The 144,179-nt window shown below is 30.2% G+C and overlaps 1 protein-coding gene and 2 long non-coding RNA genes across 7 annotated transcripts; 2 read left to right on the forward strand and 1 right to left on the reverse strand.

The window, feature by feature from the left end:
• Nucleotides 1-30,358: 30,358 nt before the first annotated feature.
• On the reverse strand, nt 30,359-77,681 carry LOC143237618 (ceramide synthase 1-like). Of its 5 annotated transcripts, none has more exons than XR_013020169.1 (8): nt 77,395-77,681; nt 50,511-50,673; nt 45,114-45,294; nt 43,785-43,946; nt 42,733-42,880; nt 42,243-42,364; nt 36,132-39,477; nt 30,359-35,967 (listed from the first exon to the last, which is right to left on the reverse strand). XR_013020169.1 is itself a non-coding variant. In XM_076477088.1 (7 exons), the coding sequence occupies exons 1-7, from the start codon at nt 77,641-77,643 to the stop codon at nt 34,147-34,149; spliced, it is 1,062 nt and encodes a 353-aa protein (XP_076333203.1). In that variant the 5' UTR covers nt 77,644-77,681; the 3' UTR covers nt 30,359-34,146. The 5 variants fall into 5 exon arrangements, 3 of the variants coding, with proteins under 3 accessions (XP_076333203.1, XP_076333184.1, XP_076333211.1); XR_013020170.1 differs by having other exon boundaries at nt 30,359-35,193; nt 35,242-39,477; XM_076477088.1 differs by lacking the exon at nt 36,132-39,477 and having other exon boundaries at nt 30,359-34,183.
• Nucleotides 77,682-82,930: 5,249 nt separating this feature from the next.
• Nucleotides 82,931-112,884, forward strand: LOC143237639 (uncharacterized). The gene is made up of 2 exons (XR_013020173.1): nt 82,931-83,340; nt 111,807-112,884. It is a non-coding gene; the product is annotated as an uncharacterized LOC143237639 (long non-coding RNA).
• LOC143237636 (uncharacterized) lies at nt 99,684-111,524 on the forward strand. The gene is made up of 3 exons (XR_013020172.1): nt 99,684-99,841; nt 103,467-103,549; nt 107,835-111,524. It is a non-coding gene; the product is annotated as an uncharacterized LOC143237636 (long non-coding RNA).
• Nucleotides 112,885-144,179: the final 31,295 nt, after the last annotated feature.

A 144,179-nucleotide genomic window follows, 5' to 3' on the forward strand; every position in this document is an offset into this window, starting at 1 on the left:
TTTCTTCTGATTATTTGTTATGTAAAGTGTTTTTGTTATGGTTATTTGTTATGTAAAGTGTGTTTTGTTATGGTTATTTGTTATGTAAAGTGTGTTTTTGTTATGGTTATTTGTTATGTAAAGTGTTTTTCTTCCGATTATTTGTTATGTAAAGTGTTTTTTGTTATGGTTATTTGTTATGTAAAGTGTTTTTTGTTATGGTTCTTTGTTATGTAAAGTGTTTTTCTTCTGATTATTTGTTATGTAAAGTGTTTTTTGTATGGTTATTTATTATGTAAAAGTGTTTTTCTTCTGGTTCTTTGTTATGTAAGGTGTTTTTGTTATGGTTATTTATTATGTAAAGTGTTTTTCTTCTGATTATTTGTTATGTAAAGTGTTTTTGTTATGGTTATTTGTTATGTAAAGTGTTTTTGTTATGGTTCTTTGTTATGTAAGGTGTTTTTGTTATGGTTCTTTGTTATGTAAGGTGTTTTTGTTCTGGTTCTTTGTTATGTAAAGTGTTTTTGTTATGGTTCTTTGTTATGTAAAGTGTTTTTGTTATGGTTCTTTGTTATGTAAGGTGTTTTTATTCTGGTTCTTTGTTATGTAAGGTGTTTTTTTGTTATGGTTCTTTGTTATGTAAGGTGTTTTTTGTTCTGGTTCTTTGTTATGTAAAGAGTGTTTTTGTTATGGTTCTTTGTTATGTAAAGGTGTTTTTTGTTATGGTTCTTTGTTATGTAAGGTGTTTTTTTGTTCTGGTTCTTTGTTATGTAAAGGTGTTTTTGTTATGGTTCTTTGTTATGTAAGGTGTTTTTGTCCCTGGTTCTTTGTTATGTAAAGTGTTTTTGTTTATGGTTCTTTGTTATGTAAGGTGTTTTTGTTATGGTTCTTTGTTATGTAAAAGTGTTTTTTGTTATGGTTCTTTGTTATGTAAGGTGTTTTTTGTTCTGGTTCTTTGTTATGTAAGGTGTTTTTTTGTTATGGTTCCTTGTTATGTAAGGTGTTTTTGTTCTGGTTCTTTGTTATGTAAAGTGTTTTTGTTATGGTTCTTTGTTATGTAAAGTGTTTTTGTTATGGTTCTTTGTTATGTAAAGTGTTTTTCTTCTGGTTATTTGTTATGTAAAGTGTTTTTGTTATGGTTCTTTGTTATGTAAAGTGTTTTTGTTATGGTTATTTGTTATGTAAAGTGTTTTTGTTATGGTTATTTGTTATGTAAAGTGTTTTTTTTATTATGGTTCTTTGTTTATGTAAGGTGTTTTTTTTCTGGTTCTTTGTTATGTAAAGTGTTTTTGTTATGGTTCTTTGTTATGTAAAGTGTTTTTTTTATGGTTCTTTGTTATGTAAAGTGTTTTTTCCTTCTGGTTATTTGTTATGTAAAGTGTTTTTATTATGGTTCTTTGTTATGTAAAGTGTTTTTTTTGTTATGGTTATTTGTTATGTAAAGTGTTTTTTATTTGTTATGGTGTATTTGTTATGTAATGTAAGTGTTTTTTGTTATGGTTATTTGTTATGTAAAGTGTTTTTCTTCTGGTTATTTGTTATGTAAAGTGTTTTTTGTTCTGGTTCTTTGTTATGTAAGGTGTTTTTTGTTATGGTTATTTGTTATGTAAAGTGTTTTTTGTTATTTCTGATTATTTGTTATGTAAAGTGTTTTTTTATGGTTATTTGTTATGTAAAGTGTTTTTTCCTTTATGGTTATTTGTTATGTAAAGTGTTTTTCTTCTGATTATTTGTTATGTAAAGTGTTTTTGTTATGGTTATTTGTTATGTAAAGTGTTTTTTCTTGTTATGTATTGTTTTTTGTGGTAAATGTGTTTTGTTTTGTTATGGTTATTTGTTATGTAAAGTGTTTTTTATGTTATGGTTATTTGTTATGTAAAGTGTTTTTTTCTTCTGATTATTTGTTATGTAAAGTGTTTTTTGTTATGGTTATTTGTTATGTAAAGTGTTTTTATTTATTATTTGTTATGTTATGTAAAGTGTTTTGTGTTTATTTGTTATGTAAAGTGTTTTCTTCTGTTATGTAAAAAGTGTTTTTTGTTATGGTTATTTGTTATGTAAAGTGTTTTTGTTATGGTTATTTGTTATGTAAAGTGTTTTTCTTCCTGATTATTTGTTATGTAAAGTTTTTTGTTTTTGTTATGGTTATTTTGTTATGTAATTTGTGTTTTTTCTTCTGATTATTTGTTATGTAAAGTGTTTTTTGTTATGGTTATTTGTTATGTAAAGTGTTTTTTTTCTGATTATTTGTTATGTAAAGTGTTTTTGTTATGGTTATTTGTTATGTAAAGTGTTTTCTTCTGATTATTTGTTATGTAAAGTGTTTTTTGTTATGGTTATGGTTATTTGTTTTTGTTAAATGTTATTTGTTATGATTATTTGTTATGTAAAGTGTTTTTGTTATGGTTATTTGTTATGTAAAGTGTTTTTCTTCTGATTATTTGTTATGTAAAGTGTTTTTGTTATGGTTATTTGTTATGTAAAGTGTTTTTGTTATGGTTATTTGTTATGTAAAGTGTTTTTGTTATGGTTATTTGTTATGTAAAGTGTTTTTGTTATGATTATTTGTTATGTAAAGTGTTTTTCTTCTGATTATTTGTTATGTAAAGTGTTTTTGTTATGGTTATTTGTTATGTAAAGTGTTTTTCTTCTGATTATTTGTTATGTAAAGTGTTTTTTCTGTTATTTGTTATGTAAAGTGTTTTGTTATTTGTTATGTAAAGTGTTTTTGTTATGGTTATTTGTTATGTAAAGTGTTTTTGTTATGGTTATTTGTTATGTAAAGTGTTTTTCTTCTGATTATTTGTTATGTAAAGTGTTTTTGTTATGGTTATTTGTTATGTAAAGTGTTTTTCTTCTGATTATTTGTTATGTAAAGTGTTTTTGTTATGGTTATGTTATGTAAAATGTTTTTTCTGATTATTTGTTTGTAAAGTGTTTTTTGTTATGGTTATGTGTTATGTAAAGTGTTTTCTTCTGATTATTTGTTATGTAAAGTGTTTTTGTTGGTTATGGTTATTTGTTATGTAAAGTGTTTTTGTTATGGTTATTTGTTATGTAAAGTGTTTTCTTCTGATTATTTGTTATGTAAAGTGTTTTTTCTGATTATTTGTTATGTAAAGTGTTTTTTGTTATGGTTATTTGTTATGTAAAGTGTTTTTCTTATGGTTATTTGTTATGTAAAGTGTTTTGTTATGATTATTTGTTATGTAAAGTGTTTTTTGTTATGATTATTTGTTATGTAAAGTGTTTTTTGTTATGGTTATTTGTTATGTAAAGTGTTTTTTGTTATGATTATTTGTTATGTAAAGTGTTTTCTTATGGTTATTTGTTATGTAAAGTGTTTTTGTTCTGATTATTTGTTATGTAAAGTGTTTTTTGTTATGGTTATTTGTTATGTAAAGTGTTTTTTGTTATGGTTATTTGTTATGTAAAGTGTTTTCTTCTGATTATTTGTTATGTAAAGTGTTTTTTCTTCTGTTATGTTATTTGTTATGTAAAGTGTTTTTGTTATGGTTATTTGTTATGTAAAGTGTTTTTCTTCTGATTATTTGTTATGTAAAGTGTTTTTGTTATGGTTATTTGTTATGTAAAGTGTTTTTCTTCTGATTATTTGTTATGTAAAGTGTTTTTGTTATGGTTCTTTGTTATGTAAAGTGTTTTCTTCCTGATTATTTGTTATGTAAAGTGTTTTTTTGTTATGGTTATTTATTATGTAAAGTGTTTTTCTTCTGGTTCTTTGTTATGTAAGGTGTTTTTGTTATGGTTATTTATTATGTAAAGTGTTTTTCTTCTGATTATTTGTTATGTAAAGTGTTTTTGTTATGGTTATTTGTTATGTAAAGTGTTTTTTTATGGTTATTTGTTATGTAAAGTGTTTTTGTTATGGTTATTTGTTATGTAAAGTGTTTTTCTTCTGATTATTTGTTATGTAAAGTGTTTTTGTTATGGTTATTTGTTATGTAATGTGTTTTTGTTATGGTTATTTGTTATGTAAAGTGTTTTTCTTCTGATTATTTGTTATGTAAAGTGTTTTTCTTCTGATTATTTGTTATGTAAAGTGTTTTTGTTCTGGTTCTTTGTTATGTAAAGTGTTTTTCTTCTGATTATTTGTTATGTAAAGTGTTTTTGTTATGGTTATTTGTTATGTAAAGTGTTTTTCTTCTGATTATTTGTTATGTAAAGTGTTTTTGTTATGGTTCTTTGTTATGTAAAGTGTTTTTCTTCTGATTATTTGTTATGTAAAGTGTTTTTGTTATGGTTATTTGTTATGTAAAATGTTTTTCTTCTGATTATTTGTTATGTAAAGTGTTTTTGTTATGGTTATTTGTTATGTAAAGTGTTTTCCTTCTGATTATTTGTTATGCAAAGTGTTTTTGTTATGGTTCTTTGTTATGTAAGGTGTTTTTGTTCTGGTTCTTTGTTATGTAAAGTGTTTTTCTTCTGATTATTTGTTATGCAAAGTGTTTTTGTTATGGTTATTTGTTATGTAAAGTGTTTTTGTTCTGGTTCTTTGTTATGTAAAGTGTTTTTCTTCTGATTATTTGTTATGTAAAGTGTTTTTGTTATGGTTATTTGTTATGAAAAGTGTTTTTCTTCTGATTATTTGTTATGTAAAGTGTTTTTGTTATGGTTCTTTGTTATGTAAAGTGTTTTTGTTCTGGTTCTTTGTTATGTAAAGTGTTTTTCTTCTGATTATTTGTTATGTAAAGTGTTTTTGTTATGGTTCTTTGTTATGTAAAGTGTTTTTTGTTATGGTTCTTTGTTATGTAAAGTGTTTTGTTCTGGTTCTTTGTTATGTAAGGTGTTTTGTTCTGGTTCTTTGTTATGTAAAGTGTTTTTCTTCTGATTATTTGTTATACAAAGTGTTTTGTTATGGTTCTTTGTTATGTAAAGTGTTTTTGTTCTGGTTCTTTGTTATGTAAAGTGTTTTTCTTCTGATTATTTGTTATGTAAAGTGTTTTTGTTATGGTTATTTGTTATGTAAAGTGTTTTTCTTCTGATTATTTGTTATGTAAAGTGTTTTTGTTATGGTTCTTTGTTATGTAAAGTGTTTTTGTTCTGGTTCTTTGTTATGTAAAGTGTTTTTCTTCTGATTATTTGTTATGTAAAGTGTTTTTGTTATGGTTCTTTGTTATGTAAAGTGTTTTTCTTCTGATTATTTGTTATGTAAAGTGTTTTTGTTATGGTTATTTGTTATGTAAAGTGTTTTTCTTCTGGTTATTTGTTATGTAAAGTGTTTTTGTTCTGACTATTTGATACGTGAATTGTTTGTACACGTTAATTGTAATCTTTGCAGAGAACTAATATACAAATAATAACCAATATTCATAAAACAATGTAGAATACACGTGTTCCTAATAAGCCAGGCTTATCGTCAACCGAATCACTAACCAGTTTATTACTTTGTTGTCATACCAGTAAATTGTTGACCTTTAAATTCTGAAAATGTTCTATTTTTTATGACGTTATAATATGGCGATTAAAATTTATCTACTGTGTCCAACGCAAGATAGTTACCTTCCTTAGGACAAACATTGGGTAAAGCTGAAAGGAAATATGGTACAGATCATTATTTTAACAGAACAATAAACGTGATATATATTTGTAAAATCATTAACTCTAACATCTCATTAAATCCGCCTCAGTAGACACAGTTAGCGACGAACACCTTGAGAGAGAGAGTATAAACACCAATGAACGATAAGTCGTGTGGAAAATCGTTTCAACTTACCTTAGAATGTATACAATTTTCATTTTTTTTCACTAGATCGACGTTTAACAGAGTTGATTAAATATGCGCCAGTTCTTACAAATAATTCAATATTAATAAGTTTCATTGTATTAGTCGCCAAAACTTTAAAATAATTGAAATTTTACCACCAAACAAAGAATATTTAGTTGTTTCATATAAGTATGGTATTCATCTATCCAAAGGAATATTTTGTATCTAGCAATCAACACTGCACTGTCTCAAACCATAGGAGCGAGCTATCTTCAGAGTAGATATAATTAACACAAATTATAAACTGAAATGTTCCCGTAGTTTTAATTTTAAAACAAACCAGCTCCACTGCAATGTTAACCACGACATTAGAGACGTAGCAACCTTCATCTATTAGTAATCACTTGTTTTGATTCATCTTCACATATAAGGAACGATAGCTTGACCAATCGAAATCACCTATGACATTTCACGAGCCTGCGACGTCATAGTCCAAATCTGGTCACCTTTTATTAGCATCAGCTTAGAAATTATTTTTCTTCGTCTTTCATTACAATTAACACATACAAATGTGCTGTTACAGAAATAAAACTTACTTGTTTCTATTGTGGGAAATAAAGAATACAATATTTAACTATTCACTGAAAATATACTTAATTATTCAGTTGTGTTCACACATTCTCATCATGTCTGAATATTTGTCAGTTTGTTTAGAGTTTCCACTCAAAACCACACACAAAAACACAAAGTCGTTCGTTAATCTCCAACAGATACACTAGTAGAAACACTACAATACTCACTAACATCTGTCAAGCGTGTTTTTACACATACAACAGTAGAAAGACTACAATACTCACTAACATCTGTCAAGCGTGTTTTTACACATACAACAGTAGAAAGACTACAATACTCACTAACATCTGTCAAGCGTGTTTTTACACATACAACAGTAGAAAGACTACAATACTCACTAACATCTGTCAAGCGTGTTTTTACACATACAACAGTAGAAAGACTACAATACTCACTAACATCTGTCAAGCGTGTTTTACACATACAACAGTAGAAAGACTACAATACTCACTAACATCTGTCAAGCGTGTTTTTACACATACAACAGTAGAAAGACTACAATACTCACTAACATCTGTCAAGCGTGTTTTTACACATACAACAGTAGAAAGACTACAATACTCACTAACATCTGTCAAGCGTGTTTTTTACACATACAACAGTAGAAAGACTACAATACTCACTAACATCTGTCAAGCGTGTTTTTACACATACAACAGTAGAAAGACTACAATACTCACTAACATCTGTCAAGCGTGTTTTACACATACAACAGTAGAAAGACTACAATACTCACTAACATCTGTCAAGCGTGTTTTTACACATACAACAGTAGAAAGACTACAATACTCACTAACATCTGTCAAGCGTGTTTTTACACATACAACAGTAGAAAGACTACAATACTCACTAACATCTGTCAAGCGTGTTTTTTACACATACAACAGTAGAAAGACTACAATACTCACTAACATCTGTCAAGCGTGTTTTTACACATACAACAGTAGAAAGACTACAATACTCACTAACATCTGTCAAGCGTGTTTTTAGTACAACAGGACTCATCTCACTTACACTCTGGCTACCCGAACCACTATATCATACCCATCTTAAGAGATGAGCCATTACTAACTTTGAAAATTCACAACATACTTTATTAACAGTTATTTAAATAATGTGTAAATACAGTCCGGCAAATGTACACCATATATCTGTCATCTGTAGGTTTTACATTTTGTGTGGGTAAAAGGCGATAAAAAATAAAAAATACCATCAGAGCTATTCACTGAATATATTAATATACCTAGGTAAGAAAACAAAAATAAAAACCATAAATATATAAATAAACCTAGGTAAAAAAGCAAATATAGAAACCATAAATATATTAATATACCTAGGTAAAAAACAAATATAAAAACCATAAATATATTAATATACCTAGGTAAGAAAACAAATATAAAAACCATAAATATATTAATATACCTAGGTAAGAAAACAAATATAAAAACCATAAATATATTAATATACCTAGGTAGAAAACAAATATAAAAACCATAAATATATTAATATACCTAGGTAAAAAACAAATATAAAAACAATAAATATATTAATATACCTAGGTAAGAAGGAAATATAAAAACCATAAATATATTAATATACCTAAATATGAAAACAAATATAAAAACTATTGATATATAAATATACCTAGGTATGAAAACAAATATAAGAACCACAACTATATTAATATACCTAAATAAGAAAACAAATATAAAAACCATAAATATATTAATATACCTAGGTAAGAAAACAAATATAAAAACCATAAATATATTAATATACCTAGGTAGGAAAACAAATATAAAAACCATGAATATATTAATATATTTAGGTATGAAAATAAATATAAAAACCTTAAATATATTAATATACCTAGGTAAGAAAACAAATATAAAAACCATAAATATATTAATATACCTAGGTAGGAAAACAAATATAAAAACCATGAATATATTAATATATTTAGGTATGAAAATAAATATAAAAACCTTAAATATATTAATATACCTAGGTAAGAAAACAATTATAAAAACCATTAATATATTAATATACCTATGTATGAAAACAAATAAAAAACCATAAATATATTAATACACCAAGGAAAAAAATATATAAAAACCATAAATTTATTAATATACCTAGGTAAGAAAACAAATATAAAACCGATTAATATATTAATATACCTAAATATGAAAACAAATATAAAAACTATTGATATATTAAAAAACCTAGGTATGAAAACAAATATAAGAACCATAAATATATGAATATACCTATGTAAGAAAGCAACTATAAAATCCATAAATATATTAATACATTTAGGTAAGGAAACAAATATAAAAACCATAAATATATTAATATACCTAGTTAAGAAAACAAATATAAAGACCATAAATATATTAATGTACCTAGGTAAGAAAACAAATATAAAGACCATAAATATATTAATGTACCTTGGTAAGAAAACAAATATAAAATCCATAAACATATTAATACACCTAGGTAAGAAAACAAGTATAAAAACCATAAATATATTAATATACCTAGGTAAGAAAACAAATAAAAAACCATAAATTTATTAATACACCAAGGTAAAAAATATATAAAAACCATAAATTTATTAATATACCTAGGTAAGAAAACAAATATAAAAACGATTAATATATTAATATACCTAAATATGAAAACAAATATAAAAACTATTGATATATTAATATACCTAGGTATGAAAACAAATATAAGAACCATAAATATATGAATATACCTATGTAAGATAGCAACTATAAAAACCATAAATATATTAATACATTTAGGTAAGGAAACAAATATAAAAACCATAAATATATTAATATACCTAGGTAAGAAAACAAATATAAACACCATAAATATATTAATATACCTAGGTAAGAAAACAAATATAAAATCCATAAACATATTAATACACCAAGGTAAAAAATTAATAAAAACCATAAATATATTAATAGACCTAGGTAAGAAACAAATATAAAAACCATAAATTTATTAATATACCTAGGTAAGAAAACAAATATAAAAACCATAAATATATTAATATACCTAAATAAGAAAACAAATAAAAAAACCATAAATATATTAATATATCTAGGTAAGAAAACAAATATAAAAACCATAAATATATTGATATACCTAGGTAAGAAAACAATTATAGAAACCATAAATATATTAATATACCTAGGTAAAAAACAAATATAAAAACCATAAATATATTAATACACCTATGTAAGAAAGCAACTATAAAAACCATAAATATATTAATACATTTAGGTAAGAAAATAAATATAAAAACCATAAATATATTAATATACCTAGGTAAGAAAACAAATATAAACACCATAAATATATTAATGTACCTTGGTAAGAAAACAAATATAAAAACCATAAACATATTAATACACCTAGGTAAGAAAACAAATATAAAAACCATAAATATATTAATATACCTAGGTAAGAAAACAAATATAAAAACCATAAATATATTAATATTCCTATGTATGAAAACAAATATAAAAACCATAAATATATAAATACACTAAAGTAAAAATTATATAAAAACTATAAATATATTAATAGACCTGGGTAAGAAACAAATATAAAAACCATAAATATATTAACAACCTAAATATGAAAACAAATATAAAATCTATTAATAAATTAATATACCTAGGTTTGAAAACAAATATAAAAACCATAAATATATTAATATACCTAAATAAGAAAACAAATATAAAAACCATAAATATATTAATACACATAGATAAGAAAACAAATATAAAAATCATATATATATATATATATACTTAGGTAAAAAATAAATATAAAAACCATAAATATATTAATACAACTAGGTAAGGAAACAAATATAAAAACCATAAATATATTAATAAAACTAGGTAAGAAAACAAATATAAAAACCATAAATATATTAATAAAACTAGGTAAGATAACAAATATAAACACCATAAATATATTAAAGTACCTAGGTAAGAAAACGAATATAAAAACCATAAACATATTAATACACCTAGATAAGAAAACAAGTATAAAAACCATAAATATATTAATATACCTAGGTAAGAAAACAAATATAAAAACCATAAATATATTAATACACCAAGGTAAAAAATATATAAAACCATAAATATATTAATAGACCTAGGTAAGAAACAAATATAAAAACCATAAATTTATTAATATACCTAGGTAAGAAAACAAATATAAAAACCATAAATATATTAATATACCTAAATATGAAAACAAATATAAAAGCTATTGATATATTTATATACCTAGGTATGAAAACAAATATAAGAACCATAAATATATTAATATATCTAGGTAAGAAAACAAATATAAAAACCATAAATATATTAATATACCTAGGTAAGAAAACAAATATAGCAACCATAAATATATTAATATACCTAGGTAAAAAACAAATATAAAAACCATAAATATATTAATACACCTATGTAAGAAAGCAACTATAAAAACCATAAATATATTAATACTGTTTGTTCTTAGATTTCATTGATTTCTTCTTCATTTGTTGAAGTATTTAGATGTGAAAGGATTAGAGGTGACAAATTATATAATATAATAATAGTAACTAAATAATCTATAATATAATAAATGTTTTAGTTTTTGACAGATCACACGTTATTTTTTATTTTCTACGGGTATTGTGAAAACAATGTTTTCCTCAATTTATTATTATTATTATTAACAACCAGACAAGAAGGATTAAAAGGTATAAAAATTATTTGATATACAGACTCTGGAAGATGAAACATGATGGTTGTAATAAGACAAATTAGCTCTACAGAATAAAATATGATAATCACTTACACTCAGATAGATATATCTTTTTATAATGAATAATGTTCAGAATTAGCTCTACAGAATAAAATATGATAATCACTTACACTCAGATAGATATATCTTTTTATAATGAATAATGTTCAGAATTAGCTCTACAGAATAAAATATGATAATCACTTACACTCAGATAGATATATCTTTTTATAATGAATAATGTTCAGAATTAGCTCTACAGAATAAAATATGATAATCACTTACACTCAGATAGATATATCTTTTTATAATGAATAATGTTCAGAATTAGCTCTACAGAATAAAATATGATAATCACTTACACTCACATAGATATATCTTTTTATAATGAATAATGTTCAGAATTAGCTCTACAGAATAAAATATGATAATCACTTACACTCACATAGATATATCTTTTTATAATGAATAATGTTCAGAATTAGCTCTACAGAATAAAATATGATAATCACTTACACTCAGATAGATATATCTTTTTATAATGAATAATGTTCAGAGTTTGATCTCTCACAACTTCAAACTTTTATTGACTTTCTAACCTACACTTACTGATAGTTTTCTTCACTGATTGCCTTATATCAGCCAGAAACTCTGATTATTAAACAACAGCTAGAAACTTTGACTGTTAAATAATAGCTTGAAACTTTAACTGTTAAATACTGGCTAGAAACATTTATTATTAAAAAAGAGCTAGAAATATTTATTTTTAAACAATAGCTAGAAACTTTGATTATTAAACAATAGTTTCAAACATTCATTATTAAACAACAGCTAGAAACTTTGACTGTTAAACAATGGCTAGAAACATTTATCATTAAACACTAGCTAGAAACATTTATCATTAAACACTAGCTAGAACGTTTGATTACTAAACAATACCTAAAAAGTTTGATTATTAAACAATAGTTAGAAATTTTAATAACTATATAAGAGCTGGAAAGTTTGATTACTAAACAATACCTAAAATGTTTGATTATTAAACAACAGTTAGAAAGTTTGATTATTAAACAATAACTAGAAAGTTTGATTATTGAACAATAGTTAGAAAGTTTGATTATTAAATAATAGCTAGAAAGTTTGATTATTAAACAATAACTTCAAAGTTTAATTATTAAACAATAGTTAGAAAGTTTGACTATTAAATAATAGCTGGAAACTTTGACTATTATACAATAGCTAAAAACTTTTATTGTTCAATAATAGCTAGAAATTTTGATTATTAAATAATAACTGATATACTTTGAATATTAAACAATAACTGTTATACTTTGAACTTTAAACAATAACTGATATACTTTGATTATTACACAACAACTGATATACTTTGAACATTAAACAATAACTGATATACTTTGATTGTTCCACAATAAATAAAAATAATATATAGACTATATAATATAAGTTTTCCAATTTCTAATCAACTTCACAAAGAAAACCTTAAATTCGCATCTAAACAGGAATTTATACAATTTATTCCAACACTTCAGTTTTTAAATTTACCATTTTCATGGTCGTTGTTTTTGTCATTTATGTTTTTTAAATGTTATTTACATAATGTCGATTTCTAATATTCATCAAATGTTGATGTATTATATAACAAGTATCATAGGTTATCCGTTTGTTGTTAAACAAGAAACTACAGAATGGGCTATCTGTGCTCTTTCAGTGGCGGGTATAGAAATACGATTTTTGTCAACTAAATGAGAGATGTTAATGTGTTATCTGTGTTTTTATAAACTGGACAAATAAAAATAATCTTTCAAAATTTAACTTCAATTTCCTGAAAATGTTATCGTGTACAGGTAAACATGTTATTATAAGTATGTTTCTTTGTTTTCCAAGTTCATAGCTGTTGTTAATTTTGAGTTGATAAACTAAAGAGATGGCAGCTAATGAAAAGCTCCCCTCGCCAACTCTTGGGCTACTCTTTATCTGACTAAACAGTGCAACATGACCGTCACACTTTAACGCATCTATTGGCAGCAACCGCCCGTGATCTATTAATCCACAAACCTGGCACGCTAACCACTCGGCCACGCCCAACTTTTCTATTAGGACAGAATGGGCTTCGGGTTCTACCAACACTTCCACCTGGTGGTAATATTAGTAACTGTTAAAATAAACTAGACAACGAACATGTTTATGGTTTGGTTTGAATTTCGCGCAAAGCTACACGAGGGCTATCTGCGCTAATCGTCCCTAATTTGGCAGTGTAAGGTTAGAGGGAAGGCAGCTAATCATCACGACTCACCGCCAACTCTTGGGTTACTCTTTTACCAACGAAGTGTAGGATTGACCGTTACATTATAACGCTTCCACGTCTGAAAGGTCGAGCATGTTTGGTGCGACAGAGATTCGAACCCGCGACCATCAGATTACGAGTCGAACGCCTTAACCCACCTGGCCATACCTGGCCAATTTGCTAAATAAAACTGTAATTTTCTTATAAATCTATACACTGTAAATTTAGGTATCGTAATAACGTATGAACCTATAAGTACATATATCCCAGTAGATTCATAGACTTAAAAGTGTAATTAGCAGATAGGAGCCTTTCCTAGGAGTAAAATATCTTAGGTTGGAAGATCAGATCTTGTGTTTGAAAATCAGATTTGTTTCGTTTCTTTTTTGCAATTTACTGAAATGTTTAAAATTACACGAAATAAACTATTTTTGAAAACTATTCCACAAACTTTAAACGCCGATTATGTCAAAACCAAGGTCGTACTGTTATGTACGTTTGGTTTTTATGTTTGTTTCTCTAACGACCCTGGTTTTCACATTTGTTACTGTAACATCCCTAGTTTATATATATTGTTACTCTAATACCCTCATTTTGTATGTTTGTTATTCTAAGGCCAACGGTTTGTATTTTTCTTAATCTAGTGTGTCATCCAATTTCCATATTTGTTACTTTAAGGCCCCCTAGTTTGTGTTTATTATTCTAACGCCCTCAGTTTCAAATGGACGTTTCCAAAACTGAACATTGTAAACCTGAGAAATCAATTCAATCACACTTGTGACTAACATAATGTTTATACCAAAAACTATGACACTTGTGACTAACATAATGTTTATACCAAAAACTATGACACTTGTGACTAACATAATGTTTGTACCAAAAACTATGACACTTGTGACTAACATAATGTTTATACCAAAAACTATGACACTTGTGACTAACATAATGTTTATACCAAAAACTATGACACTTGTGACTAACATAATGTTTATACCAAAAACTATGACACTTGTGACTAACATAATGTTTATACCAAAAACTATGACACTTGTGAGGAACGTAATGTTTATACCAAAAACTTCACCGCAGTTAATTATTTAAAAGAAATAGTAAGAAAAAAACGAACGAAATTTAACATTTTTTTATTTTTCTTACTATTGTTAAAGTTAGGTGCCCTCTTCACACACGTTTCATACGTTCCGTTTCTAATAGATTTCTTCACACTAAAACCTCCAGTTTCCTTTTTTTACACAACATTTTCCATTTATCGCTATTTTTGGCCATTTAAATAGGTCATAGGCCAACAAGAAAAAGCTTTTGTCCAATCTATAACGAGCAGATCTTGTGTTGTTTCGCAGATGGAAAGACAGATGATTAGGTTCACCGTTTTAAAGCCACGTGACGGTTGCCATGATAACTAGAAAACCCTTTCAATTTCTGCTCACCACTGTCACCAGGTGACACTGAAGTATATCTCTCCTGTTCTGTTTTGTTTTCGTGCACAGTTTCTTGGAAATATTTTCTACGATATAACACTAGGAGGCAAACATTTCTCCATTCTGATGAACCAATAAAAAGCGAGTCATGTCGGTTGTGAATTCTTAGAGATGTGTTTCGCATGATGGAAAAAACATTGATCGCTTAAAAATAAAGAGTTCATTTTAGTAACACTGGTTTAAAAAAGCAAATATCTTCGTGATTCTGTGAAATTCTTCAACCCATTTCACTGATTGATAATGTATTCTTAAGCCTACTTCATTATAGTTGTTGTTACATATACATCTGGGTAAAACTGTATGATGCAGATCTTAAAGTTACCACGTAAAGTAGACATAATATAGAATAAGATACGATTGGTTGTTGTGATTGTGCTTTTCCAATTGTTTTTCTTCAAACAAAATATACAATTACATCAGTGGTAAAACAAGATATTTTGTTTTATACTTTAACTGTCATTTATTATTTGTTAATTTTTAAGAACCACTGCTAAAAGCAATTTATTCATTGTTAAGATAAGTTAAAATAGGTACATCTAATGTTCCTTTTGAGTAAACAAATCTTTCAAAGCTCATTCCTTATTATAATTTAAGGAAAACACTGTAGCAGTGTTCAAACAAATCGATTGAATATTATGTTATCAAAATGAAATGTTCAAATAAAGTTATATGGAAACAGTTAATTTATAATTATAGAGGGTTGATACGTTATATCAGAACGGTCAATTTGGCAGAAAGCGTGACAAAAACAATCGATGTAAAGTCGCGGCGGAACGGCATGCATCAGAACTACATTTCGACATTGCTTTAGTTTCGTGATTATCTTGATGTTGCCGAAAAACTGTTGTTTTTGAGAGGGTATATAACAACCTATCGAATGGAATATATCTGTACACTTATCTCATAAAGACATGTTCATATCGAAATATTAGATTTTCCAAAACGGGGATATCGCTTTCATATAGCGTTGGAATATGGATTATCATGGGATCCACGACAACCCAGATTTTCGCGCAAAGCTACAGGAGCGTTATCTGCACTAGCCGTCCCTAATTTAGCAATGAATTACATGAGGAAAGACAGCTAGTCATCAACACTTACCGCCAACTCTTGGGCTACTCTTTTACCAAGGAATAATGGGATTGACAGTCACATTATAATATCTCCACAGCTGTAAGGACTAGCAGATCCAACAGGCCAGGCCCTCAATTACTTAAGCAATAACTGTTTCCGTCTTACATAAGTTAGGATTGTAAAATGTAAGTTTCATTCCTGTCACTGCACATGAGAATTAGGCTTATGTTTGAAATTATCATAAAATCAGTTATAATAAGTATTATTTATCCTAATCAAAGTGACCTTTTCCTCGTGACTCAGAAGAAGCAGTAAACTACTGTTTTGGACGTCAATCAATGCTGTTGATAAAACTAAAACTAAAGAGGCAATAGAATACCACTCGTATAACTTTGTGCGAATAGATAAACAAAACAAAAAACAATGCGAAGTGGTGTTTCCTTGCTATAACCTCAACTATGCTCGGAACAGCATGGTAAAAATCAATAGAAGTAGCACAAATCATACCAGAAAACATTAAAGGACCTTTTAGTTTTTTAGTTTCGAAAACTTCGTTGTAATTACAAAATAACGAGGTCATGACATAATTAATAATGGTTCCAAAATAAATAACTCAGTGATATCAGTTTTATTAATTAACCCTAACTATTAGCGTTCGGTATTAAGTTTCACTCACTTCAATGTGTTCGATTTACTGAGTCGGTAAAGCGAAAGTTGTTTAAAATCAATTAATCTTCGTGTTAGGGTTAGCACTATCCAAGATGAATGAATCAAACTGTACTTCATATTTTGATCTTTGTGAAAAAAAAAATCCGATTCCCTTCTGTGGGCTCAGCAGATAGCCCGATGTGGCTTTGCTATAAGAAAACACACACACACGCTTTAATGTATAAAATATTGTTGAATCTTGTTGTTTTGTTCAGCTTAACTTTGCTTTAAGGCCCGGGATGGCCAGGTGGTTAGAGCGCTCGACTCGTTATCTCAGGGTCGCAAGTTTGAATCTTCGTCACACTCAACATGCTCACCCTTTCAGCCGTGGAGGCATTATAACGCCACGGTCAATCCCACTATTCCTTGGTTTGGTTTGAATTTCGCGCAAAACTACACAAAAGCTATCTGCGCTACCCGTCCCTAATTTAGCAGTGTAAGACTATAGGAAAGGCAGCTAGTCATCACCGCCCACCACCAACTCTTGGGCTACTATTTTACCAACGAACAGTGGAATTGACTGACACATTATAACACCCCCACGACTGAAAGGAACAGCATGTTTGGAGTGACGGGGATTCGATCCCGCGACCCTCAGATTACGAGTTGAGTGTCTTAACCACCTGGCCATGCCGAGTCTGTTTGTTGTTGGTAAAAGTCCAAAAGTCGGGGACGGGTGGTGATGACTAGCTGTCTTCCCTCTATTTATACAATGCTAAATTAGGGACGACTAGCACAGACAGCTCTCGCGTAGCTTTGCACGAAATCCAAAACCAAACCCTTTGTTTTAATGGTATAAAAATGGTATTGTTGAAATTTGTTTCAAATGTGAAATTATTATTTTGCACAGTTAGTCTAGTATATTGTAAAAAACAGTAGTGTGTCATAATAGAAATCGCAATGAATTACATAAAACCCTAACAGAATGTTTCGGCAAAAGCATCTTAAAAAGTAAATATTTAGTTCAAATAACACTTTAAAACCTATACTACTGACTGCTAAAGCTGTACACAAACACATTAAAATACATTCAAAAGCACGCATTACAAGGAAAAGCAAATTGATTCATAACGACCCGTTATATAATTATATAATTCTTATATCATTATTATTATCTTATCAGTCAACAACAAAAATGGTAAATTGTACTTAAACCTTTTGTAGAATAGTAAATAAGCTACTACAAAGTATTTTTAAAAAGTTTATCTGTTTCTTCTATATTTAATATAATCTAAAAACATCATAATAGTATAAACGAGGTTATCATATTCCCTTGAAACTAGTTTTCTTATAAATGTGAATTGTTCCTTTAAAAACACGGTGAAACAGGAATTACCAGACAATTATAGATTAATATTAGATGACTTTAACATGTAAATATTCAACACTTTGTACATTATACAACTGATGTTTTTAGGAAGTCAATCCCCATATCATATATAAAGTAAAACAATCGTTACACAAAATTTTATTGCACACATTTGTAGAATAATTACTTTATAAGACACGAAAGTTTATTTAAAGCGATGCTTCAGACACATATTTTTATTTGAAAAGCCGGCTTTTCTACTGGTAAAATTTCATACGTCATTAATAAAGGTTATGTCTTAGTCTAAACATATATTTGTCCATTGCTATATATTATGTGAAGATAATTTAGTTACACAGAAGCTATAAATCCCCATTACATGCTCAAACAGATCTCCATATCAATTTCCTGCTGCAGCTTCACATTTTACATCTCGAATTAATGCGATCAACTAATTAATAGTTAAGTAAATCATCACGTTCGTATCAGCTAGCTACTAGCTCTGTTTGTTAACATTACAATTTATAAAGTTAACTACCAGATAAAGTTATCCTTTTCACATAGTTGAATATAAAAAAAGTAAAGAAACAAAACTGGGGGAACTGTAGACATTATTTACTCAAATTACAAATCCTTATTTTGACTTCACTAAATGTAATTTTAAGTAACAACATAGACTAGCATCTAGAGGTTCGTACATGAGTAAATAATAACTATGTTACTTTCATCTTTACTTCCTGATGTTTCTACGATCCCTCTTTGTAAATTTTTAACTTCTCAATGTCTAGCTATCTTCTAGATTTAAAACTAACAAGCAAAGTCTAAACTGATAAACTTAGTGAGAAATTATTGAAAATATGGCCGAAAACATTGTTCATAGAAAGTATTTATAATAATTACCGATTTTGTTTTTCTTGTGTATTTACTTATAAAGTAATCGATAAATTGTTTAATGACAATAAAAATCAATTTTAAAACAATACACTTCACTTTCAGTCACTTCATATGCTTTGATTTTTGTATCGTACCGACTTCACTAAATCAGATAAAATTACATCACGTAACTAACGGGGACAGAGAAAACGTGACAGTGGTAGACTCGTGAAACAAATGAAATGTAAAAATACCTGACTACAATATTAAATGTAGGAATGGCACACAAACAATGATAACAGCAATTCATGAAATTTAATATTGAAATATAGAGTTAAAACAGAATATACTATAACTGTGAACAGTAATAGTTTTATAGAAAGTAATAACATTTAGCCCAAGCTGCTCGAGACTCCGATAGATTTCTGTGTTTAATCCCACCCATCCACCCAAAAAAAGTAAGTCAAATTTATGCCAGTGCACACGGCCTTACTCCTTATCATGACAGTCACAATGAACAATATAGAGGGAAACAATCAGGAAATGGTGTACAATAATATTCAATAACGTGAACCAATAAGGAAATAACACTTATGGTGTATAATAATATTAAATAACGTGAACCAATAAGGAAATAACACTTATGATGTATAATAATATGAAATAACGTGAACCAATAAGGAAATAACGCTTATGGTGTATAATAATATTAAATAACGTGAACCAATAAGGAAATAACACTTATGGTGTATAATAATATTAAATAACGTGAAACAATAAGGAAATAACACTTATTGTGTATAATAATATTAAATAACGTGAACCAATAAGGAAATAACCTTTATGGTGTATAATAATATTAAATAACGTGAACCAATAAGGAAATAACACTTATGACGTATAATAATATTAAATAACGTGAACCAATAAGGAAATAACACTTATGATGTATAATAATATTAAATAACGTGAAACAATAAGGAAATAACATTTATGATGTATAATAATATTAAATAACGTTAAATAACGTGAACCAATAAATAACATGAAACAATGGTGTACAAGGAAATAACACTTATGGTGTATAATAATATTAAATAATGTGAAACAATAAGGAAATAACACTTATGGTGTATAATAATATTAAATAACGTGAACGGAAATGATAATAATATTAAATAACGTGAACCAATAAGGAAATAACACTTATGATGTATAATAATATTAAATAACGTGAACCAATAAGGAAATAACACTTATGGTGTATAATAATAAAATAACGTGAACCAATAAGGAAATAACAATGGTGTATAATAATATTAAATAACGTGAACCAATAAGGAAATAACACTTATGATGTATAATAATATGAAATAACGTGAATAATAACGCTTAAATAACGTGAAACCAATAAGGAAATAACGCTTATGGTGTATAATAATATTAAATAACGTGAAATAACCAATAAGGAAATAACACTTCTGGTGTAGGAACCAATAACACTTATGACTTATATGTATAATAATATTAAATAACGTGAACCAATAAGGAAATAACACTTCTGGTGTACAATAATATTAAATAACGTGAACCAATAAGGAAATAACACTTATGATGTATAATAATATTAAATAACGTGAACCAATAAGGAAATAACACTTATGATGTATAATAATATTAAATAACGTGAACCAATAAGGAAATAACACTTATGGTGTATAATAATATTAAATAACGTGAACCAATAAGAAACTAACACTTATGGTGTACAATAATATTAAATAACGTGAACCAATAAGGAAATAACACTTATGGTGTATAATAATATTAAATAACGTGAACCAATAAGGAAATAACACTTATGGTGTATAATAATATTAAATAAAGTGAACCAATAAGGAAATAACACTTATGGTGTATAATAATATTAAATAACGTGAACCAATAAGGAAATAACACTTATGATGTATAATAATATGAAATAACGTGAACCAATAAGGAAATAACGCTTATGGTGTAGAATAATATTAAATAACGTGAACCAATAAGGAAATAACACTTATGGAGTACAATAATATTAAATAACGTGAACCAATAAGGAAATAACACTTATGGTGTATAATAATATTAAATAACGTGAAACAATAAGGAAATAACACTTATTGTGTATAATAATATTAAATAACGTGAACCAATAAGGAAATAACCTTTATGGTGTATAATAATATTAAATAACGTGAACCAATAAGGAAATAACACTTATGACGTATAATAATATTAAATAACGTGAACCAATAAGGAAATAACACTTATGATGTATAATAATATTAAATAACGTGAAACAATAAGGAAATAACATTTATGATGTATAATAATATTAAATAACATGAAACAATAAGGAAATAACACTTATGGTGTATAATAATATTAAATAATGTGAAACAATAAGGAAATAACCCTTATGGTGTATAATAATATTAAATAACGTGAAACAATGAGGAAATGACACTTATGATGTATAATAATATTAAATAACGTGAAACAATGAGGAAATGACACTTATGGTGTATAATAATATTAAATAATGTGAAACAATAAGGAAATAACACTTATGGTGTATAATAATATTAAATAACGTGAAACAATGAGGAAATGACACTTATGATGTATAATAATATTAAATAACGTGAAACAATGAGGAAATGACACTTATGGTGTATAATAATATTAAATAACATGAAACAATGTGGAAATAACACTTATGGTGCATAATAATATTAAATAACATGAAACAATGTGGAAATAACACTTATGGTGTATAATAATATTAAATAACGTGAAACAATGAGGAAATGACACTTATGATGTATAATAATATTAAATAACGTGAAACAATGAGGAAATGACACTTATGGTGTATAATAATATTAAATAACATGAAACAATGTGGAAATAACACTTATGGTGTATAATAATATTAAATAACGTGACGTCTCATAATTATTAATTTTTGATCAACACAAGCTACCATACAGATCAGTAATGAACTGTAAAGAATGTAGATACTTTTATGTGCTGTTCTCAATCACAGTAATTAAAATGCTGTTAAAGACACTTTTGGCAGTAATCCATGTTATGTCTCCTGGGATTCGTGCAATTTAGGTTATTCCTAAATCTATGTACTAAGCTATATAATTTAAAATAACAGTAAAACAGATATATTATACATATATATTAGGCACTTTAACTAATACTGCTTAATATACTGGTACTGAAGAAAGAATAAATTTTATTTACATAACACATTATTTGCACTATCACTGATTCTAGATAGTAACGTGGAAATAAGCTAGTATGAACTTAAAAATATTGAATAATGGAAAGATTAGCAAGAATGATCGAAACACCAAAATAAATTAAGTGAAGAGTGTAAAACTGACGTCAGCTTACAATGGCTGGAGTGGTGGATCAGTCTGAGAACTTTGGATCAACTGTCCTATATTATTAAGGATCGGGTTTCAAAATCTTTCACGGTTCTTATTCCCCTCGATTATCAGAAAATTCGATAAATTTGTACTAGGTTGAGTCATTAATCGATAACGAAACAAGTGGTAAAGTCAAGCAATACTATATCAGAGGGTTTTACCTTCAATACTATATCAGAGGGTTTTATCGTCTAATGGATTTCTTTCTCTGAAAATTTTTCAAGCTCATTAATTAAAAAAGAAACACAGGTAAAGAAGACTTTCTTTAATTTTCTAATATTTTTTTTGCATGGTGAGTGACCTGTGACCTGGATTTCAAAGTTTGTTCCTATCCAGAATATATTTATATCTTAATAATAATTTTCAAGTGCATATACATGTATATTTTAAGTATTAGTTTGTTATAACTTAGAAAAACAAGCCAAAACAAAAATAAATTAAACACAAAACGCTGTACTAATTGAAAATATCCCAGGGTACAAGCTATAATGTGGAATTATAAAAGATACCCTAGGTTTTGGAGGTGACTGTTGATGTAGGGCCCACATTGTGGTGGAGATACACAGTCTATCAGTTTTAAACTCTATTCGCCAGTCTCACATAAGAAATAAAAGAGTAGAAATAGATATAGAAATAGGAGAGCGAAATGCGGGTACTCAAGCCCACAACATCCCACATCTATATCACCCTTCACTGCATGCAAACTGTTGTGGGAAGGTGACTGTTTCCCAAGTAAAAAAATTGAAACAAAAATAATAAAAAGAAATAAGATTCTACAATCTTTACGAAGTTAAGTATAATATCATTAACTAATGACATATTAAATTGAAACTATAATTAGGCCTAGCAAGCTGATTATACCAATTATATTGCTGCTAGTGTTATAACAAAAGATGTCTCACATGTTCTGCTCCAAATAGTTTTCACCCTATTACTTACACAAATTCATATTGTTAATGGTAATTTGAATATGATGAAAGATAAAATATTACATGAAATACTCAAAAAGGACTTAAATACAGAATAGCCACAAAATATAATAATTATATTATTCTAAAATCTATTGAAAACAATATTGATGAATATATTTTAAACTTTAACTATATTACATTTTATCCACCTAGATGGTTTCTAGAATGGAAGTTGTATGTATTTAAAAAATAAAAGTGAAAATATCCCATATAAAATTAAATAAATACCATACAGATTTATCGTTTCACCAGTTGAAAAATAAGATTCCAGAAAAATATGTTATAGTTCCCATTGATAAGGCTAAATGTAACAATGGTAATACTTGTTAAAAGTTTTATTCATTAATTATCTACAAGAAGTCAACAGTATACAAGCAATTAAACTTGTTAACAAATCCAAAGATACAGTAATTAATAATGTGTGTGTATTTGTTTTATAGCAAAGCCACATCGGGCTATCTGCGGAGCTCACCGACGGGAATCGAACCCCTCATTTTAGCGTTGTAACTCCGTAGACTTGCCGCTGTACTAGCAGGGGGCTATAATTAATAATTTCATTAAAACTTGTAACAAATTTCAGGGCCTGGCATGGCCAGGTGGGTTTAGGCATTCGACTCGTAGTCTGATGGTCGCGGTTTCGAATCCCCGTCGCACAAATCATGCTCGCCCTTTCAGCCGTGTGGCCGTTATAATGTGGTGGTCAATCCCACTATTCGTTGATAAAAGAGTAGCCAAAGAGTTGGCGGTGGGTGGTGATGAGTAGCTGCCTTCCCTCTAGTCTTACACTGCTAAATTAGGGACGGCTAGCGCAGATAGCTCTCGAGTAGCTTTGCGCGAAATTCAAAAACAAACAAACAAACTTTATTCTAAAGAAAATTCTTATGCGTATTTACAGCTTCTTTATGTTATTCCCAAATTACATAAATCTCCAATTATATTTACATTTATTTCCAATTCAATAAGAACAATTATCAAACAACCGGCTACATTATTAAATAAATTACTCACTATTTTACTTGAAAAAAAAATATATAAGTGTTAATAATAAAAACATACTTTTGGATAATAAAAAAATAATCAACCTATTATAAAATAGGTGAACAAATAAATAATATTCAAACATTTGATTTTACCACACTGTACACCACAATTCCATTAAAATATCTAATATTTTGTTTCTTATATGAGACTGGTGAATGGAGGTTAAGACTGATAGCCGGTGTATCCCCACTACAATGTGAGTCCTACATCCACAGTCACCCCCAAAACCTAGGGAACTTTTATAATCCCACAATATAGTTTGTACCCTGGGATCTTTTCCATTAGTACAGTGTTTTTTGTTTAATTTATTTTTGTTTCGGTTTGTTTTTAAGTTTAACAAACTAATGTAATTAGTCAAAAATTTGGATTTGCTGTTTTTAACGCAGTCCTTCCTTGTAATTTTGCTATTTAACTTCTTTAAAATGTATTTATTTTCACTAAAATATATTTTAAGATATTTGTATAAAATGTTTGTTTACGCGATAATAAAAAAAAAAAGTGTCTCATGGTTAACACCCTGCGCTGACGATGCAAGGATCACAATCTTTTAACATGATACAGATGAAGAAACTACGGGTATGTTATTTATTCAAACCTCGTGGTGGTGGGTGTATCTGAGTAGCTGTCTACCCTCTAGTTAACAGTTCAAAATTAAAAACGGTTGTATTTAAACTCTAAGGATGTGTGACCCGTCCATTTTATCTAATATTAGAAACACTAATAAATGTTAAGTTATATTCTATGTTTACAAAGTATATTTTTACTGTCTAGTTATTCAAATTCAGAGGTATATAACTCAGCGAAAACATAAAAATAATACATAGTATGCGCATAAAACAATTTGTATCATGAGCTAACACCACAGTGTTGTTGCCCAAATGTTATTGGAAAAACTAGTTTATTAAGCGGAGCATTTCGTAAAGCAAAACACCCCAAAGTGGAGGTGCGTTATACAATTCTAGTTCTTCTCCAGTACAAAAAGCAAACAGAGAAAACATGTTAATAACAGTAAAAACGGTTGAAGTAAAACTTGAGGCACTAAATGAAACATTCAAAGCGTTGTCATGACAACCGTCGTGTACTTCGATTACAATATAATATGATATAAACAGTAACAAGTGTAACAGAAAAACAGCCTAGTTACCGAATTCAGCCATGTTCGTTATTAATCACTGTATCCTTCTTTATGGTGTTGGGTGTGAAATTTGTTTTTTTTATTTGACTGGCAGAAAGTATATTAAAAAAAAGTATAAAATAGTTCGATGAGGTCACAAAAGCCGATGAGAAATGACACAAGTAATTGTAGTATATATATAAAGTATTTTTCAATGTATTACACGAACAGTGCCTGAACTTATCATTGGTTTTAAAAATATATGGCTTAGCTTTGTCACTAATGATTTTAAAATGATTGAAAATAATGTTTCTCTGGTCTGTAAACTTCAAGCAATCAGCGCTTAATGGTGTAATAATCGAAAATACGTTAGCATATTAGGGTTAAGCAAGTTTCTTCTTTTAGGCTTATGATTTGAAGGGTCCCTTTCAGTATTCGTAAGCATTGTGAAATAACCTATAATAAATCATGTTGTTTTGATGATAGAAATCTAACAAAGCGTAAATATTTGAAATTTTGAGAATGATTATAAAAACGTTTGTTCTTTATTTGAATATCTTTTATTTGTTTTTAATTTTACATTTCTCTAGCATGGTTGGATATAATTCCTTTTCACGTACGTTTTACTACTACATTAGGGGTAAAAAACAAAAAACGATGTGTTTTTTATTGTTTGTTTGGTACAATAAAATATAAAGTATGGTGTTACTAACCTACTAGCATGCAGCTAGCTGCCTTATATTCGTCTGCAAGTGTTGATTACGCAGTTCATAAGAACAGCTTAAAACATGTGGAAGGAATAACTTCCAAACTTCACAGTAGACAACTATATATAGCGTCCTGAACTTCGATTTACCACTACAACTTAAGTACCATTACGAGCGCTTTCTAGTGACCAATTGATATATAATTTAAAAATTTTTGATAAATTAACCAGCTGTACTACGTTTTCCACTCAGATAGTAAATGACAATGATACGTTTATTTAAAATTTTGTCCAAAGCTTCCATTTACCGTTTCATTTTGTACTATAAGGCTTTTATGTTGGTTAAGTACGATTAAGTACACGTTAATATTTTTATTAGGCGGTAACTTTTTGCAAGACATTTAATAAAGTACGAAGCGCCATCTAGTCTGGATGTATAAAAGAAACCGTGTACACTCTTGTATATGTGTATGATTTTATTTGTTTTTAGCACAAAGCTAAAAATATTGTTATCTATGCTCTATCCATCACAACTAATCGAACCCCAGGTTCTGAATTATAAGTCTGTAAAGTTACCGTTTATTCACGGAGATTGGGGGACGTGTACCGGATGATATAAAGAAAGTAAATATTTTTTCTATCTCTCTCTTTTAGTTGTGTTGTTGTTTATCTAAAAAACAGATATATACATGGTTGCAATTTGTCAAACTTTTCTGCTTCTCGGTGGATCAGCGGTAAAAATCGGGTTTCGATACCTGCAGTGAACAGAATATTGTTATCTTAATGTTTAACAACAAAAAACTAAATCATGCCTTGCAACGAAGATTTTCGGAAAAATAATGTTTATCAAAACGTTTCTTTTTCGATAACGGTTATTCAATGTAAATTTTAATTAAGTATAAAACTTCGTTATTATAATTTGTAGGCGATCATCTAACTTCATACAATCAGTAACCCAGCTACAGGCTGTGTTTGTCACATAATAAATGTAAAAACGTGGAGAGATAATTATTCATAAAATAAATATTGATTAAAGAATTACCACAGAAAAACTGCCTATCTTCGCATGCCAAGGAGAAATCCCTGCATAACTAAAATATTTTGATTAAGTTTTAGTGCGGATTACATTCAAGTTGTTTGGTGGTTAATACACTTTTATGAAAACAAAAACATCCCAATCGCGCCAAACATGCTCGCCCTCCCAGCCGTGGGGGGCGTTATAATGTGACGTTCAATCCCACCATTCGTTGGTAAAAGAGTAGCCCAAGAGTTGGTGGTGGGTGGTGATGACTAGCTGCCTTTCCTCTAGTCTTACGCTGCTAAATTAGGGACGGCTAGCACAGATAGCCCTCAAGTAGTTTTGTGCGAAATTCAAAAACAAATAAAACAAGGAAACAAAAAAAAAAAGAGGACTTGTGTTAAATAAATAATTTTGGCTAAAATTTCAAATGGAATAAATCTTGAATACACCAATAAGCTTAATATGAAATATTCAAGTTAAAAAAAAATAATCACCTTGTTGTTATGCATTTTTTTATTTCACATATTTAAATCCAAAAAAAACACTATTTTGTTTGTTTGGAAGAAAGCAAAACAGAAATATATATAAACGTAATACTATTCCAAGTTTTAAATATATATATATAGCACCGGTAGATGGTACCACTGAAAACAATTTTGCAAATCAAATGTTATACAATACGAATTATCAATCACGTGAATCAGTTATTAATCGTTAGACGCAAAACTATGCAGTGGACCATTTGTGCTCTGCCAAGTGCATGGACCTAATGTGATCCTAAGTTTTATGACCCTTCAGACTTATCGGTTGGTTAAACAGATAGAAGCGACCTGTTCAAAGTACTCCAGTAATAGTAGACATTTATAAATACTATTAATAAAGGGAATTATCGTTTATATAATTAGTTCAAGAATGACCAAACATTAGCTGTGTGATTATAAAAGGCTTCTCTCCAATAGTTTGTGATCCTCAAACTTTCTGCAACGTAATAATTGCTTTAGTTCCCCTAAAAATCTTCGATATATCCTTAAGAGTATAAAAAATGACGTTTTTTTGGCATGATGAAGGATAAAACCTTCACTAACATTTCAGCAAACTAGTTTCACTAACATTCACCCGTCGACATGTTATCATAAATTATCTTCAGGGAGGCACATTATGTAACTATATTAAAAGTTAAAAACCATACAACAAAAACGTTTTTTTTGGCACATATCTTTCTTAAAAACTGTTTTAACGAAATTAACAGGTTGAAATTGTTAAAGATTTCACGTTGTAGTACAAAATCGATTTTTAGCACATGATGTATACTTGTCTGTTGTGAAGTTTGAAAGCGAGTTGTATCTTCCTAATACCTTAAACTGTTCTTATGGGCTTTGTAGTTAACACCTCCAAATAAATATAAAACAACTGCATGCTAGTAGGTTCGCGATACTATAAGATGTACTTTTCCAGATGCAAAATATTTTGTATAACAATCAACTTGTACTTTACACTTTTTTTTTTTTTTGAAACCAAAATGGTTCCGATGTCCGGGTATTTAACAACAAGATTGGCCAAAGTCGCATTCATCTCACTATATGAATAATATATATATAGAACTAGGCTTATCTGTAACAGATGTGTGCTTCTTGTGAAACAGTCTCTGTACCTTACCATTAGTAGTAAAACAGAAACAAGAGGGTTAAACCAACTGGTACTGGCATGTTAGGCTACATGTGGACTAAACAGGCTGATCAGACCCCAAATTTCAAACATATCCCCCTTAATTTAAGACTGCTGACTAGAGGAAAGGAAAGCAAGTAGGCAGCAACTGCTGCCTCATGGCTACTCTCAATAGATCACCACAATTAACTTGCTTTCACGACTCACAGTTGAAAGTGTGGAACGACAAGTTGTGGACTCAAACCTGGGATTATCAGATTTGTACCCCGAAATATCGTCCACTAAGTAAAACCAAAAGCTTCTAAATGGAGGTGTTTCTCCATATTGTAACTACTATTTAGGAAAAGCTATAACTTCAAATGAAACTGTTTGGATTCTTCCATTTTTTGTTTCGTATGGAACTATTGTTCTCTGCAATGTTAGTAATAATTACCACACATCTTATAAATAGATTTCCTCTTGTACTGATTATTCTTTAAACAATCTTGACTATTGATGGAAATTTATTGGCTACATTTAAAACTAAAAGACAAATTCCACTTTCTTGTTTAGAAATACAGTAAAATATGTTTAGTCACACAATACTTAAAGACAACTCTGCTACTTAGTTAATAGTAACATAAGCAGCTGGTGCTACACATTGGAATACCATTCTCTAAACAGCAGCTCAAATTCATTGACCTGGCTGATTAACTCAGGTAGTTGAAGAATAGGACGTGTTAAATGTAAATAATTTTAGAAGGGATATTTTATTACAGGTTTATTTACGTAACTGTGTATGAATCATACGTTGTGTAGTTCAACTGTGGTTAATTGGTGCTTTTACAATTGCATCATGTTACTGGAACCTTTTAAGTTTCCTGTTGTTTTGATTATTGTTGCAACATAAAATTAACGAGTGTGTAGAATGTTACAGTTTTCTGTCAGGCTATAAAATATGAATACTCAACGTTGTTTGAGTTGTATAGTTCCATCTAGACTGCGTGATTGTGAGTTTAGTGGCAATGTTTAAAGTGAAATTATGAAAAGACTATTGTAATAACAGAGAAAAAATAATTTGACTTGTCAGCTGCTTTCTAAAGCAACTGAACCTATATTTGTAATTTTTTTTAAATAAATCATCTGTGGTGATTAATTGTGTAATGAACATTTGTATACAGAGGTTTGACTTGTTTTAATATATTATTTTAAAACAACTGGACACTGTACTGTTTGTTTATTGTTTAAATTTAATCTCCAACAAGTCACAGCAACATTACCATAAAGTTATCTTTTTCTCTCATATCAGTAAGTATGGATGAGTTTCTTGTAAGCAATCATATAATAGACAATTATTATTGAACAAAAACAACAGACACACAAGCTTTTCTGTACAACAAAAGTTTATTTTCACAACAATATTTGGAACAAATGAAATATGACAATGAAGAAATAGATCAACAATAGGTTTATTTCTCTTCCAATCACAAATAAAAAAATACATGTTTACAAATAGTGGTAGAACATAAGATACAAAGTTTAATGTAAATTGTTTCAATTTTCCAAAGAGAGATATTCACAAGTCACAAACAAAATACAGATAATGTACAATTACAGATAAGTATTTAGTTTGTTGTTTTTACCACATAATCACATGACAACTCCTTTGGGTAACAACCGTGTTAATTTGTTCATTTTCAGGCATTATGGAAAATACATATATGATGCTTTCTGTATCCTTTGTGGGTCAAATGGATTTAAAAAGTTGCTAAATCACTTCTGTATGTGAACACTGGACAGGAAATACCATACAGCCAGAGGTGTCTGTGTACTTTTGTATAAGCGAGTTATCAGACATCAGTGAACAAACCATATTATTACAAAGGGCACCTGAAACCTGTGTAGTCGAAGTGCATACGTAATAGATTACACAAAAGAAGCTGTCAGTATTTCTATGGGGATTTAATGGATACTTATTTCTCTGAAGATTGTCAGAAGATACTGATTACAGGGTGTCAAAATTTACAAGAGTAAGCATTTAAAGAGACAAATTTTGATGATAACCCTGAAGTCCCCAAATGATTAGTATGTGAAAAGTTACTTCAGCAAACCTTAAGAGAAACAAATCTTGATATTAATATTGAATTCCCCCAACTAATGATTGCTTAATACCTTAAAGCATAATTACCACATGTCTGTTACTTTCAGAGTTGTCACATGAGAATTTTTAGGAACAGAAATTAGATGACTTACCAATAACAAGTCAACTCATCACCAATTTAACTATGTTTGTGCCTTTCAAAGTACCTGACCAAGTTATAGTAGCTTCAGTATGAAAGCTACCAATGTACAAAATCAACATCAGTGATGAAACACAAACAAGTGAGGTACATGAATCTGTTATACAATATACACAAAATATTTTGTATTGAAATATTACATCTACAAAAAGGCTAGTAAACTTGTTACCTACAAACTTCAAACTCAAAAGGATATGAAACTGGCCATGTTTCATTATTAAAATTAGTAACTAGCCTAAACAGTCATACATTTGTTTCAATGCTGATAGAAAACAGCACGTTTTATCAAAGTTTCAAAAGATAAATGTCAAAAATTGACAGATCACACCCTAACCTCACCATTTAGACTGATACAAACTCATTTCAAGAGAAAATGTGTAGATTTAAAAAACTATCTTTTGCCACCCAAACTCATCACTGAACACTGAATACATAACCATGACTAACCTCTCCAACAAGGTCACAAACGAAAATTAATTAGCATAAATCAGAGTTAAATACAAGAGCTGACATCTTTTCATTTTCATACAGAAACAATGTTTCAATGGCTTCCATTATCTACAGTCACATTTCTAGGAGTGGTGGTTTAAGAAACCTAAGCCTTGTTATTGTTGAAAAATAATTATTTCCAAATTTAAAAATCCTCCCAGAAGAAACGTGAACTAAGTGAATTATCCAAAAGACATTAAGTTAGCGATTCAAGATTAATAATGAAACAAACAAGTCCACGGCCAAACTGGAGATACATTGTCACAGCTGTTTTAAATGTTGTATGGTGCCACTAGTTTAATATCTAGACAGATCTCAGCACTTTATAGTCACATAAAAAATAATTTAACATCCTTTGCAGTTTAAAAGAAATAATCAAAAGACAGAGGAAATGTTATTCTGTTTGACAAAATAAAAAATGTAGTAAGCAAAGAAACACTTACTATATTGACACATCACCTTGTGACACTTTATCTGTACTTGTTAAAAAAAAAGTCTTTATATTAAATATTGTATTTAAAAACAGCCCCCTTTTAATGGTAGATAATTAAAACAGGACAGTGATATTCAAATCAACATAGGATTATCCAAATGGGAATCATATTAAAACAAATTCTTTACATGGATGGTCCCTTTATTTCTAACATGGCTATTTTGGTGAAAGCATGTTCATTATTTTACTTTTATAATATGCTTGCTCAAGTGTTAAACTATACAATGAGCTATCTATACTTTACTCACTGTAATAATACTCTTAAATTACAGCTTAAAAGCTTCTAAGCTCACAAGCTTACTTCTGAGTCACAGGGTGGAGTGGGTGTGCACAATGATGTGATCAAAAACAATCACAAATTGCTTTTTTGTTAACACCACCCACTAGTAAATATGGTTGTCAACGTTGACACCACCCACTAGTAAATATGGTTGTCAACATTGACACCACCCACTAGTAAATATGGTTGTCAACATTGACACCACCCACTAGTAAATATAGTTGTCAACGTTGACACCACCCACTAGTAAATATGGTTGTCAACGTTGACACCACCCACTAGTAAATATGGTTGTCAACGTTGACACCACCCACTAGTAAATATGGTTGTCAATGTTAACACCACCCACTAGTAAATATGGTTGTCAACGTTAACACCACCCATTAGTAAACATGGTTGTCAACGTTAACACCACCCATTAGTAAACATGGTTGTCAATGTTAACACCACCCATTAGTAAATATGGTCATAAATGATTACTATATTTCAAAACATACAAGATTTACCATCCCATAATATCTTTACTTACATGTATATTTTTTCAAAGTAGTTCAATGAGAATCAATTTACAATTACCTGTTAAAAATTCTACAAATCATTTCGATTTTCTTATTATTATATACAGAACCAATAAAAGTCAATCTTATATGTGCGATATGGCTTGAATATCTTTGCTTTTACCATTTATCAATTAAAGGATTCTGCTCCAGTTCAATTTTTAGTTTTCCCCCAATTGATTCACTTAATGACTTAACAGAAGTTTCCAATAAGAATAAGTTTATTTTAGAAACCCACCTGGAAGAAACTATGTGTGCTTAAGAAATCATAAAACTCTCCATCACATCCATCTGAATGACACTGACAGTAACTCAACATATGATCTGTAGCATTAACTGGCATATAATTAAAAACAAAAAGATGACAAATATTGAAATATGTGCAACAAGCAGAACACTGTTTTTTAGTCATATAAATACTGTCCCACTACTCATCAGTTTTGTTTTACTAATATAATCATGGCTAGCCATATACAGATATGAACAAGAACTGAAGCCCAAGTGGGAACAAGAAAAAGTACAACCATTTGTTATACAAATCTTCAACAGTTACAATGAAAAGTTATCATGCTTCTGGCCCAGTAAAACAGTCATCAGTTTATCTATTATATAAAATAAAGTTGAGAACAAAACATGGGTTTTAAGATAAACAACTGGTAGATGAATATACAACTTAAGTTTAAATTCTAAACAAAACCATTATCATTATCAGAAAGCATCCATCTCTTGCTCAATTCATAATGTAATTACTGAAAATTATCCATGTAATAAAAAAAACTATACTTATCAGATATTCTTGAAGGAACCTAGAATATCAACTGTAAGTTTTTCAAAAATCAAAACTGTATAATCCTAATTTCTGTGAAGACTTACACTGAGCAGAAAACCAAGAACTGACTTAAACTGCATTAAACTATTCAAGCTATTAAAATCACAAGAGAGTTTAGGCCTAAACTTAAAGTTATGAGACTGAGAACCACTAATGAGAATAATATTATTATAGGGGACAAGATTTTCAGGTATAAATGTTCCAGTTTGTAGATCAGGTAAACCTGGATGATCCAACAACACTTAAATGTGAAACTCACTGTAATCACCATTGGTCCAGGTTTCTTTAGTTTAACATCCAAGTATTTCTTCATATGAGCAGTAAGTTCTAACAAAAAATACAATTCCCTTAAGTTTTGACAGATAGAGACAGTTGTTTCAGAATCTTACACCAAGGACATATACACTAACAAATCTATAATTTGAATACACTAGAAGACAGCAAGTGAAAAACACCCAAAAACTCTTAAACTAAGCTTAACTGAATAATACAATTTGACTATCACTCTTATCACACACCTACAGCCTCAAGGTGAAGAGTGCTTTCTTTGTTTTGGTAGCAACAGAAAAATGTCATAGATCCTTGAGGTCCACAATCGGGGACACTAAGCCAAGGACTAATTAGAAAATCAAACATTTGCTACAACCACACATTTTGACAAAAAATAAATAAAAGAAGCTATTCTTAATTAAACCCAAATTACAAACTAATCAAATTATCAGTGATAACACAGAATATTTAATATCTTGTCCCATAATGATTAGTGGAAAATATTTCTATCATCAGATTAATCTAAAAAACACGACTAATCATGTGAGGAATTTTCACATCCTTAGTAGTATCTGGTATAAAAATAGTATTTGTCTATTTCCCAATGGTAGAAAAATATATAATTACCAAATCTTAACATGTTAAAAATATTTAGATTTGTTACTAATCTAACTCTGGAAAAAATATATTTCATTTTTTAGTTACAAATTTATCTTAATACTTCATGGTATGTACAATGTTTTAAATATTTTCACATTTTACAGAAGAATGATTAAAAATAAAGGTTTATGCTGCAACAAACATTGTTACAAGTAACAGCTAACGGCATTATTTTGCTGCTTTTGTTTATAGAAAATTATCTCCACTTAGAAAAATAAAGAGACTTATATTTAAGCAGCTAGAACTTCTAAGCCTTCATAAAATCAATAACAGTTAGGAACTGGAGTTGAGTAATGTTACATGCACTGATTTTCAGAATTAGATAGATCAGAGTTCCAAGTTAGGAACTGGAGTTGAGTAAAGTTACATACACTGATTTTCAGAATTAGATAGATCAGAGTTCCAACCTCAGAACTTACACTGATTTTCAGAATTAGATAGATCAGAGTTCCAACCTCAGAACTTAAACAATGAATAATTCCAACGTACTGTTTTCCCTCTTAGAAGAAACAGCCATTACCAGATTTCAATCTTTTGTTTAAACTGATAATAAATCAGGACTGTACGACTAGATTTGAGACTGATCTTCTCTTGTTGGTCAATGAAATACTTTATAATTCTAAATGTGAATAAAAAATATTAAACTTTACAAGATAGGAGATGTTATAGAAAAATTGTTCAAAGAATACAATCTCCAGCAATTCCACATATTAATGTAATAAGAGAAAATTAAAAATCAAAGTACATCAAATAAATACTTAGTCAGAATTCGATGCATGAATACAGGTAAGAGAAATGGGTAGTTATTTTTCAGTTCTTCATTTTCAAGTCACATATCTTTTACACGTACTGATAAGAATATATCTAGTTTTTATAATTAACATTACTGAACAATTTGCTAGCTATAAATATTAATTTGGACAGTTAAATAATTTCTCTACATAAAAGAACAGAATATCTAATGTAAGAACTTAACCACACTAAAACATTTTCAATAAAACCATATAGCACCATTAAACCAAAGTCACTTCAGAAATATAGTTTAACAAATATTAAAGTTTAGTTTATTGGAGATATGAAATTAATTTCTAGCAGTTTAAATTTAAATTTTTTTTTAATTTTATAAAATTTTTAAAAATCAAAACAGCTACAAATGATAAGTTCAAAGTTTCTGGCAACACCTTAAGAATTGAAGTTTCATACCATGGTTATTTCACTTCTAAAACTGTTAACACCTTAAGAATTGAAGGTTTCATACCATGGTTATTTCACTTCTAAAACTGTTAACACCTTAAGAATTGAAGGTTTCATACCATGGTTATTTCACTTCTAAAACTGTTAACACCTTAAGAATTGAAGGTTTCATACCATGGTTATTTCACTTCTAAAACTGTTAACACCTTAAGAATAGTAAACACTTGAAGTAACAGATTTGTAGGTTTCATACCATGGTTATTTCACTTCTAAAACTGTTAACACCTTAAGAATAGTAAACACTTGAAGTAACAGATTTGTAGGTTTCATACCATGGTTATTTCACTTCTAAAACTGTTAACACCTTAAGAATAGTAAACACTTGAAGTAACAGATTTGTAGGTTTCATACCATGGTTATTTCACTTCTAAAACTGTTAACACCTTAAGAATAGTAAACACTTGAAGTAACAGATTTGTAGGTTTCATACCATGGTTATTTCACTTCTAAAACTGTTAACACCTTAAGAATAGTAAACACTTGAAGTAACAGATTTGTAGGTTTCATACCATGGTTATTTCACTTCTAAAACTGTTAACACCTTAAGAATAGTAAACACTTGAAGTAACAGATTTGTAGGTTTCATACCATGGTTATTTCACTTCTAAAACTGTTAACACCTTAAGAATAGTAAACACTTGAAGTAACAGATTTGTAGGTTTCATACCATGGTTATTTCACTTCTAAAACTGTTAACACCTTAAGAATAGTAAACACTTGAAGTAACAGATTTGTAGGTTTCATACCATGGTTATTTCACTTCTAAAACTGTTAACACCTTAAGAATAGTAAACACTTGAAGTAACAGATTTGTAGGTTTCATACCATGGTTATTTCACTTCTAAAACTGTTAACACCTTAAGAATAGTAAACACTTGAAGTAACAGATTTGTAGGTTTCATACCATGGTTATTTCACTTCTAAAACTGTTAACTCCTGGCACTTGAAGTAACAGATTTGTAGGTTTCATACCATGGTTATTTCACTTCTAAAACTGTTAACTCCTGGCAAAGCCATAAGACAAGCTTTTTTAATTTCATTTCCTTAAATACTGATGCTCTAAAAGTAACATCTGTATCAGATTCAATGTAATAAGAACTGTACATCTGTATCAGATTCAATGTAATAAGAACTGTACATCTGTATCAGATTCAATGTAATAAGAACTGTACATCTGTATCAGATTCAATGTAATAAGAACTGTACATCTGTATCAGATTCAATGTAATAACTGTACATCTGTATCAGATTCAATGTAATAACTGTACATCTGTATCAGATTCAATGTAATAACTGTACATCTGTATCAGATTCAATGTAATAACTGTACATCTGTATCAGATTCAATGTAATAAGAACTGTACATCTGTATCAGATTCAATGTAATAACTGTACATCTGTATCAGATTCAATGTAATAACTGTACATCTGTATCAGATTCAATGTAATAACTGTACATCTGTATCAGATTTAATGTAATAAGAACTGTATCTCCTTTCAGAAATATTCTAGAATTTCACTGAGTTTAAGAGTGAAAAACAGTAACTTATGTAGACAAGTTATTGAGTGAATGTTATTCCTTCCATGTCTGATATGTGTTTGAGTACTTTTTGGAAGGTTAAATGAAAGATGCAGAAGAAACTATTTAGTTCAGAACACATTACAAGCATTTGTGTACTAGTTTTTAGCTCACTCATTGACGTCTAGCTCCATATTAACATCTATAAACTTTATACGACCTACACATAATCAACTTATACATTTATAAACTTTATACGACCTACATGTAATCAACTTATACATTTATAAACTTTATACGACCTACATGTAATCAACTTATACATTTATAAACTTTATACGACCTACATGTAATCAACTTATACATCTATAAACTTTATACGACCTACATGTAATCAACTTATACATCTATAAACTTTATACGACCTACATGTAATCAACTTATACATCTATAAACTTTATACGACCTACATGTAATCAACTTACACATCTATAAACTTTATACGACCTACATGTAATCAACATATACATCTATAAACTTTATACGACCTACACGTAATCAACTTATACATCTATAAACTTTATACGACCTACACGTAATCAACTTATACATCTATAAACTTTATACGACCTACACGTAATCAACATATACATCTATAAACTTTATACGACCTACATGTAATCAACTTATACATCTATAAACTTTATACGACCTACATGTAATCAACTTATACATCTATAAACTTTATACGACCTACATGTAATCAACTTATACATCTATAAACTTTATACGACCTACATGTAATCAACTTATATAAAAGGCCCAAAATTAATTTCCAATATAAAGGTTGTTCTCAAAAATTTAAATTATGGATTTTTTTAATATAAATATCAGACAAGTAATGTTCTTTTTTAGTTTAATTTTTCTGGAATTTAAAAATTCTTTCTTCCTTTGAAAAAGAAATATTTATTGTCTTAGAGATGATATATTTAAAAACATACATTATGGATAAACATTAAGTCTGTATTTTCCAAGTAACCAATCTACTTTGTTACTGGCAGGATAATATTGGTTATATACTATAAACAATAAAATAGCACCAACATTAAAAAGATATACATACCAATGAAGCTAGTATTTAGTCTGAGGTAAGATCGAGCCTCAAATTATTATAGTTACATAACAGTGTGAATCTCACACACACAAACATACTAGCATTCACACTACATTCAAGGAGATAGAAATCCATAGTGAACGTTTTTTGTTTATGTGGTTAGTTTTCGATACCACACATGAAAGTATTTAAGAGAGAACTGTTACTACATTTAAACTTGTACTTGGTTAATTCTATAACTTGGTTTTAACACTTCATGTACACAGAATGAAAGATTTTTTTTCTCGTGCCCTCCCTGCATTTGGAAGTATAAAACAAATTAACAGAGCAAGATAAAAAGCAAGACAATTTTACACTTTTACACTGGTGCCATATGATAATTCCAAATGAATAATGCCATACAGAAAAAATATACATAAAAATGTTTACAATGATTAGTTTTATAAATCACACAATAAGATGCAATACAGAAGTGATTGGACACATACCACTAATCATGAAACAGCTCCACCTACAGTTACACACGTGAGATCATGTTATCAATTAAGGTTTCAGTGGCTTATTTAATCTCAAAGTTACATAAACCAAATACACACCATTTGTTTGGAAGAGAAAGGAGATTACTTTAAATCACTTGCATTCATTGGAACTACAAAAACACTAATAACAGAAAACAAAGGATATGCTGCTTAATGACCATCTTTAGCTGTTCTTCCATTAGAAAGTACAGTCTTTACTTGCAAAGTCTTTCGTGATCGGGCAGAGATGAAGTGAGGATCGTGCTGTACATTATGAGAGATATCTCTACAGAGAAGAAAAGTTACCACTGCACATGTATCTTAGAAATCAATTTAACTTGCATGTGATTTAGGATTTACCTTCATCATTTATTTTTGTTTTAGTTGTTTTTAAATAAGATAATAAATACAAGCACAAAATGTTTCTCACAATTAAAAACAAAACAAGTCAACTATTACTGATCAACTTCTGATTTATTTTTTTTAAATTGAGAGAAACATTCAGAAGTTGATCAGAAGCAGTTGACTATTGTTGTTAAATTGAGAGAGTTAATCAACCACTACTAATCAACTTCTGAATGTTTCTTTACAATTCTGAAATTCGTAATTTTTCAAATGAAAACCAAAACAAGACGAACATGCTAATTTCCCTGCTTGGACAAACGATAGCTTAAAACCAAGCAGCTGTACAAGCTAAATACACTTAGCAGAATAACATGGCATGAAATCTTACACATATATAGCTAGATTCTGTTACTGTGTGAATCATAAGTATCGGAACTTCAGAAAAACAGAAACAATTTGAGTAAATCTCTTAATAACAAGGAATCTCCAAAACTAAATAATAAATCCAGAAATGTTTAAATGTTGACATATCTTAAGTCCTTAACACACATTTTTCATTCTTCCTTGCATCCATTCCATAAGCAGAGGGACACATGATAAAATGGGGACAAGCAGTAAGAAGATGAAGATAGATTTACAATAAACAATGTACCTATGTTTCACTGCATTGTTTTTAATGGTCTGTTCATCCACATTTGTTTTCAAGAATCAAGTGAAACTGATTTGCTTTTAATTATTAACATTCAAGTAAGGTAACTTAGCTTTATTATACTCATATATGTTGCTCTCCTTCAATCTTGTGTAATAATAACACTTCAAGAGTGGATTAACTGAGCAAATAATAATATTCATATTGTGATTAACAACTCACCAAACAATTAGAGAAGTTTTGAAAGTTATCATAAACAACACATGTTTACGTTTATCCAATGCTCAATATATTTGCACTAACTGTCCTTAATTTTAACATGACATAATAGAAGTATAACAGCAAGTCAAGTGCACAAACTGACAACTCGTGATCAAACAATCATTCTTACACTCATGACCTAAAGGAGTGAACCAAAATTTTCCTATGATGGGACACAGACCATAAACTCACAGAACAACATTCCAGCATACTAACCACTAGGCCATACCAAGTTCAGTTAGTTACACACTAACTAGAGTAACACACTCAGGACTGAGACTGATCATGTGAACTAGATGGGATTGTCTCCCAGTCTAACAAAAACATTCAAAATTCCCACAGACATTGTCATCCTTTCAATATACAGCCACAAAACGTATCCAGCCAATACCAGTATGAACTGCTGGCCTATGAGACTTAAGTAATTTGTCCGAGACAAGTTAAGACATTAGGTTTTCAAACAAGTCTTTTGCACATGCTAATAAAATTAAACATTTCCACATGTGGTTTCAACATCACGTACTAGCAAGCTAAACAAAGTTAGAATTAGTGGCAGATATTCAACATAAAATAATAGGGTTTACATTTTAAATCAAAGTACTCCTGTCCGTTTATAGAATGGAAACATGTTAAAAAGTCAAAACATTATCTTGATCTGGAAACTAGAACAGTCTGTTAAAACCAAAACTAGTATGTGAAAACTTCAAACAGTATAAAACTATTCATGTTGATACTTAACTGATGTGTATTTTACTTCAAAACAATCACTGATGGACAAAACATGCACGTACTCTGACGTAGGGACACAACACTAGTGGTCATGATATTTTATGAACTTTAACCTAAGATCACATTCAACTGGAAACTTTGTGTACATTCTACTAGCATACAAAAATTTCCAAATATTAATTGCTAGCAACAAACAGATGTAGACATTACTGATGAATGAAAGAATCTCATGTTTATCTAATGCACTAGAAAACAGTTGAACTATGGTTCAAGTTGATTTATGGACAATATTAAAAAGATGCATTACCAACAGAAATTCATTTTCATATTTACCAACTGTTGATTAATATAACACACATACACACAGAGGTACAATTAATTCAAGCGTTATCTTGAACTTAAGAATGTCAAACTAAATCCACATTAAAAGAAGGATCAAAACTAAGATATTAAACATATCCATTTTGTAGACTACAACAGTGAGTTCAATCAAAACTAAGATATTAAAACATATCCATTTTGTAGACTGGAATGGTGAGTTCAATCAAAACTAAGATATTAAAACATACCCATTTTGTAGACTGGAATGGTGAGTTCAATCAAAACTAAGATATTAAAACATACCCATTTTATAGACTGGAATGGTGAGTTCAATCAAAACTAAGATATTAAAACATATCCATTTTGTAGACTGGAATAGTGAGTTCAATCAAAACTAAGATATTAAAACATACCCATTTTGTAGACTGGAATGGTGAGTTCAATCAAAACTAAGCTATTAAAACATACCCATTTTGTAGACTGGAATGGTGAGTTCAATCAAAACTAAAGATATTAAAACATATCCATTTTGTAGACTGGAATGGTGAGTTCAATCAAAACTAAAGATATTAAAACATACCCATTTTGTAGACTGGAATAGTGAGTTCAATCAAAACTAAGATATTAAAACATATCCATTTTGTAGACTGGAATGGTGAGTTCAATCAAAACTAAGATATTAAAACATACCCATTTTGTAGACTGGAATGGTGAGTTCAATCAAAACTAAAGATATTAAAACATACCCATTTTGTAGACTGGAATAGTGAGTTCTTTTCTCAATCTTTTCTAAGACATCGTATTCCCTTGTGTCATCAACCTCTTGCATCTGTCCTGTAGCCACTTTGAAGAGAAATCCAAGTATGAGCTGAAATAAATTGTGAAAACTTTAGGTATTTCAATAATCATTCTTCTTTAAAACTGAAATATCTCATGTAGAGGACACTGCTTTACTTCCTAAACCTTCAATCTGATAAATTATTTTCCACACTTCTTGCACAACAAGCATATTTTCCAGTTGAAATTATTTCTGTCTTATAAAGGAATGAAAGTTAATTTCATAACTTACAAACATTAGTGACCAGTTTTTATTCTATCATTAGTAGTTAGGTTCTCTGTATTTATGGTAAAAAAACTCTGTTTAACACCAATATTAATCACCTGTGATAATGACACTACACCAGCTGGTTGTTCAACTTCTCTAGGCTAATTTAAACAAGCTCAAAATAAACTCACCATAAACCAATAAATATTCATAGCCAGAAGAACCCAAAGAAGTAAGTTGAGAAATGTTGCAAATGGAATAGATAATTTTCTGTCTACCAGATTTTGTGATGAAACATAAAGAACTTTTAATGGAAACCAATATAAACGAGACACAAACCTGAAAAATTTAAAAATCACCAATTTATTTAAAAAGCACTTAAATGATATTACAAAAATATAAAATGATTATTCCTTACCAATGTCCAACTCTTTCCAAGTTAGTTTATTTTTAATAAATGCAATTTGAAGTTGGTGATACCAAAAACTGTAAAATTCAGTTGACCATATGTTTTGTTCCTTGTCTGAAAGTTGGCATTACATACTTTCTGAAACTCTATTTACCATACAACTTCCTTTATTATATGAACAACAAATATCTCAACTTGCAGTTAACTTTGTCTTTTTCACTTCCTGCCTTCTAATGCTACAAATATATCATAGTTTTATATTTTAAATGTATACAGACAAATAATTAAATGGATAACCTGATTTGTTTACTTCCAATTAATTACACTAGCAATTTATTTCTACAGAAAAATGCAAATTCAAATTGGAAACAATGTTCACTTATGAGACTAAGACAAGTTCCATTAGTTTAATAACATACAAAGTGAGATGGTCATGGTAACAGCAGACAGTATAGCCACTGGTATTTCATTTCAAGCCATAAATAATTTAACACAACTATCTAACCTAGAGTTTAAAGTGTTCAATAGTTAGAGAGAGAGAGAGTGTGTGTGTGTGTAGATATAACCTTTATATTGTCATCAATCTGGAACGAGTCACCCCAACATATTTTAAAGTATTTGTACATAAAACAACAATTACCATGAATGCTTTATTATTATACCGAAAATTCTAAACTAACTTTTTTTATTGAAATTAAAAATCTCAAATAGGTTCTCAATTATACATGGTTAATTTAGTGTAATTAATCAAGTTACACTTTCAAGAACTGTTCTTAACACAGACTCTGCAAAAACAACTCTTTCCTTACTCCAAGGACTTAAATGTTTGCTTACCAAGTCAGAGCAAAAATACAAAATGACAAATTCGCAACATGTTCATGGTGTTTTTGTAGACGCCCTCCTTGAATCTTAAAATATACATTCAACTTTGTAAATTCAAGTTGCACATCACAGATGTCATGAAGAAGCAATACTAGAATACCTATATTCTGATACCTACAAAAAAAAAAAACTACATTATAAAAACACTAAAATTAGCAGAGTAAATATTTAATACAAGTTGTAAAAATATCTTTAGATATAAACATGTAGAATAAATGAATACTAAAGCTATAACAGAATAATAACATCTTTGGTAAAATCCATTGTTGTTAACTGTAGAGTAATGTTGTTCAGGCTTATTTTGTGCAAACATACTTATTAAAATTAAGTGATATACAAAAGGTACTTTATTGGAAGGAGCAAAGCTACAAAATGGGCTACCTGCAGTGTCTCTCACAGATACTGAATTCCAATTTTTAGAATAAACTTTACCAAAGATATATTATAAACTAGTCTCACCTATAGTTCATATCCACAACTTTAAAGAATGGTAAAATGTCCAATTCTAGCCATCCTAGGAATTGGTAAATTTATGGCTATTTCTAGCCATTATTGCTTAGCATCTACCTCATGTAATCCTTCTATAAATCACTCTTACCCAATCAAAACTTTTACAGCTACATCCATCTCTTACATGAACGTACTATACTTACACAACCAGATGGAAGTTCCAGACCTAAGTAGCTTATCCTTGAAACAGAAGAAATACATAAGCAGCTAGTAGAGTTTGTACATTACAAGAAAAGTGACATAAAGAGGAATACTACACAACATCATTTACCAATCAGAAAGTGACATAAAGAGGAATACTAGACAACATAATTTACCAATCAGAAAGTGACGTAAAGAGGAATACTACACAACATAATTTACCAATCAGAAAGTGACGTAAAGAGGAATACTAGACAACATAATTTACCAATCAGAAAGTGACATAAAGAGGAATACTAGACAACATAATTTACCAATCAGAAAGTGACAAAGAGGAATACTAGACAACATAATTTACCAATCAGAAAGTGACGTAAAGAGGAATACTACACAACATAATTTACCAATCAGAAAGCGACGTAAAGAGGAATACTAGACAACATGATTTACCAATTACAAAATTAGATACACACTAACTCGATTACCTTTTAACTAAAGAATGTGACCTATACAAGTCAACAAAAGTAAACATTTAATACATAACACTCAACAAGTTCACATAATACTTGTTAAATCTAAGTTGTGTTTAGCATTTAAAGCTAAATACAAAATAAACCCATAAATACCAACCTTAAGGCAAGTGAGCTGGACACGAGCACTAGAGTGATCACGTGGTGAATGAGAAGAACAATCGAGTCTTTTCTCCAGGTATCCAGAAAGAGTGTAGCGTACACTGAGTGTAGATAAAAACTACACTGAACTATGTAGAGAATGTAAATGTCTATAGGTACGGGTTCATCTATGTGCCAATCTGAAAAAAATTACATATCAAAGTTAGAATAATATATTCCAAAGTGAAGTTTACCAAGATGGTTGATACAGGCACTGAAAGCAATAGAAAATTATGTCAGTATTTCAAAATATGCTTCCTCATTCGCAACCAACTAGCAACATGTGCTTATTTGGATGCAGAATGGGTCCAGGTATGATGGAAATCTGAAGAGAAAAACACAAGCAAAAGTATTGTAATAAAAAGAATTCCCAACTTTATTAAATAACATTTATTTATATGTCTACCTTACCTTCTGAATCTATGTTTATACTAACTAATTTGTACAAACAAAGAAAAAATGTATTCAAGAATTTTAAAACTATTACATGAGGGTTGGGGACCAACTGCTCCAATTCTGATGTTTATAGTTGTAAACATTTTGAGTTTCTATTTGTTTGTGGTATTAATGAAAAACTAAATAAAACTTCTAATTTTTATTGCTTATTTCAATAGTAATTATCTATTGAAAGTGACATAAAGAGAAATATTACACAACATAATTTACCAAATAGAAAGTGACGTAATAAAAGAATTAAATATGAAAAAACTAAATAAAACTTCTAATTTTTATTGCTTATTTCAATAGTACTTATCTCAAGGTGAAGTCCTCGACATGCTTCTTTTCAAACAAACAAAAAAATTGTATCTGCTAATTAATCAAACAACTTTTCAAGTTTATATAAGTTTGTTACAATGAATAAAAAAACATTTATAGTACCAAAAACATTTAGATATTTTTTATAAGTACTCCTTACATTTGTTACAATGAATAAAAAAACATTTATAGTACCAAAAACATTTAGATATTTTTATAAGTACTCCTTACATTTGTTACAATGAATAAAAAACATTTATAGTACCAAAAACATTTAGATATTTTTTATAAGTACTCCTTACATTTGTTACAATGAATAAAAAAACATTTATAGTACCAAAAACATTTAGATATTTTTATAAGTACTCCTTACATTTGTTACAATGAATAAAAAAACATTTATAGTACCAAAAACATTTAGATATTTTTATAAGTACTCCTTACATTTGTTACAATGAATAAAAAACATTTATAGTACCAAAACATTTAGATATTTTTTATAAGTACTCCTTACATTTGTTACAATGAATAAAAAACATTTATAGTACCAAAAACATTTAGATATTTTTATAAGTACTCCTTACATTTGTTACAATGAATAAAAAAACATTTATAGTACCAAAAACATTTAGATATTTTTCTAAGTACTCCTTACATTTGTTACAATGAATAAAAAAACATTTATAGTACCAAAAACATTTAGATATTTTTCTAAGTACTCCTTACATTTGTTACAATGAATAAAAAACATTTATAGTACCAAAACATTTAGATATTTTTATAAGTACTCCTTACATTTGTTACAATGAATAAAAAAACATTTATAGTACCAAAAACATTTAGATATTTTTATAAGTACTCCTTACATTTGTTACAATGAATAAAAAAACATTTATAGTTCCAAAAACATTTAGATATTTTTCTAAGCTCAGTGTGATGAAGTGGTTTCATCATTTGTCATCAGAAGTTTTATTCATCATGAAAAAAACAGCAACTAAACTTCTCCTGCAAACAAACTTTAATAAAATTACCCAGGTACATAATATCTTACACATTATCGTAGTAAATCTTTGTCCCTCACTGTACCTCCTTCTTTAACCAGTGTTAAATTCAGTTTCCTTATTACAATTAATTTTGTGTGACAGATATGAATATGACCTTCAAACTTTTCATTCATGTCATCAAATCATAACAGTACGCCACCTCCGTCATTACAACACACATTATCTCAGTCTTAGAACATTATTATAACCTCCACAACTTTCTTTGGTAAAGATAGAAAGTTGGGAATTTGTTTTTGAAATCATTTTAATATAACCTGAAATCATGAGTTTTAGTGTAACATTGTGTGCAAACTTGACGTGATAAGCATTACACACCTATAACTTTCATACTAACTTCAGTTCCTACCACTTTCTTTGTACTTCTATTTTTTATACAGAAACCATATAAAACTGACAGCTATGAACCCTTGAACAGCAGCCATCATAAACTGATGCTGCTACCGACAACATTTCTGCTGTTCAAGGGTTAATCTAAGGACGTCAAGTTAATTTAGAATCATATATACATAAAAAAAAGTTTCGAAATCATATAAGTGATGGTACAGGTGAAAAGCATTTTGATATAGTTCTAAACTATCTCAAAGATTTAGAAAAAAACAAGTTGCTTCTTGTTGCAGCAAGTTTAACATGATTTTATCTTCTCTATCCTGACGTTACATAAATTATGCTGTATACTGACCTCATCGATGAAAAGTTTCATGAAATATGATTTGTTTTGCATGTGTGATAAATCTCACACATCCATTATTATGTTTTGCATGTGTGATAAATCTCACACATCCATCATTATGTTTTGCATGTGTGATAAATCTCACACATCCATCATTATGTTTTGCATGTGTGATAAATCCCACACATCCATCATTATGTTTTGCATGTGTGATAAATCCCACACATGTATAGTGGGATTTACTCTGGCAATTTAACCTCTGGACATTAATTGTTCTATTGTCTAAATTTGACTAGATAGATTTATGGTGAGACATACAAGTTACTAAAAATTCTAAACCACAAAGAAAAAATTAAAATGGTTACCTTGCCAACTAAAATGGTTATTACTTGGAGAATTAACTGTAAAACTATTAACAAGTAATTGTTATAATCCATTCAATGCATGAATAAATGTACAACAGTTGCAATTTAAATTCTATTCCAGATAAAACTGTTGAAAATAACACCATATTACTTGTATTCAACTATTAACAAGGCAAGATTATGAAAAAAATTATATAGTCTACATTTTTCACTTTCTTATTGGTTCGGGAAAAAAAATACTTTTTACAGCACTGTCCCTTGGACAAGAAGTGGTTTTAAAAAAATTCCATTTAGCTGATCATGAAACTGATATGAATTTTCTACAATTAATTAATCATTTAAAATTTAATTAATTAATTAATCATTTAGAATTTAATTACTGTTTTTTTTAGGTAAATATAAGGAAAACTGAAAGACCTCCATAACAAGAAAACAAATTGTTACACATTTCTTTAGTTTAAAACATAACCAACTAGAAACAAGCACATAAAATGTTTTAAACAAAAGAACACTGGAGAATCATTTCTGTTTGGAGATAATGTGGTTAAATTCTCTCCAGGTATCTGCCAGTTAGAAGTTGTCAATACACAAGAGTTGTATGGGTTAATGTTACCAACAATCCATTATCAAATGGACTGAAGAGTAAATATTTAAATTTTAAAATTTAAATGGATGTTTCTTTCATAGCTGTTAACATAAGATGTCTGTCAAAATAACTTAACATCTGTACAAACGTTCTCATCAAGTTAAAAGTACGAGTTCTTTATTACATTTTATATCCGAACGGTAAAGAAATTATAGACATAAAATATTCCATTATTATTTTTCTAGTACACATTTCAGCAACTACAGTAAAAAACAACACTGCTATTTCAGAACATGTGCAATGTTTTTATCACTGGTGTAAAGTACAGAACATGTGCACTTGAGCACTAGTGATCAAAATGCCGTACCTGTTCTGAAAAATAACATTACTTATTGTAAACACAAACTTATAATAAAATATTTATAATGATAATGGACCAGTTTCATGTGTATCGAGAACCATTCATGTGCTCTTTAGAAAGGCACACATACATAGGACTGATTCTTCCCTCTGACATGGTAAACAATTTAAAAGCTACTAAAAGATAAAGCTAGCAAGATTCTTTGATACAGGAAGATTACTGTGAATTTAGTACCTTAAGGATATTTGATATAATTTAGTTAGTTAGGACTAAAATAGTCAGGATGAAAACACACTTGGAACTACAGTAGATGAACCCAAGAAACAGACTATAAAGAACACAGATTATAGAAGCTGACAGATGGTGGGAAGATTTCATGACATATATAAAGCTTGAATATAATGAGACAATACAGGACATAACAGAAAAACACATTCCAATTACACTATCTTCAGAAGGGGAGGGGGCACAAAATATTGTTGTTGAACTGGTTCACAAAGTGTGGAATACACTCAACTACAGGAAAGTCACTATGCACTTGTATATTTATTAATAGACATGTTCCAATATAGAATACAGGGGGTAAATATGAATGACAATTATAAACAATGTTGAAAGTGACCCCAGTTGGCATCAATACAGGCCTGGATCCTTCTTACTTTGTTTCTAAACACCACCATCAGTTGCTGGCTTGAAATAAAACATGATTACAAAACTGCACAGTGACTTTCCAACACCATGTATATTAGTAGAGCTGAGCAATTAGTGAACATTGTTAATTTTCTAACCTTTAAACTCATCAACCCACATGGTTAAAACTGATACTGCTCATGGTTAAAACTGATACTGCTCATGGTTAAAACTGATACTGCTCATGGTTAAAACTGATACTGCTATGAATTAAATTTCAATACTTGTAATGAGCAGAAAACGGCCCATAATGAAGCCTTGTGCTCAAAAATGAACATAATGGTAATACTTAAATTACTTAGATAGTTAGATTAGTTGAAAGTAAATCAGAAGCCACAATTTACACTAACTTATTATTTTTATACATCACAAGACTAACTGATTAATGTGAACAGACTTGTATTAAATCATGCAGTATTTATAGCTGGACAGGTGGAATATTCAGAAACACTAACTTCAACGTATTCTACACACTAATCCTAACTTTGTAAAAATCTTAATTTTTGATACGTTCAATACATTAATGAACTTAATCTTATGCAACATCAACCTGTAGAGCTGATGGTAACCATCAAATCAATTTGCCCAGCTTTATGTATCATATGGGCTTAAAGTCTTACATTGATGTTTCAGAACCAGTATTTTCTAGAAAGTAAATTAAGCTTCCCCCAACTCTGTTTTATAGAAAACTGTTAAATACTAGATTCTGTTTTTCCTAAAATATTAAATTATAGTTAATCTGCCCACAAGCCTTGAACCAGGTGACCAATGTTTGCCACATTTGTATTTCATAATATCTGTTATGTTACATCTAAATCAGGAACTGTATCTTACATATTTAATCAAGACACAATTACTACTTACTATCCCACACCGTACTAGGCCTGTGAAAGAACTGATAGCGTCCAGACAGACAGACTATATACACAGTACTTGTCCACACACACGAGCTATATACAAACTTCCAGGCACTTTCTGGCATCTTCATTTGATTGTGAGGAGAAAGGGCAAACAATTTTCCAACTGGCTGTAAAACAAAATAAAATAATAAAACATAAGAAGGCTGTAGCTTCAAACTGTAACAATTTGGTTAAGTGTATGTGTGTGGGCCTGTGGATATGGACATGTAGCATTTTAAGCCAGAATATATAATGGCTGTTTCAGTACATTGTGTATTGTATGTTTAATCTCGCAATACTTTAAATGTTTGGCAACAACACCAAACTTCCATTACTTATCACTTGTACGTTACCAACATATTTTTCTGTTTACAAACTAATTTCATTGTCATTCCAGCAACTGTAGGATAGTTTTTTCCCCAACAATGTAAACATCTGTACACACAAACACTAAAACCATGATTATAGAAACCTGGAACACCTCTACACAAATAATTATTATTTCACAGCCTTCTCCACTGTCAAGACCATCACGACATTCAATAAAATGAAACTGATTACCTAAATGTTTAGAGATGTTTATGATAACAATGAAATTCAACATTAGATAAACAAATGACTTTTAGAAAGAGAGAAAAGCTGCTATAAACATCAGTACCAATGAGACATGTTAAGTAACAAATACTGCACTTTGTTGAAATTAAGGTATTGTACCATCACTATGAAAACACGACTGCTGTTGAAATTATAGCTTTGCAATTAGTGAAATTTGATAACTGTTTAACATCAGTTATTCTCAAAAGACTTTGGTAGCTGAAATAATAATAAATACTAATTTCAATGGTAATATTTAAATTATTTAAGTAGTTAAAATAATATAATGCTAATTTCAATTAACTGGTCATGTTTTGCTACACCAATCAATATAGACAATTATATCAAGTTAAATCATTGTCTAGTTAAAACGGTGGTAACAACAGCTAATAGTTTCTTATGAAAACTACTATTTTCATTCCCTATAAGGTACAATTTTATTACTGGAAAGACTAACTAGTACACTATCTGAATATTTCAACAAACCACTGTATGAACACTTACACTGAAAGATACACAGAGGTAATCTTATAAAAGTAGATTGTCTAATATTTCAACAAACCACTGTATGAACACTTACACTGAAAGATACACAGAGGTAATCTTATACGTAGATTGTCTCCAAGCTTTGACAAATATACAGAGATTTGATTTTATTACAAATTATAGATCTTACAGCAAAGATTGGTTGTCAGAACATGTACGAGATATATTTGAGAAATATCACACTAGTGACTGGAACATTGTAACTGTTCTAAAAACTAGTCTTCCTCACTGTAAAACTTGCAACATGTAATAAAACATTACTTCATCAGTCAGTAAACTGAAACCAAAACTATTATATACAGAATGTGTCAGCAATTTTCCTGACAGGTATATATGCAACTGTTTCCTTCTCTATTACAAAGTAATTTTAAATTAAAAAGTCTCAGGTAAACCACTGTGTAATTTATACAACTATAATATACAACTGAAGCTAACTTACCTGTGGGTATATACCAATGTACACTACTTATCTATAATTCATAATAATTATCACAGAAAAATTATACAACTTTAAATACAGTAACATGAAATTATATTCTTTGAAAATTCTTAATATTGAGTGATTGTATGTCAAGTGATTTTCCTTTTAAAAAATCTCACAAAAAATATTGGGAACAGTGCTGTAGCTACAGTGAGCAGGGGTGCCTAGGATTCTCCTGGTTTTTCCCATCACTGTGCAACATTACTACCACCTAGAACTACAGTCATGTGAAAAAATTAGGACACCCTATGAAAGCCTGTGTATTTTTGTAACATTTTTGGATATATAGATATTTAATTTCAATTTTAACAATACTGAGAGATTATAGGAATATAACTGAACAATTAAAACTGAAGAAAAGACTTTTCAAGATTGTCTGTAAATGTAATTCTACAAAAATGCATATTCTAACTCAGGAAACTGTTAGGACACCCCCACATTTATTCCCACTTAAAATGGCTCAACTCACACAGGTGAGTCACACCAGGTGCACATGATTAGAAGATCGTTACTCAGCATTGTGAATAAGGCTTGTCCTATTTAAACCTCAGACATTTAGTTTGGTGTGCTCCTGACTGTTAAAGTGAGAGTGAGCACCATGGTGAGAGCAAAAGAGCTGTCTGAGGTCTTCAGAAAGAAAATTGTAACAGCTTATGAGTCCGGTAAGGGATTTAAAAAGATCCCAAAAGATTTTGAAATCAGCCATTCCACTGTCCGGAAAATAGTCAACAAGTGGAGGACTTTCAAAACAACTGCCAACATGCCCAGGTCTGGTCGTCCAAGCAAGTGCACCCCGAAAGCAGACCGCAAGATGCTAAAAGAGGTCTCCAAATATCCTAACATGTCACCATAGAACCTACAACAGGCTCTGTTGATGTAAAAGTGCATGCCTCTACAATCAGAAAGAGACTGCACAAGTTTAACTTGCATGGGAGGTGTGCAAGGAGGAAACCTTTGCTCTGTAAGAGAAACATCAAGGCCAGACTGAAGTTTGTCAGAGAGAATGTAGACAAAGACCATCTGTACGAAAATTAAAGCTGAAGAGGAACTGGACCCTGCCACACGACAATGACCAAAACATACCAGTAAATCCACCAAGGACTGGCTGAAAACTAAGAAATGGAGAGTCCTGGAATGGCCAAGTCAAAGCCCAGATCATAATTCCATTGAGATGCTGTGGGGTGACTTGAAATGGGCTGTACATGCAAGAAACCCCTCAAACATCTCTCAGCTGAAAGAATTCTGCATTGAGGAATGGGGCAAACTTTCTTCAGACTGATGTCAGAGGCTGGTAGATGGCTACAAGAAACATCTCACTGCAGTTATTTCAGCCAAAAGGGGTAAAACAAGCTATTAGGGGGTAGAACGTCCTAACTTTTTCCTCAGATAGAATATTCATTTTTGTAAAATTACATTTACAGAAGATCTTGAAAAGTCTTTTCTTCAGTTTTACTTGTTTAGTTGTATTCCTATAATCTCTCAGTATTGTTGAGATTGAGATTAAATATCTATATATCCAAAAGTGTTAGAAAAACACACAAGCTTTCATAGGGTGTCCTAACTTTTTCACAACTGTATCACTGAGAAAAGGTTCACTAATAACTTTTGTTACTGTTAAAGTATAGATTATCTCACAATTAGCTTGTAAGAAAACAAACTTTTCCTGAGAAGTCACTCAGTAGCCACAGACACTTCTATGGGCTTCACTGATTTTTTACCACTCACCACTTATTATCATAGCTACCATCATGTCTGGATCTTAACTAATTTCACAAGAAACACCAGACACTTGAATGTCCTGAATCAGATATAAAGTATGTTATATTATCCTAGCTACCATCATGTCTGGACCTTAACTAATTTCACAAAAAACACTAGACACTGGTATGTCCTGAATCAGATATAAAGTATGTTATATTATCCTAGCTACCATCATGTCTGGATATTAACTAATTTCACAAAAAACACTAGACACTTGTATGTCCTGAATCAGATATAAAGTATGTTATATTATCCTAGCTACCATCATGTCTGGATCTTAACTAATTTCACAAAAACACCAGACACTGGTATGTCCTGAATCAGATATAAAGTATGTTATATTATCCTAGCTACCATCATGTCTGGATCTTAACTAATTTCACAAAAACACCAGACACTTGTATGTCCTGAATCAGATATAAAGTATGTTATATTATCCTAGCTACCATCATGTCTGGATCTTAACTAATTTCACAAAAAACACCAGACACTTGAATGTCCTGAATCAGATATAAAGTATGTTATATTATCCTAGCTACCATCATGTCTGGATCTTAACTAATTTCACAAAAACACCAGACACTTGTATGTCCTGAATCAGATATAAAGTATGTTATATTATCCTAGCTACCATCATGTCTGGATCTTAACTAATTTCACAAAAAACACCAGACACTTGAATGTCCTGAATCAGATATAAAGTATGTTATATTATCCTAGCTACCATCATGTCTGGATCTTAACTAATTTCACAAAAACACTAGACACTTGAATGTCCTGAATCAGATATAAAGTATGTTATATTATCCTAGCTACCATCATGTCTGGATCTTAACTAATTTCACAAAAACACTAGACACTTGAATGTCCTGAATCAGATATAAAGTATGTTATATTATCCTAGCTACCATCATGTCTGGATCTTAACTAATTTCACAAGAAACACTAGACACTTGAATGTCCTGAATCAGATATAAAGTATGTTATATTATCCTAGCTACCATCATGTCTGGATCTTAACTAATTTCACAAAAAACACCAGACACTTGTATGTCCTGAATCAGATATAAAGTATGTCATATTATCCTAGCTACCATCATGTCTGAATCTTAACTAATTTCACAGAAAACACCAGACACTTGAATGTCCTGAATCAGATATAAAGTATGTTATATTATCCTAGCTACCATCATGTCTGGATCTTAACTAATTTCACAAAAAACACTAGACACTTGAATGTCCTGAATCAGATATAAAGTATGTTATATTATCCTAGCTACCATCATGTCTGGATCTTAACTAATTTCACAGAAAACACCAGACACTTGAATGTCCTGAATCAGATATAAAGTATGTTGTGGCTATACAATTCAATATGTTAATGTGCATGAGAAATGTACTTGTCCAACAGTAACTTTTTTAATTCACTATAATTACTAAATATTAAAACACATTACAAGTATAATCCTATCTATATTCATTATGGTAACTTTGTCCACTCTATCACAGAATAAAAAATTCTAATTTTATGTATAATATAGGATACAGAAAGCAAGCTGACACATAACAAAACAAGCCACCACAGCACTCAGAACACCTTATCCTAATTACTAACTATTAAAACACATTCCAAGTATAATCCTATCTGTATTCATTATGGTAACTTTGTCCACTCTATCACAGAATAAAAAATTCTAATTTTATGTATAATATAGGATACAGAAAGCAAGCTGACACATAACAAAACAAGCCACCACAGCCTCAGAACACCTTATCCTAATTACTAACTATTAAAACACATTCCAAGTATAATCCTATCTGTATTCATTATGGTAACTTTGTCCACTCTATCACAGAATAAACAATTCTAATTTTATGTATAATATAGGATACAGCAAGCTGACACATAACAAAACAAGCCACCACAGCACTCAGAACACCTTATCCTAATTACTAACTATTAAAACACATTCCAAGTATAATCCTATCTGTATTCATTATGGTAACTTTGTCCACTCTATCACAGAATAAACAATTCTAATTTTATGTATAATATAGGATACAGCAAGCTGACACATAACAAAACAAGCCACCACAGCACTCAGAACACCTTATCCTAATTACTAACTATTAAAACACATTCCAAGTATAATCCTATCTGTATTCATTATGGTAACTTTGTCCACTCTATCACAGAATAAACAATTCTAATTTTATGTATAATATAGGATACAGAAAGCTGACACATAACAAAACAAGCCACCACAGCCTCAGAACACCTTATCCCTTCCCACATACTTCTCATTGGGTGTAACAGTCTTCTCTTATAACAATAAATCTTACATCAATACTTTCAATGGTATTTCTCATGTTATGACAATGAAAGGGCCCAAACTTATCTTGAACTAACATTTTCTTATCAGTAGCATCATAAAACCTCATTTCTACATAACTTTAATAACCATCAATAAAGATTACTAGTTCTTATCAAACACTACAATAAAACAAGTGTCCAACTGTTTTACCAACACAAACCTTTGTATATTTACTACAATTACTGAACAAACCTAGGAAACACTCAATATCTTGAAGGAGGTACGTGGAAATGGTCTAATACGAAGCATTCTTAATGATGGTTTTGAGTTTATTTACTAATAAGGAATAGTTTATCACAATTTATAGTTTCACAGCAAGCAAGACTAGTTTTTTAGAAGGGATACAGCATTTTAATAACACTGTGTACCACAAACCTTGTTCCTGGATAGTATATGTGTTATTTCTTAATTGTTTATGATGTAAAAGTACAGAAAATGGTCATTATTCCCTTCAAACTTTGCTTTTGTGACCTGGATAATGAAATTTAGAAACTAACCTATTTTTTATGGAAAAACAGGTAAATTTGCACATTTTCATTTACATAAGTTCTGAATAAAACAACATATGAATCAAGATTTACATGTATTTATACTAAAGTTATATAAAAATGTTTAGAAATGAGTAGTAATGTAAATCACTTTCACGTATCAGCCCCCAAATATAGTCTTATGTTTTTGTTATACGCTCCCAGGTCACAAAAGCAAAGTTAAGAGAAAAATAGGTCTTTTCCACTTACTTTAGACATAAGCAATTGGGAAATAACACTTTCTACCCAGGAACAAGTAAAAGTAAAAATTTTGTTACATAGTGTAATTACTGTGATTATTATAAATTATACAAGTTTATATAGTAAAGAATATTTTAATATTTAAACCATAATTTAAAGTCAACTATTTAAATTATAGAATTGATTGTAGTTACTTAGGTCAATGTATGGTTAAACAAAAACAATCCCAAGATGAATAAATATTAAAATAAATCAAAGAAAACCTAATTACTTGCACCTCTATCAGGAGTTTTGAAAAGACTACCACATAAATGTAACCCTAAGATAACACTTAATATTTATTTCCACCCCTGTAATAAAAAATTAATCACATACCAAGTAAATTGTGTAATGAACCTATCTCCATGAAACATTTATAAAATATGGTGACAGTTGTCCATAAGTGAAATAGGATGTAACCTGAAGATCAGGTTAGTGGAAAGAAAACAAACTTTCTTCTCACGTCCATGAACATACAAATAAAAACAGTTTTTCTAAACAGGACGTCAGTTCTTTATATATAAATCAGAAAAGCTTTATTAATAAAATCAAACATTGCCACAATTAGCAAATATCCAGACACATCTCTATATACCTTTAGTCACTAATTCCCCACAGACATCCAAGTTTATGCAAATATTTTGCATAAAATATTTGTGTAGTTTTTAATATTTATTCACCTTTGTCATTGTTTTCAGCCATACATAAAGAATCTGTAAAATTCACGACTTGATATTTACATCACTAAATAACTGCAATCAATTTCTGAATTTAAATATTTCTATTTTGAACTTTGATTTAAAATAACTGTGTAATTGATAATGAGAGCACCAGTGATTGAAATGTTGTACCTGTTCTAAAAACTAGGCTAACTGTAAAAGCTGTAAACTGTAATAAAATACTCTTAATAAGAAAGTAGAAATTACTACAATGTAACCATTGCTACCTGTTCCATTATCACAGTTACCAGTGATAGAAAGTACCCTAAGCTTAAAAAGAAATTCATTTTTAAATCATTCCTCAAACTGACATCAAAAATGTTCTACATAGCTGAGGTCATTATTACAAATTATAATATAGTTAATTTATTAAAGTTCCTTCAAAAGTCAAAAGGGGTTTAAGCATACAGAAATAGGGTGGTGAAAGTCACAAACACATTAACAAGAGGTGTGAACCTGGTGTAGATGAGAGTCACAAACACATTAACAAGAGGTGTAAACCTGGTGTAGATGAGAGTCACAAACACATTAACAAGAGGTGTAAACTTGGTGTAGATGAGAGTCACAAACACATTAACAAGAGGTGTAAACTTGGTGTAGATGAGAGTCACAAACACATTAACAAGAGGTGTAAACTTGGTGTAGATGAGAGTCACAAACACATTAACAAGAGGTGTAAACTTGGTGTAGATGAGTCACAAACACATTAACAAGAGGTGTAAACTTGGTGTAGATGAGAGTCACAAACACATTAACAAGAGGTGTAAACCTGGTGTAGATGAAAGTCACAAACACATTAACAAGAGGTGTAAACTTGGTGTAGATGAGAGTCACAAACACATTAACAAGAGGTGTGAACCTGGTGTAGATGAGTCACAAACACATTAACAAGAGGTGTAAACTTGGTGTAGATGAGAGTCACAAACACATTAACAAGAGGAGTGAACTTGGTGTAGATGAGTCACAAACACATTAACAAGAGGTGTAAACTTGGTGTAGATGAGAGTCACAAACACATTAACAAGAAATGTAAACTTGGTGTAGATGAGAGTCACAAACACATTAACAAGAGGTGTAAACTTGGTGTAGATGAGAGTCACAAACACATTAACAAGAGGTGTAAACTTGGTGTAGATGAGAGTCACAAACACATTAACAAGAGGAGTGAACTTGGTGTAGATGAGTCACAAACACATTAACAAGAGGTGTAAACTTGGTGTAGATGAGAGTCACAAACACATTAACAAGAGGTGTAAACTTGGTGTAGATGAGAGTCACAAACACATTAACAAGAGGTGTAAACTTGGTGTAGATGAGTCACAAACACATTAACAAGAGGTGTAAACTTGGTGTAGATGAGAGTCACAAACACATTAACAAGACGTGTGAACCTGGTGTAGATAAGTCACAAACACATTAACAAGAGGTGTGAACCTGGTGTAGATGAGTCACAAACACATTAACAAGAGGTGTGAACCTGGCATAGATGAGAGTCACAAACACATTAACAAGAGGTGTGAACCTGGTGTAGATGAGTTACAAACACATTAACAAGAGGTGTGAACCTGGTGTAGATGAGAGTCACAAACACATTAACAAGAGGTGTAAACTTGGTGTAGATGAGAGTCACAAACACATTAACAAGAGGTGTAAACTTGGTGTAGATGAGTCACAAACACATTAACAAGAGGTGTAAACTTGGTGTAGATGAGAGTCACAAACACATTAACAAGACGTGTGAACCTGGTGTAGATAAGTCACAAACACATTAACAAGACGTGTGAACCTGGTGTAGATGAGTCACAAACACATTAACAAGAGGTGTGAACCTGGCATAGATGAGAGTCACAAACACATTAACAAGAGGTGTGAACCTGGTGTAGATGAGTTACAAACACATTAACAAGAGGTGTGAACCTGGTGTAGATGAGAGTCACAAACACATTAACAAGAGGTGTAAACTTGGTGTAGATGAGAGTCACAAACACATTAACAAGAGGTGTAAACCTGGTGTAGATGAAAGTCACAAACACATTAACAAGAGGTGTAAACCTGGTGTAGATGAAAATCACAAACACATTAACAAGAGGTGTGAACCTGGCATAGATGAGAGTCACAAACACATTAACAAGAGGTGTGAACCTGGTGTAGATGAGTTACAAACACATTAACAAGAGGTGTGAACCTGGTGTAGATGAGAGTCACAAACACATTAACAAGAGGTGTAAACTTGGTGTAGATGAGAGTCACAAACACATTAACAAGAGGTGTAAACTTGGTGTAGATGAAAATCACAAACACATTAACAAGAGGTGTGAACCTGGTGTAGATGAAAGTCACAAACACATTAACAAGAGGTGTGAACTAGGTGTAGATGAGAGTCCACATTAAGGTAGAAACAATCCAAACCAAAGACCATTCTGTTAAAAAGATTCAGTCAGGGCAAAATCTGTCACCAAATTCAAAGCTATATGTACAAAGCATGCTGGCATCATTGTTGTCATGAGATCAAAAGAAGAGCTCACAAGCATGAAATCAGAGATCCCAAGAGTAGGTACCTCTGTTGGTTTAATTAGAAAACAACAGTGAAGTTACCAGAACACATCATACACAGGATGTCCAGATATCTATTACGGATGATTGTGATATATCCTCTGAAATACAACATCAGAAAACAGACCAAACATTATTAAAGGTGAAAATATCTAGAATCACATCTTCATTCATGTAGACAAACATTTGTGAATGGATACAAATCCAGCTATCATGGAGAAACATGGATGTCCATAATCAGCTGCAAATCACCAAACACCACAACCACAAGAGGTATGGATATGGATGTGGACAAATGAGAAAAGACAGCAGATCACGAGGCACATTCCACTGATCATATGGAGACATGACAGCCTTGAAGATAAGAAGATCCATACACTGGAGATGTATATAATGGTTCAAATGCATACCCAACTTCTGTATGTGACCCAAGGCTTTTCCCATAAAGCAAGTCCAGAAGTGGACATACAAGATCCAGATTACTACAGGACTAAAGCCAAGAGGCCATTAAAGAAACAACTGATTCTCAAGCTGCTTAATGGCTGCTCAACCAGGAGAGAGATGGACATCAGAAAGATCCACACAACAAGGATTCTTCGTTTGTTTAGAATTAAGCACAAAGCTACACAATGGGCTATCTGTGCTCTGCCCACCATGGGTATCAAAACCCGGTATCTTGTAGTATAAGTATATTGTTATGGACATAAACTGAGATTAAAACACAAACCAAAAATTTCTAGTAACAATCTAAACTTTTTTAATGGTGCAAGTCTGCAGACATACCACTGTGCCACTAGGGGGCCACAGCAAGGAACTCCAAGAAAACTTATAGATGAAAAATATCAGTTTCTTTGAGATAAAACAGGAAATTTGGCTCCAGAAAGTTAGGCATAACAAATAAGCCATATTGTAAGTTGAAGAGGTGTCTGGATACAAACTTATTAAAATCCAGCTTTAAATGATATCTTTATGACATAACAATAAATAAAAACTTCTGCAGAAATAAAAATTTTGAAACTATTTGTGTAGATCCCTCTTTATGCATGCATGTTGCATGTTCATGTTTAATTTTATGTTAAGTTTTGAATCTGCATGCCCTGATAATACACATGTATATTTACTAAACTATAATGCACGTATCAATACACACCAGTACACTGCAACAAATACTAAACTATAATACGCGTATTAATACACACCAGTACACTGCAATAAGTACTATACTATAATACACGTATCAATACACACCAGTACACTGCAACAAGTACTAAACTATAATACACGTATCAATACACACCAGTACACTGCAACAAGTACTAAACTATAATACACGTATCAATACACACCAGTACACTGCAACAAGTACTAAACTATAATACACGTATTAATACACACCAGTACACTGCAACAAGTACTAAACTATAATACACATACACGTATTAATACACACCAGTACACTGCAACAAATACTAAACTATAATACGCCGTGTTAATACACGCACAGTACACTGCAACAAGTACTAAACTATAATACACATACCCGTATTAATACACACCAGTACACTGCAACAAGTACTAAACTATAATACACATACACGTATTAATACACACCAGTACACTGCAACAAGTACTAAACTATAATACACATACCCGTGTTAATACACACCAGTACACTGCAACAAATACTAAACTATAATACACGTATTAATACACACCAGTACACTGCAACAAATACTAAACTATAATACACATACACGTATTAATACACACCAGTACACTGCAACAAATACTAAACTATAATACACGTATTAATACACACCAGTACAGTGCAACAAGTACTAAACTATAATACACGTATTAATACACACCAGTACACTACAGTAAGAAGCAAGTTGCTGCATTAATAATTATACTCTAAACAAATTCCAAAGTCTGTAAGAAAAGAACAGCATTTACTTGAAATATACATGTAAACACAGCGGGTTTGGGTTGAGAAAACCCACTTGTCAAGAAAAGTATACATGTAAAAACAGCTGGTTTGGGTTGAGAACATTTTTTTTAGGTAGAGGAGTGAACAACGTTTTGATCTTCTTTGGTCATCATCAGCTTCACAAAGAAAGAGGTAACTGACTAATAGCTGACCACATGTTTGAAGGGGGTTGTGTAATTGAGTGTAGGAATGTAGAGGGCATACTTAGATGTTTGATTATATTTATTAATATAGGTATAAAGGTGTTCCTTTGTATTGGTTTACTTTGTGAACCTGACCATGACCAAAGAAGTTCAAAACGTTGTTCGCTCTTCTATACAAAAAAAATTTTCTCAACCCAAACCAGCTGTTTTTGTATACATATTTTTCTCTACAAGTGGGTTTCCTCATCATCACCGATTATTTATTTGAAGTTATCCAATGAATGTACATTATGTTCTGCACATAACAGGAATTGTTAGGCTAGTGTTAAAGAGTATGGAAAAATGACACTTATCAACCAGCACAGTGCAAAGGAGGTCTTTGTAGACTTAAAATACACACACACATGTGCAATATTATTACTCATAATAAATAGTATCACTAGAAATCACCCATCCACACACACCTTATTTAGAGAAATAAGTTAGTACAAGAAATTCAAGTGGTATAAATCCATTATGAAATTGTGTATAAATTTCTCTGATTGGTTATACACATACATATTGGCTTGGAATACAAGTGAAAATCCATCAATGGCCTTTGTGAGATTACAAGATTTTCCCTAAACGATGCCAACATCAAAACAACTCTATACTTACAATCACAAAACCAGTCCCATGAAGTAGCTTCAAATTTATGTTCTGTTGAGATCTCTCACCAATTCCTTTAACATTCACAAATTTTTAATGACAAGTTTAATCTAACATTAAACAAAAAAGTTAATGAAATATAGAAATCATACCGTTGATAGGAGTTAGAAATATTGTGATCTGTTACTGTTGCATTAACCTACATTTACATGAAATGCCATACTACATACACTCGTGTACATTTAAACTTTGTATAACAGTGGACGCTCTGGGTATATAATGTTCAGTTTCATTAAACCTGCAAGTAAACCAGCTATTATTAACACACACAGATCTGATAGTAATACTCACCAGTTGGATTTATTTTGTATGTCAAAGCAATAATGCAAGATATTAAAGACATTTTTCAGAGTAACTTTAAATTACTATATATTTATATTAATATACAAGTCAGGCAACTGACAATTAAGACTACAAGATCTGATTGGTTACGTATCAACAAAAGTGTGGTATAGACTGAACTGCATTTGTTTCTCTGAGACTTTAACAAAAATACAGTAATGTAATGAACAATATTCAAACTCCCCAGAACAATTTCATTTATTATTTTTCAAATGCACAAAAAAATTTAAAAGATCACAGCACATGAGCTTGAAAATTATTTTAAACAGGAGTGTAACTAGACATAAATGTTGTTACACAAGGGAAGGCTATTAAAGTGAGAACTGGTGAGAGTCCAACAAAAATATTTCAATTGTGGGGACCAGCACATGCTCCTGGTACTTAAGTCTGACTCATGTTAAATATAATTGAATGTGCATGTAGTTCAAGTGTAAACTTTCTCTCACTGTCCTCTCTTATGCAGAGTTTTTATGTTAATCACAGCGAAAGTAACCACATAAAAACTTCTTATAACTACACTTGTTCCTTCATACACACACTAACATTCATGAGGCAGCTAGAAACACAGCTTCACCAGTTATAATGTTTAAGTCAGGTGATAAAAGTATCTTATCTTCTGAAGTATTGAATCATTTGTATTAATAAAAGTGAAATTTTCATAAATGAAATTCTCAAATGTGATAAATTATGACCTTTGAAGAATTATTTTAAGTCACAAGTAATTCCCATTAACTACCAATGCTACTTGTGTTAATAGAAAGGGAATAAAAAATATAAACCTAATTATTCCACTAGCTTCTGTTGTCAGATATTATCTAAAAACAAAGGGTAGGGGGCTTAAAAACACGCTGGCATTTAAAGAAAAACATTTTGCATGATTTTAGAAAAAACTCACTAGTAATGTCTTAAGGTCTAGAAAGAAGTTTATTTTTTATTTGTTGTATTTTTAATTTTTTGGCGGGGGCTGATGATACTGAGATTTTTGTTAAATTATATAAAATTAATGGTAAGTTATAGCTAAGTTGTACTTTTTTTTAGGCCTGGCATGGCTAGATGGTTGAGGTGCTCAACTCGTAATCTGAAGGTCACGGGTTCGAATCCCATTGACACCAAACATGTTTGCCCTTTCAGCTATGAAGGCATTATACTGTGACAGTCAATCCCACTATTCATTGGTAAAAGAGTAGCCCAAAAGTTGGTGGTGGGTGGTGATAACTACCTGCCTTCCCTCTAGTCTTACACTGCTAAATTAGGGATGGCTAGCCCAGATAGCCCTCGTGTAGCTTTGTGCAAAATTCAAAACAAAACAAAAAACAAAACTAAAACTTTTTCATACCATCTCAATATTGCACTAGATCAAACAAGTTCAGAAAATATTTCTACAAATCTAAGTTTCAAGTTAGTTCATTCTTTAAAACACTTAACATCAATGTTTTCAATACAAACATTGTGTGTTTGGTGAACACCAACAAAACAAATATAACAAAAAATATATTAAACACGGTCTTTGCTCTTGGATACCCCAGTTTTCAGTTATCACACTGTTGTAACTAGACTTGAATAGCTCAAAATAAGCTGAGAAATGTTGATGGTTAGTAAAATTAACAATTTCATCTCTTGTATGCTAAAGAGATATGCCAAACTTAAAGCATTATATTATTTGATCATAATTTATGGTTCTAATTCAAAACATCTCACACACTGAAAATACTTGAGAAAAAATGAACTTTTCCATGTTTATATAGTTTTAAGTCACATGTTAAAAGTTTTGTTTTGAAACATTCTATAGCCTTAACAAAAACTATGAAGACTTTCAAAGTTTTTTAAAAAACCTTTCCTTGCAAATAAGGGGATATCCTATGTCTCCCCACTTCTAATTATAAAGATTTGTTTTTCGTTAAGCACAAAGCTACACTGTTGTCTGTGCCCTCCAAAGACAGCTAAGCCACCAAGAGGAGGTATCACAAAGTAAGAGAAATACATGCAAAACACATTATCCAAATAAGTTAATTACACCTGAACTAATCACAAATAGTTGTACAGTTAGCAGTTTACAAGAGTGTATGTGTACTCTGGTAGGTCTCTAGGGCTAAAGCAATACTCAGGTTAGTATGTAAGGATTAACAAATTTGTTCAGTGGAAGAAAGTTTTTTTAAAATGGATAGCATACATTTAAAGAGTATGGAACGGCTTATTTCCCAAGGCTATTAACTCAACTGTAAGGGAAGTTTAGAACTAGGACTAAACTGTGATGAAGTCAGGGAAAACTGAATGTAAGAAAAATAAGCAGCAGAGAAAAGTTTGTCATAAGAAATGAATGTTGAAGTCAACATAAATGTAGGCTTAATTTTTACTGTTTCATTGCTACAAGTATAAAAAATAAAACAGATGACTTTAGAACACTGGTACGAATGGAAGATTCTGATATAGTGGTAATAACTGAAACATGGTTAAACAGATGATTTTCATAACAAATTTGAAATACAGGGTTATAAGTTATTAAATACAGATAGAATATTAAAAATAGGTTAGATGTAAGTTTATATGCAAGTTACATCTTGTTGAAGTTGGATATCAAAAATAATAGCATGGAGATTTTATCCATTTGGGTTTCTATTAGTGGGAATTTGTTACAGACAAGCAGATGATAATTGATGAAATTAGTGAGAAACTTTACAATGAGATGAAGATTTCAACTGTTAACAAAGTCACAATTAAGAATGATTTTAATTTCAAGTAACTGGGAGATAAAGTCAAACTACGAGGGAGAAAGGTATTTGGAAACTGTTGAGAATGGTTTTCTTCACCAATTATTCAGAGAACCCACAAAAACCAATGTTATTTTAAATTTATTGAACTTAAAGTGCAGAAATAATCAACAGAATAGAAACTGGATAACATCTGGGTGTCAGTAGTAATCATTGTTCTATTAGATAACATCTGGGTGTCAGTAGTAATCATTGTTCTATTAGGTTTAGTGTTTTACTACATATGGAGATAAGGAATAATGATAGTAGTAATCATTGTTCTATTAGGTTTAGTGTTTTACTACATATAGAGATAAGGAATAATGATAGTAGTAATCATTGTTCTATTAGGTTTAGTGTTTTACTACATATGGAGATAAGGAATAATGATAGTAGTAATCATTGTTCTGTTAGGTTTAGTGTTTTACTACATATGGAGATAAGGAATAATGATAGTAGTAATCATTGTTCTATTAGGTTTAGTGTTTTACTACATATAGAGATAAGGAATAATGATAGTAGTAATCATTGTTCTATTAGGTTTAGTGTTTTACTACATATGGAGATAAGGAATAATGACAGTAGTAATCATTGTTCTATTAGGTTTAGTGTTTTACTACATATAGAGATAAAGAATAATGATAGTAGTAATCATTATTCTATTAGGTTTCATGTTTTACTACATAACAGTATTTTGGTGACATATTTTGAAGGAATGTTATAAGAATTATCTGTTGTGAACTGGACAACTGAATTATTTGGAAACATTAATCTAGCATGGAAAATTTTTAAAGAAATTTTTAAATATTCTAGACAAACATTTTACAAAGGGTTTAAAGATAAAATTAAAGAAACCACAAATTTAAGATACTTAAACTGACTGGTATGACAAGAGATAATATTAGACAATCAAGAAAGTTGGAGAAATCAGGACATCAAAAAGAGTGCACGTAAGGGTTTTTAAAAATACATTAAGGGTAAACAAAATGTTAGAATGGAGGTAGGATCCTTGAGGGATTATAAAGACTTGTATCTGATGAATACAAGATGGCTGGGATATTCAATTTTACTTTATTATAAAGACTTGTATCTGATGAATACAAGATGGCTGGAATATTCAATTTTACTTTTCTTTAATTTTTACTAACAAAGACTTAACTAGTATTCCACACCTTGTACAGATAAACAGAAACGAGATCAAACAAGATGACTGTACTAATTCTGAGCTGTTCAAGAAAAAATTGTAAAGTTTAAAGAATAATAAGTCTCATGGGCCAGGTAATATTTCTCCAAGGGTTTTGATAAAAATTGTCCCACTAATAACAGACCCATTAGTCTTGCATCAGTTCTGATGTAAAGACTGTTAAAAGTTGCCTTGTAATATCATTTAACAAGTTTTGAATTTTATTGGACAGTCAACATGATTTCACTAAAGGAAAATCTTTTCTCATTCTATGAAAAGGTTACTTATGGAATGAGAATAAAGGTATAGATTTGGTGTATCTGGATTTTTGGAAAGCCTTTAGAATATGCCACATAAAAGGCTTTAAAAAATGTCTATAGTTATGGGGGTTAAGTTAGTTAGCAGTTGGATAGAAGAGTAACTGGATGGAAGAAAGTAGAGTTCAGTCAAACTGGATTAATGTCACAAGTGGGGTACCTCAGGGATCATTCTTAGGACCTTTGCTCTTTGTGATTTACATCAATGGCACAGGTGAAGAAATAGCCAACAAACTTAAATTTGCAGATGATATTAAGGTCTTGAGTGTTTGCAGCTGTCAAAAGGATGCGCTGCTGATTTATTAAAGGATTTAGATCTATTTGTGAATTGGGTGAATAAATGGCAGATGGGTTTTAATTATAATAAATGCAAGATAATGCTGAATGGTTATCATAATTTGAATTATAAGTATAATTTGGATGGGAATAACATAAACAGTGTTATGAAAGAAAGGAATCTTGCTGTAATGGTTGATCAGTCTCTTAAGTCATCCAAACAGTGCACTGTTTTTAGTGTTAGGGCAAGTAGGATGTTAGGTTGTATCTACAGAAATATTGAATCCTAGTCAAAAGAGGTTATAATTTAATTGTTTATGTCACTGATTCAGTCATATTTAAACTACTGTGTGTTCACTATTGGGCTCCTTCCCTTAAAAATACATCAAATTCTTGGAAAATGGTTCAAAGAAGTTATTAGAATGTTGCCTGGAATAGAGAAGTTGTCATATGAAGAGAGACCAAAATCTTTCAAGTTGTTTTGACTAAAGAAGAGTTGGGTGGGGAATCTAATTTTAAAGGGAATTGATACTGGTGATACGTCATTTTTTTCATACTTAACAGTGAGAACAGCAGGACTGGGGGACACAAGTATAAATTTTGACAGGATAGGAGTCATCTTCAGTTAAAAGTTATTTTTCTAACAGGGTGGGTGGCCTTCAGGATGCGCTGTCTTTCAAATGTTGTAAAGGCAGTAAATGTACAAGAACTTAAGAAAAACTTGGTAAGCATACAACAAATGATAATGGCTGGATGCAAGGGTTTTTTTTTTGTTAACTAGTTTAGTGTGAAACATCTGAAATAGATCAATAGGTCCCATGTTGTTCCAAAACATTATGTTAGTTTGTCAAGAAAAAACTAATTAAATCTCAGAGATGGTCATAACGACTAAATTCAAACTGTTTTTCTAATAAATCAAGTTCACATTCCCCATGATATAAATCTATATTTTTGCTATTTCTTTTTGATATACAACTTTTTTTTTCCTTATGTATCAATATTTTATGTCATAGGATTATCACTAACTTTATTAAGAAAATCCAATTAATTATCCAAAGTTAATTTTAGTACATACAATTAAAAAAGTTGGAAGCAGCCTGTTGAAGCTCAGATACTTTTTATAGTAGTTAGCAGAGTACGAAGGAAAAGCAAACATTCAGTAATGTTAAATGCTTTAACACTTTAACATTAGCTCGTCTCTTCCAAAGCCAGTTATAAAAACAATACCGTCTTAACTAAAGCTTAGCTCATCTCTTCCAAAGCCAGTTATAAAAACAATACTGTCTTAACTGAAGCTTAGCTCATCTCTTCCAAAGCCAGTTATAAAAACAATACTGTCTTAACTAAAGCTTAGCTCATCTCTTCCAAAGCCAGTTATAAAAACAATACTGTCTTAACTAAAGCTTAGCTCGTCTCTTCCAAAGCCACTTAGCTCTGTCTTAACTTCCTCTTCCAAAGCCAGTTATAAAACAATACTGTCTTAACTAAAGCTTAGCTCATCTCTTCCAAAGCCAGTTATAAAACAATAAAGTCTTAACTAAAGCTTAGCTCATCTCTTCCAAAGCCAGTTATAAAACAATACTGTCTTAACTAAAGCTTAGCTCATCTCTTCCAAAGCCAGTTATAAAAACAATACTGTCTTAACTAAAGCTTAGCTCAGTCTCTTCCAAAGCCAATTATAAAACAATACTGTCTTAATTAAAGCTTAGCTCATCTCTTCCAAAGCCAGTTATAAAACAATACTGTCTTAACTAAAGCTTAGCTCATCTCTTCCAAAGCCAGTTATAAAAACAATACTGTCTTAACTAAAGCTTAGCTCATCTCTTCCAAAGCCAGTTATAAAACAATACTGTCTTAACTAAAGCTTAGCTCATCTCTTCCAAAGCCAGTTATAAAACAATACTGTCTTAATTAAAGCTTAGCTCATCTCTTCCAAAGCCAGTTATAAAAACAATACTGTCTTAACTAAAGCTTAGCTCATCTCTTCCAAAGCCAGTTATAAAACAATACTGTCTTAACTAAAGCTTAGCTCGTCTCTTCCAAAGCCAGTTATAAAAACAATACTGTCTTAACTAAAGCTTAGCTCATCTCTTCCAAAGCCAGTTATAAAAACAATACTGTCTTAACTAAAGCTTAGCTCATCTCTTCCAAAGCCAGTTATAAAAACAATACTGTCTTAACTAAAGCTTAGCTCGTCTCTTCCAAAGCCAGTTATAAAAACAATACTGTCTTAACTAAAGCTTAGCTCATCTCTTCCAAAGCCAGTTATAAAACAATACTGTCTTAACTAAAGCTTAACTAAAGCTCTCATCTCTTCCAAAGCCAGTTATAAAAACAATACTGTCTTAACTAAAGCTTAGCTCATCTCTTCCAAAGCCAGTTATAAAAACAATACTGTCTTAACTAAAGCTTAGCTCGTCTCTTCCAAAGCCAGTTATAAAAACAATACTGTCTTAACTAAAGCTTAGCTCGTCTCTTCCAAAGCCAGTTATAAAAACAATACTGTCTTAACTAAAGCTTAGCTCATCTCTTCCAAAGCCAGTTATAAAAACAATACTGTCTTAACTAAAGCTTAGCTCGTCTCTTCCAAAGCCAGTTATAAAAACAATACTGTCTTAACTAAAGCTTAGCTCATCTCTTCCAAAGCCAGTTATAAAAACAATACTGTCTTAACTAAAGCTTAGCTCATCTCTTCCAAAGCCAGTTATAAAACAATACTGTCTTAACTAAAGCTTAGCCAGTCCCTTCTAAAGCCAGTTATAAAAACAATACTGTCTTAACTAAAGCTTAGCTCGTCTCTTCCAAAGCCAGTTATAAAAACAATACTGTCTTAACTAAAGCTTAGCTCATCTCTTCCAAAGCCAGTTATAAAAACAATACTGTCTTAACTAAAGCTTAGCTCATCTCTTCCAAAGCCAGTTATAAAAACAATACTGTCTTAACTAAAGCTTAGCTCGTCTCTTCCAAAGCCAGTTATAAAAAAATACTGCCTTACCTAAAGCTTAGCTAGTCTCTTCCAAAGCCAGTTATAAAAACAATACTGTCTTAACTAAAGCTTAGCTCGTCTCTTCCAAAGCCAGTTATAAAAACAATACTGTCTTAACTAAAGCTTAGCTCATCTCTTCCAAAGCCAGTTATAAAAACAATACTGTCTTAACTAAAGCTTAGCTCATCTCTTCCAAAGCCAGTTATAAAAACAATACCGTCTTAACTAAAGCTTAGCTCGTCTCTTCCAAAGCCAGTTATAAAAACAATACTGTCTTAACTAAAGCTTAGCTCGTCTCTTCCAAAGCCAGTTATAAAAACAATACTGTCTTAACTAAAGCCAGTTATAAAAACAATACTGTCTTAACTAAAGCTTAGCTCGTCTCTTACAAAGCCAGCTATAAAAACAATACTGTCTTAACTAAAGCTTAACCAGTCTCTTCCAAAGCCAGTTATAAAAACAATACCGTCTTAACTAAAGCTTAGCTCGTCTCTTCCAAAGCCAGTTATAAAACCAATACTGTCTTAACTAAAGCTTAGCTCGTCTCTTCCAAAGCCAGTTATAAAAACAATACCGTCTTAACTAAAGCTTAGCTCGTCTCTTCCAAAGCCAGTTATAAAAACAATACCGTCTTAACTAAAGCTTAGCTCGTCTCTTCCAAAGCCAGTTATAAAAACAATACTGTCTTAACTAAAGCTTAGCTCATCTCTTCCAAGGCCAGTTATAAAAACAATACTGTCTTAACTAAAGCTTAGCTCATCTCTTCCAAAGCCAGTTATAAAAACAATACTGTCTTAACTAAAGCTTAGCTCGTCTCTTCCAAAGCCAGTTCAATACAACTAGCCAGTTATAAAACAATACTGTCTTAACTAAAGCTTAGCTCATCTCTTCCAATTATAAAACAATACTGTCTTAACTAAAGCTTAGCTCATCTCTTCCAAAGCCAGTTATAAAAACAATACTGTCTTAACTAAAGCTTAGCTCAGCCAGTTATAAAACAATAATACTGTCTTAACTAAAGCTTAGCTCGTCTCTTCCAAAGCCAGTTATAAAAACAATACTGTCTTAACTAAAGCTTAGCTCGTCTCTTCCAAAGCTTAGCCAGTTATAAAACAATACTGTCTTAACTAAAGCTTAGCTCGTCTCTTCCAAAGCCAGTTATAAAAAACAATACCGTCTTAACTAAAGCTTAGCTCGTCTCTTCCAAAGCCAGTTATAAAAACAATACTGTCTTAACTAAAGCTTAGCTCATCTCTTCCAAAGCCAGTTATAAAACAATACTGTCTTAACTAAAGCTTAGCTCATCTCTTCCAAAGCCAGTTATAAAAACAATACTGTCTTAACTAAAGCTTAGCTCGTCTCTTCCAAAGCCAGTTATAAAAACAATACCGTCTTAACTAAAGCTTAGCTCGTCTCTTCCAAAGCCAGTTATAAAAACAATACTGTCTTAACTAAAGCTTAGCTCATCTCTTCCAAAGCCAGTTATAAAAACAATACCGTCTTAACTAAAGCTTAGCTTAACTAAAGCTCTCTTCTTCAAAGCCAGTTATAAAAACAATACCGTCTTAACTAAAGCTTAGCTCATCTCTTCCAAAGCTAGTTATAAAAACAATACTGTCTTAACTAAAGCTTAGCTCATCTCTTCCAAAGCCAGTTATAAAAACAATACTGTCTTAACTAAAGCTTAGCTCATCTCTTCCAAAGCTAGTTATAAAACAATACTGTCTTAACTAAAGCTTAGCTCATCTCTTCCAAAGCCAGTTATAAAAACAATACTGTCTTAACTAAAGCTTAGCTCGTCTCTTCCAAAGCCAGTTATAAAAACAATACTGTCTTAACTAAAGCTTTGCTCATCTCTTCCAATTTTTAAACTTGTATCCTATCATCTTACAGCAGGGAACAACAAATATTTTCAGATCTAGGAGCCAACCCAAAAACTCAGAAGCCTGGTGGCCCAACTTAACTTCACTGCTGTTTGTCATGGAAAATGGAGGGATACACTAGTGCCTCAATGATCTGTGGTTTTTTTTCTTTGTTCCAATATTCCCAAATAATTTTGCCATTACAATCACATTTCGAAGAAACTGTCTCTCAGAAATTAATTTTGGTTGCAAATGTGTAGGTTTTTCATGATATCTGGGATTTTTCACATGCAAGACCCGGCACACATTCAAATCACAAGTCTGCTGGTTGCAGCCTCATCTTTCTTCTCTTATTTTTAGGTATTAAGAATGTAGCTCGGTTAAATTTGATTAGTTGTTAAAAACAATTCACAAAAACACACATTAAGATTTCACTCAACTTCAGTTGTCATTCACAGTTGAATGCTACACAGTGGGCATCCTTTAACTACAGGTCATGTTGAGGTGTTGCCCAGTTAGCGTTGTCCTTTTACCTAAAGATTATTATCATTTCCACTCTGTTTAAAAAAAAAAATTTCCAAACGTGGATTTCAACTAATTTTTCAATTACTTTTCACAGATGCAAAACAGGAATGGGCAATCAAAAGAAGTGTTATGGGAAAAAGTGGAAGGTAGCTTGTACAACACATACAATTCAAGCATGACCAACCAACACTTGGTTTTTATAATTTTTCATGACAATATCATTAAAGGACAGTAAGAAAATTGTAATTTAAAACAAGAAACTTAAATATAATGAAAAAGTTTATTCAGATTAAACAATGGGCTAACAAGTTGATTGATGTCTTGATTACATGCTGTTTCTGTTATTCACTATTTATTTTATTCAGATTAAACAATGGGCTAACAAGTCGACTGATGTCTTGATTACATGCTGTTTCTGTTATTCACTATTTATTTTATTCAGATTAAACAATGGGCTAACAAGTCGACTGATGTCTTGATTACATGCTGTTTCTGTTATTCACTATTTATTTTATTCAGATTAAACAATGGGCTAACAAGTCGACTGATGTCTTGATTACATGCTGTTTCTGTTATTCACTATTTATTTTATTCAGATTAAACAATGGGCTAACAAGTCGATTGATGTCTTGATTACATGCTGTTTCTGTTATTCACTATTTATTTTATTCAGATTAAACAATGGGCTAACAAGTCGATTGATGTCTTGATTACATGCTGTTTCTGTTATTCACTATTTATTTTATTCAGATTAAACAATGGGCTAACAAGTCGACTGATGTCTTGATTACATGCTGTTTCTGTTATTCACTATTTATTTTATTCAGATTAAACAATGGGCTAACAAGTCGATTGATGTCTTGATTACATGCTGTTTCTGTTATTCACTATTTATTTTATTCAGATTAAACAATGGGCTAACAAGTCGATTGATGTCTTGATTACATGCTGTTTCTGTTATTCACTATTTATTTTATTCAGATTAAACAATGGGCTAACAAGTCGATTGATGTCTTGATTACATGCTGTTTCTGTTATTCACTATTTATTTTATTCAGATTAAACAATGGGCTAACAAGTCGATTGATGTCTTGATTACATGCTGTTTCTGTTATTCACTATTTATTTTATTCAGATTAAACAATGGGCTAACAAGTCGATTGATGTCTTGATTACATGCTGTTTCTATTATTCACTATTGCTTTGCTTTTTCTAAACCAGTGTGGATAATCACAACACCAGTATATATTTATTTTCACAGCAACGAGTGCATGCTAATGACCACATGGTATCAACAATCACCAATGTTACTGCCTAAATTAACTGCCTTTTATCTCATCAAAGTCTAAATGTGTATCAACTGAATGATTTGAAAGATGAAAATCAAAATCGCAAAAAATTAGTAACATGTTGCACAACCACAGAACTTCTTTCTGAAAAACTTAAGTGCTGAATCTACCATTAAAATCCTAGAAACAAAGTTTGATTTAGGACTCAAAAAACAGTGCTAGATTTGAGTTCTATTTAGCACAGCCCTATGCACGAAGAAAATAGGAGAAAATACCAGGCTCCAGGATGAAATTTTTAGTTACCATGGTGATCTGGGATTCAGGATTTATCAATGCACATCTTATGTGATCTTTGGCATATCAAAAAGAAATCAGAACTTTACCACACAGATCCCAAATAATCTTAAAACTTGAATAAGATAAACGTTTCCCTTTTTAAAAGTATCTTAACCTACCCCTACAAGAAAACACTAACTTTAAAATATCCCAGTAGCCCTACAGAATATAACGTCTCTTAGCTAAGACCAAAATAATATTTTAAGCAAGTTCTGTATAGAAATAACTACTTATCTAGCATGTACGCGATCTGCCTATAAACATATTAAGCTTCTATCAATATTGTTACTAGCAGAATAACAGTTTTTATAGATCACACTCATCCACTATTATGTGAGAGCCTTTTCTGTCAATCATCTACATTAAACACTTGATATAAACTATGATAATCCAACTATTTGTACAACTTAAAAACTGATCAGAAACACTGTTTTAACTAAACATCTTCAAGAAGAAACCAAATGTTTAATAATTCAGGAAACTACCTCATCAACACTGCTGATGAAAATAAATCTGATGACAATTTCTAATCCCTGAGATACTCCATTCACAACAACAGTCTAGTCTGACTGGAGTCTGCTAAACCTTTCACTGAGACAGCAGTCTTCATTCCTTGTAATAGTTATAATATCATAGGCTTTGCTACATTATCTTTAATTAAATTTAAAAATGAAATAAAAGATGTTTATGATTTCACAATCCTTTGTTTTCTAACATCACATTCACTCATTTATTTACTCAAAAATTACTTGCACATCATTTGTATTTTTAGTCACACCACCAACCCTGGATTAGGGCACGGGCTTACCAGGCTGAAGTCCAGGGGCTCACACTAATTAGGGGACCTCAAGCTAAGACTGTAGATTATTCAAATAATCTATGTGTATTTAATGCTGATGTACTTTTTAAAGTTGAGAACGATTTGATAAACCTGCTAAAAGCTCTTGTACGCAATAGAATTACCGAGCATAATTTATAGGACTTATGATTTACCTGGCTAACAAGGCTCAGCATGGCCAGATGGGTTAAGGTGTTCAACTCGTAATCTGAGGGTCATGAGTTTGAATCCTGTCTTACCAAACATGCTTGCCCTTTCAGCCATGGGGGTATTGTAATGTGACAGTCAATCCCACTATTTGTTGGTTAAAGAGTAGCCCAAGAGTTGGCAGTGGGTGGTGATGACTAGCTGCCTTCCCTCTAGTCTTACACTGCTAAATTAGGGATGGCTAGCACAGATAGCCCTCGTGTAGCTTTGAGCAAAATTCAAAAAAACAAACAAAAACATAAGGTGTAAAGGTTCTATCTCGAGGGTGCCTCTGTAAGTTGAAAAGCCAATAAAACCCTTAATCCACCATTGCTTAGTGATCTCACTTATGCAAGTTATTCATCTCTGTGTACAAACCACAGCACAGGTACCTAGTATTAAAATTTACTCAAGTACTAGATATTTTAAGACATCCATAGCTTTGATTTTTCTGGAATGAATTGGAAAAAAATATCTTTTACAAAATAAAACAATTGGTTCCAATTTCATTTTCTCTCATTTTTTAGCATCATGAACATACAGAAGGAAATGAATGTCAAAGATTTAACCCAAAACATCTGAGAAAAATATTTTATCTTATTAATTACATAAAGCATTTAGTATTTTTCAAAACTCCCAGTAATTCATTTAATATATAAATATATATTTAATCCGAATGGCAGTTAAAAGCCATTATGGATATTTTTAAACAGAATAAATAAGGTTATTAAATGCAAAATTTAAAGCATTTATTTTGATTAATAATGGAAATGCAACATAACAAAGACAGAATACCAGCAGAATTGGAGCTCACAATACAATATTACATATGCAAAAAATAAACAGTATAGATACACAGAATTTGACATAATTTTAGGATCTACAATCATATAATAAAAACTTCATCACCCATAAGGTTTTTGGTAACACTGAGTATCCAAACTCATCTTTGTGTTTAATATTAACATATCCCATCACGTTAAATATTGTAACAAAACGTTTTTGTTGTAAAATAACCTCACCCTGTGTGGATAATGAAAAACAAGTCAGCACCATTTAGTATAAAGAAAAACTGTAACATAAGTTTATACTTCAATACTTCGTTTTGTAATTTATTTGTAATCTTTTATATCATGGCTTTTATCTTATCTGAGAGATGTTATAAAACTGAAATATAGTTGTCTTGTAACAAATATATTTCAATTTACAACACAGCATAGACAATTTTCCTAAAACCTCTATACGACATATATACATACACGCACACACCATGGATACAAATTCCATAAATTCTAACCTTTAGCCCTAAGTTTTAGGTTAATCACCTTAAATATCCATTCGGTACTAAAGTGACGGACGACGGTCCATGCTACTGCCATTAGCAAAATCGTAAGGATACACGATGTATTAAAATGCCAGTAATTTTTCATGTCACGCCATGTTCCTCTTGGAAAGTCATAATCTGGATCGTTTAACTGATTAAAACTTTCAACGACATACCTAAAAATACCAACAATAAATTCAAAATATGAAGGAACGCGCTCCCACTCAACTACCGTTTCTCCCAAAGCCATTTTTCTTTAAGTTATGCGCGCCCTCTCTTATCCATAACTGCCCTGCTTTATAAGTTCGTTCTACAACAACATACCAAAAATAAGACTCCAAGGTCACACGTTGCTGAAATGAAAAGCAAAACGGTAAATCACACGGGATTGTCATTTATTGATAGATATAAAATGATTTTGTGAACCAACATAAATAATTAAATGCAAAGTAACTATAAATAAGAAAATGCATAATTCATCAGCATTATTCCAGTTTTATCTTTTTTTGGAAAATTAATGAATGTTGTTGACACAACCCCTCCATACACACAAACTAACAAAAACGCAAAGATATTAAACTAAAACTATTTACCATATGAAAAGATTCCTGGCCTTTTTTGTATTCTTTGTACTTGGACTATATGAAATGATTAGAATTATAAATACTTTCAAGTTATGTATTTGATACTGTTGTAGTATTTATTATATTGCTCGCCAGGCTCTATTGAATTATTTGGTGAAACTAATGCAGGAATCAGCCCAAGTAACAACAGATTAATTTATTTTTATTAGCGTTCATTACAGCCACTTTCACCTGTAGGCCTAACTTCGAGTACAAAGTTTTTCAACAGATACAACTGTATGTGCAAAAACGGCTCGTTTGGGTTGAGAAAATATTTTACGTAGAAGAGTGAACAACGTTTCGACCTTCTTCGGTAATTGTCAGGTTCACAAAGAAGGAAAGAGGTAACTGACCGGAAGCTGACCACATGTTTGGAAGGGGTTGTGTAACTGAGTGTCGGAATGTAGAGGGCGGTACTAGATGTTTGAATATATAATTTTATTTTATTGTATTTAATATAGGTATAAAGGCGTTCCTTTATATTGGTTTATTTTGGGTTTAAGTTGTTGTATAAGTAAGGCTTCTTTAATTTTGCGTTTGTTTATGTTTGTTTCTTTATTTAGTATTTGAGTGTTTTCTGTGGTTATGTTGTATTTATTTGACTTGCAGTGTTCGAAAACGTGTATAGGTGACTTTTTATGTTCTTTGAATCTGGTTTCTATTTTTCTACTTGTTTCTCCAATATAGAAGTCGTGGCAGTTATCACATTGTATTTTATAAATAATGTTGGTGTGGCATTTGTCAGTGTAGTTTTTACATAGTATAGACCTCAGTGATGTCGAGAAACCCACTTGTTGAGAAATTTATATGCAAAAACGGCTCGTTTCGGTTGAGAAAATATTTTACATAGAAGGTCGAAACGTTGTTCGCTCTTCTATGTAAAATATTTTCTCAACCCAAACGAGCCGTTTTTGCATATAAAAGTATAGACCTCAGTTTGTGCCTGGTTTTTGAATAAATTTGGTATTAACTGGAATGTCATATTTTGTTACTAGTTTTTGCCAAATGTTGGTTATTTGTCTGCTGATGTCGGGAATATATGCTATGCAGCAGTATATGGTTTCGTGATTATTTTTTTTTTAATTTTGTGAGAGGGCCTGGCATGGCCTAGCGCGTTAAGGCGTGCGCTTCGTAATCTGAGGGTCGCGGGTTCGCGCCCGAGTCGCACCAAAACATGCTCGCCCTCCCAGCCGTGGGGGGAGTTATAATGTGACGGTCAATCCCACTATTCGTTGGTAGAAGAGTAACCCAAGAGTTGGCGGTGGGTGGTGATGACTAGCTGCCTTCCCTCTAGTCTTACACTGCTAAATTAGGGACGGATAGCCCTCGAGTTCCTTTGTGCGAAATTCCAAAACAAACAAACAAATTATTTGTGAGATATATTTACTTTTGTTGGTTGATTTTGCTTTCTGTCTAGGTGTGTGCGTATAATGTTTTCTACGGTTTGTGGAGAAAACTTATTGATGTTGATGAAGTATTGTTTTATTTTGTCTAATTCATCGTTAATTTTATCTGGTGAGCATAGTTTTATGGCTGTGTTTATTTGGTTTCTTAGTATGTTGAGTTTTTGTTTCGTTTCATGTGCTGAGTCCCAAGGAATGTATAGTCCAGTATGGGTTATTTTTCGGTGGATTTCTGTTTTAAATTGTGTGTCGGTTCTTGTAATTTTGAGGTTAAGAAATGATATTTAATTGCTTTCTTTCTGTTCACATGTGAAGTTAATGTTGGGATGTATAGAGTTAATGTTATTGAAAAAATTAAGTATGTGTTCTGTAGATGTGAATTCCGCAACCGTGTCATCTACATATCTGTACCAGTATAGTGGTGGATATAATGCTGTGTTAATTGCTTGTGTTTCAACTTGTGTCATAAAAATATTGGCTAGAACTGGTGATACTGGGTTGCCCATGCTTAGGCCATTTGTTTCTATATAGTTGTGGTCGTTGAACATGAAGTTTGTCTTTATCGTGGTGAATTCTATGAGGGTTGCTAATTGGTTGGTCTATACTATGTAAAAACTACACTGACAAACACCACACCAACATTATTTATAAAATACAATGTGATAACTGCCACGACTTCTATATTGGAGAAACAAGTAGAAAAATAGAAACCAGATTCAAAGAACATAAAAAGTCACCTATACACGTTTTCGAACACTGCAAGTCAAATAAATACAACATAACCACAGAAAACACTCAAATACTAAATAAAGAAACAAACATAAACAAACGCAAAATTAAAGAAGCCTTACTTATACAACAACTTAAACCCAAAATAAACCAATATAAAGGAACGCCTTTATACCTATATTAAATATAATAAAATAAAATTATATATTTAAACATCTAACACCGCCCTCTACATTCCGACACTCAGTTACACAACCCCTTTCAAAATGTGGTCAGCTTCTGGTCAGTTACCTCTTTCCTTCTTTGTGAACCTGACAATGACCGAAGAAGGTCGAAACGTTGTTCACTCTTCTACGTAAAATATTTTCTCAACCTAAACGAGCCGTTTTTACATATATATTTCTCTACAAGTGGGTTTTCTCGACATCACCGATCACAGATACAATTGTAACTAATCAAAGCATAATACGGTAATAATGATAATGTTTAACAGAAAGTTCCTTCATTAATGGTACGTATGCCTTTCTCACAAATAAACTTACTTACCACATAGAATTTCCTCGCCAGTCGCTCAAATAACTGAATAGACGTGATCAATCCCATATCTAATTCTGAGCAGCTTTCTGAGCTCACAAACTCCTTGAATACTCATCGAACTGCGCACGGTTATCGTTTATTATGTTCTTCGTTTTCGCAAATTCAACAACATTTCTAGATTATTATATCAACATGAACTGTTTATATCTAGCGCCATAATCATGATTGGCAGTTTCCTCTAACAAACAACTGCATTATAACATTGAAAATACAACTTATAACACTATGTTAGCTATCGCCTTCAGTGTTTCAGCACTAATTATCAGAGCTTATAGCACTAAAAATCGGATTTCGATAACCCTAATGTATCGAGCAGTGCATGTTTATTTATATGCAAAAACGGCTCGTTTGGGTTGAGAAAATATTTTACATAGAAGAGCGAACAACGTTTCGACCTTCTTCGGTCATCGTCAGCTTTGTGCGAAATTCAAAAACATAAACAAAAACGTACTTGACAGTTTATTTCGAGATCATTTTCAGAAAATACAATGAGAAATAGTGACATCAAACTAGAGGATCACGAAAAAAATCAAGTATTGTTAAATAACTATGTTTTAAACTTGAAGTCATATTATATTATATTTACATAAATATTATTTCAAAAGTTTAACTGTTATCTTGAAGTATTATGAAATCATTAATATATCCCCTGGTGGCTCAGTATTAAGTCGGAGCACCTACAGCGCTAAAACTTTGAATTAGCTACCCACATTTGACCGAGCACAGACAGCCCATTTTTGCTTTCTTTGAGTTTAATAACCAATCAACAAAAATCATTATTATTACTATAATTTCTTCTCTGACTTTTGATTTTTAGCGACAAGTTTTCGCAAGCTCTTAGGCATCTTAAACATAAGTCACCAGATGGCAGCAGCATAGAATAGTGGCATGTTTGTTTGTTGAATTTCAAAGGTTATCTCTGCTAGGAGTTCTTGATTTTGAAGCGATAGATTATAGGGAAGGAAGATACCACCCACCGTCAGTTTTTGTGCTACCCTTTACTAGCGAAGAATGAGGTTGACTGTCACATTATACCTCCCCCTACGGTTTAAAGAGAGGGCATATTCGATTATGGGATTCAAACCCTTAACACAAAATCCATGCATCATGGAGTGGTAAAACACATTCTTCCTCTAATAACATTTTTGCATTTACATGTATGTATTTTTGTCCAAACGAAACATTTATATATAAATTTCTGAATACAAAATAATGGTTTAATATATATCCCTCTGTATGTATATATATAAATCTGTTAACAAACATTTCTGTATATACGTGAATAAATAAAACTACATTTGTGAGCATACTTATGACTTACGTCTGATAAACATATCTTAGAACATACTTTAATATACATGTCAGCATTGTTTTTAAATTTTCTACCAGAAATAAAAAATGAAGCTTCCTATAATTCACAGATTACGTATTCCTAATTTAACGAACTAAAGGGTTTATAAAACGCAGCCAGACGAAAAATTGACTGCAACACGATATAAATCAATCATTTTTAAATATTTTTTTAACTAATATTTATCACAAACAATCATTAAGTTTGATTACTGATTCTTTTTCAGAATGCTTCATGTTATCAAGTTGTTTTATATAGGCAACGTAATAAATTAAATCATTTGGAAGCTATATAATGTTTAATAACTGTTTGAGTAAAAACAGCGTACTTTCATCGGCCTTACGACTTTGTTTTTTTTTTTTTTTTTCCGGTAGGTGAAAACCAAGGATTATTGAAACTTTGACAGCTACAATGGCGGATCCTACTATGATAATTATTTGATGATATATTTTAAACTTGTTCAGCTGTGAGTTATACCAGCGAGTGAGATTTCAAGTGAACTAAACCGTCTTGAGAAATGACCACATTTCTAAATTCTATAGGAAGAAATTGAAATGAAAAAGTAACAGTTAAGTTACAGGTATTCGAAATTTTTATCCAAGAAAAAGTTATATACACATATATCAATATGAGCTTGTAAAAATTAAAAAGCACAATAATTTATGTTGATTACGACTTGATTTCACTGTAATAGTTTAAATAGCGTAAGCGTGGAAACTCATGATTAATAAATAATGATGAAAAATATTTTTGATGCAAAAGATTTGAAAAGTGTATAGGGTGATTCTCGCATTTCTTAGGTTCGTTTTTATTTAGGTGTTTATACAGGTTAACCACAAACACGAAAGCTTTAAGAGTAGTCAATCGTATTAAATGTAAATTGTACATAGGGTGCTTCTCTTTAATAATTATTAGTTTTACCCAGTAAAGCCCAACATTATAAATTATTTTAATTACATGAGGAAGTCTTACATTAACAATAAGTAATGCCTCCATTGTGATTTTCTCTTATACTGAGATAGATCATCGATCGAAACTATGAATGACTCTAGTTAGGAAACTGTTGTTTGGCAGTGACTTTGGCGGGAAAGGAGCATGCGCGTGCGCCATGTTTCATTTATCAAGATCATCCGGGTTTTATCGAGCTGGGCGGGAAAGCAACGCTTGATGGCTCGACTGCGAAAATGGAGGTATACCTATTAGTACAGAAGTAGTTCCTCATTTATTACTGTCGGGTAACGAAGGTAAGATTGTCTGCTTTATTTTTCCCGTAAGACGTCTTAAATTTCATATAACACGTTGAATGTTTCAGAGCACATTGATGAGTAGGGCTTCAAATTTTTAAGTTTGTACCGCCAAAATGATTCAGATTGCGTCAGTTCACAACATTTACATTAACGTCAGTCATTATATTACATGTTGAAAATAGAGCCGCTGTTTCCATGGGCACGCTGTTGTAAAGAATAATAACTATCAGTTTATTTATTTGATATGTCATATTTTAAAGTCATTAGGATCCAGACCCTTTAACAACAGCTTTGTAAAATACTTTATTATTGTTCAAGTGCGTGAATTAATAATCTTTTCTTAGTGTAAATATAATGTTGACATACCACCACACTGGCACAAAATTGGCAATTTGCCATAATTCCGTTTATTGGGAAGTCTCAAGTCCAGTAATATAGCATTATACCAGTTTATTTTAAATAGTGAATATAATATTTGAAGTGTAAGAAATAAATATACTTTAATTCACGTTAGTATCAGCCCACAATAAGTTTATTAATAACGTCTTACATCCATTTAGTTTAAATGAAATACTGTTGCACAAACATCATTAAAATTAGATAGTTAACAGTATTATTAGATCAAGCACAGTTAATTTTACAGGGTTATTACTTGTTTTCCCGAATGGGAGCTGGAGGTTACCTGGAAGAGTCACGTTTAACCATACACACCAAAATGCAATAGTATATCTTCTGTCAGCCAGTAGGCACTAAAATGACGTCACGTAAAGGATACTTAACACTGCGATTTGTACTGTTGTTGCGGCTGTAAAACGTGCTCATGTCATAAATCATGAGAAGAATTATGCACTCTGTAGATTACAATACGGCATGACAAATTAATTTCAAAAAGCAAGAAATAAAAGTGTTTGTTTCTCTTAACTTTGGTTCCATTTGCTCTTGAAACAGAACACTTTCAGGGCCAGGCAGAAATATATCTAATAATAATATAACTAATATCATTCTAGTTAGCCTTTTAGATAGTAAAATATTGTTTGAGAATTCCAGTAAGTAGTTTAACCTTCTGACTACCTTTTTTAAGGCACTATACCCAGTGAGTAAGCATCCATCCTATCTGATTTTTGATAACCTCCGATTATGTTGGATTAACTAGGTTATTATTGAATATTAATATAAAAAAAATGGTGACAACAAGTGGCACATACACTGACAATAACATTCTACTAGCTTAAATGTTGTGATGTTGAAACCAATACTGATAACAGGCAGAGAAATTTTGTATTCTGTTTTCAATATACACCTGATGTGAAATTTGCATTGAACAAAGTTACCCAAGAATTCATGATGAGGTAATGGGTTACACAAAATATATTTAAAATACATTTTGTTGGTTACACAATCTCTAGTGTCCCCTGCTGGGACAATGGTGAGTCTTCCGATTTACAATGCTTAAATCAGGGGTTTGATTATCCTCAGTAAACACAGCAGATTGCCCGATATGGCTTTGCTACATGAAAAAACACAAACACATAATCTCTAGTAGGATGTAAGTAAGTTAAGAAACATATTTTCGGTATTCCAGTGAATGACATAACATGTTTTTGAAGTTTTTTGTGTATTTTACACAAAAACCTAATGATTTTGCTTCATCTTTCTCGTGTTTTTACACCAAATTTTGTGATATAACTTACTTGATTTGATGAACTACATCAGTTTTGAAGAGCAGGTAAACAAGTGAAATAATTTGAGGGTTAAAGAGCATGTGGTGGTGATGGGAAAGAAAGACAAACAAAGTAATATTTCCAGCAAGTTTACAGATTCAAGTCGTGTATCACTGACAAGTTAGTAACATATTTTGTACAGTTGTAAACTGTATGTCTTCATTTTTCTTTTACTGATCAGTAGAAATTGTGTTTTTAACAAGTAATATTTAATTACAGTAAGTGTAAGATAATACACTAGGGTTATAATAATTGAATTATACATTTTATGTAGATGGGAACCAATTCACTTGCATGACCGAAGGAAACAGTCCTGAAATAGTAGTGGATAAATCAGTGAAGCTGTTAAAACAACATTCTATCACTAGTAGGACTTTAGAGTGTATTTATAGAGACATTAATTAAAAGGGCAGAAAATATTATTCTGAATCTACTAAAAATTACTAGATAGGCCTCATTTAGTCTTATCTAAGAAAGAATATTCATGACATTCAAAAAAACATGTAAGTCCAAGAAATTTTGACAGAAATGAAATAGAAACCTGATAACCCGAACCCTTTTCGAAAGGTCCACCTTAAGAAAAAATACTAACATACTTGAAAGTGTTTAGAAGAGGATTCTAGGTATGGAAAGGAAACAGCTAAGATTTCGTATCTTTGTTTTGGAAAATGAAGGATAAGAAGAAATCTTATTGAATATACAAATTTGTATGGGCAGTCCATAAAACAGGGATCTTTGATTTCTTTCTTTGTATTCTGGAGACAATAGGACCAGAAGGCGCATGTCAAAAATTTTGAAAACCTAAGTTGGTATTCACTTAAGACAGTTTTGTTTCTGTTAGAGGGTTATATATAAAGAATAAATTCCTGTTGGCAGTGGTGGAAGCCAGAACTTTACAAGGTGGGTGATTCTGTGAAAAACAAAGTACGAATTTAAATTTTCACCTTTCTGCATGGACAATCTTGAAAGTCCAGGTGGTCCATATGTTTTTTGGTATTAGTTTACACTGGTAAATATATTCAACTTTTTATCCTCTTTCATCAGTATAATCCTTAAACTATTGTAAAGTGCTGCAGAAGACAACTCATTCCACAAGCCAATCACCATATTATAAATATAAAAGATACTTCTTGGACTTTAGCATTTCTTTATCCAAGCCTCAAATCTGTGTCTTCTTGACCTGTTATCAGTGTTTCGACACTGAAACCAACGTTTCAAAAGGTTTATTTTGTTTTTGCTGCTAGTTTAGTGTTTCATTATTGGTTTAATTATTCTTTCAAATTATGAACAAACACTGATATTTTAAAAATCATATGTAAAACAATACATGTCCCAAAACCATTATCAAACAAAAAATAATGTGATTAAAAAATGTTTATAGACATTAAGTGTTGAACAGAGCAAGCTATGCATATGGAACAAAACTGACAGTCAGTATAACTAATTAAATATACATTTCAACTTATTAGAATACATTGTTTTATCAGTTGGATATCCTAGTCGTATGTACGTTACAAATGATAAAACCAGCTGATAGATATTTAAGAGATACAGACTTGGGCTCACATGACAAATAAAAATATAACTTTATTACGTGGACTCTAGTCGTCAAAGTACAAAGACGTTCTTTAAAAAAAAAATTAAGATTACGTAAAACTTGGAGAGCTCGTTATGCATAACTGTTATTTGGAAGTAAAAACTGTTTAACAGACGTTTTCACCCTAATATCTTGATGTCCGTCTTACTGCTTTATGTTAAATTTGTTATAGTTCCACGTTCACACAAAAGTTTTCCAACCAAGTATTTTTCAAAACGTTTTGTCCAGGTGTGACCTTGTGATTAGCGTGCTTCACTGTGAATTCAAGAGTAAATTGTTCGAAGCTCGTTGCCGGTAAATAGCATTCAGTACATTAGTTCAGTCGGTATGATATTAAAGTGACTGTCAGGTTTCACTGTTTGTTCAGATAAAAGTTGCAGCACAATAGTATTAATGAATTTTCGTTTTTCACATATAACCATTTCAACATCAGGAGCGGCTATGTCTAGATGCTTACTTGTGAAGCTTTGTCCAAAGATTTTGAATCAATCAAAATAATGGTAGGCATGCGCAGATATACTGACAGCATGACAGTTCATTGCATAGTCCGCCATCTCTAACACTAGGCCTAGCTGAACTAAAGTCATGTGCTACAAGCAATTTCTCAGCATAATATTAGAGCTCGGTGGTGTGATAGGTTCTTGTTTGAACATTGTTCATTGATTACGGTTATAATGTATTTTAATTTTCAAATCAAATAAAGAAAAGAAATGGATGTTTTTTTTTACCATTATTGACGACTTCCAGTGAATTTTTCATAAGAGATTTGTAAGATAAGCCCAGCACAAAACTTGAATTTAAGGAAAATGAGATACAGCATATTCTGTTTCTTCGTCTGGTAGTTTTTTATGGAAAATCATGTGTGATACCTAACAATCTTTGTTAACAACACTAGAACGTTCGTTGTTAACCGCTGTTGAATTTTCACAAATATATGTTTCTCAATCTTAGATTTTCTGAAGTTTTACTATTTGGAAAGTTTCCAAGGAAAAATATCAGTTCTAAATATCTCAGTAAACAAAACTTGATCATAAACTTTAAAGACCTATATTTCAAAATAATTGTAAAATTTTAGTAATAGAATGATTACGGTTAAGTGGTTATTATTGACTTGTTCAAGTTAACTTTTTTTTTGTTACGTAAGTCTTTGCCCATTCTTATTTGGTACTTAAAATATTAATGTTAAATTCAAAAGTGGTTACAAAATCAACATTTTTTTTGTTGATGTATCTTAGTGGCATAGCGGCATGTCTGCGGACTCGTATCGCTAAAAACTGGGTTTTGATACCCGTGATGAACAGAGCACAGATAACCCATTGAGTAACTCTGTGCTTAATCAGTGATGTCGAGAAACCCACTTGTTGAGAAATTTATATGCAAAAACGGCTCGTTTGGGTTGAGAAAATATTTTACATAGAAGAGCGAACAACGTTTCGACCTTCTATGTAAAATATTTTCTCAACCCAAACAAGCTGTTTTTGCATATAAAAAACTCTGTGCTTAATTCCAAAAATACAAAAAAAACTTGTTTTATTGGGAAATATTACATTTGTTCGCGATTGTATTGTGTTCAAAAGCACTGAAATGACAAGCACAAATATATGGTTATATGTTTGAAGTAAAAACCTACGATGTCACAAGTTTTAGTCAAATTATTTTTTAGCATTTTGAATGAAGAAGGGCTGTAAGATTTGTTATAAAGAACTGGGTACAAAATCCTACCGAGGCACTCTGGTCAACAGTGCATAATGCAAACAAACACACACATTCGTATATCATGATATTTGGTAGTTTAATAATATCTAAAACATAGAATAAAAACATATATATATATGTTGATATACAGTCGTTGTCAAATAGAGGGTCACGTCTTTGTTTTAGGCCTACGTAATTCACCATGTTCTGTTTGTTTGGATCGACTACACTGATACTGCTTGGTTTGTCCTTTTAAAACTAAGACAGTATCTTTAATGGCCATATAATTTTGTATACATTTTTTTCAGTATCTCCTACAAGTCCTTGAGTAAACCTAAATTGATGGAGATAATTATTTTTGCGACAGTCATAAAGTGTCTACTTGATTATGACGAGTACAAGGTATTTTAGTAAGATTGGTGTGTTGGTCTTATTAAATGAAAAATATTTATTAAATTAGTTGAATAATATTTTACTACTGAAAACAGCTGTATTAGAAATATCCGTGTTGTTGTTGTATAAGTCTCAGTATATATGCTGAATTGAACATTTGCACTGAATGTTTATTTTTTAAAACATCTGTAAACTTTAATTAAATTTAACTTCTTTGACTTTTTTCTTTCATTTTTCTCAGCAAAACGTCTGGTAAGTTTAGAAAAAATACGTGCCATTTCTTGGAAATTTGTGTGAAATTGATTGGCAAATAGAGATAAAACTCAAAATCATGTGCATATAATTAAATACATGTTATTACTGGTTTTAAATGAATATTCGTCAGAATTAGATGGTCGAAAATCATGAAATTTTGCAGTGACACCCTTGATTATTGCATGTTAGTGATAGTTTGGAGTTGACTGCTCGAAATGTAATGTAGTATATTAAATATATCTAGTTGAGACGTAGGTTACGTTTTCACATACTGGGCTTAAATTCATTACGAATCCTATATATAAAACGGGGTGACCATTTTATGACAGCAATTACTGTCGTGTTGTTCATTTAAAAAACAATGTATTTAATTCTGTGACTTACAAGAAGTTATGTAATGATGTTACCGGAAGATAGCCTACCTGTTGACTCAGCATAAGCCTGAAGGTTTATGACGATAAAAAAATATAATTTCTGTATAAATAATTGTATAGCTGAGTCTGACAACAATTAAACCAAACTACCAGAAGAGCTGCTAAAACCCTGCAATAATAATTACATTTAATAGTTAACAATATTAATTACGTAAGCAACAGACAAACTACAAACAGTTGGGTACCCCCGCTAATATCTATTAATAATAAAAGTATAGCTAGAAAAGAAACATTTAAAGGTATAAGTTAAAATAAGTTACTTGAAGGGAAAGGTTTATAGATCTGCTTTCGTTGTTTAATAGAATTTATGAAATTCGGGTGTAATTTTGTAACTTACACGAATGATTACACAAGTTGTGTCAAGAGTTCGGTCAAGACAATGACACTTTTGAACATTATATTAGGCTTGACTATTTGGTAGTCTTTCCAGTAATGGAATATTTATTTTCATAATTATTTGTAACTTTTTAATGGTGACATATTATTATTAAATAGTTTTAAAAAGGTGTGTTATCTCAATTCGTGAACATATGTTTATGAAACTTTCGTTAAGCCTAAATGTGAAGAGAGTATTTATTGCTACCTGTCAACTTTTAAGGCGGTAGACACGAACTTTTGAAACACTTCTAAAACGAGACAAGATATGCTTATATTTTTCTTTATTTCTAGTCCGTGTCTGTAGCCAAATAATATTTATTTATTTCTCCCATGAAAGCTAGGTGCATAATTAATAACTGTATGTTATCCAACAATCGAGTTTCTAGCAGGAAGAAATAAATATTCTATATATATGTATATTCAGTAAATTGAGAAAAATCTTTTTCTCGTACTCATACACCACGTACACACCCTATGCTGATTATGGTATGTCCTTAGCTGTGATTGGTAGTTGTTGATGTGTAAAAGTTCCAATCGCGAGCAACTTTAGAACGAGAGAGTTTTGACGTAACTGAACTGAGAATAACATTGGCTAAGCGGTACTATTTGAATATCGTATTCAGTATTTTTGGCGTCGTGTTAAGAACAGAAATAAACGAGAACAGTAACCACTTTACGAGAACCTAACAAAATCACAGATAGAACAAGAAAACAACAATCTTACAGTAAACCACAAACAAAGAAACAAACATAATAGTAAACTTAATTAAAAACATTCTCACAGAGTTTATTACAGAATTTACTAAACCGAACCAATCGAATAATAGCATCGACCTTTTTATAAACATAGCTGAAAAACACATACCACAACTAATAACAACAATTACAGGATACATGCTAAAATCATAAAATTCACAATTCTGAGTATCAATATCCAAGGTGCACTTGCTTCCAAGAAACACGAGATCGAAGACTTAATAACATTAACCCTGACATTTTTATCATAAGTGAAACATTAACTAATCATAAGAATAGATTTAAAATATGTAACTATACGTCAATAAGAAAAGACAGAAGAAATAACCATGACACCAACAGATGAGTTATGTTATTATATAAAAACCATCTTTCTGTTACTGAAATCCAAATGAACAACAACAATGAAAACAGTGGTTGGTATTCTCTTAGAAAACCACTCGAAAATGACAATAGCAGGATTATACTGTTCTCCAACTTAAATGTATGGACATAAATCTAATATACAACATCTTTTCCCACAACCAAGGCCCGGCATGGCCAAGCGTGTTAAGGCGTGCGACTCGTAATCTGAGGGTCGCGGGTTCGCATCCCCGTCCTGCCAAACGTGCTCGCCCTTTCAGCCGTGGGGCTATTATAATGTGACGGTCAATCCCACTATTTGTTGGTAAAAGAGTAGCCCAAGAGTTGGCGGTGGGTGGTGATGACTAGCTGCCTTCCCATCTGGTCTTACACTGCTAAATTAGGGACGGCTAGCACAGATAGCCCTCGAGTAGCTTTGTGCGAAATTCAAAAAACAAGCAAACAACCAAAATACAGTAGTAATAGGTGATCTGAATTCCAAACATAAGAGCTGCGGATGTAATTCTACAAACTCCACTTATTATAACAATTCATAGATAATAATAGTATATCCCTTATTAATGACAATACACGTACCCATACTACCTCTGAAACAGTTTCTAATTATATCCTAGACATCTGTCAAAGTTAATAAATTTCAATGTGGGAAAAGATGTTGACAGCGACCATCTCCCAATATGGTGTGTCTTCCATCTCACCCCCCCCCCTACCCTCATAAAGATAAAATCAGTAGGCAAGATAAATTTGATTACAAAAAAAGCAAATTGGCAAGAATTTCAAAAAGTGTTAAATAACATACTACCAGAAAAAGTTAAACATACAGCGAATCTGAAATAGATTCATACAGTCAAATGGAGTGCCTTCTAAAAGCAGCTACGGACACGGTACCAAAACAACACTATATAACCATAAACAATGCATGGAAACCAACCAAACAATTATTAACAATGATAAAACAATTAAGAAGACTATTCATGGCAACAAGAGAACAAGAAATAAAAACACAAATTAACAACATTAGAAATAAAATTAGAGCAGAAATTAAACAGCTAAAACAAGAAAAATGGGACAACTTCTGCTCCGAACAAACCGACCTTAGTAAGTTCTGGCTACACTTGAGAAGCCAGAACAACTATTACTACAATAAAATAACCACGTAACAAATAACATAGAATTATATAAACCACACTCTCCATTCAACATTACAAACAGCAACAAACAATACATATGACTACAATACACAACTACTCATCAAAAAAATCAAACTAAATGAACTTGAACAAACAATCAAAAAAACAAAGCACCAAGAAATGATGGAATACAAATAATTCTTCTCAAAAAAGGCAATCCAAAATTATTTGACCATATTAGCCATATTTAACTTCTCTCTATACTCTTCCAGTTTCTTGGAAGCAATCTAACATTTTAATGTTCCACAAAGATGGAAAACCAGCCAATAAACCAAACAGTTATCGACCGACCAGCCTGACCAGCTGTGTAGGTAAAATTCTTGAAAGAATAATAAGTAATAAACTCTCCACATTTTTGGAGATCAATGCAAAATTACCAGAAGAACAAAACGGATTTAGAAAATATAGACAAACAACAGATCACTTAATTAGGTTAACTGAAACAATAATAAACAGCTTTAATAATAAAGAATGCACTGTCGCCTGCTTCCTCGATATGAGAAAGCATTCGACACTGTATGGCACAATGGTCTTCGGTTCCATATGTATGAAATGGGTCTATCGCGTGGAATTGTTTGCTGGTTATCTAACTTTTCGGAAAATAGAAAATGTGGAGGGTGGTTAGTCCTATTCTCTTCATCATGTATGTAAATAATATGCCACTTAAAGACCCAAACCATGGATATGCGTATCAGTTCGCTGATGATGTAGCAATTTGGAAAAGTGCCCCTACACCAGAAATAGCAGCCACTAACTTACAACCACAACTAAATAGATTATGTGAATATTGTGAAAAATATAGAATCAAAATAAATACAGCGAAGACTCAACTAGTAATATTTTCAAAATCTACGAAATATCAAAAAGTTCAAACCCAAATCTGCAAAATTGTTAGGATTAACATATGATTCGAAGATTACATGGATAAAACATGTAAATAGCATAAAAACTAAAATTTGGCGAAGAATAAACTATGCTAGAAATCTAACTGGTAAAAATTACAGAACAACACCAGAAAACATCATTAAAATATACAAGACATACATTAGACCTGTAATAGACTATGCAGCTCCTGCATAGATTAATGTAAGAGAAAAACAAATACAAACCAAACTCCAAACATTACAGAATGCACTAATTACATCAGCATACAGAGTACCTAAAACCACTTCATCAAAGTTCATACATAATTAATCAAACACACATACAATACCAGGTAGACTTCTACAGAGTACAATAAAATATTTTGATAAAAATTGGCGAAAAAATGAGCAATGCGAACAAGACAGATATTGTACATGTGATGAAGAGAGACCTGAACACCTCTCCCCGTTAAACTTGTACATTAGATCATTAAGATAAAATCATTTAAAATAATAGAATAGAACTAACATAAAACAGGCCACCTACGTTCTATACTTATTTTAACAATATAAATGGACATTGTCCTGAAAAGGACCAGATTAAAGTTATGATATCACTCCGGCCATTCAGTATTTAATCGAAATATATTAATCAGGTCACTCCAACAAAGTTATGGAAGGAGGAAAAGGTCTCGTGCACCTGACCCTCCTGGGTATACAAATATATATACCCAAACATCCAGAGAGAGAGGCGTCGTGTTAAAGGCAAAGATTAATACGAATTGAAGGGAAATCTGAGCATTATGTCTCGTGCACCTGACCGTCCTGGGTATTCAAAAATTAACCTACCCAAATACCCACACAGAAGAAGCAAGCGTCGTGTTAAAATATAAATATATATAATGTTGCATTTCTTGTTAGGTATAGAAATAAAGTAAATTTAACGATGGGATAGTCGTTGTTCGCTTAAAAAAACATGTAAATAGTAAATATTAACATTGAAGTATATTCACTTTCGAAATCAAATTGTGTTGTAATGCTGGTGTTTCCAACACTAATGATATATTTAAGGCCTGATCTGTGATATTTGTAGAATTATTCAACATATTCGGGTTTTCTTGCTGTGCGACAAGCCGTTTCGAAGGTAAATTATATATATTTTTGAATGTCTAGATATATGTTTGAACTCAACCTTTGAAATATAAGTTTCCATTTTCCTAAAACAGTTGGTTCGTGTTTGGGTATATGTAACATAACGATATTTAAAACAAAAATTGTGCATAAAAATAAAGTGTGAGAAACTCTAGCTACAGTCTAGTGATCTTACTGTACATTGGTTCTTTTTTATTAGTCTTGTCTTTCTGTCTGACCTTTGACACTTGATAATAACTTTGACATGAGTTTTAGATCAGAGACTTTCCTCAGTTGATCTTGGTAGAAACAAATCTAGTTACAAAGTTTACGGGCGCGGCATGGCCAGGTGGTTAAGAAATTTGACTCGTAATTCGAGGGTCGTGGGTTCGAATCCACGTCACAGCAAACATGCTCACCTTTTCAGCTGTTGGAGCGTTGTAATGTACGGTCAATCCCATTATTCGTTGGTAAAAGAGTGGCCCAAGAGTTGGCGGTGGGTGGTGATGACTAGCGGCCTTCCTCTAGTCTTACACTGCTAAATCAGGGACGGCTAGCGCAGATAGTCCTTCTGTAACTTTGCGCGAAATTCAAACTAAAGTTTACGATAAGACCACCGGAAAGTTAATTTACCACAAGTATGTATAGTGATAACCAGTCGGAGAGCACGACGAGTATGTATAGTGATAACCAGTCGGAAAGCACGACGGGTATGTATAGTGATAACCAGTCGGAGAGCACGACAAGTGTGTATAGTGATAACCAGTCGGACAGCACGACGGGTATGTATAGTGATAACCAGTCGGACAGCACGACGGGTATGTATAGTGATAACCAGTCGGACAGCACAAGTATGTATAGTGATAACCAGTCGGAGAGCACGACGGGTATGTATAGTGATAACCAGTCGGAGAGCACGACAAGTGTGTATGGTGATAACCAGTCGGAGAGCACGACAAGTGTGTATGGTGATAACCAGTCGGAGAGCACGACAAGTGTGTATGGTGATAACCAGTCGGAGAGCACGACAAGTGTGTATGGTGATAACCAGTCGGAGAGCACGACAAGTGTGTATGGTGATAACCAGTCGGAGAGCACGACAAGTATGTATAGTGATAACCAGTCGGAGAGCACGACAAGTGTGTATAGTGATAACCAGTCGGACAGCACGACGGGTATGTATAGTGATAACCAGTCGGACAGCACAAGTATGTATAGTGATAACCAGTCGGAGAGCACGACGGGTATGTATAGTGATAACCAGTCGGAGAGCACGACAAGTGTGTATGGTGATAACCAGTCAGAGAGCACGACAAGTGTGTATGGTGATAACCAGTCGGAGAGCACGACAAGTGTGTATGGTGATAACCAGTCGGAAAGCACGACGGGTATGTATAGTGATAACCAGTCGGAAAGCACGACGGGTATGTATAGTGATAACCAGTCGGAGAGCACGACAAGTATGTATAGTGATAACCAGTCGGAGAGCACGACGGGTATGTATAGTGATAACCAGTCGGAAAGCACGACGGGTATGTATAGTGATAACCAGTCGGAGAGCACGACAAGTGTGTATGGTGATAACCAGTCGGAGAGCACGACAAGTGTGTATGGTGATAACCAGTCGGAGAGCACGACAAGTGTGTATGGTGATAACCAGTCGGAGAGCACGACAAGTATGTATAGTGATAACCAGTCGGAGAGCACGACAAGTGTGTATGGTGATAACCAGTCGGAGAGCACGACAAGTGTGTATGGTGATAACCAGTCGGAGAGCACGACAAGTGTGTATGGTGATAACCAGTCGGAGAGCACAACGAAAACATCAATAAAAAACAGTTATAAACATGACAAAATAAATGTAAACAAATCTTATATTTGTATTAAAATCATACTTAAAAGAAAAACCAAATATTTATTGCTATAATTACTTGACGATTTTAGCAAAGATTTCACAAGAAGGGTGTGTTAGATCCCTTACCTATCACGACCAGACTTGTGACAGAATGATTTTGTTTGTTTTCTAACCTTACCTGTCACAACCAGACTTGTGACAGAATGATTTTGTTTGTTTTCTAACCTTACCTGTCACGACCAGACTTGTGACAGAATGATTTTGTTTGTTTTCTAACATACCTGTCACAACCAGACTTGTGATAGAATGATTTTGTTTGTTTTCTAACCTTACCTGTCACGACCAGACTTGTGACAGAATGATTTTGTTTTCTAACATTACCTGTCACGACCAGACTTGTGACAGAATGATTTTGTTTGTTTTCTAACCTTACCTGTCACGACCAGACTTGTAACAGAATGATTTTGTTTGTTTTCTAACATTACCTGTCACGACCAGACTTGTGACAGAATGATTTTGTTTGTTTTCTAACATTACCTGTCACAACCAGACTTGTGACAGAATGATTTTGTTTGTTTTCTAACCTTACCTGTCACGACCAGACTTGTGATAGAATGATTTTGTTTGTTTTCTAACTTTACCTGTCACGACCAGACTTGTGACAGAATGATTTTGTTTGTTTTCTAACCTTACCTGTCACGACCAGACTTGTGACAGAATGATTTTGTTTGTTTTCTAACATTACCTGTCACGACCAGACTTGTGACAGAATGATTTTGTTTGTTTTCTAACATTACCTGTCACGACCAGACTTGTGACAGAATGATTTTGTTTGTTTTCTAACCTTACCTGTCACGACCAGACTTGTGATAGAATGATTTTGTTTGTTTTCTAACATTACCTGTCACGACCAGACTTGTGACGGAATGATTTTGTTTGTTTTCTAACCTTACCTGTCACGACCAGACTTGTGACAGAATGATTTTGTTTGTTTTCTAACCTTACCTGTCACGACCAGACTTGTGATAGAATGATTTTGTTTGTTTTCTAACATTACCCGTCACAACCAGACTTGTGACAGAATGATTTTGTTTGTTTTCTAACCTTACCTGTCACTACCAGACTTGTGACAGAATGATTTTGTTTGTTTTCTAACCTTACCTGTAACTACCAGACTTGTGACAGAATGATTGTTTGTTTTCTAACCTTACCTGTCACTACCAGACTTGTGACAGAATGATTTTGTTTGTTTTCTAACCTTACCTGTCACTACCAGACTTGTGACAGAATGATTTTGTTTGTTTTCTAACCTTACCTGTCACTACCAGACTTGTGACAGAATGATTTTGTTTGTTTTCTAACCTTACCTGTCACGACCAGACTTGTGACAGAATGATTTTGTTTGTTTTCTAACCTTACCTGTCACGACCAGACTTGTGATAGAATGATTTTGTTTGTTTTCTAACATTACCCGTCACTACCAGACTTGTGACAGAATGATTTTGTTTGTTTTCTAACCTTACCTGTAACTACCAGACTTGTGACAGAATGGTTTTGTTTGTTTTCTAACATCACCTGTCACGACCAGACTTGTGACAGAATGGTTTTGTTTTTTAAAACAAAATTCATTCGCTCTTAACTGCACCCATCATGGCCATTTTCAGTTTGAGAATAGCTGTAAGAAATTTCGGGATAATATACCTTGTAAGAAATTTCGGGATAATATACCTTGTAGATACAGATCTTGGAAACTGGTAACTGTCATTTACGAAATCATAATACTTGGATTAGTTCAGTAACAATCGTAAGCCTAAAAAAGTAAATATTCCACTTCGTTTACACCGTGTACATTTTACAGAGATAAAGTAATTTGATTTGAGATATTAAGGATAACACAGATAAAATAAAGAGCACATTAGTGCTAGATATAATATTGTTTAACTGTGGCTTAGAAATGACGTTTAGTTTATACCAATTTTTATTCTACCAAATTGTTTATCTAAACAGTAGCCCGATCACTGTTCTGTTTGTTTTGACCTATTAGGCCAGGTGAGCTCTGTTTTGAGCGAAACGTGTCGTCGGCGATGGATAGAGAGGACAAAGTGTTGTTGAAATGCTGTTATGCGCTTCTCTTCTTATAAAACAAAACTCTAAGGACGTAGCGTTAAAAATACATTACTACGATTGTTTTATGACAAATATATACTCTTCAAAAAAGAAACGCAAAAGGCAAAATATGAGACACATTGTTAACAAGTTTATTCCGGGTAGTTCTGTATGACATGTGAAACTTTGCACATTCACTGCTGAACATCCAAAGTCTGCAAAGGCAAAGTCCACGCTCACTAGTTGAAGTTTAACGTCACTCAACGTCAATAACGAGTATGCCCCCGTGAGCATCAATAACTGCTTGGCATCTTCTGCTCATGGAAGCGATGAGATGACGAATCACATCCTGTGGAATGACTGTCCACTCAGCCTGCAAAGCTGCTGCAAGCTGAGGTAGAGTCTGCGGTTGAGGTTGTCGCCGTCGCAGACGTCGGTCCAACTCGTCCCAAAGATGTTCGATGGGGTTTAAATCTGGTGATCTGGATGGCCAGGGAAGAACGTTGATGTTATGGTGTCTCAAAAAGATAGTGGTGAGTCGGGCTGTGTGAGGACGGGCGTTGTCACGTTGAAAAACGTCGTTGACGTTCACCATGATGGGTTGCACATGGGGCCTAAGAATCTCGTAGACGGTTGCGTACGGTCTGATAGGAAATCCTACGCAGCCCTGGTATGGCTGAGGCAGTAGACGTCGTAGTGGTGGTCCTATCCCGAAGGTGACGTAACGGGATGTTGCGATCTTGTGCGGGCGTGGTCACACGAGGTCTGCCAGATCGTGGACGATCACGAGTTGATCCATGTTGTTGGTGACGATTCCATAGCCTTCTGATGGTCCTTGGGTGGACATTCACAGCTCTGGCAACATCTGATCGAAATTCGCCTGCTTCCAAGCGACCAATGGCGTTGTTGCGTTGTGCTTCAGTCAGTCTTGGCGTAACTGTATTGCGTGTCAGTGGCTTAACACTGATCAATGGAAACCGAGAACCCGTCACTTTTATAGGGATTTTGCACATGTTGCATTTGCAGAACATGCAGATCTCTCAAACAAATTTATTGGACACGCATGCGTTTTGGCGAAAAATCCGATGTTTTCCTCCGTTTTCAAAGTACACAACTTTTATTGTCATTTTGGTCTGACAATCAGTGCTTTAACACGTGTAACATCACATACTCTGAGCTTGTAACGTTATTACATATATTTCTTTTTAAAATAACAAAAATATCCCTTTTGCGTTTCTTGTTTTGAACGAGTATATATTAATTACAGGCATGCTTTGCCAGCTTAGAAAAGGTGTTCACACCATATTTAGAAGAAACAAATATTGTTTGGTATTTCTTCTGTCATTAGGAAATAGGCAAGTACAGACATTTGGGGTATTATATATAGCGAAAGATCTAGGGTTAATATCCAAGATATAAAGTGATTTTTTAACAACAATAAAATGAATAGCTTATTAACCATAAGAAACTGGTTTCCTGACATACAGGTTAATCGGTCTGTAAAGGGAAAAGCTTTGAAGTGACAAGTGAAGGATGTACTTTTCTGGTGGATGTCTGGAGGGAGAACAGTATTATTACATGAATGTTTCAAGTATGATTTAAATTCCAAAAGTGTATTAATAAATTAACCTTCTCCGTGGTGTTGTCTGTTTAGGTGTAGTCAGCCTCGTAAACATTTATCTAAGTTATTGACGCGCGAAACTCCTTGTGGCCCATAATATAAGTCAACAGAAAAAAGAAAAGTATACCTGTGAAATGGTGGTAAGTTTACGGACGTATAAAGTGTGGGATTCGATTCCCAAAAGCGGATAAAGCAGATAATCCACAATGTAGCTTTACTTTAAAACAAGCAACAAGAAAAGAGTGAAGGTAAACGCAGTGTACTTAACTCCACTGCTTGTGAGCCCTATATATTTATTTATTTATTGTACTTAACTCCATTGCTTGTGGGCCCTATATATTTATTTATTTATTGTATTTAACTCCACTCCTTGTGAGGCCCTATATATTTATTTATTTATCGTACTTAACTCCACTGCTTGTGGGCCCTATTTATTTATTGTACTTAACTCCACTGTTTCTGAGGCTCTATATATTTATTTATTTATTGTACTTAACTCCACTGCTTGTGGGCCCTATATATTTATTTATTTATTGTACTTAACTCCACTGCTTGTGAGGCTCTATATATTTATTATTGTACTTAACTCCACTGCTTGTGGGCCCTATATATTTATTTATTTATTGTACTTAACTCCACTGCTTGTGGGCCCTATATATTTATTTATTTATTGTACTTAACTCCACTGCTTCTGAGGCTTTATATATTTATTTATTTATTGTACTTAACTCCACAGCTTGTGGGCCCTATATATTTATTTATTTATTGTACTTAACTCCACTGCTTCTGAGGCTCTATATATTTATTATTGTACTTAACTCCACTGCTTGTGGGCCCTATATATTTATTTATTTATTGTACTTAACTCCACTGCTTGTGAGGCTCTATATATTTATTTATTTATTGTACTTAACTCCACAGCTTGTGGGCCCTATATATTTATTTATTTATTGTACTTCACTGCTTGTGAGGCCCTATATATTTATTTATTTATTGTACTTAACTCCACTGCTTGTGAGGCTCTATATATTTATTATTGTACTTAACTCAACTGCTTGTGGGCCCTATATATTTATTTATTTATTGTACTTAACTCCACTGCTTCTGAGGCTCTATATATTTATTTATTTATTGTACTTAACTCCACTGCTTGTGGGCCCTATATATTTATTTATTGTACTTAACTCCACTGCTTCTGAGGCTCTATATATTTATTTATTTATTGTACTTAACTCCACTGCTTGTGGGCCCTATATATTTATTTATTTATTGTACTTAACTCCACTGCTTGTGAGGCCCTATATATTTATTTATTTATTGTACTTAACTCCACTGCTTGTGAGGCCCTATATATTTATTTATTTATTGTACTTAACTCCACTGCTTTTGAGGCTCTATATATGTATTATTATACTTAACTCCACTGCTTCTGAGGCTCTATATATTTATTTATTTATTGTACTTAACTCCACTGCTTGTGGGTCCTATATATTTATTTATTTATTGTACTTAACTCCACTGCTTGTGAGGCCCTATATATTTATTTATTTATTGTACTTAACTCCACTGCTTGTGAGGCCCTATATATTTATTTATTTATTGTACTTAACTCCACTGCTTGTGAGGCCCTATATATTTATTTATTTATTGTACTTAACTCCACTGCTTTTGAGGCTCTATATATGTATTATTATACTTAACTCCACTGCTTCTGAGGCTCTATATATTTATTTATTTATTGTACTTAACTCCACTGCTTGTGGGACCTATATATTTATTTATTTATTGTACTTAACTCCACTGCTTGTGAGGCCCTATATATTTATTTATTTATTGTACTTAACTCCACTGCTTGTAAGGCTCTATATATGTATTATTATACTTAACTCCACTGCTTCTGAGGCTCTATATATTTATTTATTTATTGTACTTAACTCCACTGCTTGTGGGCCCTATATATTTATTTATTTATCGTACTTAACTCCACTGCTTGTGAGACCCTATATATTTATTTATTTGTTGTACTTAACTCCACTGCTTGTGAGGCCCTATATATTTATTTATTTATTGTACTTAACTCCACTACTTGTGAGGCCCTATATATTTATTATTGTGCTTAACTCCACTGTTTCTGAGGCTCTATATATTTATTTATTTATTTATTGTACTTAACTCCACTGCTTGTGGGCCCTATATATTTATTTATTTATTGTACTTAACTCCACTGCTTCTGAGGCTCTATATATTTATTTATTTATTGTACTTAACTCCACTGCTTGTGGGCCCTATATATTTATTTATTTATTGTACTTAACTCCACTGCTTGTGAGACCCTATATATTTATTTATTTGTTGTACTTAACTCCACTGCTTGTGGGCCCTATATATTTATTTATTTATTGTACTTAACTCCACTGCTTCTGAGGCTCTATATATTTATTTATTTATTGTACTTAACTCCACTGCTTGTGGGCCCTATATATTTATTTATTGTACTTAACTCCACTGCTTGTGAGACCCTATATATTTATTTATTTGTTGTACTTAACTCCACTGCTTGTGAGGCCCTATATATTTATTTATTTATTGTACTTAACTCCACTGCTTGTGAGGCTCTATATATTTATTTATTTATTGTACTTAACTCCACTGCTTGTGGGCCCTATATATTTATTTATTTATTGTACTTAACTCCACTGCTTGTGAGGCTCTATATATGTATTATTATACTTAACTCCACTGCTTGTGGGTCCTATATATTTATTTATTTATTGTACTTAACTCCACTGCTTGTGAGGCCTTATATATTTATTTATTTATTGTACTTAACTCCATTGCTTGTGAGGCCCTATATATTTATTTATTTATTGTACTTAACTCCACTGCTTGTGAGGCTCTATATATGTATTATTATACTTAACTCCACTGCTTCTGAGGCTCTATATATTTATTTATTTATTGCACTTAACTCCACTGCTTGTGGGCCCTATATATTTATTTATTTATTGTACTTAACTCCACTGCTTGTGAGACCCTATATATTTATTTATTTGTTGTACTTAACTCCACTGCTTGTGAGGCCCTATATATTTATTTATTTATTGTACTTAACTCCACTGCTTGTGAGGCCCTATATATTTATTATTGTACTTAACTCCACTGTTTCTGAGGCTCTATATATTTATTTATTTATTTATTGTACTTAACTCCACTGCTTGTGAGACCCTATATATTTATTTATTTATTGTACTTAACTCCACTGCTTGTGGGCCCTATATATTTATTTATTTATTGTACTTAACTCCACTGCTTGTGGGCCCTATATATTTATTTATTGTACTTAACTCCACTGCTTGTGAGACCCTATATATTTATTTGTTGTACTTAACTCCACTGCTTGTGAGGCCCTATATATTTATTTATTGTACTTAACTCCACTGCTTGTGAGACCCTATATATTTATTTATTTGTTGTACGTAACTCCACTGCTTGTGAGGCTCTATATATTTATTTATTTATTGTACTTAACTCCACTGCTTGTGGGCCCTATATATTTATTTATTTATTGTACTTAACTCCACTGCTTCTGAGGCTGTATATATTTATTTATTTATTGTACTTAACTCCACTGCATGTGGGCCCTATATATTTATTTATTTATTGTACTTAACTCCACTGCTTGTGAGACCCTATATATTTATTTATTTGTTGTACTTAACTCCACTGCTTGTGAGCCTCTATATATTTATTATTGTTATTCCTCAGATATCAAAGCACGTTCCTTCAGAAACAGTAGCTGATTTTTGCTGCTGTATTACTGTGAAAGCTGGATACAGTTTATTTAAAAGGTATTACATATTTCTGTTATTTGCAAATGAATTTGTTAGAAACCATAATTTGAACTTCAGCCATTTTGTAAACTAGAATTGTATCTTAAGGATGTTACGTCACGAAACCGGAAATAAAAGAAATTGATCTCTGATCTAAATAGTCATGAAGCGTGACAGTTTTTGTTTAAGAAAAACGTGTATTTTTAAACTGTGATGTATTTGTGAAGATCGTCTAAAATATAATGTGAATAGTTATGTTTTATGTTAATAATGTAAAAACAAATTACACAAACATAAATATGCAATATTACATATTCACAAGTTCAGTTTTTTTACTCGGAATTTATATGCTTTGGCATCAGGATTACTGAAACTCTTTTTATTATATTTGAATTCCAAAACTTTAGAATTATTACATAGGCTGGCGAATTTAAACATCATAAAAGTTTTTAGGTTTTAATAACAGATTTTTCCATAATTCAGCTACACGTATTTAGAAAATAATGTTCGTTTTAATTTTCTACCACGTAACGATTTTTTTTTATAAATCGTAAATAAAAAACTCTTACTTAGATTAAATTACTGTTTTGTTTACCGGAATTAACATTTTTTAAAATTATGTTTGTGTTATAGAATCGATACGACTCTCATATCGCGATTGATCTAAAGAAATCTATTTGTTAATTTTTGTTTTGAATTTCGCACAAAGCTACTCGAGGGCTATCTGTGCTAGCCGTCCCTAATTTAGCAGTGTAAGACTGAAGGGAAGGCAGCTAGTCATCACCACCCACCGCCAACTCTTGGGCTACTCTTTTACCAACGAATAGTGGGATTGACCGTCACATTATATCGCCCCCACGGCTGAAAGGGCGAGCATGTTTGGCGCAACGGGGATGCGAACCCGCGACCCTCAGATTACGAGTCGCACACCTTAACACGCTTGGCCATGCCAGGCCAAGAAATCTATAGCCACTAGTTGTCAGCATTTAAAACGTAACAAAATGTGGTCAGATTTCAGTGAAAATGATTCACTTATATAAAAGTACTTATGACGTTTTGTAAAAATAAATAAAAAATCTGTACGTAATGGAGGAAAACGAATATTATTTTCGGATTCAGCGTAATTACTGTAGAACATGTAAAAACTTGAGCACAATAAAAGCATTGCATGTCTGTGTTATCAGTAGTACCAGGATCTTGGGAAAGTATTGTAAGCCATATTTTTAGAGCTAAATGTTTGCTAGAGGGAGCTTATTTAGGTGGTAATTCAGTATACGTAGTAAGTATATGATGTAGTAATCCAGAAGTTTCGTGTACTACATAAAACTCAAAGTGTTTGTTTTTTAATTTCGCGCAAAGCTACACGAGGGCTATCTCCGTTAACCATCCGTAATTTAGCGGTGTAAGACTAGAGGGAAGGCAGCTAGTCATCACCGTGCACCGCCAACTGTTGGGCTACTCTTTAACCAACGAATAATAGGATTGATTGTCACATTATAACGCCCACACGGCTGAAAGGGCGAGCTTGTTTGGTGCGACGGGGATTCGAACCCGCGTCCCTCTGATTACGAGTCGAACGCCTTAACACACCTAGGGCTATCCGGGCCCCAAAATAGTGTTACAAATACGATAAGTAGTCAGTGAATGAGTTGGTTGTGAATGTGTATTTCAGTTCAGCACAAGAAGTGAGAGTTAACATTTCGATTCTGTTAATAGGTTATTGAGAAGGGAAGTCTGTAAGTTCGGTATTGGTGCCAGTGAGTCAAATTTTTGGAATAAAGTATTCGTTTGTAATTTCAAACGCATTAAGAAACTATGTCACAGTTAATGGCTGTATTAATTACAAAAATTCAGTCATTAAGCATTTCCTATCAATATGAACTTATATATTAATCGCTTAGAAATAATTTATATTATACTTAGTGCAATGATATTTTTAGAATATCACCAAAAGACGTAACTAAAATTTTTCGCCAAGTGAGTCGGGCGATTCTTGGAACACTAATTCCTAAACTACATGTATTGCTTGCTTATTGTGCGTATTTTCACCACGTTTTCAACGTAAGCCTAACATGGCGACTAAAATATAAAGTAAAGGGAATGAGACAGTATAAGATGTTTGAAATATTTCTATAATTTTATTTTTCACTTTTTGTACGATGGATGTACTCTTCTTGAACAAAATTTAATCACATCAGGGATGATGTGGGGTTTACGTTTAACCTGTTCTCTGTTTGGCGCCATGTTCTTTGATATATATAAATAAGTATTGTTGCGGTATTGAAACAATATACAAGGCTAGTGCTTTATTACGAAAGGTCTTTAAACTAGGTCTGTTTGGAAACCTATTGTGTGCCATCTGGCATCACTTTGTGTACTGGATTGGAGGTTAACATGTCCGGACTGTGAATCTGAGGGTTCAACGTTTGTATCCGGTTGTTTTAAACACTTCGCATTTTGGGATGCTAGTACCATAATAATGATGGTCAAGTTCCAGTAGTTAGTCAGATAAAAGTAGTTTAAGAGTTGGCGGTGGGTGCTGTTGCTTAGTTTCCCTCTAGTTTACACAGTTCCTTGTGTAAACTTGCGTGAACTCTGAAATAAATCTATTTAAAATTATTGGTGTTTGGTTTATTTGTAGTTAAGCACAAAGCTACAGATTGGGCTAGCTATGTATCTAAACTCGGTTTCTAACATCTTAAATTCGCAGATATACCGCTGAGCCACTGAAGGGGATACACGTAACAACTGACAATAATTGGATAAAACTTTATTAAATCTTAAATAATTGCTGTAATTTTGTTTCATTGTTTAGTGAAGGAAAATTTATGCCCCACCCTGTATTTCATTAGTTTATCCAATATATGTACAAACACCTGGTTGTGCTTTATTATATGTACTCATTGTTTGAGAGAGAAACCATATAATAGTTTTGTATTATACCATTGGACGGGCTCTTTAGGATTATTTGATAAAAATAATTAGGCCACGTAACAATAATGAATTATTGTTTCAATGACATTTGCTACAGAATACATTCACTTTGACTCAAGTTGTAGGTCTAGATTCACAAACAAACTTTTCAACATAAATCTAGAAACTAATGTAAACTTAATACACTAATAACATTTAACATAAATTTCCTTGATTAATAATGAATGTCACTTAAGTTATTGATATGCTGTTTTCGTTTTTCCCATGTCTAGATATTAGTCGAAATTTCTCGTTCGTAACGTCGTGAACGTTCTGTCTAACGTCTCAGTTAAAACTTTGTTGTTTGAAGTTAAGTGTGTGTGTGTGTGTTTTCTTATAGCAAAGCCACATTGGGCTATCTGCTGATTCCATCGCGGGGAATCGAACCCCTGATTTTAGCGTTGTAAATCTGTAGACTTACCACTGTATTAACGTTTTGTAGCATTTAAGGGTTTAAACATACCGCTGTGCCACGGGGGAACATTAAAATATTGAAAACATAGCTTACGATAATATAAAGAATATATGTGATTTGTAAAATAATGTATTTTTAATTAGTAAACATATTCTAAGACCATTTTGAAATGTACACGTCTTATTTACTTAAAAACAGATATCATAAGCTGCATATTTAAAAACAACAGCTGTTTTAGAGTGGTATGAATCAGTTTGGATAAAAACCTTTCATTATTCTGGAATATGTAATACCATACTTGTCACAGAGCCTTGCAAGGCTGTGAAACGTGCTTTCTAGGGTATAATTCATCTAAAGTTAACTTGAAAATTAAGAAATAATAACCTATCTCTTTGTATCTTATGATGTTTACCATGACCCACTGACCTACTTTCTTAAAACACATAAAGTGAAAGCATATTAAGATGTGTTTTTGTTCAGTAGCTGTTGGTCATGCAGGAACTTTGAACTTTGGTCTTTTAAATGAATTAAGTCTTGTGGTCTGCCATAATGCTTCTTGCATTAAAAAGGTGAAATTACACAAAAACTGGCGAAAACAACTGTTTATTGATTGATTCGTGAGGCTGTAAACCGTCACATGTAATAATAATTTACTAACAAGTTTCATTTTTCTTCTGACGTCTTTAAATATGCTTGGTTTTGTAATAATTTTATTTAAAATAACTTTTAAAATCTTAGGTCACGTGATACCACAGACGACCAGGGGAGTTTTCATAACGTTGTAAAATTATACAATGGTCATTTTTAGAAATTTTGAGTTAAGAGTAATTGTAACATATGTTTATAAAGGTGTATATCTGATAAAATTGGAAAATTACGTTTTTAAGTTTTTGAAATTGTGTTAATTTATCCTAGTGTAAAACATGATGCTCATTTCACGACAGAGGAGGATATTCTAGTTGCTTTGCGCCATAAAACATCAAACCAACCATTCCATGATAACACTACAGAGGAATTAGGTGTTTCAAACGTACCTTATTTACGGTTATGCCTAAAATAAATATTGTTTACTGGTTCACTTCATTAGAAAATTTATCCATACATAATGTGTCATCTTTATAGAAATATTGTTTATTACTTCACTTCATTAGAAAATTTCTCTTAAGCATGCAGGTAACTGAGTTCGATAATAGTTTAGAGAAATAACAACCATTATTTTAGTAACTTGTATGTAAGTTGCTATGCGGTTATACACTGATCGACAAGTTGTTACGTCTATCATCACGCACTAAACATGAAGGTGGTAAAACGCGTGAACACTAAAATTGTGTTTGAGTCACTTTCCTCGGGCCAACCTGGGGCTACAGTGGTATTTGGAGATCTATAAGATACAGAAGATTGTTCTGTAGCTTGGTATTTACCCATCGAAAACATTAACCCGAGAATCCTTGGAAGCAGCAAGTTGGAACCACTGAATGTGAACACTGGCTGATCATTGGAAATCTTTGATTTACAAGATCGAGGAAGAAGTTGGATCGTTTATCGATTTCTCATGCTTAATTTCTTCTCTTCGCCTTGAATATTCATCTATAAAACAATATATTACTAAGCCTTATCTGACATTCATCAGATATATTTAACTTCTGACCTGGAATAAAAAAGACACTTTCAATAATTCGCTTTTCATATTATTTTTGGATTTACCAAATTTATAGACGTTTTTCTGTTTTAGGAAGTGTAAAAATTAGATATATTTGTTGCGTTAATTTATTAATCGTCAGGTAATGTAGATAAAGTTAGTACTTAGACAGTTCCTGGATGCCCTAAGAAGCACATTTGTGGGCAGTAATGTTAATGTTTGTTTCTTCACTACTGAGCTTTGTTTTACGAGTTACTAATGGAACGTGCGGTATTTCTATCTACTGATACAATAGGTTTATAAGTATCAGTAACACAGAGAAAACTTCAAGACGAAAGGCGGAAGACTTTCGAAACGTCGTCCTCCACATTTGTGTCTACACAACAGACAGTTGCCGTCCATTCTACAAAGTTTCAATAGAGATTAGAGAAATTGTTAATAATATGCCTTTAAAGCTAGAAAAGAAAAAAACAACTTTTAATCGAGTATCAGTGCTTTTAAATTGTGTTTTTACACAAGTTATATTTAGCAAACATAAAAGGATATTTAAAGATGAATTTATTAAATCTATATTTAAAAAGTAACCCGATTCAAGGATCTATTTTATTTCTGATCAGAAACTGTGATAACTGTTATGTTTTGTTGTAACAGCTAAGTTTGGAAAGGCTCTGGCATGGCCAGATGGTTAATGCACTCGACTCGTAATCTGAGGGCCGCGGAATTGAATCCTCGTCACACCAAACACGCTCGTTCTTTCAGCCGTGGGAGTGTTATAATGTGACGGTAAATCCCACTTTTCGTTGGTAAAAGATTAACGTAAGAGTTGGCGGTGCGTGGTGATGACTAGCTGCCTTCCATCTAGTCTTACACTGGTAAATTAGGGACGGCTAGCACAGATAGCCCTCGTGTAGTTTTGTGCGAAACTAAAAACAAACAAACAAACAAAGCAAATTTCCTTTCCCCAGGGCAACAGACAGAGGGTTAAAATAGTACTGGTTTCTAGCCGTTGTTCTAAGCAAGCTTCACACGAGTAAAAGGTTTCACACATGTTTTCGATATTTCAACATCTGGTTGACAAGAAGGATGTGTACAACATTTCAAAAAATTACAGCAACTTTCCTGAATAAAGTTTACACTAGATATGGAAAGTTGTAATTCATAGCTGTATTTTAAAGACGGCTGGTATGGGTATTAAAACTTTAGATAACGTAAAATATTAACTATAATACCAATTTAATCGTCTTTAGAATACATTTTTACTTCAAGTACTCGTAGCTGTTTCAGTTATGCCAAAGGTAGTAATTTAATAATACAGGTGAGTACATCACAATGAATTATTTGTATCATCCAGTCACTGATAATGACAAATATGACGGTTTCAAGAGAAAGGTTTGTTTTTGAATTTCGCAAAAGGCGACTAGTCATCACCACCCACCCACCGCCAATTCTTGGGTTACTCTTTCACCTACGAACAGTGGGACTGACCGTCACAATATAACACCCCCACGGCTGAAACGGCGAGCATGTTTGGTGTGACGGGGATTCGAACCCGCGACTCTCGGATTACGAGTCGAACGCCTTAACCTGCCGGGCCAAACCGAGAGAAAGCTTATTTGTACACAACTATCATATCGAGTTTCGATGAAATGCCATCTTTGTCTAGCTTTGTGCAAAAAAAATTACTTTCCTGGGTAATCATTTGCTTTGCTTTATTTGTTTAACATGTTGTTTGCATCAACACAAACTTGCTCTTTTATTTTCTGTTATTTTTATCAGTATAAAAAATATGTATCGTACAGTTTAAAATATTCATTGTAACATATTAGAAAATGTTTGCAATGTAACACAAGTGGAAAACAACTTATGCTTTTTTACAGTCATATTTAATTTGACGTGTTTTTTTTTTTGGGGGGTACAGACAAAATGTGAATGGTTGTTAGGGGTGTTTGCTTGAAGTTAATCACAAAGCAACACAATGCACTATCCGCGCTCTGCCCACCACGGGTATTGAAACCCGGTTGCTAGTCCACATATAGCTATCCCTACCGGTCACATTTTAAGTTCCAGAGACCATGTATCCCCGAGTTGGTGCTGTTCTACATAAAATGTGTGTAACATTCAACTGTCTATTTACTTACTAAAATGCTTTCAGTTGTTATTTTTCATTGTATTTCTTAATTTTGTAAGATCAGTAGTCGGTGTAAGTTGATAAGTTGATAAGCCTTATTGTACAACTGATTTCTGACTCGGTTACCAACACGTAAATTAAAATATCCAGTTATTTAGTGTCAGATGTCTAACACAATTTTTCTCTTGATATTTGTTATAACGTATCACTGGAATTAGAATAAACTCATTTCCAATCTGAAGTTTTATTGGTTAGAAATGAAACAGTTGTGATTGGGCGAAATAAGTCACTACCCACAATTCCGTTTTTTGTTCCTCAAGACGGCAGGTTAACCTGAAGATGTCTAAGAAGGTCGAAATGCTGTTCTCTACTTTATTTTATTAATAGTTTTAACACCTACAACACCACTCTTGAGATGCATTTTTACTTCAAGTGGGTTTTTCGTCATCTGAAATTCCGTTAATTTTGTAGTTACGTCGAAAGAGGGCGTCATGATCCGACTCGTGTTTTGATTTCGTCGTACACCTAAATCTGTAACGAGTTTTTACCAATCTATATTATTAGTTAAACGATATTGTTTACAATAACAGCATGAATCTCCGATATTTATGTAAAGTAACTTTAGCAAAACGTTCTACATTTATTGTTATATTTAATATTTAATAAAGTTTTCTTCATCACCTATTCAAGCCGTCTTCAGACGTTATTGTCTAAAACGTAACTCCTCGCTATCAAAGTAAATTTCACATCTGCATCACATATATTGTAGTGAATAGTGTAGCGAATTAATCACTGTAGTAAAAGAAAAAACTTTTGCTTTACTATAATTTTACTTTTAACAATCACATTTCTTCCAGTTTGAGATTATTACATAAAAAAAAACAACTTTCTGTTATAAGGAGAAATGAAATTTGAAGGACTGTTTGATGTTCGTTAAACATTAGTGGAATGTGAAACTTAAAAGCTAAAAACATTATTTGTAAATAAATTGTACGTATTAAAAACGAAGGTGTCTCCACTCTTGATTTTTTTTAGCTAGTTTTTCAGATCTGCATAAATATATTGTACACGTACCAAATTATGACGGCGTTAAGATATGACTCCTTTTATCCCGATATAGTGAAGCTTGACTGTCAGGACTAGACAGTGTTTGTCAGAAGTTGAGTATTGTCAAGTGATGCCTGTAACAAGGCGAGTAAGAGGAAAACGTTGGAGAAAGTCGACAGAACTTGTTAAAACCAACAGGTTTGACAGCTGGGGTTACCCGTGGCTTGTTGAAATCTTGAAAGAAAAACATGTGGCTTGTAATATTCAGGATTGTGTGACATCGGTCAAGTTGGCAGGACATAAGAGACTTTTGAATAAGAAATCACTGCAGGTAACTGTGAACTGTTTAAAAATTATCCAACGTTAGGTCGTTAGAACTTGTGTCGCTATAATTTTGAACCTCGTTTATGGTTCTGTCTGTAGAACAGAAATAAATAGTTTCAATCAGGGTTCATTCACTTCAGAAGTGTTATTTAAAATGAAACCTTCAATATAATAATTATATAGAGGATAATGCTTTTCTGGATAAGTGGTTTATTTTGGTGTGGCAGTGAAGCTGTCTGTGTGAAAATATATGTGACTCAAACACGTACTTTAACAGAATGTTTGTTTTTTTAATGAAACAACTCCTGAAACAAGAGCCAATACTTTCCGTAGCCTTTAAAAAAGACTCAGAAGCGATATTTCGTTATGTCATTTTAGTAACATTTCTTCATATTAGGTGGCTTTTTCTAAACTGATATTTTGTGGTATTTTCACTGTTTAGAAATAAAAATGACAACTTTTGGTTCTCCATTTTTTGGATACGGGTTTGATTCAAGAGACGTGTTCTCAGTTCTGCTAGCTTACAGCTAGTTTCGTTAATATGCTTGTGGGCTCGGCATGGCTAAGTGGTTAAGGCGTTCGACTTGTGATCTCAGGGTCGCGGGTTCGAATCCCCGTCACACCAAATATGCTCGCCGTTTCAGCCGTAGGGGTGTTATAATGTGACGGTCAGTCTCACTATTCTTTAGTAAAAGAGTAGCCCAAGAGTTGATGGTGGGTGGCGATGACTAGATACCTTCCCTCTAATCTTAAACTGCTAAATTAGGGACAGCTAGCACAGATGGCCCTCGTTTAGCTTTGTATGAAATTAAAAAACAAACAAACAATATACTCGTGATTCCTGACGGGTTGCCCACTAGGTATGCAAGAGAAGCTGACAGAGAAACAAAACTGTGACTGTATCATGTAGGTGTAAGAACTTCAATATGCCAAAAAAGGGCACATAATATACAAGTTATGTCATTAGGTACAAACATTTTTTTACAGTAACTCAACTTATGATGGAGTTTTAGAATATTGTTGTCATTGAAATAGTTTCGGCAGGAAAGTACAATTTGCATAATTTCTCTTAAACTGGAGTTTGGCCTACAAGTTATTGTAATTAAATTACGTAATTTCAGGCAGGTTTTCTTAAACTGTTAATATTCACTGCAGAATCTTTCACTTCTGTTATATGTGAGACCAATGTAATATATATAATTGTTTTGACATGAACATACTGCATTTGAAATATTCACATATAGCATGGATTTTATTACTTGTGTTACTTTAGTTTGTTATTATGTGTAAATTTTATCGTTTTAGTATTTGAGTTCAAGATATTAAGAAAGTATTGATGAAAATACACGATTTTTCAAATTTTTACGGTACTTTAATTTGCTAAATAAAAGGAACACTGTAAAAAAGGTAGTTTGTACAAGTCCGTAGAAACCAACACAGTATACGATACGTTACAACCGTTCGGCTCTTTTACTGTTAAAAGTTGTTCATTGCTAGGTCAGCTTAAGATGAGTTATGAGTGCAGTACGATTCAGGTATTTATATCTAATTATAATATAACAAAATACACACTCACAAAAGACACTTTTATATACTTTGGAAACTTAATGATTATTATCAAACCATGAAATATGTAATTCTAGATTAATATTTAAAATGATTAATGTAAGAGCCCCCTGGTAGGTTAGTGGTAAGTTTACTGACTTACAGTGTTGAAAGTCCAAGGTATAATTCCTCACAGTGGACACAGCAGATGAGTCAGTGTGTTTTTGCACTAAAGAAAGCTGACAATTAATTGAAAAAGACCAAACACTTCTGTGTACCTGCTAAGTTTTTATTGTTTTGTCCAGCAATTTTGGAACATTATTAGAACTGCATTCACCTTTTGATATTTCTACAATATCAGTGAAATAAGTTATGCACCATGTTGTAAAAATCGAAGCACTGATTTTGATGACGTTTAAAACCATAATCCTATATTGTTTCATGATTCTTTTAAAGACGTTTAAAACCATAATCCTCTATTCTTTCATGATTGTTTTGATAATGTTTAAAAAACTATAATCCTCTATTGTTTCATGATTGTTTTAACATTTAAAACCATAATACTCTATTGTTTCATCATGATTTTAGTGACAACATTTAAAACCATAATACTATATTGTTTCATCATGATTTTAGTGACAACATTTAAAACCATAATACTCTATTCTTTCATCATGATTTTAATGAGAACATTTAAAATCATAATACTCTGTTGTTTCATCATGATTTTAATGAGAACATTTAAAACCATAATACTCTATTTTTTCATCAGGATGTTAATCACAACATTTAAAACCATAATACTCTATTATTTCATCATGATTTTAGTGACAACATTTAAAACCATAATACTCTATTTTTTCATTATGATGTTAATGAGAACATTTAATACCATAGTACTTTATTGTTTCATCATGATTTTAGTGAGAACATTTAAAACCATAATACTCTGTTGTTTCATCATGATTTTAATGAGAACATTTAACACCATGATACTCTAGTTTCATCATGATTTTAATGACAACATTTAAAACCATAATACTCTATTGTTTTATCATGGTTAGAATGATAACATTTAAAACCATAATACTCTATTGTTTTATCATGATTTTAGTGACAACATTTAAAACCATAATATTCTATTGTTTCATTATGATTTTAATTAGAACATTTAAAACCATAATACTCTATTGTTTCATCGTGATTTTAATGAGAACATTTAAAACCATAATACTCTATTGTTTTATAATGATTTTAGTGACAACATTTAAAACCATAATACTCTATTGTTTCATCGTGATTTTAATGAGAACATTTAAAACCATAATACTCTATTGTTTCATCATGATTTTAATGAGAACATATAAAACCATAATACTCTATTTTTTTCATCAGGATGTTAATGAGAACATTTAAAACCATAATACTCTATTATTTCATCATGATTTTAGTGACAACATTTAAAACCATAATACTCTATTTTTTCATCATGATGTTAATGACAACATTTAATACCATAGTACTTTATTGTTTCACCATGATTTTAATGAGAACATTTAAAACCACAATACTCTATTCTTTTATGATGATTTTAATGAGAACATTTAAAACCATAATACTCTATTGTTTCATCATGATTTTAGTGAGAACATTTAAAACCATAATACTCTAGTTTCTTCATGACTTTAATGACAATGTTTAAAACCATAATAGTCTATTGTTTCATCATGATTTTAATGAGAACATTTAAAACCATAATACTCTATTGTTTCATCATGATTTTAATGAGAACATTTAAAACCATAATACTCTGTTGTTTCATCATGATTTTAATAATAACATTTAAAACCATCATACTCTATTGTTTCATCATGATTTTAATGACAATATTTAAAACCATAGAACTATATTGGTTCATCATGATTTTAGTGACATTTAAAACAATTATACTCTATTGTTTCATCATGATTTTAATGAGAACATTTAAAACCATAGTAATCTATAGTTTTATTATGATTTACTGACAACATTTAAAACCATAATACTCTATTGTTTCATCATGATTTTAATGACAGCATTTGAAACTGTAATACTCTATTGTTTCATCATAATTTTAATGAGCATATTTAAAACCATAATACTTTATTGTTTCATCATGATTTTAGTGACAACATCTAAAACCATAATACTCTATTGTTTCATCATGATTTTAATGAGAACATTTAAAACCATAATACTCTATTTGTTTCATCATGATTTTAATTAGAACATTTAAAACCATAATACTCTATTGTTTTATAATGATTTTAGTGACAACATTTAAAACCATAATACTCTATTAATTTCATTATTATTTTAATTAGAACATTTAAAACCATAATACTCTATTGTTTCATCGTGATTTTATTGAGAACATTTAAAACCATAATACTCTATTCTTTCATCATGATTTTAATGAGAACATATAAAACCATAATACTCTATTTTTTTTCATCAGGATGTTAATGAGAACATTTAAAACCATAATACTCTATTATTTCATCATGATTTTAGTGACAACATTTAAAACCATAATACTCTATTTTTTCATCATGATGTTAATGACAACATTTAATACCATAGTACTTTATTGTTTCATCATGATTTTAATGAGAACATTTAAAACCATAATATTCTATTGTTTCATTGTGATTTTAATTAGAACATTTAAAACCAGAATACTCTATTGTTTCATCGTGATTTTAATGAGAAGATTTAAAACCATAATACTCTATTGTTTCATCATTATTTTAATGAGAACATTTAAAACCATAATACTCTATTGTTTCATCATGATTTTAGTGAGAACATTTAAAACCATAATACTCTATTGTTTCACCATGATTTTAATGAGAACATTTAAAACCATAATACTGTATTGTTTCATCATTATTTTAGTGAGAACATTTAAAACCATAATGCTCTAGTTTCTTCATGATTTTAATGACAACATTTAAAACCATAATAGTCTATTGTATCATCATGATTTTAATGAGAACATTTGAAACCATAATACTCTATTGTTTCATCATGATTTTAGTGACAACATTGAAAACATAATACTCTATTGTTTGATCATGATTTTAGTGACAGCATTTAAAACCATAATACTTTATTGTTTCATCATGATTTTAATGAGAACATTTAAAACCATAATACTCGATTGTTTCTTCATGATTTTAGTGACAACATTTAAAACCATAATACTCTATTGTTTCATCATGATTTTAATGAGAACATTTAAAACTATAATACTCTATTGTTTCATTATTATTTTAATTAGAACATTTAAAACCATAATACTCTATTGTTTCATCGTGATTTTAATGAGAACATTTAAAACCATAATACTCTATTGTTTTATAATGATTTTAGTGACAACATTTAAAACCATAATACTCTATTGTTTCATCGTGATTTTAATGAGAACATTTAAAACCATAATACTCTATTGTTTCATCATGATTTTAATGAGAACATATAAAACCATAATACTCTATTTTTTTCATCAGGATGTTAATGAGAACATTTAAAACCATAATACTCTATTATTTCATCATGATTTTAGTGACAACATTTAAAACCATAATACTCTATTTTTTCATCATGATGTTAATGACAACATTTAATACCATAGTACTTTATTGTTTCATCATGATTTTAATGAGAACATTTAAAACCATAATACTCTATTCTTTTATGATGATTTTAATGAGAACATTTAAAACCATAATACTCTATTGTTTCATCATGATTTTAGTGAGAACATTTAAAACCATAATACTCTAGTTTCTTCATGATTTTAATGACAATGTTTAAAACCATAATAGTCTATTGTTTCATCATGATTTTAATGAGAACATTTAAAACCATAATACTCTATTGTTTCATCATGATTTTAATGAGAACATTTAAAACCATAATACTCTATTGTTTCATCATGATTTTAATAATAACATTTAAAACCATCATACTCTATTGTTTCATCATGATTTTAATGACAATATTTAAAACCATAGAACTATATTGGTTCATCATGATTTTAGTGACATTTAAAACAATTATACTCTATTGTTTCATCATGATTTTAATGAGAACATTTAAAACCATAGTAATCTATTGTTTTATTATGATTTACTGACAACATTTAAAACCATAATACTCTATTGTTTCATCATGATTTTAATGACAGCATTTGAAACTGTAATACTCTATTGTTTCATCATAATTTTAATGAGCATATTTAAAACCATAATACTTTATTGTTTCATCATGATTTTAGTGACAACATCTAAAACCATAATACTCTATTGTTTCATCATGATTTTAATGAGAACATTTAAAACCATAATACTCTATTTGTTTCATCATGATTTTAATGAGAACATTTAAAACCATAATACTCTATTGTTTTATAATGATTTTAGTGACAACATTTAAAACCATAATACTCTATTAATTTCATTATTATTTTAATTAGAACATTTAAAACCATAATACTCTATTGTTTCATCGTGATTTTATTGAGAACATTTAAAACCATAATACTCTATTCTTTCATCATGATTTTAATGAGAACATTTAAAACCATAATACTCTATTTTTTTTCATCATGATGTTAATGAGAACATTTAAAACCATAATACTCTATTATTTCATCATGATTTTAGTGACAACATTTAAAACCATAATACTCTATTTTTTCATCATGATTTTAATGACAACATTTAATACCATAGTACTTTATTGTTTCATCATGATTTTAATGAGAACATTTAAAACCATAATATTCTATTGTTTCATTGTGATTTTAATGAGAACATTTAAAACCATAATACTCTATTGTTTCATCATGATTTTAATGAGAACATTTAAAACCATAATACTCTATTGTTTCATCATGATTTTAATGAGAACATTTAAAACCATAATACTCTATTGTTTCATCATGATTTTAATGAGAACATTTAAAACCATAATACTCTATTGTTTCATCATGATTTTAATGAGAACATTTAAAACCATAATACTCTATTGTTTCATCATGATTTTAGTGAGAACATTTAAAACCATAATACTCTAGTTTCTTCATGATTTTAATGACAACATTTAAAACCATAATACTCTATTGTTTCATCATGATTTTAATGACAACATTTAAAACCATAATACTCTATTGTTTCATCATGATTTTAGTGACAACATTTAAAACCATAATACTCTATTGTTTCATCATGATTTTAGTGACAACATTTAAAACCATAATACTTTATTGTTTCATCATGATTTTAATGAGAACATTTAAAACCATAATACTCGATTGTTTCTTCATGATTTTAGTGACAACATTTAAAACCATAATACTCTATTGTTTCATCATGATTTTAATGAGAACATTTAAAACCATAATACTCTATTGTTTTATGATGATTTTAATGAGAACATTTAAAACCATAATACTCTATTGTTTCATCATGATTTTAATGAGAACATTTAAAACCATAATACTCTATTGTTTCATCATGATTTTAATGAGAACATTTAAAACCATAATACTCTATTTTTTCATCATGATTTTAATGAGAACATTTAAAACCATAATACTCTATTGTTTCATCATGATTTTAGTGACAACATTTAAAACCATAATACTCTATTTTTTCATCATGATTTTAATGACAACATTTAAAACCATAATACTTTATTGTTTCATCATGATTTTAATGAGAACATTTAAAACCATAATACTCTATTGTTTCATCATGATTTTAATGAGAACATTTAAAACCATAATACTCTATTGTTTCATCATGATTTTAGTGAGAACATTTAAAACCATAATACTCTAGTTTTTCATCATGATTTTAATGACAATGTTTAAAACCATAATACTCTATTGTTTCATCATGATTTTAATGAGAACATTTAAAACCATAATACTCTATTGTTTCATCATGATTTTAATGAGAACATTTAAAACCATAATACTCTATTGTTTCATCATGATTTTAATGAGAACATTTAAAACCATAATACTCTATTGTTTCATCATGATTTTAATGACAACATTTAAAACCATAATACTCTATTGTTTCATCATGATTTTAGTGACATTTAAAACCATAATACTCTATTGTTTCATCATGATTTTAATGAGAACATTTAAAACCATAATACTCTATTGTTTTATCATGATTTAATGACAACATTTAAAACCATAATACTCTATTGTTTCATCATGATTTTAATGACAACATTTAAAACCATAATACTCTATTGTTTCATCATGATTTTAATGAGCATATTTAAAACCATAATACTTTATTGTTTCATCATGATTTTAGTGACAACATCTAAAACCATAATACTCTATTGTTTCATCATGATTTTAATGAGAACATTTAAAACCATAATACTCTATTTGTTTCATCATGATTTTAATTAGAACATTTAAAACCATAATACTCTATTGTTTTATAATGATTTTAGTGACAACATTTAAAACCATAATACTCTATTAATTTCATTATTATTTTAATTAGAACATTTAAAACCATAATACTCTATTGTTTCATCGTGATTTTATTGAGAACATTTAAAACCATAATACTCTATTCTTTCATCATGATTTTAATGAGAACATATAAAACCATAATACTCTATTTTTTTTCATCAGGATGTTAATGAGAACATTTAAAACCATAATACTCTATTATTTCATCATGATTTTAGTGACAACATTTAAAACCATAATACTCTATTTTTTCATCATGATGTTAATGACAACATTTAATACCATAGTACTTTATTGTTTCATCATGATTTTAGTGAGAACATTTAAAACCATAATACTCTGTTGTTTCATCATGATTTTAATGAGAACATTTAAAACCATAATACTCTATTGTTTCATCATGATTTTAATGAGAACATTTAAAACCATAATACTCTATTGTTTCATCATGATTTTAATGAGAACATTTAAAACCATAATACTCTATTGTTTCATCATGATTTTAATGAGAACATTTAAAACCATAATACTCTATTGTTTCATCATGATTTTAATGAGAACATTTAAAACCATAATACTCTATTGTTTCATCATGATTTTAGTGAGAACATTTAAAACCATAATACTCTAGTTTCTTCATGATTTTAATGACAACATTTAAAACCATAATAGTCTATTGTTTCATCATGATTTTAATGAGAACATTTAAAACCATAATACTCTATTGTTTCATCATGATTTTAATGACAACATTTAAAACCATAATACTCTATTGTTTCATCATGATTTTAATGACAACATTTAAAACCATAATACTGTATTGTTTCATCATGATTTTAATGAGAACATTTAAAACCATAATACTCTATTGTTTCATCATGATTTTAGTGACAACATTTAAAACCATAATACTCTATTGTTTCATCATGATTTTAATGAGAACATTTAAAACCATAATACTCTATTGTTTCATTATGATTTTAATTAGAACATTTAAAACCATAATACTCTATTGTTTCATCGTGATTTTAATGAGAACATTTAAAACCATAATACTCTATTGTTTCATCATGATTTTAATGATAACATTTAAAACCATAATACTCTATTTTTTCATCATGATTTTAATGAGAACATTTAAAACCATAATACTCTATTGTTTCATCATGATTTTAGTGACAACATTTAAAACCATAATACTCTATTGTTTCATCATGATTTTAATGACAACATTTAAAACCATAATACTTTATTGTTTCATCATGATTTTAATGAGAACATTTAAAACCATAATACTCTATTGTTTTATCATGATTTTAATGAGAACATTTAAAACCATAATACTCTATTGTTTCATCATGATTTTAGTGAGAACATTTAAAATCATAATACTCTAGTTTCTTCATGATTTTAATGACAACATTTAAAACCATAATAGTCTATTGTTTCATCATGATTTTAATGAGAACATTTAAAACCATAATACTCTATTGTTTCATCATGATTTTAATGAGAACATTTAAAACCATAATACTCTATTGTTTCATCATGATTTTAATGAGAACATTTAAAACCATAATACTCTATTGTTTCATCATGATTTTAATGACAACATTTAAAACCATAGAACTATATTGTTTCATCATGATTTTAGTGACATTTAAAACCATAATACTCTATTGTTTCATCATGATTTTAATGAGAACATTTAAAACCATAATACTCTATTGTTTTATCATGATTTTAATGACAACATTTAAAACCATAATACTCTATTGTTTCATCATGATTTTAATGACAACATTTAAAACCATAATACTCTATTGTTTCATCATGATTTTAATGAGAATATTTAAAACCATAATACTTTATTGTTTCATCATGATTTTAGTGACAACATATAAAACCATAATACTCTATTGTTTCATCATGATTTTAATGAGAACATTTAAAACCATAATACTCTATTGTTTCATCATGATTTTAGTGAGAACATTTAAAACCATAATACTCTATTGTTTTATCATGATTTTAGTGACAACATTTAAAACCATAATACTCTATTGTTTCATTATGATTTTAATGAGAACATTTAAAACCATAATACTCTATTGTTTCATCATGATTTTAATGAGAACATTTAAAACCATAATACTCTATTGTTTCATCATGATTTTAATGAGAACATTTAAAACCATAATACTCTATTTTTTTTTCATCATGATTTTAATGAGAACATTTAAAACCATAATACTCTATTGTTTCATCATGATTTTAGTGACAACATTTAAAACCATAATACTCTATTTTTTCATCATGATTTTAATGACAACATTTAAAACCATAATACTTTATTGTTTCATCATGATTTTAATGAGAACATTTAAAACCATAATACTCTATTGTTTCATCATGATTTTAATGAGAACATTTAAAACCATAATACTCTATTGTTTCATCATGATTTTAATGAGAACATTTAAAACCATAATACTCTATTGTTTCATCATGATTTTAATGAGAACATTTAAAACCATAATACTCTATTGTTTCATCATGATTTTAATGAGAACATTTAAAACCATAATACTCTATTGTTTCATCATGATTTTAATCAGAACATTTAAAACCATAATACTCTATTGTTTCATCATGATTTTAGTGAGAACATTTAAAACCATAATACTCTAGTTTCATCATGATTTTAATGACAACATTTAAAACCATAATACTCTATTGTTTTGTCATGATTTTAATGACAACATTTAAAACCATAATACTCTATTGTTTCATCATGATTTTAATGACAACATTTAAAACCATAATACTCTATTGTTTCATCATGATTTTAGTGACAACATTTAAAACCATAATACTTTATTGTTTCATCATGATTTTAATGAGAACATTTAAAACCATAATACTCTATTGTTTCATTCATGATTTTAGTGACAACATTTAAAACCATAATACTCTATTGTTTCATCATGATTTTAATGAGAACATTTAAAACCATAATACTCTATTGTTTCATCATGATTTTAATGAGAACATTTAAAACCATAATACTCTATTTGTTTCATCATGATTTTAATGAGAACATTTAAAACCATAATACTCTATTGTTTTATAATGATTTTAGTGACAACATTTAAAACCATAATACTCTATTGTTTCATCATGATTTTAATGAGAACATTTAAAACCATAATACTCTATTGTTTCATCATGATTTTAATGAGAACATTTAAAACCATAATACTCTATTGTTTCATCATGATTTTAATGAGAACATTTAAAACCATAATACTCTATTGTTTCATCATGATTTTAATGACAACATTTAAAACCATAATACTCTATTTTTTCATCATGATTTTAATGACAACATTTAAAACCATAATACTTTATTGTTTCATCATGATTTTAATGAGAACATTTAAAACCATAATACTCTATTGTTTCATCATGATTTTAATGAGAACATTTAAAACCATAATACTCTATTGTTTCATCATGATTTTAATGAGAACATTTAAAACCATAATACTCTAGTTTCTTCATGATTTTAATGACAACATTTAAAACCATAATACTCTATTGTTTCATCATGATTTTAATGAGAACATTTAAAACCATAATACTCTATTGTTTCATCATGATTTTAATGAGAACATTTAAAACCATAATACTCTATTGTTTCATCATGATTTTAATGATAACATTTAAAACCATAATACTCTATTGTTTCATCATGATTTTAATGACAACATTTAAAACCATAATACTCTATTGTTTCATCATGATTTTAGTGACATTTAAAACCATAATACTCTATTGTTTCATCATGATTTTAATGAGAACATTTAAAACCATAATAATCTATTGTTTTATTATGATTTACTGACAACATTTAAAACCATAATACTCTATTGTTTCATCATGATTTTAATGACAACATTTAAAACCATAATACTCTATTGTTTCATCATGATTTTAATGAGCATATTTAAAACCATAATACTTTATTGTTTCATCATGATTTTAGTGACAACATCTAAAACCATAATACTCTATTGTTTCATCATGATTTTAATGAGAACATTTAAAACCATAATACTCTATTTGTTTCATCATGATTTTAATGAGAACATTTAAAACCATAATACTCTATTGTTTTATAATGATTTTAGTGACAACATTTAAAACCATAATACTCTATTAATTTCATTATGATTTTAATGAGAACATTTAAAACCATAATACTCTATTGTTTCATCATGATTTTAATGAGAACATTTAAAACCATAATACTCTATTGTTTCATCATGATTTTAATGAGAACATATAAAACCATAATACTCTATTTTTTTTCATCAGGATGTTAATGAGAACATTTAAAACCATAATACTCTATTATTTCATCATGATTTTAGTGACAACATTTAAAACCATAATACTTATTTTTTCATCATGATTTTAATGACAACATTTAAAACCATAATACTTTATTGTTTCATCATGATTTTAATGAGAACATTTAAAACCATAATATTCTATTGTTTCATTGTGATTTTAATTAGAACATTTAAAACCATAATACTCTATTGTTTCATCATGATTTTAATGAGAACATTTAAAACCATAATACTCTATTGTTTCATCATGATTTTAATGAGAACATTTAAAACCATAATACTCTATTGTTTCATCATGATTTTAGTGAGAACATTTAAAACCATAATACTCTATTGTTTCACCATGATTTTAATGAGAACATTTAAAACCATAATACTGTATTGTTTCATCATTATTTTAGTGAGAACATTTAAAACCATAATACTCTAGTTTCTTCATGATTTTAATGACAACATTTAAAACCATAATAGTCTATTGTATCATCATGATTTTAATGAGAACATTTGAAACCATAATACTCTATTGTTTCATCATGATTTTAGTGACAACATTGAAAACATAATACTCTATTGTTTGATCATGATTTTAGTGACAGCATTTAAAACCATAATACTTTATTGTTTCATCATGATTTTAATGAGAACATTTAAAACCATAATACTCGATTGTTTCTTCATGATTTTAGTGACAACATTTAAAACCATAATACTCTATTGTTTCATCATGATTTTAATGAGAACATTTAAAACTATAATACTCTATTGTTTCATTATTATTTTAATTAGAACATTTAAAACCATAATACTCTATTGTTTCATCGTGATTTTAATGAGAACATTTAAAACCATAATACTCTATTGTTTCATCATGTTTTTAATGACAACATATAAAACCATAATAATCTATTTGTTTCATCATGATTTTAATGAGAATATTTAAAACCATAATACTCTATTGTTTCATCATGATTTTAATGAGAACATTTAAAATCATAATACTCTGTTGTTTCATCATGATTTTAGTGAGAATATTTAAAACCATAATACTCTATTGTTTCACCATGATTTTAATGAGAACATTTAAAACCATAATACTCTATTCTTTTATGATGATTTTAATGAGAACATTTAAAACCATAATACTGTATTGTTTCATCATGATTTTAGTGAGAACATTTAAAACCATAATACTCTAGTTTCTTCATGATTTTAATGACAACATTTAAAACCATAATAGTCTATTGTATCATCATGATTTTAATGAGAACATTTGAAACCATAATACTCTATTGTTTCATCATGATTTTAATGAGAACATTTAAAACCATAATACTCTATTCTTTCATCATGATTTTAGTGAGAACATTTAAAACCATAATACTCTATTGTTTCATCATGATTTTAATGAGAACATTTAAAACCATAATACTCTATTGTTTCATCATGATTTTAGTGACAACATTTAACACCATAATACTCTATTCTTTCATCATGATTTTAATGAGAACAGTTGAAACCATAATACTCTGTTGTTTCATCATGATTTTAGTGACAACATTTAAAACCATAATACTCTGTTGTTTCATCATGATTTTAATGAGAACATTTAAAACCATAATATTCTATTGTTTCATCATGATTTTAGTGAGAACATTTAAAACCATAATACTCTAGTTTCATCATGATTTTAATGACAACATTTAAAACCATAATACTCTATTGTTTTGTCATGATTTTAATGAGAACATTTAAAACCATAATACTCTATTGTTTCATCATGATTTTAATGAGAACATTTAACACCATAATACACTAGTTTCATCATGATTTTAATGACAACATTTAAAACCATAATACTCTATTGTTTTATCATGGCTAGAATGAGAACATTTAATACCATAGTACTTTATTGTTTCATCATGATTTTAATAACAATATTTAAAACCATAATACTCTATTGTTTTATCATGATTTTAGTGACAACATTTTGGGCCTGGCATGGCCAAGGGCGTAAGGCGTGCGACTCGTAATGCGAGGATCGCGGGTTCGCGCCCGCGTCGCGCTAAAGATGCTCGCCCTCCCAGCCGTGGGGGTGTATAATGTGACGGTCAATCCCACTATTCCTTGGTAAAAGAGTAGCCCAAGAGTTGGCGGTGGGTGGTGATGACTAGCTGCACTTCCCTCTAGTCTTACACTGCTAAATTAGGGACGGCTAGCACAGATAGCTCTCGTGTAGCTTTGTGCGAAATTCCAAAACAAACAAACAAAAGACAACATTTAAAACCATAATATTCTATTATTTCATTATGATTATTATGAGAACATTTAAAACCATAATACTCTATTGTTTCATCATGATGTTAATGACAACATTTAATACCATAGTACTTTATTGTTTCATCATGATTTTAATGGTAACATTTATAACCATAATACTCTATTATTTTATCATGATTTTAGTGACAACATTTAAAACCATAATGCTCTATTGTTTCATTATGATTTTAATTAGAACATTTAAAACCATAATACTCTATTGTTTCATCGTGATTTTAATGAGAACATTTAAAACCATAATACTCTATTGTTTCATCATGATTTTAATGAGAACATTTAACACCATGATACTCTAGTTTCATCATGATTTTAATGACAACATTTAGAACCATAATACTCTATTGTTTTATCATGGTTAGAATGAGAACATTTAAAACATAGTACCTTATGGTTTCATCATGATTTTAATGACAATATTTAAAACCATAATACTCTATTGTTTTATCATGATTTTGTGATAACATTTAAAACCATAATATTCTATTCTTTCATTATGATTTTAATTAGAACATTTAAAACCATAATACTCTATTGTTTCATCGTGATTTTAATGAGAACATTTAAAACCATAATACTCTATTGTTTAATCATGATTTTAATGAGAACATTTAAAACCATAATACTCTATTGTTTCATCATGATTTTAATGAGAACATTTAAAACCATAATACTCTATTGCTTCATCATGATTTTAATGAGAACATTTAAAACCATAATACTCTGTTGTTTCATCATGATTTTAATGAGAACATTTAAAACCATAATACTCTATTGTTTCATCATGATTTTAATGACAACATTTAAAACCATAATACTCTATTGTTTCATCATGATTTTAATGAGAACATTTAAAACCATAATACTCTATTGTTTCATCATGATTTTAATGAGAACATTTAAAACCATAATACTCTATTGTTTTATCATGATTTTAATGACAACATTTAAAACCATAATACTCTATTGTTTCATCATGATTTTAATGAGAACATTTAAAACCATAATACTCTATTGTTTCATCATGATTTTAATGAGAACATTTAAAACCATAATACTCTATTGTTTCATCATGATTTTAATGAGAACATTTAAAACCATAATACTCTATTGTTTCATCATGATTTTAATGAGAACATTTAAAACCATAATACTCTATTGTTTCATCATGATTTTAATGAGAACATTTAAAACCATAATACTCTATTGTTTCATCATGATTTTAATGAGAACATTTAAAACCATAATACTCTATTGTTTCATCATGATTTTAATGAGAACATTTAAAACCATAATACTCTATTGTTTCATCATGATTTTAATGAGAACATTTAAAACCATAATACTCTATTGTTTCATCATGATTTTAATGACAACATTTAAAACCATAATACTCTATTGTTTCATCATGATTTTAATGAGAACATTTAAAACCATAATACTCTATTGTTTCATCATGATTTTAATGAGAACATTTAAAACCATAATACTCTATTGTTTCATCATGATTTTAATGAGAACATTTAAAACCATAATACTCTATTGTTTCATCATGATTTTAATGACAACATTTAAAACCATAATACTCTATTGTTTCATCATGATTTTAATGAGAACATTTAAAACCATAATACTCTATTGTTTCATCATGATTTTAATGAGAACATTTAAAACCATAATACTCATCATGATTTTAATGACAACATTTAAAACCATAATACTCTATTGTTTCATCATGATTTTAATGAGAACATTTAAAACCATAATACTCTATTGTTTCATCATGATTTTAATGAGAACATTTAAAACCATAATACTCTATTGTTTCATCATGATTTTAATGAGAACATTTAAAACCATAATACTCTATTGTTTCATCATGATTTTAATGAGAACATTTAAAACCATAATACTCTATTGTTTCATCATGATTTTAATGAGAACATTTAAAACCATAATACTCTATTGTTTCATCATGATTTTAATGACATTTAAAACCATAATACTCTATTGTTTCATCATGATTTTAATGAGAACATTTAAAACCATAATACTCTATTGTTTCATCATGATTTTAATGACAACATTTAAAACCATAATACTCTATTGTTTCATCATGATTTTAATGAGAACATTTAAAACCATAATACTCTATTGTTTCATCATGATTTTAATGAGAACATTTAAAACCATAATACTCTATTGTTTCATCATGATTTTAGTGACAACATTTAAAACCATAATACTCTATTGTTTCATCATGATTTTAATGAGAACATTTAAAACCATAATACTCTATTGTTTCATCATGATTTTAATGAGAACATTTAAAACCATAATACTCTATTGTTTCATCATGATTTTAATGAGAACATTTAAAACCATAATACTCTATTGTTTCATCATGATTTTAGTGACAACATTTAAAACCATAATACTCTATTGTTTCATCATGATTTTAATGAGAACATTTAAAACCATAATACTCTATTGTTTCATCATGATTTTAATGAGAACATTTAAAACCATAATACTCTATTGTTTCATCATGATTTTAATGAGAACATTTAAAACCATAATACTCTATTGTTTCATCATGATTTTAATGAGAACATTTAAAACCATAATACTCTATTGTTTCATCATGATTTTAATGAGAACATTTAAAACCATAATACTCTATTGTTTCATCATGATTTTAGTGACAACATTTAAAACCATAATACTCTATTGTTTCATCATGATTTTAATGACAACATTTAAAACCATAATACTCTATTGTTTCATCATGATTTTAATGAGAACATTTAAAACCATAATACTCTATTGTTTCATCATGATTTTAATGAGAACATTTAAAACCATAATACTCTAGTTTCATCATGATTTTAATGACAACATTTAAAACCATAATACTCTATTGTTTTATCATGATTTTAATGAGAACATTTAAAACCATAATACTTTATTGTTTCATCATGATTTTAATGACAACATTTAAAACCATAATACTCTATTGTTTCATCATGATTTTAATGAGAACATTTAAAACCATAATACTCTATTGTTTCATCATGATTTTAATGAGAACATTTAAAACCATAATACTCTATTGTTTCATCATGATTTTAATGAGAACATTTAAAACCATAATACTCTATTGTTTCATCATGATTTTAATGAGAACATTTAAAACCATAATTTTAATGAGAACATTTAAAACCATAATACTGTTTCATCATGATTTTAATGAGAACATTTAAAACCATAATACTCTATTGTTTCATCATGATTTTAATGAGAACATTTAAAACCATAATACTCTATTGTTTCATCATGATTTTAATGAGAACATTTAAAACCATAATACTCTATTGTTTCATCATGATTTTAATGAGAACATTTAAAACCATAATACTCTATTGTTTCATCATGATTTTAATGAGAACATTTAAAACCATAATACTCTATTGTTTCATCATGATTTTAATGAGAACATTTAAAACCATAATACTCTATTGTTTCATCATGATTTTAATGAGAACATTTAAAACCATAATACTCTATTGTTTCATCATGATTTTAATGACAACATTTAAAACCATAATACTCTATTGTTTCATCATGATTTTAATGAGAACATTTAAAACCATAATACTCTATTGTTTCATCATGATTTTAATGACAACATTTAAAACCATAATACTCTATTGTTTCATCATGATTTTAATGAGAACATTTAAAACCATAATACTCTATTGTTTCATCATGATTTTAATGAGAACATTTAAAACCATAATACTCTATTGTTTCATCATGATTTTAATGAGAACATTTAAAACCATAATACTCTATTGTTTCATCATGATTTTAATGAGAACATTTAAAACCATAATACTCTATTGTTTCATCATGATTTTAATGAGAACATTTAAAACCATAATACTCTATTGTTTCATCATGATTTTAATGAGAACATTTAAAACCATAATACTCTATTGTTTCATCATGATTTTAATGAGAACATTTAAAACCATAATACTCTATTGTTTCATCATGATTTTAATGAGAACATTTAAAACCATAATACTCTATTGTTTCATCATGATTTTAATGAGAACATTTAAAACCATAATACTCTATTGTTTCATCATGATTTTAATGAGAACATTTAAAACCATAATACTCTATTGTTTCATCATGATTTTAATGAGAACATTTAAAACCATAATACTCTATTGTTTCATCATGATTTTAATGAGAACATTTAAAACCATAATACTCTATTGTTTCATCATGATTTTAATGAGAACATTTAAAACCATAATACTCTATTGTTTCATCATGATTTTAATGAGAACATTTAAAACCATAATACTCTATTGTTTCATCATGATTTTAATGAGAACATTTAAAACCATAATACTCTATTGTTTCATCATGATTTTAATGAGAACATTTAAAACCATAATACTCTATTGTTTCATCATGATTTTAATGAGAACATTTAAAACCATAATACTCTATTGTTTCATCATGATTTTAATGAGAACATTTAAAACCATAATACTCTATTGTTTCATCATGATTTTAATGAGAACATTTAAAACCATAATACTCTATTGTTTCATCATGATTTTAGTGACAACATTTAAAACCATAATACTCTATTGTTTCATCATGATTTTAATGAGAACATTTAAAACCATAATACTCTATTGTTTCATCATGATTTTAATGAGAACATTTAAAACCATAATACTCTAGTTTCATCATGATTTTAATGACAACATTTAAAACCATAATACTCTATTGTTTTGTCATGATTTTAATGAGAACATTTAAAACCATAATACTCTATTGTTTCATCATGATTTTAATGAGAACATTTAAAACCATAATACACTAGTTTCATCATGATTTTAATGACAACATTTAAAACCATAATACTCTATTGTTTTATCATGGTTAGAATGAGAACATTTAATACCATAGTACTTTATTGTTTCATCATGATTTTAATGACAATATTTAAAACCATAATACTCTATTGTTTTATCATGATTTTAGTGACAACATTTTGGGCCTGGCATGGCCAAGGGCGTAAGGCGTGCGACTCGTAATGCGAGGGTCGCGGGTTCGCGCCCGCGCCCGCGTCGCGCTAAACATGCTCGCCCTCCCAGCCGTGGGGGTGTATAATGTGACGGTCAATCCCACTATTCCTTGGTAAAAGAGTAGCCCAAGAGTTGGCGGTGGGTGGTGATGACTAGCTGCCCTTCCCTCTAGTCTTACACTGCTAAATTAGGGACGACTAGCACAGATAGCCCTCGTGTAGCTTTGTGCGAAATTCCAAAACAAACAAACAAAAGACAACATTTAAAACCATAATATTCTATTATTTCATTATGATTATTATGAGAACATTTAAAACCATAATACTCTATTGTTTCATCATGATGTTAATGACAACATTTAAAACCATAATACTTTATTGTTTCATCATGATTTTAATGAGAACATTTAAAACCATAATACTCTATTTTTTCATCATGATTTTAATGACAACATTTAAAACCATAATACTCTATTGTTTCATCATGATTTTAATGAGAACATTTAAAACCATAATACTCTATTGTTTCATCATGATTTTAATGAGAACATTTAAAACCATAATACTCTATTGTTTCATCATGATTTTAATGAGAACATTTAAAACCATAATACTCTAGTTTCATCATGATTTTAATGACAACATTTAAAACCATAATACTCTATTGTTTCATCATGATTTTAATGAGAACATTTAAAACCATAATACTCTATTGTTTCATCATGATTTTAATGAGAACATTTAAAACCATAATACTCTATTGTTTCATCATGATTTTAGTGAGAACATTTAAAACCATAATACTCTATTGTTTCATCATGATTTTAATGAGAACATTTAAAACCATAATACTCTATTGTTTCATCATGATTTTAGTGACAACATTTAAAACCATAATACTCTGTTGTTTCATCATGATTTTAATGAGAACATTTAAAACCATAATACTCTATTGTTTCATCATGATTTTAATGACAACATTTAAAACCATAATACTCTATTGTTTCATCATGATTTTAATGAGAACATTTAAAACCATAATACTCTATTGTTTCATCATGATTTTAGTGAGAACATTTAAAACCATAATACTCTATTGTTTCATCATGATTTTAATGACAACATTTAAAACCATAATACTCTATTGTTTTGTCATGATTTTAATGAGAACATTTAAAACCATAATACTCTATTGTTTCATCATGATTTTAATGAGAACATTTAAAACCATAATACACTAGTTTCATCATGATTTTAATGACAACATTTAAAACCATAATACTCTATTGTTTTATCATGGTTAGAATGAGAACATTTAAAACCATAATACTTTATTGTTTCATCATGATTTTAATAACAATATTTAAAACCATAATACTCTATTGTTTTATCATGATTTTAGTGACAACATTTTGGGCCTGGCATGGCCAAGGGCGTAAGGCGTGCGACTCGTAATGCGAGGATCGCGGGTTCGCGCCCGCGTCGCGCTAAACATGCTCGCCCTCCCATGATTGGGGTGTATAATGTGACGGTCAATCCCACTATTCCTTGGTAAAAGAGTAGCCCAAGAGTTGGCGGTGGGTGGTGATGACTAGCTGCCCTTCCCTCTAGTCTTACACTGCTAAATTAGGGACGGCTAGCACAGATAGCCCTCGTGTAGCTTTGTGCGAAATTTAAAACAAACAAACAAAGACAACATTTAAAACCATAATATTCTATTATTTCATTATGATTTTTATGAGAACATTTAAAACCATAATACTCTATTGTTTCATCATGATTTTAATGAGAACATTTAAAACCATAATACTCTATTGTTTCATCATGATTTTAATGACAACATTTAAAACCATAATACTCTATTTTTTCATCATGATTTTAATGACAACATTTAAAACCATAATACTTTATTGTTTCATCATGATTTTAATGAGAACATTTAAAACCATAATACTCTATTGTTTCATCATGATTTTAATGAGAACATTTAAAACCATAATACTCTATTGTTTCATCATGATTTTAATGAGAACATTTAAAACCATAATACTCTATTGTTTCATCATGATTTTAATGAGAACATTTAAAACCATAATACTCTATTGTTTCATCATGATTTTAATGAGAACATTTAAAACCATAATACTCTATTGTTTCATCATGATTTTAATGAGAACATTTAAAACCATAATACTCTATTGTTTCATCATGATTTTAATGAGAACATTTAAAACCATAATACTCTATTGTTTCATCATGATTTTAATGAGAACATTTAAAACCATAATACTCTATTGTTTCATCATGATTTTAATGAGAACATTTAAAACCATAATACTCTATTGTTTCATCATGATTTTAATGAGAACATTTAAAACCATAATACTCTATTGTTTCATCATGATTTTAATGAGAACATTTAAAACCATAATACTCTATTGTTTCATCATGATTTTAATGACAACATTTAAAACCATAATACTCTATTGTTTCATCATGATTTTAATGAGAACATTTAAAACCATAATACTCTATTGTTTCATCATGATTTTAATGAGAACATTTAAAACCATAATACTCTATTGTTTCATCATGATTTTAATGACAACATTTAAAACCATAATACTCTATTGTTTCATCATGATTTTAATGAGAACATTTAAAACCATAATACTCTTTAATGAGAACATTTAAAACCATTGTTTCATCATGATTTTAATGACAACATTTAAAACCATAATACTCTATTGTTTCATCATGATTTTAATGAGAACATTTAAAACCATAATACTCTATTGTTTCATCATGATTTTAATGAGAACATTTAAAACCATAATACTCTATTGTTTCATCATGATTTTAATGAGAACATTTAAAACCATAATACTCTATTGTTTCATCATGATTTTAATGACAACATTTAAAACCATAATACTCTATTGTTTCATCATGATTTTAATGAGAACATTTAAAACCATAATACTCTATTGTTTCATCATGATTTTAATGAGAACATTTAAAACCATAATACTCTATTGTTTCATCATGATTTTAATGAGAACATTTAAAACCATAATACTCTATTGTTTCATCATGATTTTAATGAGAACATTTAAAACCATAATACTCTATTGTTTCATCATGATTTTAATGAGAACATTTAAAACCATAATACTCTATTGTTTCATCATGATTTTAGTGAGAACATTTAAAACCATAATACTCTAGTTTCATCATGATTTTAATGACAACATTTAAAACCATAATACTCTATTGTTTCATCATGATTTTAATGAGAACATTTAAAACCATAATACTCTATTGTTTCATCATGATTTTAATGAGAACATTTAAAACCATAATACTCTATTGTTTCATCATGATTTTAATGAGAACATTTAAAACCATAATACTCTATTGTTTCATCATGATTTTAATGAGAACATTTAAAACCATAATACTCTATTGTTTCATCATGATTTTAATGAGAACATTTAAAACCATAATACTCTATTGTTTCATCATGATTTTAATGAGAACATTTAAAACCATAATACTCTATTGTTTCATCATGATTTTAATGAGAACATTTAAAACCATAATACTCTATTGTTTCATCATGATTTTAATGAGAACATTTAAAACCATAATACTCTATTGTTTCATCATGATTTTAATGAGAACATTTAAAACCATAATACTCTATTGTTTCATCATGATTTTAATGAGAACATTTAAAACCATAATACTCTATTGTTTCATCATGATTTTAATGAGAACATTTAAAACCATAATACTCTATTGTTTCATCATGATTTTAATGAGAACATTTAAAACCATAATACTCTATTGTTTCATCATGATTTTAATGAGAACATTTAAAACCATAATACTCTATTGTTTCATCATGATTTTAATGAGAACATTTAAAACCATAATACTCTATTGTTTCATCATGATTTTAATGAGAACATTTAAAACCATAATACTCTATTGTTTCATCATGATTTTAATGAGAACATTTAAAACCATAATACTCTATTGTTTCATCATGATTTTAATGAGAACATTTAAAACCATAATACTCTATTGTTTCATCATGATTTTAATGAGAACATTTAAAACCATAATACTCTATTGTTTCATCATGATTTTAATGAGAACATTTAAAACCATAATACTCTATTGTTTCATCATGATTTTAGTGACAACATTTAAAACCATAATACTCTGTTGTTTCATCATGATTTTAATGAGAACATTTAAAACCATAATATTCTATTGTTTCATCATGATTTTAGTGAGAACATTTAAAACCATAATACTCTAGTTTCATCATGATTTTAATGACAACATTTAAAACCATAATACTCTATTGTTTTGTCATGATTTTAATGAGAACATTTAAAACCATAATACTCTATTGTTTCATCATGATTTTAATGAGAACATTTAACACCATAATACACTAGTTTCATCATGATTTTAATGACAACATTTAAAACCATAATACTCTATTGTTTTATCATGGTTAGAATGAGAACATTTAATACCATAGTACTTTATTGTTTCATCATGATTTTAATAACAATATTTAAAACCATAATACTCTATTGTTTTATCATGATTTTAGTGACAACATTTTGGGCCTGGCATGGCCAAGGGCGTAAGGCGTGCGACTCGTAATGCGAGGATCGCGGGTTCGCGCCCGCGCCCGCGTCGCGCTAAAGATGCTCGCCCTCCCAGCCGTGGGGGTGTATAATGTGACGGTCAATCCCACTATTCCTTGGTAAAAGAGTAGCCCAAGAGTTGGCGGTGGGTGGTGATGACTAGCTGCACTTCCCTCTAGTCTTACACTGCTAAATTAGGGACGGCTAGCACAGATAGCTCTCGTGTAGCTTTGTGCGAAATTCCAAAACAAACAAACAAAAGACAACATTTAAAACCATAATATTCTATTATTTCATTATGATTATTATGAGAACATTTAAAACCATAATACTCTATTGTTTCATCATGATGTTAATGACAACATTTAATACCATAGTACTTTATTGTTTCATCATGATTTTAATGTTTAAAACCATAATACTCTATTATTTTATCATGATTTTAATGACAACATTTAAAACCATAATACTCTATTGTTTCATCATGATTTTAATGACAACATTTAAAACCATAATACTCTATTGTTTCATCATGATTTTAATGAGAACATTTAAAACCATAATACTCTATTGTTTCATCATGATTTTAATGAGAACATTTAAAACCATAATACTCTATTGTTTCATCATGATTTTAATGAGAACATTTAAAACCATAATACTCTATTGTTTCATCATGATTTTAATGAGAACATTTAAAACCATAATACTCTATTGTTTCATCATGATTTTAATGAGAACATTTAAAACCATAATACTCTATTGTTTCATCATGATTTTAATGAGAACATTTAAAACCATAATACTCTATTGTTTCATCATGATTTTAATGAGAACATTTAAAACCATAATACTCTATTGTTTCATCATGATTTTAATGAGAACATTTAAAACCATAATACTCTATTGTTTCATCATGATTTTAATGAGAACATTTAAAACCATAATACTCTATTGTTTCATCATGATTTTAATGAGAACATTTAAAACCATAATACTCTATTGTTTCATCATGATTTTAATGAGAACATTTAAAACCATAATACTCTATTGTTTCATCATGATTTTAATGAGAACATTTAAAACCATAATACTCTATTGTTTCATCATGATTTTAATGAGAACATTTAAAACCATAATACTCTATTGTTTCATCATGATTTTAATGAGAACATTTAAAACCATAATACTCTATTGTTTCATCATGATTTTAATGAGAACATTTAAAACCATAATACTCTATTGTTTCATCATGATTTTAATGAGAACATTTAAAACCATAATACTCTATTGTTTCATCATGATTTTAATGAGAACATTTAAAACCATAATACTCTATTGTTTCATCATGATTTTAATGACAACATTTAAAACCATAATACTCTATTGTTTCATCATGATTTTAATGAGAACATTTAAAACCATAATACTCTATTGTTTCATCATGATTTTAATGAGAACATTTAAAACCATAATACTCTATTGTTTCATCATGATTTTAATGAGAACATTTAAAACCATAATACTCTATTGTTTCATCATGATTTTAATGACAACATTTAAAACCATAATACTCTATTGTTTCATCATGATTTTAATGAGAACATTTAAAACCATAATACTCTATTGTTTCATCATGATTTTAATGAGAACATTTAAAACCATAATACTCTATTGTTTCATCATGATTTTAATGAGAACATTTAAAACCATAATACTCTATTGTTTCATCATGATTTTAATGAGAACATTTAAAACCATAATACTCTATTGTTTCATCATGATTTTAATGAGAACATTTAAAACCATAATACTCTATTGTTTCATCATGATTTTAATGAGAACATTTAAAACCATAATACTCTATTGTTTCATCATGATTTTAATGAGAACATTTAAAACCATAATACTCTATTGTTTCATCATGATTTTAATGACAACATTTAAAACCATAATTTAAATGATTTTAATGAGAACATTTAAAACCATAATACTCTATTGTTTCATCATGATTTTAATGAGAACATTTAAAACCATAATACTCTATTGTTTCATCATGATTTTAATGAGAACATTTAAAACCATAATACTCTATTGTTTCATCATGATTTTAATGAGAACATTTAAAACCATAATACTCTATTGTTTCATCATGATTTTAATGAGAACATTTAAAACCATAATACTCTATTGTTTCATCATGATTTTAATGAGAACATTTAAAACCATAATACTCTATTGTTTCATCATGATTTTAATGACAACATTTAAAACCATAATACTCTATTGTTTCATCATGATTTTAATGATCATGAACATTTAAAACCATAATACTCTATTGTTTCATCATGATTTTAATGAGAACATTTAAAACCATAATACTCTATTGTTTCATCATGATTTTAATGAGAACATTTAAAACCATAATACTCTATTGTTTCATCATGATTTTAATGAGAACATTTAAAACCATAATACTCTATTGTTTCATCATGATTTTAGTGAGAACATTTAAAACCATAATACTCTATTGTTTCATCGTGATTTTAATGAGAAGATTTAAAACCATAATACTCTATTGTTTCATCATTATTTTAATGAGAACATTTAAAACCATAATACTCTATTGTTTCATCATGATTTTAATGAGAACATTTAAAACCATAATACTCTATTGTTTCATCATGATTTTAATGAGAACATTTAAAACCATAATACTCTATTGTTTCATCATGATTTTAATGAGAACATTTAAAACCATAATACTCTATTGTTTCATCATGATTTTAATGAGAACATTTAAAACCATAATACTCTATTGTTTCATCATGATTTTAATGAGAACATTTAAAACCATAATACTCTATTGTTTCATCATGATTTTAGTGACAACATTTAAAACCATAATACTCTATTGTTTCATCATGATTTTAATGAGAACATTTAAAACCATAATATTCTATTGTTTCATCATGATTTTAGTGAGAACATTTAAAACCATAATACTCTAGTTTCATCATGATTTTAATGACAACATTTAAAACCATAATACTCTATTGTTTTGTCATGATTTTAATGAGAACATTTAAAACCATAATACTCTATTGTTTCATCATGATTTTAATGAGAACATTTAACACCATAATACACTAGTTTCATCATGATTTTAATGACAACATTTAAAACCATAATACTCTATTGTTTTATCATGGTTAGAATGAGAACATTTAATACCATAGTACTTTATTGTTTCATCATGATTTTAATAACAATATTTAAAACCATAATACTCTATTGTTTTATCATGATTTTAGTGACAACATTTTGGGCCTGGCATGGCCAAGGGCGTAAGGCGTGCGACTCGTAATGCGAGGGTCGCGGGTTCGCGCCCGCGTCGCGCTAAACATGCTCGCCCTCCCAGCCGTGGGGGTGTATAATGTGACGGTCAATCCCACTATTCCTTGGTAAAAGAGTAGCCCAAGAGTTGGCGGTGGGTGGTGATGACTAGCTGCCCTTCCCTCTAGTCTTACACTGCTAAATTAGGGACGGCTAGCACAGATAGCCCTCGTGTAGCTTTGTGCGAAATTCCAAAACAAACAAACAAAAGACAACATTTAAAACCATAATATTCTATTATTTCATTATGATTATTATGAGAACATTTAAAACCATAATACTCTATTGTTTCATCATGATGTTAATGACAACATTTAATACCATAGTACTTTATTGTTTCATCGTGATTTTAATGAGAACATTTAAAACCATAATACTCTATTTTTCATCATGATTTTAATGACAACATTTAAAACCATAATACTCTATTGTTTCATCATGATTTTAATGAGAACATTTAAAACCATAATACTCTATTGTTTCATCATGATTTTAATGAGAACATTTAAAACCATAATACTCTATTGTTTCATCATGATTTTAATGAGAACATTTAAAACCATAATACTCTAGTTTCATCATGATTTTAATGACAACATTTAAAACCATAATACTCTATTGTTTCATCATGATTTTAATGAGAACATTTAAAACCATAATACTCTATTGTTTCATCATGATTTTAATGAGAACATTTAAAACCATAATACTCTATTGTTTCATCATGATTTTAATGAGAACATTTAAAACCATAATACTCTATTGTTTCATCATGATTTTTTAATGAGAACATTTAAAACCATAATACTCTATTGTTTCATCATGATTTTAATGAGAACATTTAAAACCATAATACTCTATTGTTTCATCATGATTTTAATGAGAACATTTAAAACCATAATACTCTATTGTTTCATCATGATTTTAATGAGAACATTTAAAACCATAATACTCTATTGTTTCATCATGATTTTAATGAGAACATTTAAAACCATAATACTCTATTGTTTCATCATGATTTTAATGAGAACATTTAAAACCATAATACTCTATTGTTTCATCATGATTTTAATGACAACATTTAAAACCATAATACTCTATTGTTTCATCATGATTTTAATGAGAACATTTAAAACCATAATACTCTATTGTTTCATCATGATTTTAATGAGAACATTTAAAACCATAATACTCTATTGTTTCATCATGATTTTAATGACAACATTTAAAACCATAATACTCTATTGTTTCATCATGATTTTAATGAGAACATTTAAAACCATAATACTCTATTGTTTCATCATGATTTTAATGAGAACATTTAAAACCATAATACTCTATTGTTTCATCATGATTTTAATGAGAACATTTAAAACCATAATACTCTATTGTTTCATCATGATTTTAATGAGAACATTTAAAACCATAATACTCTATTGTTTCATCATGATTTTAATGAGAACATTTAAAACCATAATACTCTATTGTTTCATCATGATTTTAATGACAACATTTAAAACCATAATACTCTATTGTTTCATCATGATTGTGAGAACATTTAAAACCATAATACTCTATTGTTTTAATGAGAACATTTAAAACCATAATACTCTATTGTTTCATCATGATTTTAATGAGAACATTTAAAACCATAATACTCTATTGTTTCATCATGATTTTAATGAGAACATTTAAAACCATAATACTCTATTGTTTCATCATGATTTTAATGAGAACATTTAAAACCATAATACTCTATTGTTTCATCATGATTTTAATGAGAACATTTAAAACCATAATACTCTATTGTTTCATCATGATTTTAATGAGAACATTTAAAACCATAATACTCTATTGTTTCATGATTTTAATGACAACATTTAAAACCATAATACTCTATTGTTTCATCATGATTTTAATGAGAACATTTAAAACCATAATACTCTATTGTTTCATCATGATTTTAATGAGAACATTTAAAACCATAATACTCTATTGTTTCATCATGATTTTAATGACAACATTTAAAACCATAATACTCTATTGTTTCATCATGATTTTAATGAGAACATTTAAAACCATAATACTCTATTGTTTCATCATGATTTTAATGAGAACATTTAAAACCATAATACTCTATTGTTTCATCATGATTTTAATGACAACATTTAAAACCATAATACTCTATTGTTTCATCATGATTTTAATGAGAACATTTAAAACCATAATACTCTATTGTTTCATCATGATTTTAATGAGAACATTTAAAACCATAATACTCTATTGTTTCATCATGATTTTAATGACAACATTTAAAACCATAATACTCTATTGTTTCATCATGATTTTAATGAGAACATTTAAAACCATAATACTCTATTGTTTCATCATGATTTTAATGAGAACATTTAAAACCATAATACTCTATTGTTTCATCATGATTTTAATGACAACATTTAAAACCATAATACTCTATTGTTTCATCATGATTTTAATGAGAACATTTAAAACCATAATACTCTATTGTTTCATCATGATTTTAATGAGAACATTTAAAACCATAATACTCTATTGTTTCATCATGATTTTAATGAGAACATTTAAAACCATAATACTCTATTGTTTCATCATGATTTTAATGAGAACATTTAAAACCATAATACTCTATTGTTTCATCATGATTTTAATGAGAACATTTAAAACCATAATAAACCATAATACTCTATTGTTTCATCATGATTTTAATGAGAACATTTAAAACCATAATACTCTATTGTTTCATCATGATTTTAATGAGAACATATAAAACCATAATACTCTATTTTTTTTCATCAGGATGTTAATGAGAACATTTAAAACCATAATACTCTATTATTTCATCATGATTTTAGTGACAACATTTAAAACCATAATACTCTGTTGTTTCATCATGATTTTAATGAGAACATTTAAAACCATAATATTCTATTGTTTCATCATGATTTTAGTGAGAACATTTAAAACCATAATACTCTAGTTTCATCATGATTTTAATGACAACATTTAAAACCATAATACTCTATTGTTTTGTCATGATTTTAATGAGAACATTTAAAACCATAATACTCTATTGTTTCATCATGATTTTAATGAGAACATTTAACACCATAATACACTAGTTTCATCATGATTTTAATGACAACATTTAAAACCATAATACTCTATTGTTTTATCATGGTTAGAATGAGAACATTTAATACCATAGTACTTTATTGTTTCATCATGATTTTAATAACAATATTTAAAACCATAATACTCTATTGTTTTATCATGATTTTAGTGACAACATTTTGGGCCTGGCATGGCCAAGGGCGTAAGGCGTGCGACTCGTAATGCGAGGGTCGCGGGTTCGTGCCCGCGTCGCGCTAAACATGCTCGCCCTCCCAGCCGTGGGGTGTATAATGTGACGGTCAATCCCACTATTCCTTGGTAAAAGAGTAGCCCAAGAGTTGGCGGTGGGTGGTGATGACTAGCTGCCTTTCCCTCTAGTCTTACACTGCTAAATTAGGGACGGCTAGCACAGATAGCCCTCGTGTAGCTATATGCGAAATTCCAAAACAAACAAACAAAAGACAACATTTAAAACCATAATATTCTATTATTTCATTATGTTTTTTATGAGAACATTTAAAACCATAATACTCTATTGTTTAATCATGATGTTAATGACAACATTTAATACCATAGTACTTTATTGTTTCATCATGATTTTAATGACAACATTTAAAACCATAATACTCTATTGTTTCTATCATGATTTTAATGACAACATTTAAAACCATAATACTCTATTGTTTCATCATGATTTTAATGAGAACATTTAAAACCATAATACTCTATTGTTTCATCATGATTTTAATGAGAACATTTAAAACCATAATACTCTATTGTTTCATCATGATTTTAATGAGAACATTTAAAACCATAATACTCTATTGTTTCATCATGATTTTAATGAGAACAACATTTAAAACCATAATACTCTATTGTTTCATCATGATTTTAATGAGAACATTTAAAACCATAATACTCTATTGTTTCATCATGATTTTAA

This window comes from Tachypleus tridentatus, chromosome 2 (assembly GCF_004210375.1).
Source record: "Tachypleus tridentatus isolate NWPU-2018 chromosome 2, ASM421037v1, whole genome shotgun sequence".
Taxonomy (NCBI): Eukaryota; Metazoa; Arthropoda; class Merostomata; order Xiphosura; family Limulidae; genus Tachypleus; species Tachypleus tridentatus.

What these genes read in the sequence shown, in the direction of transcription:
- LOC143237618 (XM_076477069.1), bottom strand. Translation starts at nt 77,643, where the DNA reads ATGGCTTTGGGAGAAACGGTAGTTGAGTGGGAGCGCGTTCCTTCATAT. An exon ending in GCCTAGTACGGTGTGGGATA is followed by an intron (nt 45,295 to 50,510) that starts GTAAGTAGTAAT and finishes AATTTTTTTCAG; the next exon opens with ATTGGCACATAGATGAACCC. An exon ending in TGAATATTTATTGGTTTATG is followed by an intron (nt 42,365 to 42,732) that starts GTGAGTTTATTT and finishes AATTTATTTCAG; the next exon opens with CTCATACTTGGATTTCTCTT.